Raw genomic sequence first — 144179 nt, forward strand, 5'->3', positions numbered from 1 at the left:
AGGAATGCTAATCAGCAGTTGTTTCTGCTTCTGTGTGAGAGGTGAGCATGGCTTGGAACAGAGGTATTGTGAGGGTCACAGAACTGGATTAAAAAGACATTAAGGAGGTAGAACCAGTAATGTTAAATGATTAAATATTTTCAAACAGGAAGATATAGCAATAATGTATGACTTTTTAGCATTTTGGTTGGGAAAGTAGGTTGGATTTTGTTTCCATGTAATGTGATGGTCCTGGAGGGATAAGTCACAGGTTTTGGAGTGGACTAGAGATACAGCATGAGTGAGAGTGATACCACAGAAGTAGGATGTCTAGAATGAGAAAAAAAGATTACCTAAGTTAGAGCTCTTAAATTGACCGAAAAAGCGATGTACAGAACAGAGAAGTTTACAAAACAAAAAGAGAATGAGGACCCAGAGAGGTGGAATAAAAATTAGGGGATTACTTGGTCATGAAAACCATGTGCACATAATGAGGGGAAAGGGGGAAGATATGATGCTTCACATAGGTAAAGCAATTTAAAATGGAAGAGAATTAAGGAAACAGAAGTGGGTTTCCAAGCATAGTTCGTTCACGGCATAGCTGAGATAAATGGGGATTCTAAATGTAATGTGGACTCAATCTATATTTGTTTCTCTAAAAACATTTTGGTAAAGTAGAAAGCCTAGTGGACTGGTGTAAGCCATGAGGTTGAAAAACAGGCATATAGCAAATAGAAGGGCTTTGAGTATTATAGGCCTGGGTTCAAATATGAGAATTGCTGTTCATTAGATTGTTTCCTTGGGCAAATTACCTGACTCTCTAAACCTCATTTTCTTATGACTACTACATCACATTCAATTCCATGAGCATTACATCCTGATTCAAAATGATGAGCACTTGGTAACTGTTTTCTGCTTTTATATTTTCTAAATATAAATATTTAAAATATAAGCCTGGGGTCCATGTTATTTAAACCTTGCATGGTCTCATATTTCAAGAATACTATTCAGCAAAATGAATTTTAAAAGAATTTTAATACTTTCATCCACCTTGTAAATTGTCCTATAAAACCCACAGTAATACATTTAAAAAGTATTTTTAATACTTTATTTTCTCATCAATATTCTTTCACCCTCAATCTGCTTTGGAACATCTCATATTTTATGCTGAAACATCCAAATTATCCCTGACAGCCCTGATTAGCAAGGCAGTTTCTCCACAGAAATGCATTACCTGCCTCACTTACTATAATAATGGTTTATTTCTTGCTTACTCTATAGCTTTGCCCCATGTGTGTTTCCATTCTAGGGCTCAGGCTAAGGTGCAGTCTTAAATTGGAGCACGTTCTTTTGGCAAAATTAAAGAACAACAGCATTGCTGGAAACGTGTAAGTGTGGTTAAACCTTCTGCTTAGAACTTATACTCACATGTTATTGGCCGAAAACAAGGCACATGGCTAAATCTGACAGTGGGGTGAGAAGAATGCTCTTCCCTTTGAAAACATTATAAATCACAAGGAAATGGGTAGACATGCATAATCATCTTACAGAGAAGTAAATAATTGAGAACCATTACATAATCAACCATAATAGGCAACAAAAGTTTAAAAATAAAGTTTGATAAGTGTTTTAGTCATCATTCTCTTCAATCTTCAAATAATGACCCAACTCAGGCAAACAGAAGTAAAATTATCTTATGGAGGAGAGATGTAAAATGGGAAGGGAAGAACTCACATGTTAATAGATCTTGATCCTGATACATTATTATTACCAATATAAGAGCAACAAGTGAGCAATCTAGGAATCTAGGGATTTTTTTAAATCAGAAAGTCTACATTTGAAATTTTAGAAGGTGTAAAATTTCTAGGTAGTACGAATGTCTGAGATAAAAACATGCAAATCGGTGGCTAAAATGGGATGTAGAAGATTACTAGGGTTGAGGAGGTGAAGAAATCCCGAGGCTAAATTTTTGAATGAATGTGTAAAATGCTGGCAGGGTACAGAGTAGAGAGGAAGACTATGACCCAGATGCCAAAGCTTTAATTGACTGAAGGGACTGATACATGGCAGTGACAAGGAGAAATGGAGGCTGGTACATAAGGATCACAGATTTAACTGATAATGGAGAAAGAAATATTTGGAAATATTATCAGCCAGCGATATATCATCCCTGAATGTTTAATGTCTTCCAAATTTGGATGAGGTGGTTAAAATTAGCAGAAAGTGTGGCTTAAGATTTTGGTGAGCAGGCTGCTATAAGTTCCTACTATACTCTGGTCTAGGTATACTCTAAAAAGATTCAGAACTAACGGTCTTTTTTAATACTGGTTGTTCCCCCAGATGGAATTAAAATGCTGATTTGTAATTCATCTCAAAGTGGCAGAATGGAGACATTACCCCAAATGGGAGTGGATTTCAAATTGGAAGATCTGAATTTGAGCATCCCTTCTCCATGTCATGTAACCTAAGAACTAAATGATTTCTTATTCTTTCCAGGTCTAAAATTCTTATGCCCTTAGCATCAAGCCCATACTTAATTTTTAGTGCTTTGCGTCTTTGATTAACTTCCTTTGCAAAGTTCTTGCACTTTCTAAGTACTTTTAGCTATGGATTTTCAATTGATTGAGACCCTGTTGTGGTTTCTTATCTACTCATGATGGATGAGTATTTTCAGTTCCATTTAAGTCACTTTCTATCTTCCAAAGTAAGGGGAAAAAAGGCCATTAAGTTTCTGCTGTTCTGAATTTGAAACACCTTATGATTAGTTTGCTGTAAGCTTTATGCAGTTATATTCAGCCTTTAGCAATCAAACTTCATTGTTTCACAAAATAATGACAGAGTTTGAATCTGAACCACATTGAATTAGAATTCATTAAGACATCTATCATTAAAACACAACAAATTTTTGAATTTTAATTTATTAACATTTAATATCTTCTAGGAATCACTGAACTTTTAAGTCGTGAAAACTTCATACCATAAATTTGTAGTAATAAAATCTTTCTTCTCAAGAGGAAAAAGTATTGCCATAGTCAGTGAAAAAAAAGAAGAAAGATCTTTTGAGAAGAAAAAGTTAAGATACAGTATTAATTAAAGTAAAAATAATTTAAAGAAGTTTGAATGACATTGAATTTGATTTCTCTATTCTGCAGTGCAATGTAGAATAATATAAGGGTTTGGAAAAAATCTGCCAGATCCAAGTAGAATGAAAAAAACTAACAGAAATGTATTTATTATTTAAAATTTATCAACATTTACATGTATATTATGCCATATTGATTTTAGGGAAAAAATTGAAGGAGTACTTGTCTCTATTGCATGATAAAGGGCATTAATACCAATGGGCAAATAAGCACACTTCCATATGGAAGGAATACAGTAGAGAAAATTTTCTCTTAGGACTTTGTGTAATAATTATATGAATGTATAACCTTGAATTCACATGTACAAATGAGGATATAGGAACACAGTTACTTTGCAAAATATAACATTAAGCAATGTGCCAAGCCTAATGGGAAACCTATTTAAGGTAATCATCAGACTTATTTGACTAAAAGGTTTTTTTCCTGACCCAATGTCAGTTCTATGTTTCATGACCTATCACCATGCTGTACGGATTAGAGCACTAATCAAAATTAAAACTGAAGATAGATTTTTTTTTAATCAAGGTTTCATATTTGTAGAGTTACCTTTAGAGTTTTTAAATTCATTGCTCATATTTGAAAAATATTTTGACAGGTTTTGTTTTTTATTTCATATCATTTAAAAACTAAGGCTCTCTTCACTGGCATTAAAAAACCATTAAAATAATTTTTGAGGTGATGATCTGGATTACTGTATCTTACATAGCTCTATATTAGCTGAAATAACTTCAACTCATACGTATTTTTAAAAAGTTGAAACATGATTTTCATGGTATTTTTTGATAAATGTTTTATACAAATCCATTTTTTTTATTCTTTATTTCCAGTTTTTCAGGCTTTCTTTTACACCAGTAAACAATGGGAAACTGTCCCACTGATTGGCAAAGAATGCACACTGATGAATACCACTATGCCATACATTATGCAAAAGCCAAGCTGCCTGAAATATCCCTGTAATATGTTATTGTTCTCTTTGACAAAGAAGTAAAACTAATGGTGAATGCTGGTTGATTTTCACAATATTTAGCAAGGTCTTGGACTTTCTTTTTTTTTTTTAACTGTTTCTGATTTTAGATTTTCTTTATTACCACATAAATTGTATTTTAAATTTCACCCTATTTTATAGAATAACCAAGTAAATAGTTTTAATTTGTCTTAAGATTATATTTTACCTACTACTGTCAGTATGGTGGCCAATAGTATGTAATCTTTGGGACTTTGTGGTCCTTTAAGATCTGTACATTTGCCCTCTGTGTCCTATGTATGATACAGTTCTTTAAAATAAATGGGCTTAATTCTAAAGTTTCATGCATGTGCTTATTTGATAATTATATAACATTGAAGCAGGTAATTCCTATTTATGCTAAAACAATTTTTTAAATGTCTGCATTTCTTAAATACCCCATGAAAAGAAATTCTATGAAATGACCCATGTCACCCCCAAATACTTTTGGAAAAATCTGGCTAAATAAAGTTAAATATTTTATTTGTTGAAGGAATTCACATTTGCTTTTATTTTTCACAGAATGCTGCTTGGGACCCTGCAGGATTGTTGTTTTATAAAACACATTCAGAGAAGTGTTCCTTTATCCTCTTCTTGTTATTGATAATGCTTGTACTTCTGGATTCCTTTTATAAATGAATATTATTACTGTAATTCAGGTTTCAATAGAGATCTCTCAGTGTCTAGTAATGGTAAAAGGAAAAAATTACACTATAAAACTAACACTAATCAAAACTTTCTTCCTTTAATTTTTATCTCTGAAGCATAATATGCTGATTTGTTAGTCCATTCCGTACAATAGCCACATATAGCTAAGCCTATGTGTTTTTCCAGATAAAAAGCTGATTTCAGTGCTTGTGATGTCAAGGAAGTCCTAAATATTATTAACAATATTTGAAAGTCATTATGTTTAAAAAGAGCATTCTTTAGTATTTTAAATGCCAGGACCTAACTATAGAATGATACAAATTTAAATTTAGGATTTAACATGAATGTCATGATCCTAAAAATGAATGGAAGCAAAAGGTCAAAATTAAGAAAAAAGGACATCAGTTAAACTTTTCACAACCTAAATCTTTATTTGTTTTAGCTGGAAGAAATGTAGTGGTAATTTGGTTAAAATAACACCAACAACAGATGTGTCAAGGCAAATTTTCTAAATACTTTTCAAGTTAAAGGAAAGGATAAATATTTATGTTGACTTCACTAAGAGAAAAAAAAATAATCTAGGTAAAGGGAGTGAATACTGTTTTAGAATCAAATTCTTTATGAACCCAGAGACAAACCACACTTCTATTTATGCTTTGTTCTCTTGGCAGGTTGTTCTTAAATAAGACAATAATAGAAAGATATTTGTCTTTGAGTAAATTGAAAATAATGCAGATGTTAAAAATTAATCTGTAGATCTTCCTCGTTTTGATACTTCACATATTTACAATTAATGTACTGATTACTTTGCCCTGGATTTGAGGTAGTTGTATTTTTCTATAAACAATCATAAACTAAAGCTAAAAGTAGCTCCTGATAAAATTTAGTAAGTGATTTTTACTTTTCTTTTACTTTTTAAAGATTTCCTACACATTAAGAGAAAAACTTAAAATTCTATAAAATAGTTGTCAGATTTGCTTCTGGAATGTGATAGTAATAGAAGTCATGTCAAGTGAAGCAAACTTACTAGTAGATTTATCCTAATTATTGCATATTAAAATTTTAATTTTCACATACAATGAAACATAGGGCTGTCATCCATTTGTTTCTAATAGGGTGCATTATTTTTTGTATCAGATATATAATTTGTTTTTGTGATCAACTTAGAGTAGGCTTGTCTCAAAATATCTGGGAACTTACTCAACATTTTTCTCTTATTTCAATGCTTTGAATAACTTACTGAACGACTCTGGCTAATTGGAACTTCATACATGGTTTGTCTTAGAAAATTCAGCAGCTCTCATAATCATTTACATTTTTTTATACAGAAGTGATAGAGAGGCATAGCTAGATGCTTAATGAAGAATATCTCAGAAACCAAACTATGCCTGATGCACTAAAGAATTGGATTCTTTAGGAAGGTCAACATGAAGGAAACTGATGTTTCTTAAGCATTGCCAAGATCATCATGTAAGAACTGTGTGCTGCATACCTTCATATATGTTGTATCATACACTAACTCATTAAGCTCAATTACTGAACCTCACGTTTTGAAGGTAAAAAAGTGATTTAGCTCAGAGAAATCAGGTAATTTTCCAAGGCTGGTTATTAATGATAAGAATTCCAATCTAGGCCTTCCCGACTCCAATCTTCTGCTCATTCTAATACGACAAATGTATTCACTTATTTCCCTGTCTCTTTGTTACTCACTGTTATTACAGAATACTTCTGTAGTCCCTGAGGCTTGTTCTGACAGTGCTATCATTTTTAAACTGCCTAGCTTGGGTGTGTTTTAAATCTCAAACTTTTTATTAGCTTCAGAAGATTTCTGGCATTTATTTTATATCAAATTCCTAGCAGAACAGGGTTCCATCTCTGCATAATGCAGAAATACTCTGACCAGACAGGCTACATGAAAACAAAGAACAAGATTATAGGTGCCTTGAAAATGGCAATATTCAGAAACTCCACACCTGAGTGAGTTTAAGACACTAAGCTAGCTGTTCTTCAGAGAACAATGGTACTAACTTTTGAGAGACCATTTACATGCCAACACCTAGAGAAAACACTAGATGCATTTCAAGTATCAATTTCAAAATTTGGAATTGTATAGTATTTTCAAAAAGAAAAAGTCAATTCCCCATAACTTAAAATAAAAGGCTAAGCCTATGCAGAAGAGGAAAAAATTGTTTTCCTCTAACCCTCCTTGGTTCTCCATCTGGGAACCTACAAATTATACTGACAAAAGACAGATTAACAATAGAAAAACAGAGTTTATTAACATATGCTTATTAATATATGCAGGGGAAACTCAATGATGAGTAACTCAGAAAGGTGCTTGGAATTTAGATTTACATGGCATCTTAACAAAGAACAATGCAACCTGTAATGAAGTGAAAAGGCAAAGAAAAAGCAGATTAACTTTTAAGGCTGGAAACAGGGAAGGTAAATACATGGGGAAAACTAATGGAAGATAAGAGTTGCTTTAGTAAGGTTTGTTATGTACATTCCTCTCAGTGCCATCTCTAAGCTGATAAGAGTCTCCTCCTTTTAGGCAAATGGGGGAAAGGCAGAGAGTGTTTTTTTTGTTGTTGTTGTTGTTTTTGTGTATGTGTGTCTGCTGTTTCTTTATAGTCTTTAGTTCAAAATAATCCTTATGTCAAAGTGGCTTATTTTGGGGAGGTGTATTCTCATGCCCTATACACTTGTGTAATTTGTTCACAAAACAAAACAAAAATTATTAATGAGTCAGTAACTTAACTCTTTGATTGAGTTTGTTAATTGCTTTTAGGAAGAAATCCTATGGCATACATGATAAAAATGACAAATGGTTCATATTTGCAAATATCTTTCTTCACAGTATAGGTTATATATATATACATTTTATTATCATTTACTTCAGTATATGGTCGGTCATGGTAAAGGAAATAAATAAAATATTAATATTTTAACAATAAAGGCATATCATCACCACGTAACAATGACAACAACATGAAAAATTAATCATCGTGGCTATTTTTATTTAACTACATAACAGCAGACTACCAGCACAAACAAGGATCAATGAATTTTGTTGTTGCTAGGAATATACTAATGCCTGTGGAGTGCATAGGGTAGCACCTGACATAGACAGTGCTCAATAAAAATGAGCTATCATTATTAGGAAAGTACAAGAGTTTAATTAATATAAAACTTTCCTCAGACCTTCCAATGTGCAATGTGTGTGTGCAAGCAACACATGCAAATGTTGTGAGCTCTATTAACAATGAGGCAGTGTCTGGCTCATTTAGGAATTCACTCCAAGCACTAACCAACTGAAACCTGTAGCTCACAGCTAATGAATTCCATATGTTTTAGTGCAAAGTTGTTCACTGCCTCTATCTTTAATCAACTCTACTATGTTGCTCTGAATGACTTGATAATGGTACTCCTTGATGTCTCTGAACCTGCTCTCCACTTTGTCCTCTGTTCTAGCCATACTGTCCATGCTCTCCATGGGAAATATTTTTCAGACATTTATTTGTAAAGTTTAAATGCTTGCTAAAAATGTATTAAAGCAAGATCTCAAAAAAGGAGGTTACTTAACATTTACAGTCTACATTGATGACTAACCTCCCCTGAGAACAGAGAATTTAACAGGAGTGATACCAATATTGTTATTTATTAAGGCTACTTAACAATACTTAATGAATCTATTATTACTTTATTATTAGTTTTATAACTGTTAGTTTATCCTCAGCAAATTCCTATGAGAAACATATGATATACATTACTCATATCTTATTTTATAAGGGACAGAAACACAGGTAAATTAAACTACTTAGAATTATGGGATTTTAGAAGTAAAAGAGAACTGATTAATCATCTAGGTTAGGTTAAAAATTCTGGATACTCTTTAGAATCAGGGAGAGTTTTTAAAATCACTGATGATGATGACTGGGCCCTGGACCAGGAGTTCTGATTTACTTTATTTTATGTATGTTCATGGCTCTGTTTGTTTTTAATTTTAAGAATCCTGAGAAATTCTAACTATATACAGGAATGAGAATCACTAATCTATCTCAAAACTTTCACTCTAAAGACAAGGGAATCAAAATACAAACTGTGCTTTTATATGGCTTCATAACTATGTCTTATTTAGAGACAGAACTAGGCCTGGAAACTAGGGCCCTGATTCCTACTCCAGGGTTCTTTCCACTAATCAACAAGTGGCCATGATCCTCACAGCAAACACTTAGCATAGTGTTTAATCTATTTCAGGCAATTTTCTAAGTGCTTTAGATATATTAACTCATTTAATTCTCACACTAACCCTTTGAAGTAGGTATATATAAATTAATTACTTCTCATTTTACAGATGAGGATGATGAGGACAAATAATTAAAGGGTAATTAGAGTAATTAAACTTCCCAAGGTTACTTGGCTAGTACTTTGTAGAGCTGTGATTTAAATCTAAACCATCTGGCTCCAGAGTATTTTAACTGTTATTCTTCATCATTTTTTATAGCATGTTCTAATCTGATTTATGTTTTATTGTCATACAAAATGTCACATAATAAGTCATTCAAAATGCCATTTAGTACATCATAAATAGATAATTTAACCAGAAATTATGACCATTATTTAGTATATTTCATGAAACACTGTTTACTAGATTCTTTTAAACAGGTGGCTTACTATTATTCAAATCCATAGCTATAATACAGGTGTTAATCCGCAAAATGCTGATTTAAAATATTTTAGTATTCACATTCACTGATTTAAAATAATATTCATACATTTACCATATATTTTAATTATATTCTATCTGATATTCTATTCTATCTATTCTATTCTATATGATTCTATTCTGTCTGATAGCTGTCTAGCCAATCGACTACACATCTTCTGGTCAGGGGAATTATGAGCTCAGACAGTCGGCTACATTAAAAATTACTCTTAAGAATGTGATTTTATACAGTAAATGATCAAAAATTCTTCCTATATATACTGAATAATCAGTAAAATTGCTTAGATCAGCAAAAACTTTGTTTAATCAATGGGGTATAATCCATTGTCAATCAAAAGTGATTAGTTTAGGAGCCCTGCCTACGGCTACCCAGCCAGACAGCAGAGAAGCCTTAACTAGCCACACTTGCTGCACAGCACCTAACAAGACACACGTTTGCAGCTGGGTGCTTTCTAGCACACTGAATGGCCTTTAAAAACATGACCAAACTACCAGAGGGTTTCTGTAGGCATGCGCTCCGTTTGCGATGTTTCTCTTTGGCTGAAGGCTTCCCTAAAATAATTTGGTCTGGAGAGATTTGAGAAGATAGCGGAAGAGTAAGACGCAGAGATCACCTTCCTCCCCAGAGATACATCAGAAATATATCTACACGTGGAACTGCTCCTATACAACACCCACTGAACACTGGCAGAAGACCTCAGACCTCCCAAAAGGACAGGCTCTTGGTGCTCCAGCCAGGCGTCAGGGCTGTGCCACTGAGGTGGGAAGGCCAAGTTCAGGACACTGGTCCACAAGAGACCTCCCAGCTCCACATAATATCAAACGGTGAAAATCTCCCAGAGATCTCCATCTCAACACCAAGACCCAGCTTCACTCAACGACCAGCAAGCTACAGTGCTGGACACCCCATGCCAAACAACTACCAAGACAGGAACACAGCCCCATCCATTAGCAGAGAGGCTGCCTAAAATCATAATAAGGCCACAGACACCCCAAAACACACCAGCAGACGTGGACCTGCCCACCAGAAAGACAAGATCCAGCCTCATCCACCAGAACACAGGCACTAGTCCCCTCCACCAGGAAACCTACACAACCCACTGAACCAACCTTAGCCACTGGGGACAGATACCAAAAACAATGGGAACTATGAACCTGCAGCCTGCTAAAAGGAGACCCTAAACACAGTAAAATAAGCAAAATGAAAAGACAGAAAAACACACAGCAGATGAAGTAGCAAGGTAAAAACCCACCAGACCTAACAAATGAAGAGGAAATTGGCATTCTACCTGAAAAAGAATTCAGAATAATGATATTACAGATGATCCAAAATCTTGGAAATAGAATAGACAAAATGCAAGAAACATTTAACAAGGACCTAGAAGAACAAAAGAGGAAACAAGCAATGATGAATAACACAATAAATGAAATTAAAAATACTCTAGAAGGGATCAATAGCAGAATAACTGAGGCAGAAGAACGGATGAGTGACCTCGTAGACAAAATAGTGGAAATAACTACTGCAGAGCAGAATAAAGAAAAAAGAATGAAAAGAACTGAGGACAGTCTCAGAGACCTCTGGGACAACATTAAACGCACCAACATTCTAATTATAGGGGTTTCGGAAGAAGAAGATAAAAAGAAAGGGACTGAGAAAATATTTGAAGAGATTATAGTTGAAAAGTTCACTAATATGGGAGAGGAAATAGTTAATCAAGTCCAGGAAGCACAGAGAGTTCCATACAGGATAAATCCAAGGAGAAACACGCCAGGACACATATTAATCAAACTATCAAAAATTAAATACAAAGCACAAATATTAAAAGCAGCAAGGGAAAAACAACAAATAACACACAAGGGAATCCCCATAAGGTTAACAGCTGATCTTTCAGCAGAAACTCTGCAAGCCAGAAGGGACTGACAGGATATATTTAAAGTGATGAAGGAGAAAAACCTACAACCAAGATTACTGTACCCAGCAAGGATCTCATTGAGATTTGATGGAGAAATTAAAACATTTACAAACAAACAAAAGCTGAGACAGTTCAGCACCACAAAACCAGCTTTAGAACAAATGCTAAAGGAACTTCTCTAGGCAAGAAACACAAGAGAAGGAAAAGACCTCCAATAACGAACCCAAAACAATTAAGAAAATGGGAATAGGAATATACATATCGATAATTACCTTAAATGTAAATGGACTAAATGCTCCCACCAAAAGACACCGATTAGCTGAATGGATACAAAAACAAGACCCATATATATGCTGTCTACAAGACACCCACTTCAGACCTAGGGACACATACAGACTGAAAGTTGGGGAATGGAAAAAGATATTCCATGCAAATGGAAATCAGAAGAAAGCTGGAGTAGCAATTCTCATATCAGACAAAATGGACTTTAAAATAAAGACTATTACAAGAGACAAAGAAGGACACTACATAATGATCAGGGGATCAATCCAAGAAGAAGATATAACAATTGTAAATATTCATGCACCCAACAGAAGAGCACCTCAATACATAAGGAAAAATCTAACAGCCATAAAAGGGGAAATCGAAGTAACACAATCATAATAGGGGACTTTAACACCCCAATTTCACCAATGGACAGATCATCCAAAATGAAAATAAATAAGGAAACAAAAACTTTAAATGATACATTAAACAAGATGGACTTAATGGATATTTACAGGACATTCTATCCAAAAACAACAGAATACACATTTTTCTCAAGTGCTCGAAGAACATTCTCCAGGATAGATCATATCTTGGGTCACAAATCAAGCCTTGGTAAATTTAAGAAAATTGATATCGTATCAAGTACCCTTTCCGACCACAACGCTATGAGACTAGATATCAATTACAGGAAAAGATCTGTAAAAAATACAAACACATGGAGGCTAAACAATACAATACTTAATAACGAAGTGATAACTGAAGAAATAATAGAGGAAATCAAAAAATACCTAGGAACAAATGACAATGGAGACACGACGGCCCAAAACCTATGGGATGCAGCAAAAGCAGTTCTAAGAGGGAAGTTTATAGCAATACAGTCCTACCTTAAGAAACAGGAAACATCTCAAATAAACAACCTAACCTTGTACCTAAAGCAATTAGAGAAAGAAGAACAAAAAAAAACCCCAAAGTTAGTAGAAGGAGAGAAATCATAAAGCTCAGAGCAGAAATAAATGAAAAAGAAATGAAGGAAACATTAGTGAAGGTCAATAAAACTAAAAGCAGGTTCTTTGAGAAGATAAACAAAATTGATAAACCATTAGCCAGACTCAAGAAAAAAGGGAGAAGACTCAAATCAATAGAATTAGAAATGAAAAAGGAGAAGTAACAACTGACACTGCAGAAATACAAAGGATCATGAGAGATTACTTCTAGCAACACTATGGCAATAAAAGGGACAACCTGGAAGAAACAGATAAATTCTTAGAAATGCACAACCTGCTGAGACTGAACAAGGAAGAAATAGAAAATATGAACAGACCAATCACAAGCACTGAAATTGAAACTGTGATTAAAAATCTTCCAACAAACAAAAGCCCAGGACCAGATGGCTTCACAGGCAAATTCTATCAAACATTTAGAGAAGAGCTAACACCTATCCTTCTCAAACTCTTGCAAAATATAGCAGAGGGAGGAATACTCCCAAACTCATTCTACAAGGCCACCGTCACCTTGATACCAAAACCAGACAATGATGTCACAATATAAGAAAACTACAGGCCAATATCACTGATGAACATAGGTACAAAAATCCTCAACAAAATACTAGCAAACAGAATCCAACAGCACATTAAAAGGACCATACACCATGATCAAGTGGGGTTTATTCCAGGAATGCAAGGATTCTTCAATATACGCAAATCAATCAACGTGATAAACCATATTAACAAATTGAAGGAGAAAAGCCATATGCTCATCTCTAGAGATGCAGAGAAAGCTTTTGACAAAATTCAACACCCATTTATGATAAAAACCCTGCAGAAAGTAGGCATAGAGGGAACTTTCCTCAACATATTAAGGCCATATATGACAGACCCACAGCCAACATCATTCTCAATCGTGAAAACTTGAAACCATTTCTACTAAGATCAGGAACAAGGCAAGGTTGCCCACTCTCACCACTCTTATTCAACATAGTTTTGGAAGTTTTAGCCACAGCAATCAGAGAAGAAAAAGAAATAGAAGGAATCCAAATCAGAAAAGAAGAAGTAAAGCTGTCACTGTTTGCATATTACATGATACTATACATAGAGAATCCTAAAGACTCTACCAGAAAACTACTAGAGCTAGTCAATGAATTTGGTAAATTCACAGGATACAAAATTAATGCACAGAGTTCTCTGGCATTCTTATACACTAATGATGAAAAATGTGAAAGTGAAATTAAGAAAACACTCCCATTTACCATTGCAACAAAAAGAATAAAATATCTAGGAATAAACCTACCTAAGGAGACAAAAGACCTGTATGCAGAAAATTATAAGACACTGATGAAAGAAATTAAAGATGATACAAATAGATGGAGAGATATACCATGTTCTTGGATTGGAAGAATCAACATTTTGAAAATGACTCTACTCCACAAAGCAATCTACAGATTCAATGCAATCCCTATCAAACTACCACTGGCATTTTTCACAGAACTAGAACAAAAAATTTCACAATTTGTATGGAAACACAGAAGACCCTGAATAGCCAAAGCAATCTTTAGAATGAAAACTGGAGCTGGAGGAATCAGGCTCCCTGACTTCAGACTATATTACAAAGCTACAGTAATCAAGACAGTATGGTATTGGCACAAAGACAGAATTATATATCAATGGAACAGGAGAGAAAGCCCAGAGATAAACCCATGCACATATGATCACCTTATCTTTGATAAAGGAGGCAAGAATATAGAGTGGAGAAAAGACAGCCTCTTATAAGTGGTGCTGGGAAAACTGGACAGGTACATTTAAAAGTATGAAATTAGAACACTCCCTAACATCATGCACAAAAATAAATTCAAAATGGATTAAGCACCTAAATGTAAGGCCAGACACTATAAAACTCTTAGAGGAAAACATAGGCAGAACACTCTATGACATAAATCACAGTAATGTCCTTTTTGACCCACCTCCTAGAGAAATGGAAATATAAACAAATGGGACCTAATGAAACTTCAAAGCTTTTGCACAGCAAAGGAAACCATAAACAAGACCAAAAGACAACCCTCAGAATGGGAGAAAATATTTTCAAATGAAGCAACTGACAAAGGATTAATCTCCAAAATTTACAAGCAGCTCATGCAGCTCAATAACAAAAAAAAAAACAACCCAATCCAAAAATGGGCAGAAGACTTAAATATACTTGTCTCCAAAGAAGGTATACAGATTGCCAACAAACACATGAAAGAATGCTCAACATCATTAATCATTAGAGAAATGCAAATCAAAACTACAATGAGATATCATCTCACACCAGTCAGAATGGCCATCCTCAAAATATCTACAAACAATAAATGCTGGAGAGGGTGTGGAGAAAAGGGAACACTCTTGCACTGTTGGTGGGAATGTAAATTGATACAGCCACTATGGAGAACAGTATGGAGGTTCCTTAAAAAACTACAAATAGAACTACCATACAACCCAGCAATCCCACTACTGGTCATATACCTTGAGAAAACTGTAATTCAAAGAGTCATGTAATAAAATGTTCATTGCAGCTCTATTTACAATAGCCAGGATATGGAAGCAACCTAAGTGTCCATCAACAGATGCATGGATAAAGAAGATTTGGCACATGTATACAATGGAATATTACTCAGCTATAAAAAGAAACAAAATTGAGTTATTTGTAGTGAGGTGGATGGACCTAGAGTCTGTCATACAGAGTGAAGTAAGTCAGAAAGAGAAAAACAAATACCGTATGCTAACACATATATATGGAATCTAAAAAAAAAAAAAAAAAGGTCATGAAGAACCTACAGGTAAGACGTGAATAAAGACATAGAGCATGGACTTGAGGATATGGGGAGGGGGCATGGTAAGCTGTGACAAAGTGAGAGAGTGGCATGGACATATATACACTACCAAACGTAAAATAGATAGCTACTGCGAAGTAGCCACATAGCACAGGGAGATCAGCTAGGTGGTTTGTGACCACCTAGAGCGGTGGGATAGGGAGGGTGGGAGGGAGGGAGACGCAAGAGGGAAGAGATTTGGGAACATATGTATATGTATAACTGATTCACTTTGTTATAAAGCAGAAACTAACACACCATTGTAAAGCAATTATACTCCAATAAAGATGTTAAAAAAAAGTGATTAGTTTAATGACAGAGCTAGTGAAGAAATGGGATATCAAGAGCAGAAAGTTACTCTAGGAAGATGATTTTATAAAATATCCTGCCTAAAGAAATTATGTAATATTGATATTTATGAAGGATTTCAAATTTTATATGTGACAAAGGAGGAAGTGAATATGAGATAGTCTCATTTACCTGATAAGAAATTTCTTAATATATGTTCCTTTGCTATGTTAAAATGGACTGATTTCAGATTATCTTTAGTAGTACATATTTGTCCTATCAGCAGGTAACAGAAAACTCTAGAAAAGTCAGAGTTTTGACATGTAATTACAAATTGAGAAAATGGATATTTTATAATGGATAATTTAAATATGCAGTTAATATTTTAATTCATAATCTGGAGGTATCATTAATTGGTACTGATATATTTTTAACTTGAAACTATTAAAGACAATGACTATTTTAAAAATTCTTTCTCATATATCCTAGAATGCCATAACCATATAGATTATAGATAGATAAATAAATAGATAATTTCCTGGAAATAGAGCATTAAACTATCTATCTTTGAATAAAAGCTATTTATTATATTTACAGAAAAGTTAATAATATAATTTTGCAGTTTTAGTTCTATTTGTTAGTGATGTTTAACTGTAAGTTTTTTTAAGATTTTAATGACTTTTTTGGGGACTTAACCTACGTTCCCTTATCCTGGGCCATGGTAATTATCCTCTGGGAAAACAAAGTGAAAAAAATGCTGACCAAATGCCAGTTCTAATTGTTGGGGTGTGCATTTACCATGTAATTTTTCTAATTTATCATGAAGATGCAAATGGACTTCAGAATTGATTTTATTTTTGATTAAACCCTTTATGCAAATTATTATGCAAATTGATGCCCCTGAGTTCAAGGCAGTTTGCCAATACAGTACCACTGAAACAGGCAAGAGAAGCATAGCATATTGAAGCCAGTCTACAGAAGCATTATGTATATGGTCATTGGCAGTTATCTGGTAGGTTTGTCTTATGCATAGAGCCAATCAGAAATTTAAAGACCAAAAACAACAGTAAAATAGAGACTAAGATTATTAGCCAGGTAATCTAAGTTGAGTAAAAACACAGTTATTTTTGGAAATGTATTTTTAGTCTTTATTTTCTAAATTTGACTTGGTTGATGATTTGATTAATTAAGCATGCTAGATAACTTGTCCATCTATATTAATTTGAAGAATATATATTACATATATGAAGAATACATATCAGAATAATTTTATAGGAATCAGTTTACTATTTTTAATTTTAGCAGCTGAAAATAATTTGAAATTGTGAACAGACAGGTTCTTAGTAGTTTCTTTAAATCATCTTAATTCTTTAAGTGAGATAATCTGGTGAGATAAGGGTACAATTGAAAATAAGGAAAATAGAAAGAGTTGTGACAATCACCTAAAATAATTTATGTTAAAGTGCTTTGTAAACTTAAAGCAAAAAACCTCTTAGTTTTGACAGAGATCATCTTATTTTCAAGCTTTACTGAGCTGCCTCATTCTGGTGTACCAATAAAAAAGAAGGCAATTTAGAAATACAAATTTTCCTTTTTAGATATTTCTTTAACTTGTATATTTGTTAATCTGAATTGATATTCTCTGTTATCTCTTCTGAATTGTTAACAGAAGATCCCATATCAAGTCAGTCATTCAATATTTTTAATAATACCCTCTGTACTAGTTACATCATGGGAGTATTCTAAAATCCTACACAACAGTTAATTTGCACTCACTAATCTTTCATAGTAACTATTCAAGAAATGTTTAGTGTCACAAATTCAGGTAAAGTAGAAAGGTTTTGCAGTTTCAAAATATTTGAGACACAATGGTCTTTATTTTGATCCTATATTTAAAATACTGTTTAAAATTTCTTTTTATATGTATACTCCAAACTTAGGCTATGAATAAGGTCTCACAAAATTGCTGTTATTAAAAATATAACAGCACAGGGACTTCCCTGGCTGTCCAGTGGTTAAGACTTTGCCCCTCAATGCAGGGGTGGGGGTTTGATCCCTGGTTGGGGAGCTAAGATTCCCACATGACTTGCGGCCAAAAAACCAAAACATAAAACAGAAGCAATATTGTAGCAAATTCAATAAAGACTTAAAAAATGGCCCACATCAAAAAAAATCTTTAAAAAAATATATAACAACACATAACCCAAGTTTAAAATCATATTTCTCCTCCTCAAGGTTTTTGTCTATTAAAAATACATTTTATTTAAAAATACTCTCAAAATATATATTTAGCAGAATTCAAACATTCCATATAGACACTTAAGATATCATTTTTTGTCTTTACGCTATCCAGCTCATTCCCAAATAGCTTTTACTCCTAGGTCATGTAATATAATCAAGTTCATATAATAAAGTCTATTGATGCTCAGTAAACTTCTAATGAATCTATAAACAGTTTGTGAACAAAATCTGATATGAATTATTTGATCTAATGTATTGATTGGATTCCCAAGTAAGAAAGGTTAAAAAAAAAAATCTATCTAAATGAAATATACACAGGCTGTTGTAACCCTACACTTCTCTCCAACTATGCTTAAAATATAGATTTAACATTAAAAAGTGATGGAAAAGCTGGTTAAAATTTAGTTTCAGGTAGTCACAGAATTCTCTCTATTGGATTTTTGAGACTCTAAGTGTTCTAACTTTGTTTTAAAAACCACACTCTGCCCGAACTTGGGCAAGAACATAGGCAATGATTTCCTGTCTTTAGTGCATAGTAATTTAAGTAAGTAAGTTAAGCAAGTTGAAAATGTATTTATTATGCTCCTTCTGTAAATATTGTGACTTTGTCACTTTTTGTCAAACCTAGAAATGTATATTTAGGTTATTTCCATCACTATGAACATGCTTATGTTATTCTTTGGGCTTGATTTCTTGGTTGCTCTGAGCATTTCTGGTTTCAGTAAAATAGTTGGATTAGAAATCAGACTGTGCTCTGCCAAAAAAAAAAACGTGCAGATTGAAAAAATGGAATCAAATTTGAGGGTTATTTTCAATCCTTAGTTTGCCATTTGAGATTTTGCAAATTCACTATGTCCATCACCAAGGTTATCATCTTTCTCCTAAAAGTCACACCTCTTTTGCCTTCTCTGTCTTATATTCACCTAAACCAAAAAACTGGAGTTCATTCTACACTGCACTCTGTTGCTGTCTTCTCACATCTGGTCAATTAAAAAAATATTTTAACTTCTTAAATACATCTGAACTTCAAAATGTGTTCTCCATTTCCACTAAAAGATACTCCAGTTTTCTGAAGTGAGACTTGGGTAGTCTCTCTCCCAAGGTTACCTTATTTTCCCACAAATCTCCCCCAACTTTAGTCATCCCGACCTACCCCAGTGTTAGTGACCCCCTCACTCCTTTCCCAGTCCACTGGTCTTACACACTAACACACACACAGTGACACACTATATACATATACTGTTCAGTTCCTCGAATGTTCCAGGTTTTCTCACGCCTCTGTGCTTAAGTGATTTTTCCTAACTCCTTTGGCAAATTCTGGAAGATTTGAAGTTTTCATCAAGTACTATGTTCCTATGGAAGCTTTTATAATCACTTTAGGCTAGATTATGAGCATCTCTCTTCTTTGGAGGCGGCAGAGAACAATGCTAATCTAGATGACACACTTAAGAGGAGGAGAAGAGGGACATTTAGAGGAATCCTGCCTGGTAAATTTTTGTTGTTTCCTTCCTTGTTTTTAACTACATGACAACATCAGTCTGAAAATGTGAAAAGGTGAGAGTGAAATACAGGCTTTAGGTGAAAGGGGCTATTTTAGAATGGGTACTATGGAAATTATATAAGAGAGTTGAGTTGGCGTTAAGTAAAATGATTTGTGAGTGACACTGAGTGCTTAATAATGGTTGGAAATGATAATGATGAGTTTGTTTTCAGAAGTCAGAGTTAAACACCTTTACCTGAAGCCACCTGTCAGTCTGGGAGTGGTAAAAGGGGAAACTGATTAAGAATTAACCAGGTGTAAGAATTAGAAGGTCAAAAATCAGTGAGAATTTGAGGATGATTAAAATAGTATCATAAAAATGAATTATAAGGAATCTAGGCTGATTTAGGTGGCAAAGACAACATGTAAAAATAGACCCCAGAAAGCTCAAGGCTTGGCAATTTCAAGAAGTAGCACAAGCAATTCAATAAAAATACCAATGGCAAAGTAACTTTCTGAATTTCTAACAAGTGTGTCACATATATATTTAGTAGTATAATAACCCTGATTAATGTTTTGGGACAAACATAATAGATGCATTCTTAAACGTATTTATACTTTTTCCCTCTGCAACCAGCAAAATACCTATCAATTTACATTGCTCTTCCAAAGTTACAGAGATTAAGATAATAAATAATTGAAAGGATTTATTAAGCCTTCACCTGGTACTATAAAAGCCTTCATCCGTTCCTATAAAGTTTGTTAAATATAGTATTTATTTTAAATACAGAATTCTATGCATTTTAAAAACATGTATTTGATGCCTAAATTAGCATTACACTGTGGCTCCATAGTCATGCAGTTAAAATGAGACTTTATATAATATTTCATTAAAAATAATAGATACTTTCAAAACAAGGTAAATAAAATTATTTAATATAGAGTAGTAAAATTCAGGTCTTTTGCTAGTATAATTTAACAAAAGAACTTGGGAGAATGCATCCTTGCATTTTTAATTAATACGATTTAAGAAAATTAAAGGAAAGATTTTGAAATTCTAGGATCATCCCTGTAGGCAAAAAATAAGCCATTTAAAAATTATCAGATGCAAAATTAATTGATTTAAATTCAATGGATTGAGATATTTCTAATCTAGCTTTTTAAAATGCAAGTGAACTTAAACTAGCAATGGACTTTCAAAAATACATTAAATACCTTGTAAATTTAAGACAAATTTTTTTCTGCTAATGGTGTGCTTTATTATCTTTGTTACTTACAAGAGTTCTTTCTGTACTACATCAACAATAAAAATTCGAAGCAGCAAACATTTATACAAATCATAATGAGCATATTTTAACTACATGAAAGTACCTCTGATTTCACTGATAAATTTATAGTGGCAGTATGAGCTAAATTTCTAAAATAAAAATGACTGAATTGTTTGTTTAGAAAACAGGATCCAGTTGCTTAAATTTTATCATTTTGTTCAACATGAGTGAAATAAATTGTTGGAAGATTAATTTATAAAATAGATGCTCTGGGTTACTTAAGAAGCCTTAACTCTTTTAGCAGATTGTTGTCTAGATAACTGCGGAAATAAATGAATATTTTCATTTATATCCTGTCTTTGTTTTAGTGATTTTAGAATTTATATATTTGAGTAACTACATTTCCTCATTTATTTTTGTTCATGACTATATTATTTTTCCAAATTAATCTTCAATATACCCTACAATAAAGATCATAAATTATATTTTGTCTAACAATGTATTTTTTTAAAGACTTTATTTTTCAGGAGCAGTTTCAGATTCATAGACAAATTGAGAGGACGTTACAAAGATTTCCCATTTACTCTCTGCCCTCACACATGCCTCACCTCCCCCATTATCAGCATCACTTACCAGAGTTTTTTGTTTTTTACCAAGGATGAGCCTACATTGACACATCATAGTCATCCAAAGTCCATAGTTTACCTTAGGGTTCACTCTTGGTTTTGTACATTCTATGGATTTGGACAAATGTATAATGACATATCGTAATTAAAATATCATACAGAGTATCTTTACTGCCTTAAAATCTTCCATGGTCTGCCTATCCACCTCTCTCTTCACCTGCACCCTTATCAGTGACTGATCTTTTCACTGTCACCATAACTGTATCTTTTCCAGAATGTCATAGATTTGGAATCATACAGTTTGTAGCCTTTCAAATTGGCTTCTTTCACTTAGTAATATGCATTTGATTTCTCCATATCTTTCCATGGATTGATAGCTCATTTCTTTTTGGTGCTGTATAATATTGTCTTGATATACCACAGTTTATCAGTTCAGGTACTAGAAGACATTTTGGTTGCTTCCAAGTTTCAGCAATTATGAATAAAGCTACTGTAAACATCCATGTGCAGGCTTTTGAGTGGACCTAAGTTTTCAGCTCCTTTGGGTGAATGCCAGGTAGCACAATTGCTGAGTCATATGGTAATACTTTGTTTAGTTTTGTAAGAAATCACCAAACTGTCTTTCAAAGTATCTGTACCATTTGAATTCCCACCAGCAATGGATGAGAAATCCTGTTGGTCCATATCCTTACTAACATTTGGAGTTGGTGGTTTCAAATAGGCAAAACCAAAGCAACATTTTATAAGAATGTATATTTAGGTGGCTGAAGGAAATGATTACCAAAAAGGCAGCAATGATTATCTCTGTCAGGTAAAGTGGGTTTTGATATCTGTCAGGGACAGTGGAAAAAATCTGGAGTTCTGATAATATTTTATACTGTAACCCAGGAAGTTGTTACATAAGTGTAACAACTTTACACTCATGTAAAGTGTAATATGTTAACCTGCATATTTGTTTTATTTCCTTTTTTGTATGCCTATTCATTGACACAATTAAAAGTGTCAAAAAACAAAAGAAATAGAGTGACTTAGAAATTGAGAAAGTACAATTCCCATAAAAGTAACATAGACATGTGGTGGAATCAAAATAACTTTCACTGATCATAACCAGTGCAGTAATTCTGTTAGGGTGTCAACTCTGGATATAAAATTATTAGGTAAAACAATATTGCATTTAGTTCTTTTACAACCTATTTTTCTTGATCAAAGACTTTTGAATGTCAAAGAATTTATGGCGGGTAATTAATTTAATTAGATTTTAATCATAAAAGTACAGTCAGCATTTAAGTGATATATCATATTAAAATTTATTAAATAAACTTCTAAAAATGGAAATTTAAAATATGCAAATTAAATAGTTCAAATTAATTTTAACCACTGTTTTTCTGTTTGCCAAAAAAAATAAAGGAAAACGGAAGTAATAAATGGTGACAGATTACCAAGAGAAAATAATTGTAAAATATTTATTAACTTTATTTTTCATTTGGTTAAAGAATAAGCCGCTAAACTTAATTTGACCTAGAAACTAAATATATAAACATATAATAGTCCCAGCAGCCCTAATTAGTTGGAGAAACTGAACTTTTACCATATAACCTTCAAATCATCTCTTTGAATTTACTCTTTGCTTCTAAATCTCACTGTTTTCCCAAGTGTTTCATGTGTCTCATTTCATATTGTTAATGAAACAACTCAATCAACAAGCCAGGTTTGTACGTGAGCAGATTTAGGCTGAGGTGGAATTAAAAGCCAAGCACTGCCCTATACATTTTTATTTTCATTTTTAAAAGTGAAACATTTCATCACCTTCTAATGATCCATTCAAAACTTGCATTTTAACTTGATCATATTTTGTCTACACTTAGTTCTCCTCTGAAAAGATAGATCTGCAGGAAAACAGTGTTAATCTGATATATTCACCTTTCTTGTTTTATAATATAACAAGTATTATAATAATGTATAGCTATAATAATAGCCTTTTGTAATTATGTGATTACCTTTTTTTTCTCTTATTGTGTTTCTACACATTTCTCTGTTTAGATTTACTCAAAATATTAAGATGCACGTATACATACATACAGGCACACACACACAAAAGTTTACAAATGCATGAAGACATGGAGGGGTACAGCATATTCAGAATTAGAAAGAAGTTAGGGTTAATCAGAAACCCTTAAGCAGCTCTAAATATTGGAAACATAAACCAGTCCTCAGCCACACAATTCAAAAATAAAATATATAATACTAAACTGAAATAATGTATAAGGAAGTCAAGTGTTATTGTTTTTCTCTAGAACACAAGAATGTTTTCTAGAGGTACCCAATATGAAAAATTTTTCAACAGAAATTCTGCTTCCCCTGCTTTGATAGAGAGAAAGAGAGAGAGAGAGAACTAAAATAATTATCTCAATAAACTCAACACTTCAATACCCAAACAATCTTGCTATTGAAACACTACCTCAATCACCTTCACAACTGCCAGTGAGGTTAACTCTGAAAGAAGTGTTTGCATTTCATAGTACATGGGAAGCCTCAAATATCATGACTTTTAATAGTATGACTGTAGTAAATCATTTGAAATTTACGCCTCAAATTATTCATATACCATTTCAGAGCAGGACCCACCAGCTGCTGTGTCACTCAACAAAGACCATCAAGAGTAGTAGTGCTAAGAGACAGATCAGGGGACTAGAATCTCATCCAAAGGTACAGAGTGCAGCAACGGTGGAACTGTTTGAAAGGAAACAATTAATGGCAGAGCAGATGGGTTTAGAGATGCAACTTAAGACCCCTCTGGGGTTTTCAACAAATACCCTTTTTATGGTGAAATATGTACAGATAAATATATATGTTTTGGAGGACAAGATTTGATCCTATGAAGAAATGGGAAAACAAAATTAGGATAGTGATATTAATGAAATCTTGTTTGCCCTAAATGCTTATAAGGTCTTTTGATGCCCAGGTTATACTAAGATGGTTAAAAAAGTGAATCAAGATAACATATATCTAATAATAAATTATTTCTTAAGTGAGTAAACACTGTTTGGGTTCTGGAAATCATAGCTATATATAATAGTTTTGAAATTTAATAGTGCAAGGAGTTGCTACCCTATTCACACATATATATACACACATAGGTACATAAAGCAAAATAGTTCTTTTTAGCCCTGTCTCTGAAGTTGTGGAATACATTTTATAACATGAGCCAATGTAGGACTGTAAATATAAGTAATACTTTTTTTTTTTTTTTTTTTTTTTGCGGTACGCGGGGCTCTCACTGTTGTGGCCTCTCCCGTTGCAAAGCACAGGCTCCGGACGCGCAGGCCCAGCGGCCATGGCTCACAGGCCCAGACACTCCGCGACATGTGGGATCTTCCCGTACCGGGGCATGAACCCGCGACCCCTGCATTGGCAGGCAGATTCTTAACCACTGCGCCACCAGGGAAGCCCCTATATGTAATACTTTTAAGTAAATTCAGAATGTATTTTATTGTTGCAATTTATATTATTGACAAGAGCTGAAACATGATCTATTAATTGCTATATATGCAAAAATTTTAAATATTTCTAACCTTAAATGAGAATCAAAGGGAAAGTGTGGTTTGTTACTTGTTAAGCAATAAGAGCCAGATGGTTGGGACTAAACATTTACTCTTGGGTGTTCAATGTGATATCAAGGAATAGGAAAGCAAAAGGCCATGTCTCACAAAGAAAAAGCAAGGTTGAGTATATCCACAGAAGAGTAAGATTGGCCTAATTAAGAGACCTCTTATTACACATTTGTACTGAGTAGTACATTAAAATATTCAGGATTAAATCAGCCCCCGAGTTGGGGAAACACACACACACACACACACACACACACACACACACACACACCAAATTTGAAAACAGAAATGGGCAGAAACAGTGCAGGTAACCAAGAATAAATTTCTCTCAAGAAGTGGTTTAGCTTAGTCCTTTGGAATCTTCTCTAACTCTCCACTAAAGACATTATTTATTTCAAAGTATGATGTTAGTAGGATACTTATGTAGACAAGATACTGCCTAAATTTGTGTTTTGATATCTTTGGACCCATCTTTATCTGGTATTTTGTGAAAGGCAATCATCTGTGACACCCTTTAGTTTACTGCTTTCATGTAGAAATGCTAAATATGTATACTGTCTGAACAAGCTTGGTACTGGGAGTCATTATCTAGTTCAATATATAATTTTCCTGTACAATTTCAATTTGCTAAAAACTAATTTAGGACTAAATAAATATTTAGGCATTCAGGAAAATAATTTTCACACAAATGAGCTTCTGTTATTCATTATTTTGGCTTTGTCACTCATACAAAAGTCATTGACTCCTACCTTCCTGAGTCTCATTGCCATCCCAGAGACCATCTTCGAATACCCAGTCTCCTTTCCCTCAATGAAATGCAAAAAAAAAGAGTACAAATTTAAGATTCATTCTTTATCTTTCTAAGTTAGTTTGTTATGTATATCCAAAGGAATAAATTGTGCTTAGTAGAGTTTTCAAATGAATGAAATTTTAGTTTGTGAAGAATTTTCTATATTTAAAGAGAAAATATAATTTATTAGTTATAATCTGCATCACACCCAAGGTTGTTATTAGACAAAAGATGTTTTATAAAGTGTTATCATCTTCATAAAAGCCATTCCCAACTTGAACGGCATGGTGAGAACTGGTGTGATGAAACACAAAAAGAGGATTTATTTTTTTCCCCCTGTGGAATTGATGGAGAGGCAGGTAAACCCAGATTTCAAAAATCTGGAAGGTGTGAAGGCTGGAGACAGGAGGCGGATTTATGTGTGTGGGGGAGGAACCCATGTAGTAGATACTGTGGTGTGCCTCAGTTAGCTGCCTTAGGCACTGTTTTCCTCAGCTTCCAAGAGGTTTGGCTGCTGAGTTTTTTGTGGGTTACTGCTTCCCACTGAAAAGAGCTCCTTAACTTAAGGCTGTGCCTTTCTTTGCGATAACCTAACCAGGAGTATAAAATCTCTTTCTCCTTGCTTCAGTTCAGGAAAGTATACAGCAACATCCCAGTTCAAGTAGGATGTTGGATCAGCTGAGCCCTTTGTTGGAAGTGAATTGCAGTTCAAATTTTCTCTTTTTGCCCAGTTTTTTTCTTTTTTAGAAAACACTCCCTAGTATATTTCCTGAAAAATAGTCTGTGTCTCAGAGTCAGTTTCCCAGGATTCTAACCTAGGATAGCCCAGAAGAACATAAGAGAACAATTCATCCCAGAGTAGCCTAGGGAAAAGTTAGGTTTGAAATGACTTATCAGTTTGGGTCTTAACATAAATTATTTTGGCTACAAACCTATCCCCACTTACCCAGCAAAACCATTAATAAAATAACACTTTTTGAGTAAATTTCTTTACATTGCAAAATGTTGATAATTGCTGATTCCAGTATTATCTGGGAAGAGAAACTTGATTTCCAAAAGATGATAGTCATATAGGGTTTCATACTTTTCACAAAACAGCCTATTGCCAATACCAGCGTTAGAATTAGCCAATGGTTTGGATGAAGCATATGGTTAAATCATCTCTAAAATATATTTGAAAAAGATATTTAATCATCCATTTATTAACATGATTCAGTGATAATTAGGAGAAAGGAAATGAAGAAGTATTGGGCTTCTGACAGTTTACAATCTAGGAAGAGAGAGAAGATTTTTGCACAAATCTAACAAGACAGAAAATTGGCAAATGTTATGAAACATACAAATACACAACAATGGAGTCAGAGAAAACAATGATCACTTCCTGCTTGGAGGATCAAAGGGGATCTTATGGTTTCATAAAAGTAGTAGTAGAGAAGGTTGGAGGGAGAGAGATGTCTAATTGTCTGAATGCTTTGATCAAGCTTTCCATATTAATTTGAAATTAACTAGCAAAAATATGATAGGAGAAAGAGCTGCTATGGAAGGAAAAATGATTGTTATTAAATTTGTCATAGGAGCTGACATTGAAAATGACATTTAGAGTTGAGACAGCAAAGAATGCACTACTATCCTGGTATGGGGAGACCCACTAGGGCAGCTGCTAGAAACCCAAACAAAATAGTATCTTAATTTCTGAAGTTGTCATCCTCTCCCCCCCACTTTTTTTTACTGTGTTATTAGAAACCTGAGTCCCAGGCACCCACTAAATAGTGCGTAGTCATTGGTGGTAAGGGAAGCAATTGCTGATGCTCCTTTCTGGTATGGCTAGGAGCTGTGGAGAAGGAGGCAGAGTATCAATTTGTCATCAAGACTTCCAAAATTTAGGCACTCCCTGTTCCTATGTTCCTATACACTAGATCCTAAAAGGGTGGAGAAGACCATGTGTCTACATCAGCATGAGTTAAGGGGTCTTAAGCATGATCTTAGAACTGATTTTTTTTTAATTGTTCAATTTTTCTCTTCTATACGTGCCTCCCCAAATATACTTTGTTTCTAAATTTATTTAAAAGTGAAATTATCATCATTTACATGAAATGTATCCTATTTATGCTTAATTACCATTGCCATGTAATAAATATAACCTGTGTCAGATTATAATTACTATACATTCTGCTTAATTTCAATATTATAATCTATTAATGAACTTTCATTTTTATGTAATTCCTTGCTTATTTATTAAAGTAATTTGTGCATACACATATATACCATATACTTGCATTCTAAATTAAGAGAAAATACAGAAATTTAATTTACAGTACATTAGTACAAAAACTCTGATAATTGATAAAACATTTCAAAAAATTGTACACATCATAATTCACACATTAAAAATTTTAGGACTGAATTAGAACTTACATATTCTATTCTCTTTAATGGCTTCTAAGACCCTGACACAGGAATCCATTCAAAATAAGAATGGAAGCAACCATTATGAAACTAAGAACAGTAGTAGTTTAATAGCTCACAATAATGTCTCTTTGGAACAAGGCAATTAACTGCTGCATCCAATGAAAACAGCCATGGGAATTTAGGTAGGTAAAGTGTAATTAACTAAATTAGAAGTAATAAAAATTCTACACTTAAACTGTAGCAAGATTGTATAGAGACTTGATATGCTATAGTGGTTTGTGGTCCATTTGAACTCCTACATACAATTAAAAGACATTTCCTCTAAAAAGATCAAGGGATTTTTTATCAGGGGAAATTGCTGCTGCTTGCCAGCTCTTTGCTAATGAACTTTAAAATGCCTATATTTTACATTTGCCAGTTGGCCCCATTTTGTCTGCAGGCAGGTGGTTAATGCCATGCTTTTGTCACTGCTATCTGGATGACAACAGTGATGCAGTAGAAAATCTCAATGTCCTTCTGATCAAGTCTCAGATCCAAACTCTTTATATCTTAGTAAATATCAAACATGTCCAATGAAATGACATTCAAGATCTAGTTAGACAGTGATAGACATGATATTAAATTAATTAAATTCATAAGATTTAGTAAAATAAACTTTTATTATCTAGCTAATAATTGAGGTTAACAATTGCAAAATAATTACCTTTAAATTATGGCCATTATATTTATTTTTAAATGAAAACTATAATAAAAATGCATCTATTTATGCAAATGTTATTTTATAAAAGGTGGACTCAAAAATTGTCCTATATTTATTGGGTTTTTATTGAGAATAATTTCACTTAATTTTTTAGTCCATCACCTTGTCAAAAATATAGGTCATGAAATCATTATAGGCAGAGGTATTTCAGCCATCCTATCATCCTCAACGTTAAGTAACCCACAACGCTATTAAAAACATGTATTAGAAACTAAATTTGAATGAAATTAATATCACCTGGATTTTGAGCTGTCTTCCCAGATTTCTTCTGTACATTGCAATCATACTAACACATCCAACCAGAGTGTATTCTTATGGAGGCTGTTTGTAGATAAACGGCACAAAAGGCCATGAGATTATAATTTAAGGAATTACATTAGTTCTGTTTCTTTCTTAACTAAAATAATTAATAGATTTTTTTTGCTCAAAACATGTGAAACATAAAAGGAAATAAAAGAAAAAAAAACTAATATATTATTGTTTTATCTATAAAATATATTTTTATTTTCATTTAAAGGATATTTTATTTATTGCCCATGCAGCAAATCTCCATTATACTTCAACTGTGTCAGAAATTATAACTTCAAAATATCACCTGTGCTTATGTACAGGTGATAAAAATCCTCTTCAAGAAAAACATTGACTGCTCCCAATTGTTTATTTATCTGAAAATATATTTTTGCTGGTGGTGTTGTTGTTAAAGTGGTCATTGTTTATCTCTTCCCAACTGGATGTTAAATTCTGAGATAAGAAGCATTGTTTTATGTTTTGTTGTATTGCCTTAGAGTTTTAACAGTGTTTGGAAAGTAACATTTGGCATTCAATAAACATTAATTAAAGAAAAAAGAGTACTCACCTTATCATTCAAAATTGTATTCTAACTTCTTAAAGATTACATGATCAATTCATATTTCACTTCATAATTACATTTTAGTGTTGTATTTCTCTTGAATATATTAATATTGTAATCATTATTCTAAAATCTTAATTTTGTTACATTAATAGAAACATTAATGGGAGCAATCGTACAATTAATTAGTCAAGTTGTATATTTTTGCTAAAAGATTACTAACAGAAAGGACAAAATATTAATCAAAATTTTAAATTTGGAATAAATTCAATTTCAAAGATAGCTTTCACAGAATTATTTTAAAGCCCTTATTTTTTAACAAAAATAATATTTAAAATCACATATCTGTTAGTAAGAATTTGTTAGATTAAGTTAGATACAAACTTTCAGAGAAAGAGAACTTATTTTTACCTAAAAGGACTGAGTAATAGATGTTAATAGACACCTCATTTTCAATATTGAAAGGTAAGAAAGAATACAGAAATATTTATAAAATCTGAGGAAAACCAAATGTGACCCTAGATTTTTGTAGCTGGTTAAATTCATGAGAGAAAACAACATTTTTCAACAAGAAAAGTTTTCACAAAATGTTGCCCATAACGTTTTCTCTAAAGGATAAATGTATTTACCCATTGAAGTACCAAACTCAAATTAAAAAAAAATTGTTTTAGTTCTAAATAAATGTTAATTTATGTGTACACCTAAAACTGTGTATATGTGTGTATTTTCTGAACGCAAAAGCGCTGTATCAATGTAATACCAAAATGAGTGAGAAGTAGAAAGTTGTCAGCCTCTTTGGGCCTACTAAATGCCGAGAAATTCATAAGCAACAGAAACCCAAGCACTACAGGATCGACATTTATTATTTCCCTCCACAACTTATTCTCTGGCACATAAATTCCAGCTGCTATCACACTGCGTAAAGTGTTGAAAAGCACATTGGTGCTTCCCAAAGTACATTTCCCTTCATTGTGCTTTTAGAACCCTGAAACTTTCACCTGGAAAATTAAAGACAAGAGAAAGATCTTTCAAATTTACTTGGGTTTATCCCCACAAACTCAAATATATTCCACACATTCTATAATTCAATAGAAAGCCCTAATTTTGATCTGGTCCGTTCTACTTTCTACCCCTTGTTATTCTGTAAATTCAAGATTTGTTCCATAAAAGATCCTGCATGTGTTGCAGTTTTATTTCTTCACTATTCTAGACCTGTTTTGCAATTTTTCTGCCTCCTTTTTATGTAGTGAAAAAAAAGCAAGAAAATAGTAAGTTTCTGTCAAAATGAGTTTATGCTGCAATTATAATTAACTACTCATGATGCTCAAAATATGAGCTACTGCCATAGTTAATGTTTTGTTTTTGAAATGGTTGAGTAAAGACTAGAATATTGAAGTCTTTTATGAGTCAAAGCTTTGAAAATTTAATATAATTAAATAGGCAAGTACCTAACAAATGTTTCTTTTTGGTTTCAAATATAATCAAGTAAACATAACTTAAATCCTAAAATAATGACAATCATTTACATTGACAATAGACAAACTGTGTAAGACATAAATATGAAATGCACATAAAACTTCTATAAAATTAAGGAAAGAGTTGCTGGTTAAAAGAAATATTTTGGAAAATATTCATCTTTGTAAAAATCACCAGAATAATTAATTCTGTTTTCAATATTTATAGAAAAATTTAGAGGTACAGAGACGGGTATAAAGGTTTCAATTTTAAGTAATTTTTGTAAGGATATTATACTCTTGTGTCAGATCTTTAAAACACATTGCCAACCTCTAATGTTTTCTAGCATATTATTCTGCACATAGTAGATTCTCAATAAGTATTTGTTAACATGTACTTTTAAAATATGAAGCTATTAATTTAAAATTTGCAAATAGATAAAGAATGCTAGGGTTTTCTATACTATCACTTTGTTGGGGTGACATATTGAGAAATTAGTATGGTCATTTTTACAAATAAAAATTATTGGCATGAAAAAAACATGTAATTCTTTATAATGTGTATAATGTAGGTACATATATTTATATCTAAAATCCCCATCACTTAAATTATTCATACCTGTGAACATTCAGAAATTGGAGCCCTGGTGCATGATTTAGAAAACGAATGACCCTTCTTTGATATTTTTAACATAACTATAAGATTAATTTTTTTACATGTGTTGAAATAAATAGTTCTCATTCAGCATACGTTATTAATATGAGTTTTAAGGTTAAAACATCGCTCTAGTTCTTTTGGAATAAAATAATCATTTATATTAGTTGGCCTTTTATTCTAAAAGCAGTAGACTTAACTGTAGAAAGTAGATTTTATAAAGTTTGTAGATTATTAAAAACCTGCTGAGTTGATCACTCTGAAAGTGATCATGAAGCAATCATCTTAAATGTAAGTCCAGCAGGGGTTATGGTAATTTCCAAGGATGACACATTAATAAAAACGATGCAACTTGCATCATAAACTAATGGAAAATGTTGCATACTTGTGTATTTACTATTTTACTGCTGTGCATATTTTAAATATCTACTGTATATTAAAAATTAAAGAAAAACTTTTTTGAGTGTTTTATTCAAGATTACACAATATCTAAAAAAAGAAAGCTGAGGAAGGAACAATGAAAATGTCAGATTTGGGATTTTATAAAAAAATAAATTAAAACTACAGAAGTGATATTTAGCTGGGCCATCCACAGAGTGGATTGGAAGATGGCTGGAGATGGGATTGATTCAACATAATACAGTATTTGAAGCATGAGCAGATATGGGAGTTGTCAGAAAGAACTGGCATGGAAAGAATACCTATTGGTATGGAATGAAGAATCAACAGGACTTTGGGTAACTTAAAAATGAGAAATAAACTTGAGATGATTTCTGAGGTTTAATATGACAGAGTCTGTGATAATGGTGATGTAAATTATGGACAGGGTCATTAACAGCAGGATTTCTGTTAAATGGTGAAATGGTGGTTTTGTTTTAGACATTAATAGGCTATTCAAGTGTGAGCTTAAATATTTTACAAAGACATAAACAATGTTTGGTTGCTTTTGTTATTGTAGTATAGGGAATAAAAAATTCATTTTGGAGCTCTAAAAACCAGATATGATAATCCTATAGAAATGTAGAATACTAAATCATAATGGCTTAGATTTTTAAGTGGCTGTAGAAAGGATTTACTTGAGGTCTTTCATTTAACAGAAAGATGAAGGATCAGAGAGTTTAAGTGATGCTTCTCAAATCTACACACAGAGACATTTAGAGATCTGGTACTGCAATCGAAATCGAGTGTACTTTAAGTTCAGAGCTGTTGCCTTACTACCATGCTGCCTTCCAATTAATGTCAGTGCAGCGCCTCTGGTTGTATTTGATTCAGTCTTATGTGAATTAGATTTTAGAAAGAATATGACAATAGTTATGGATAACATTTTATCTTACAGGTGCTTTGTGATTTATCATAAAGCATTGAATTAGACATTTGGTAGAGCTTAAAAAATAGACATTTTAAACTCAGTTATCAAGTTTGAGAGCAATGGATAAATGAATCTCTAGCTATATAAACATATCTATTTTAATAATTTGAGAATAAAAACAATTTGATTTAGTAAATATGCTTTTTGGTTACAAATTTTTCTATCTAATAGCCCACTTTTCACTATTCTACCAGTTATTTTTGTAACTTGAGGGCAAGGCTGAAACTATCAGTTTTTAGTATAATTATGAACTAGAGTAGTTATAGCATCATATTTTTCAAAAATTGGTATGGCATAAATACATACCTTGGTGGGAAAACAAAAATATAGTTCAAGTAGAACTATATTTATTTATTCTATAAATAAACTATATTATATTTATTCTTATTTATCAAGATGATCAGTGTACATCTATTAGTATCAATTCCTAATTAAGCTATCATTTCTGGAAACTGTAGGCATATGGTAAAAATAAACAGAAATGTTTTTATCCCAAGGTAGATAAGACTTAGCCAAAACATGTTCAATGCTCCATCCAGTATGGTAAAAAAAAGTAATAGTACAGTAACTGCCAATTTCCAATATGCCATGTTATCATTTGGTTATTCAGTTATAGAAGATAAACATCTTCCAGAAATCTATATGGCATAGTGCTTATAGGTAACAAAACTGCGTTGTATATTTAAAGTTTGCTAAGAAGGTAGAAGTGCTTACCACACACACATAATAATAATATTGCTTTGCGATGACCTAGAGGGGTGGGGTAGGGAGGGTGGGAGGGAGGCTCACGAGAGAGGGGATATAGGGATATATGTATACATATAACTGATTCACTTTGTTGTACAACAGAAACTAACACAGAATTGTGAAGTAATTATTCTGCAATAAAGATCTATTAAAAATAATAATAAAGAGCGTGGGAGACAACTATAGGAAATGAAGGATATGTTTATGGCCTTGATAGTGGTGATGATCTTACGGTATATATTTATCCCCAAACTCATCAAGTTGTATACATAGATAAGTACAGATTTTTACATTAATTTGAAATTCTAGCACAGGCAAATAGATACCTCTTGTGGGAGATGGAGGACTGGGAATTACTGGGAAGGGGTATGAGGGAACTTTCTGGAGTGACTGTGCTCTTCTATATATTTATAGGATTTCAACTTACACAGTTCTTACATTGGTCAAAACTCAAGTATTGATAAATTTAAGATTTGTGGATTTTATTTACTTTTATTTTCTCTCCCCCCAAAAATAAACATAACAAACTCTAGTTTCTAGATAGGCATGCCAAAGTATTTAGGGGTTGTATGTTAAGGTCTGTAACTTATCTTGAATCACAATAAAAGTTTAAGATTGGCTGATGGATGGCTATAGGGACTGATTGGTGGATAAATATGTTTTGAAGCCAATACTGTAAAATACTAATTGTAGAATCTGTATGGTGACTCTGCGGGAGTTAACTGTGTAGTTTTTCCCAATTTTCTAAATGTTTGAAACATTTTATTTTAAAAATGTTCTAATAAACCTCATACTGAGATGAGACTTATATAGTCACTGGGATGTCCAAAATTAAAAATATGGACAATCTGTGGGGCAATTTGAATTCTCACAGACTGCTTATGAGAACATAAGTTGATATTACAACTTTGGAAGACTCTTACAATTCCTAACAAAGTTGAACATATGCAATATGATGTGGATATAGGAATTTCACCTCCAGGTGAACACACACTAATTCCCAAAAGTAATTAAAAAATTGTTCATTAGCAGCATTATTCATAATAGCTCCAAACTTGAAACAACCTAAATTTCCATAGAGTGGGTACATATCTTTTAGTTTCTTCATTTAACACACTGGTTTACACCAATGGAACGGAATGGACTATAGCTATACAAAAGTCAAGATAAATCACACATGTTAACATAATGTTAACTAGAAAGAGCCAAATATATAAACTTAATCAAATGTATGATTCCATTCATATGAAGTTCCAAAACAGGCAAAACAAATCTATGGCTTTAGAAATCAGTAGTGATTACTTTTAGGGAGGAGTGAAGGTATAATTGGATAAAGCATGAAACATGCTTGTGAGGTATATTTTATTTCTTGACATTAGCAGTGGTTACCCAGGTGTGTTTATTTTATAATAATTCCTCGAGATGAATTATTTTTATATGTGTGATTTTGCATATGTTATCAATATATTTCAATTAGTGATACTAAACCATATTTAGGATTTTATGCAACAACCAAATGGAAAACTATACTTCTAAGCCCAGAATTACACAATACATTATCTATTTTACATGAATATGTCTAGCAGAACAAGAGTACACAAAGTTCTTTCCTTAATATTTAGCAGCAATCTGGACATATATGTGAATTAGGACAATTTGGTAATAAAACAGACAACAAAATAGAGGCTTTTTTTTTTTTTTTCCTCAAAAACTCTAAGATTGACTGGATGTAATGGAAAAAGAGAAAGGAACTCAACAGTGTTGCTTGGAGTAAAAAACGGTCAACAGTAATGGAAAGATAAGTGCAGATAAATAGTAAAGAACTGATTAAGAGGCAATCTGAGAAGGCTCTATAATAACAACACACTGGAATCTACAAGACTAGACAAATAATTAAGATAGAATAAAGGAATAAATTGAAGGAATGGTAATCACACCAGCAGTGGGATCGTCCCAGGGAAACAATGCAGTAAATTTTGCCACAAAGGGACATGGAAATACAATCATCTTTGCTGAAAATTCTTGAAGCTGATAGAAAATGCATCATTTGAGTATATTCTGGAAGTTTACATCAAGAGTTACGGCTATGTTATGACAATAATAATAGCTATGTGTCATTTGTTAAGGTTGTCCTCAAAGGTAGGTCCTATTACTTCCATATTATGGCCGTGGAAACTAAGGCTTAGAGAATTTAAGTAACACACCAAAAGTGAGGAAGCCACGATTTCTACATGCGTCTATCTGCCACCAGCAACTGTGCTGTGTGCTTTCACTTGTTCTTACATTCTATCAAAATTTGAAAACAAAGTATGTTTTTGTTCCATATAGAGTTTTACTGTGGTTGTTGGAATTGTAAAACTAAATTGTGAAAAATAGATCCAGGAAATCACTCTCTTCTACCAGCTTACATTGGAGAGGAAAGGATAAGGAGCAGCCTTCTTTTGTATCACCTCCTTATGAAAAAACAAATCAGCAAAAAATAAATTGGGGCAAGGAAGAATTATTGCATTTAAGCTGCCTGCCTGCGGCTTAATATATTTATGTCAAATTCATCTACTTTTCTGATTATTTTCTATATTTAGACCTGACTCCCATGGTTAGTGTTTTAAGGTATTTTCTCTATTTGGAGACTCAAGGTTTTGTTTGTTTTATGAATAATAGACATTATTAACATTAATGTTACACTACTGCCATCTTGTGAGTGCTCAGGATTTCTGCTATTTCTTGGAAAGGGCTTTTGCCAAATTGCATAAGCAGGTAGTTTTATTGTAGAGATTGACAAATTACTTTTGATGATGTATTACAAGTTGCAGTTGAATAGTACTTTACAACCAAAAGTCATGCTTAATTAGAAAGGGCTTTAAATAATTTCAGTATGAATTTCACAGGGAATCACTCTTAGCTACTTACCTTAGCTACAAAATTTTACTAATTTGTATATATAAATATATAAAATATAAATTAGCCTAAATTAATATACATTAGATAAGACTTCTATGTGGTTAGTCAAAATTTTGAAGGGTAAACCTTAAAAAAGGGAATCAAATAATAATTGTCTATTTTTTCTTAGCAGCCTTGTAAGTAGCTAGTTGGCTACAATGAAGAGCTTTTGATCAATGGTAATATAAAATTGTTTATTGATGGATACTGTGAGCGTTTTAGGTACTCTGAAGTGTGAGTCTTTGTTAATCAGTTGTGAAATTTTGTTTTATTTGCAGATAATTTTTTTTAAAGTTTGAAGTCATAGTTATTAAGGAACAATAATCGAGCAATCTACACTTGCCGCCAAAGCTATACTTTCTCTTGAAATATTTGAACTGAATTGAATTAACAACATCTATCCTTTCAGATCTCTGAATTACCCAATGATATATATCAATATTTTAATATATTCCCAATTTAAATGGATGACATATTTTCTAATCTTCTGTTATGTTTCACAAAGAACAACATGCTTTAAGAAAAGTATGTTAACATAGGTAGAATAAACTTTCCTAGAACAGATAACATTAAATGAATAAAAGGTGTGGAATTATATGCTTGCATTATTAGACAAGACAATCGAGATAATTCAGAAATCTAAATTTTTACTTTATCGATATTTGGTAAAAGTCCCAAATGATTGGTTGGAATCAATGGATGTTTGCCTGTCATTAAGCTCATGATCTCAAACTTACACTAACAAATCCTCAGTTATTTATCAATAACTCTACAAATTATTTCCCAATTTTGAAAATCAATTTTATTTACACATCAGTTTTTACCGAATAATTTTGTTTGTCTCAAATACTTGTCTCCTTTTAAGGGATCTTCGTACATAAATAAAAAAACTAAGGTCTTTAGAATAAGTTGAGTACACTTTGTGGTTAACCTATATAAAAATGTTGCTCTTTAGAGAAATAACGAAATAATCAATTTCATCTATTTAGTCAAGATGGAGAGAGATCGTTTAGGCTTGCAGGAAGGAAGAAAGAATAAAGAAAAAATAAGCAAGAAGTGAGAACAGAAGGAGGAAGGGAGGAGAGAGAAAGAAAGATAAGAAAACTTGTTTTAAAACCTTTAACACAGAGAGAAACCCATTTGCTATTTTGCAGCTTACATTTAGATTGCACTTATTTATAATTCTCTCATTAATTTTCAAAAATTGAGAAATAAACTAGATCTAAAACACATTTTTGTCTCATAAAGAAAATGATTTTTTTTTCAGAAGAACATCTACAGGAATAGAATCAGAGTGAAAAATGTGTTTCCAGGGTAAATTAGTATTGAATCAAATAACTTTAGAGTTAAAAGCAAAGCCAAATCGATGGTTGGCTATTTTAAATAAGTGATTTAGAGCAAGAGTGAACATAAGACTTAAGCTGCTACTACCACTGTAGAAATTAAGAAAATTAAATGCCATATAGTTTCTTCTATCAAAGAGTGCACCAATTTATATTGATATCAAAGAGTGATTATCAATGTTACACTTAAGTGCAAATTTACTAGAATGCATCTTTTCTCTATGTAGGTTGTTTTCTTGTGTTCAATTAGCTAAAATTTCCTTCAGTTTTCTTTCATTTTTCATTAGGTTATGAATAATAATGAGTGTAGATTTCTGACTCTCTTGTTGAACTATCTTATAATGCAGAGCTCCTAGAAAGAGGTTAATACATAAATTTAAATACAGTTTCAAATGCTTTTTTTTTTTACATCACACAGAAATGTACAAGATTGGTTAACTTGTAATTGTTAATAAAAAAATAGCATGAAAACACTGGAGTTTCACCTTGAAACACCCAATAAACAAACAACACTTGAAAAAACACCACATACATCACCACATATGACTAGTGCTTAATAAAATTTATTTGCTAATTAAGGTAGAAAAACTTCACTTTTCCATTTATAGATAGCAGATGGATGTGTTTGAATCTGTGTATCTCATCAATTATTTCCATTATATTTCAAATAAATTCCTTTTCAGTTAACATTAGCTAAAATTGAGTTTTGTCGTTTTCAACTGTAGTTTAGGTACCTGATCATTAAATATTTTTACTTATAGAGCAAATATTCTTGACTTTTACATATTTTTCTAATATATTATTAACATTAATAGATTATTTGTAAGACAGCCATATAATCAAATAGCTTTTTTGATAGAGTCAACCTAACCTAATCACTGCTCCCCAATTTCCTACTGGTTTATTTTTACTAATTTAAACAATTTCCAAGGAATCCCATTTACCTGTGGAAATAACTCCATGTAAATAGCTACTTTCTCTAGCCATTGGATCCGTTTCTCACTATATGGAAACCTCCCAAGTTGGTGATTTGACCTCTAAAATTAAACTTAGGGATCAAGAAAATATATGGAAAGGGATAACCTTATATAAGATGGAGCTTCACTTTCATTAGAGCCTTTGAAACTATCTGAAAACATTTGAATTAGGCAAAAGTCCTTCTTATAGTAAATTACAGAAACTGTTACTTTCCTATGATTGAGAAGGCCAATGAGTTTTAACTATGCTCTGCTGCTTGATAACTTCTTCAAATGAAGTTTTATCTTACTTTTGCAAAGGGCTTGAAATTACTTCCAGTGATATATGAGGCTCATCAGTTTCTGTTTAAAACTCTCTAATATTTAAGCCTGTGATAGGCATCAGTGCACTGAACATCCTACAGAGATTAACAATCTCATTTACATGCTGATTGAACCTGGACTGGCATTTCTGATAATGATCCAAAGACCTTTAAACTCTTTACAAAACTCCCTAATAAAAGACTGGCACTTGTTTGTTTGGAAGGCTGTACTTTATGTTCTTTTAATTATTGCTGTACATTATCGTTTTCTAAATCACTTGAGGGCATATATATTGGACATGTCATGGTTCTTTATCAAAAGCTGAAAGAAAAAAATGGCTATTATCATTGTTACTTAAACATTGTAGATACAGATCTGTAATATAATTTACTACCGCCATTACTGTAATATTTTTTTCACTTTTTCCTTTTAATTGACATCATTATTACCAATGTTGAAGAAGATATTAAAGTAAGTCACCTCTAATACTAGTACTCAATCACAGCTTTTCATCTTTTTGCAAGTTGCTTTCTAAGCTTTGTATTTATAGTTATGACACATTTTCTAATTCAGTATTTTTATACATAAAATCATATCATAAACATTTTCATTATTTCTACATAGCATTTTAAATTCCCTTTTAAATGGTTGCATAATGTACCATTCCCTTTTAAATGGTTGCATAATGCTTGCTATAATTTACTAAAGCTATCTTTTGGTTTTTTCTTTATTTTGATTACAAAAATTTAAGAGGGTGTGGAGAAAAGGGAACCCTCATGCATTGTTAGTGAAAATATAAATTGATACAGCCACTATGGAGACCAGTATGGAGAGTCCTTTAAAAACTAAAAATAGAACTACCATACGACTCAGTAATTCCACTACTGGGCATATACCCAGAGAAAACCATAATTCAAAAAGACTCATGCACCCCAATGTTCATTACAGCACTATTTACAATAGCCAGGACATGGAAGCAAACTAAATGTCCATCAGCAAAGGAATGAATAAAGAAGATGTGGTACATATATACAATGGAATATTACTCAGCCATAAAAAGGAATGAAATTGGTTCATTTGTAGAGACATGGATGGACCTAGAGACTGTCATACAGAGTGAAGTAAGTCAGAAAGAGGAAAACAAATATTGTATATTAATGCATATATGTGGAATCTGAAAAAACTTGGTATAGACAATCTTATTTGTAAAGCAGAAATAGAGACACAGACACAGAGAACAAACATATGGATACCAAGGGGGAAAGGGTGGGTGGGATGAACTGGTAGATTGGGATTGACATATATACACTATTGATAGTATGTATAAAATAGATAACTAATGAGAACCTACTGTATAGAACAAGGAACTCTACTCAGTGCTCTGTGGTGACCTAAATGAGAAGGAAATCCAAAAAAGGGTGTATATGTATACATATAGCTGATTCACTTTGCTGTACAATATAAACTAACACAATATTTTAAAGCAACTATACTCCAATAAAAAAAATAGAGGGCATTTAGGTGGGGGGGAGGCCTTTTTACACACTCTGTACCATTTGAATTTTTAATATTTCTTGAAAATTATATACAGACCCTGTAACTATTTAAACCTCTTCCAAAATAGGTTATAAATTCTTTGTGTCACCTTTATATTTGGTATACTGTGGGGAAATATCACAGTGGTCATGAAGCTAATTGCTTAAAATAGCAATACATAAAAATAGTTCTTTATGCCTAATGCACCCTGACTTCTGAAAGATTTTCTATAATATGATCTAAGTACTAATTACATAGATCAATAAAGATGTTAGGCTTGCTTTTTTGGGTACAATTAGTGCAGCAGTGATAAAAAGCTAGAGAAAATAGCAAAATTATGTTTCCAATATAGGCAAATTAAGTGATTAAATATAAGCCTTAATTAGAGCATCAATATAGTGTTACTGCTTAGGTCTCACCACATAAATAGAAAACCGAGACAGAATTGTCAGACCATCTGGATCATATTACTAACACTTTTTTACCTATAGCACTTCATTTGAATTTATATCTTTAGGGAGTAAGTAAGATCCTCATTAAAAGATAAAATAGAATATGCATCTAGCAGAAAGAGTACTATAATGCATAATAGAAAATTAAGACACTCTCTGTTTAACCCACAGTTAATAATTCACTGCTAAGGATTTTGGAGACATCATATGCTGCTATAAGAACACTCTACTAGGCACTTGAAGGTCAACCCCAACTAGTAAAAGCGTTGCCACAAATGCTGCAACCAGGACATGTGTTATCAAATACTTTAAATTCTGTTTCTGTCTGAACACTGAATGTTCCTAGTTAAATCCTGAAACTTTTTAAAAAAATTTTTATTTTTTTAACATCTTCATTGGAGTATAATTGCTTTACAGTGGTGTGTTAGTTTCTGCTTTATAACAAAGTGAGTCAGCTATACATATGCATATATCCCCATATCTCCTCCCTCTTGCATCTCCCTCCCACCCTCCTTATCCCACCCCTCCCTGTGCTATGCAGCTGCTTCTCACTAGCTATCTATTTTACATTTGGTAGCATGTAAGTCCATGCCACTGTCTCACTTCGTCCCAGCTTACCTCTCCCCCTCCCCATGTCCTCAAGTCCATTCTTTACATCTGCATCTTTATTCCTGCAACTCTTGAATGCACCACATTCTTGGGAATTGACACTGTTATTAGGAGCCTACGCATTATAGTTCTAATGAATTTTTGACGAACTGAAACATCCTACATTATTATATCCTCCCTTCTTCTCATCTTGATGTCTATTTTTGTTTATTGTTAACACAGCTACTCAAGGTTTCTCTTAATTAGTGTTTGCATGGAACAGTTTTTCACCCTTTTACTTTTAACGTAGCTGGGTCTTTTTTAAAAATTTATTTATTTAATTAATTTATTTTTGGCTGCATTGGGTCTTCGTTGCTTCGTGTGGGCTTTCTCTAGTTGCAACAAGGAGGAGTTGCAGTGCATGGGCTTCTCATTGTGGTGGCTTCTCTTGTTGTGGAGCATGGGCTCTAGGGGCTCGGGTTTCAGTAGTTGTGGCTCACAGGCTCTAGAGTGCAGGCTCAGTAGTTGTGGTGCTAGGGCCTAGTTGCTCTGCGACATGTGGGATCTTCCCAGACCAGGGCTCGAACCCATGTCCCCTGCACTGGCATGCAGATTCTTAACCACTGTGCCACCAGGGAAGCCCCCTATCTGGGTCTTTATATTGAAACTAATGTCACACAGGACACCAGCTTATCAAAATAGGCATTGGTCTTAGTCCTGGAGTAGGGTCCTACTGTTGAAACAAGCTCAATGCAAGACAAGTAAAATAGGGAAGCAGGAACCTTTGGAATTTTCTACTGATATTGTCAGGAAGGAGAGGGTAGGAGAGGAAAAATTCTTCTATTCCTCTTCTTAAAAAAAAAGATTTGAGTTTCTAGTATCTTAATATGGGGTTCTGTATGTGCATTATCACAGAAAAAATTATTAGTTTTTCTTTAAACTGCTTTTTTTCTACATAAAATTTTATAAATCCATCTTTTTATAAAAAATCCAATTCATCAATCTCTGATTTTAATTGGAGTTTTTTTGTTTCATTTACCCTTAGTATAATACGTGGTTGTGTTTGTCTGTCATTTTGCTATATGTTTTTTTATTTATCTAGTCTGTTTTCGTTCCTTTTTCTTTTTCCTTTTTCCTTTTGAATCAGTCAGGCATTATCTGTTATTCCATTTTTCTTCTTTTACATTAAATGCACTTAATTTTTTTAGTTATTTATATTTTTTGTACATTTTTGTTTTTTGTTCATTTTATGGATTAGAATTTGCATACTTAATTTGTCACAGTCTACTTTGACTTAATATCATACTTCTTCATCTATAACATGAGAATTTAAAACAATATTTTTCCATTTATGCTATCCTTCTCCTTTGTTCCTGATTGTCATCCACTTTACTTCTTCATATTTTATAATATGACAATTCATTGTTATCATTTTCCTTTAGTCAATTTTCTTATAAATAAATATTTAAAATAAAAGAAAATTTATATTTACTCACATATTTCCCACTTATGGTGTTTTTTTATTCCTTTGTGTAGTTCCAAGTTTATATTCTTCACTTCCCTTCAGCTTGAAAATTTTTCATTAGCATTTTTGATAGTGTAAATCTTCCACTGATGAATTTTATTAGCTTTTTTTTTAGTTAAAATGTATTTTACCATTATTTTTCAAAGAGACTTACTGGATTCAAATTGCAGATTGAAAGTTAATTTTTTCTTCAGCATTTCTGAGTTGTGAATAAGTTCAATATCCACTACTCTGTCATATCTAAATCTTTGATACAGATTTCAAGAATTATTTCCTAAGTGATCTCCCTGAATGTTCTCTGTGACATTTTCAGTACATACAAACCCCTCTAAGAAGTGGAATATTTCAAAATGCAGATCCAGGGCTTCCCTGGTGGCGCAGTGGTTGAGAGTCCGCCTGCCGATGCAGGGGACACGGGTTCGTGCCCTGGTCCGGGGAGATCCCACATGCCGCGGAGCGGCTGGGCCCGTGAGCCATGGCCGCTGAGCCTGCGCGTCTAGAGCCTGTGCTCCATAGCGCGAGAGGCCACAGCAGTGAGAGGCCCGCGTACCGCAAAAAAAAAAAAAAAAATGCAGATCCAAACATTTCATTCTCATATTTAGGCTCATTTAGTAGCGTACTATGACCTTCAACATAAAATTCAAATGCTTTAGTTTATAACTCCACCTTTTGAAGAAAGTTGGAAGTAGAGAAAGGGAGAATGATCATGTGCTACTTAGGAAAGGACTCACAATTGAGTAATCGCTATAGATTGAATGTGTTCTCTGAAAACTCACGTTAAATCCGAATACCCAATGTGTTTGGAGGTAGGGTCTTTGGGAGGTGATTAGGTCGTGAGAGTGGAGTCCTCAGGAATGGGATTAATGCCCTTATAAGAGAGACTACAGAGAGCTCCTTTGCCCCTTCCACCATGTGAGGACACATTGAGAAACAGCTGTAATGAATCAGGAAGCAGACTCTGACTAGATGCCAAATCAGCCAGTGCCTTTGATCTTGGACTTCCCAGCCTCAAGAACCATTAGAAGTAAATGTTTGTTGTATACAAGCCACCCAGTCTATTCTGTTATAGCAACCCAAATGACTAAAGCAATAATAGAACTAATGTTATAGTTGTAGTGCAGGATGACACAAAAAAAGGTGGGAAAAAGACTGAGAAAAGGGATATAATTACTGAATGAAGCTTCTGTGAAGAAAGAAGCATGGCTCAAAATATTAGTTGTAAGCAGGTCAAAGGGAATGGCTGAGAATTTGGAGGAAGACTCAAATCCCATAGCTTCTTAACTCCATACTCCTTTCACTCACTGTTCAGGCCCTTCGTTTTGTCCCCATTTGAAAACTTGGCTTCCCTGACTCAGCTCCTTTCCCCAGTCCTATTCATTGAAACATTCCCTAGGCAAAATTAGGAAGTTCACTCTGACTTGGACTTTAGGAACTGCCTGTTCCTACAATGTCAAGAAGGAAAGATCAGAGGAGGAGAAATTTCTTTTTCTTTATCAATAGAAGGACATGAGTTTCTCACATCTCAATGTGGGATTCTGTATCATAGTAGAAGTAATGTTAGATTTCTAACCTGCTCCTTCATATAGGAAACAGCAGTAAAATTTTCAAACAAAATTCAGCATAATATATAGTAGAGCTTATCATTTGTACACACTTAAAGATTATAAGATATTTTCACTGTAATAATATCTTAAGTTTTAAGGACATTTTTTGTGTGTATACTAAGTAATATATAAATATATATTTCTGATTCATTTACATATACAAAAAATATATAAAATACATATATTACTTACTATTATATATAACTATATACACACTGGCAAATGTCTTTATATACATGTATACAAATATAAATTTTTGTATACATTCACACATACACACATATATTCTGCTTATCAGATTCTGTATTAGTTTCTTATTTCCTGTTACAATAAATTACCACAAACATGGTATCCTAAAACAACACAAATTTATTACCTTACAGATGTGGAGGTCAGTATTCTAAAATGGGTCAGCAGTGCTGTACCCTTTCTAGACTCTCTGTAGAGAATCTATTTACTTCCTTTTCTAGCTTCTGAAGGCTACCTGTATTCCTTTGCTTGTAGCCTCACATCACTCTGACTTTGAGTTCCCTTGTCACATCTTATACTCTGATCCTCCTGTTTTCTTCCCTTAACTACACTTGTGAATACATTAGGCCCAGCCAGATAATTCAGAATAATCTCCGCATCTCAAGATCATCAATGTATTGGGTTGGCCAAAAAGTTCATTAAGTTTTAAGTAAAAATAAAAGCCACATGTTTCATTTTCATAAAGAACTTTATTGAAGAACGTGTTCACTAACCGAATGGCCAACCCAATAATAACATTTTCAAAGTCTCTTTTGCTACATAAGGTATCCTTAGGGTTCAAGAATTAGGATGTGGACTTTTTGAGGGAAGTGCACTTTTTGCCTACCACAGATTCAAGAAGATAGAAAGATAATATTAAAAGTTTTATACTTGCAGGTATGTTTGAAATGCTTTGTAGTTGCTTTTCTGTAATCCACTTGAGTTATTAATCATTAAGCCAAACCCTTATATAGATCGATGTTTTTAGGAATTTAAATATAAGAGCAATCTTCAAATATATATTACTCTGTTAATAAAGTCTATTTTGCTTTTTCTAGATGACTACCTAATTGAATGTTTATTTTCAAAATTCATTATGTTAACATTGATAAGACCCATCGAATATACTATTTCATTACCTGAAATGACTCACTTTCTTTTAGGTGGTTGGTAAAGCCTCATTGCACAGTAATAGGAATTTAATGGCAGAACTCCTCAATTAAACCTCCAGGATCCCAGGAATATTCTTATCTTAATTTTCAAATGTTATTATCTGCATGTGTGCTGATTGGCTCAAAATTATTTTAAAGGTGAAAAGATGCTCATTATGAAGCCACAGGTTAAGAGGATAGCCATCAACCTGTTACTAAAATAATTTGAAGTAAGTGATTTTTTCATCCATGTGAATTACCTTTAATGATGTCATATACCAAAGTAGTTTGGTCTTCAGGTCTCTATCAGAAAATTGCTTTCTTCCTGAAATGATTTTTTTTACTTTCTATGACTTTGTCCTTTATATTTTGCAAAGGTTAGGCCACTCTTTGGCTCATTAATGCTATTTCACATATTTAGCCCCAGAGCACCTTCTTCCCTGTATTTGTATTTGACTGACTCAGTCTCAGATATGAACATAATTCCCCATTAAGCTGAAAATCAAATTCTGGGCATCCTAGTTAACCACTTCAAGTCTGGAAATACGGACAAAAACACAATAAAAGACAAGGATTGAACATCTCTTAAAAAGAAGAAATAAAATGTCAGAGATGATATAATGTCTTATCAGAAACACATTTTCAGGATCAAAATTCTTCCAAATGCAATGTTTTTCTTTCACCAGAAGTGTACAAGCATAAATTTCATGTTCAAATATTATATAGGTGTTTGGAAAGAAGACAATGATATTCTAAGGTTTTATGGATCTGACTTATTATGATTCATAAAGAAAGCATGTAGTAAGCATGCCCAAATGATATGTCATTAGAATTTAGAATATTTGACTGTGACTAAACAGCCTCTATTATGCTACAGACTAATATTTGGTTATATAAATGGCATTGAATGATCCTTTTACCAGATTGTGAATTCCTTGAAGGCAGGAAGAATTTCTTTAACTTTTGTATCTCCAGTGTACAAATGCCTAGTATATATTCAATAATTTAAAATATTATATGAATAAATAAATAAAATTTATGAAATATTAGTGTTATAACAAGAAAAGAGAAATGTATATAATACAATTTAGAAAATAATACAATGAGTAATTATATTTTCTACTTCTGATTCTTAAAGAAATTTTGTCTTCTAAAGCATACATTTATTTTTCTATTTCTGGAAGAGCTAATTCAGGCCATGGTTTCTCTCCATTTTAGTTATAAACATTTCTCTGGAACATGTATTTCCAACCCTGGGTTTGCACCAGGGGATGCTCATTGCAGGGATTCAAATTCCGCAGGTATGTGACTGACCCCACACATATCAGTTATTATAATGTTTCATGGGTGATTCTGGTGAGGAGATTTAAAACAGCTGTTCTAGACTTAAGTAACAGTAGTTTCCAAAACCTCTGTCCTATTTTTACTAGATCCAAGTTATTTGCAAGAGGTGTTTACCTATATTAAGGAGCCACATCCATAAATGAGTAGGCGCTACAGCAATGCATCTTTATATGAATCGTTGGCTGAACTCTATTTCTTGCTCAGATCTTTTTCAATCAAATTACCTTTGAAATTCAAATTATTGAAAAGCTGCTGTTTTCTATTGACCATGATACCAATAGAAGATTGTGCTGGAGAAAAGAATAATGCACGAGGTCTGCCAGAATCCATAATTTCTCATCACTTGTACAGACATTATTAATTTGAATATTTAATTTGAACCAAGTGTTATATTCCTCCCTAGTATCACACCAAAGAAAATTATTCATTCACAGAATTTCATACACAAAATCTGTAGTGACAATGTTTCTTTATTCTACATCCTCTTAGACTATATTAAATGTTAGTGAATTCCTATAAAGCACACTAGTGAACAGATTTATGAGAATGCTGGGAGCTATAGGAAGGTTCATGTCTATATAAGAGATCAAGGAGAACAAGGAGTGAGAAAGAAGTTGTCGTTGATTCAAAACAACACATGGAAAAGTTGGTTTTCAGTGAGTGTTAACATATTAGGAGGGATTACTCTCGGAAGTAATTAAAAGCAGAACATTCTCTCACTTCCTTCTCATCCTAGTCAGTGTTTATCACTCTCTTAACATAATTGATCTGGAAATCCCCCTATTTTAGCATGAATTTCCTTGTTTGATTAGAAGCATTATGTCTGCTTCCCCTTTCTTCTTCCCACAACTGTTCAATCTTGTGTACCACCAGGTAGCAACCAGAAAATAGTAAAATCCTCAGGAAGCACAAACCTAGATGCTACTTAATAACTAAACATTTATGATGGCTCTTTTTCTTTTTATTTGTACTTTTGATTTTTTCAAGAACTGGATTTACTTTCATTAAATCTTTACTCTGGTCAAGGTGGCAGAGTAGGAGGATTCTGGGCTCACCTCCCCTCATGAATACACTCAAAACTACAACTACATATAAAATGACTCTTGCTGAAATACACCTGGGGACTAGGAGAACACCTCTACTACAAAGGAGACTGTGAAAAAAGAGCCACATGAAGTCAGGTAACAGGGAGGAGAAAAAATCTAGTCAGGACCTGCACCATTGACAAGGGACATAGAAGAAGAGGGGGATATCACAGCCCTGGGGATCCTCCCTGGGGAACAAGGGGTTCCAGCCACATATTAGGCACCTAAGCCCTGAGGTCCCAACAGTGGGAAAATAAGCCCCCTTAGCTGGTTGAAAAACCAGGGGTGCTTACCAGAGAACTCTAAGAAACTAAGACTCTGCTCTTAAAGAACATTCACAGATTTGCTTACTTCCAGTCATAGCACTGAGGCAGTAGATTGAAAATTACCTAGGGCTCTGGCCAGCTTGCCAGGGCCATAGCAGCACACTCCAAGTCCACACTGGTCACCTGTGCCAGCAGTGGTCTTAAATGACAAAATAGACCAGTTGGACTTAATAGATATCTATAGGATATTTCATCCAAAACTAGGAGAACACACATTGTTTTCAAGTGCACAAGGAATGTTCTCTGGGATAGATCACATGCTAGGCCACAAAACAAGTCTGAACAGGGCTTCCCTGGTGGCGCAGTGGCTGAGAGTCCGCCTGCCGATGCAGGGGACACGGGGTCATGCCCTGGTCCAGGAAGATCCCACATGCCGCAGAGCAGCTAGGCCCACGAACCATGGCCGCTGAGCCTGTGCATCCAGAGTCTGTGCTCTGCAATGGGAGAGGCCACAACAGTGAGAGGCCCACGTACCACAAAAAAAAAAAAAAAGTCTGAACAAATTTAAGAAGATAGAAATTATATCAAACATTTTTTCTGATCACAGCAGCATGAAACTAGAAATCAATTACAGGAAGAAAAATGGAAAAACACTAAAATGTGGAGACTAAGCAGCATGCTACTAAAAAGCCAATGAATCAATAAGGAAATCAAAGAGGAAGTCAGAAAATACCTCAAGACAAATGAAAATAAAATTTAAAACTTTCCAAAATTTGTGGGACACAGCAAAAGTAGCTCTAAGAGGGAAGTTTAGAGCGATAAAGACCTATATCAAAAGAAACAAGAAAAATCTCAAATAAACCACCTAACCTACCATCTAAAGGAATTAGAAAAAGAAGAACAAAGCTCAAAGTGAATAGAAGGAATAAAACAATAAAGACCAGAGAGGAAATAAAATAGAGACCCAAACAACAGTAGAAAAGATCAATAAAACCAAGAGCTGGTTCTTTGAAGAGATAAACAAAATCGATAAGCCTTTAGCCACTCCTTAAGGAAAAAGAGAGAACACAAATAAAATAAGAAATGAAAGAAGAGAAATTGCAACTGATATCACAGAATTACAAATAACCATAAGAGAATACTATGAACAGTTATATGTCAAAAAATTAGACAGCTTAAAAGAAATGGATAAATTCCTAGAAACATACAATCTTCCAAGACTGAATCAGAAAGAAATAGACAATCTGAAAAGACTGATTCAGTACTATTTACTGAAATTCAATCAGTAATCAAAAACTCCCGACAGAGAAGAGTCCAGGACCAGATGGTTTCTTAGGGGAATTCTAACAAACTCTTCTTTATATAGAAGAGTTAATACCTATCCTTCTCAAACTATTCCAAAAAAATGAAAAGAAGGAAACACTCCTAAATGCACTCTATGACATCACATTACTATGACATCATATTACCCTGATAACAAAACCAAATGTACTAAACAAACAAACAAACAAACCATAAAATTACAGGCCAGTATCAATGATGAATATAGATGTAAAATCATCCCAAAATATTATCAAGCCAAATTCAACAACATATAAAAAGGATTGTACAGCATGATCAAGTGGGATTCATTCCAGGGATGCAAGGATGGCTCAGTGTCAGCAAATTAATCAATGTGATATACCACATTGACCAAACTAAGGATAAAAATCACATGATTATCTCAAGAGACGCAGAAAAAGCATTTGATAAAATTGAACACAATTGTAATTCCACCACAGCCTTTGTTTGTGAAAGCCCTCTCTGGAACACTCTCATGTTACATATGAATGAAAGTCATGATCATTTCTTAAATCCCTAAAATGACACAGGGTTTTAAAAAGCTGACACTTTATATTTCTTGTCTCTACCTATCATTTCAGTACTAAACCAAACCATTTTTCTTCTTTGACATGATTCTTTTCTTTACTTTTTTTTTCATTGCTTACAGCCACCCTATAGTTCAACATTTATTGCTTTACAATTGTATTATTCTAACAAATTTCTAAATAACTTCTCTGTTCCTGGGTTAGTCCTCTCTACATCATACTCTATACTTGTATTTGTCTCTTAGTTCTTCTTTAAACATTGTGCATATCTACTCCTATTCTTCATTGATTAAAAGTTGAACATTTATATATTGTGTGCCTAGGACTATGCTGGATCCTAATAATTGTGCAGATAACTTGACATGCCCAGTGCCTTCATTCAAGGAGCCTATATTTTCAAATAGAAGCCAGATAATTAAACAAATAATCACAATAAAACATAATGCCTATTTTGAAAGAGAAAGAGTCTTCAAAATATTCTCACCATATACCATCTAAATGACTACTCCACTGAAATTCAGAAGCATTTCTTATATGGTTATATCATAAATATATGGATCCAGCATTCAGTTAGTTTGATTCTCTCATGGTACTGCAAATAATGTGTTTGATCCTGTCTTTTTGCCTTCTCATTTGTTACTGCACTCACTTGGAATGTACTCTTGACTGTGTTCCACTTTTCTGAAGATAAATCCTTCCCATTCTTTACCATTCCTTTCATTATTATTCTATTTCTCCAAATTCTTATTGCACTTATAGCCAGTACTATGCAACTTAAAACTCAAAATAATAGTGCTTTATATATTTTAAAAATTATTATTAGATAAATTAATTTCTATGATGCCATTGTCTTCATTCACATCAACAAATATATGCATATTGCATATTTTCTATATTTTAAAATATAAATAAAAACATTCTACAATATTTGGTTTCTCAGTTGCTTCTTGGTCTTCTAACTCTGTAACATAGTACCGATTTATTATAATATATAAATATTTCATGAAATCTCTCTCTTAACACCTGCTCTTTAATGAGTTTACTCGACCACATGTCAACCTAGGGTGTCCTGACATATCTATTTCTTAATAACTTTTCAGTACATGTCCCAAAGACTGTTTACTAACTAAATATATATATATATATATATATATATATATATATATATATATATACACACACACACACACACACACACACACACTAACAGTAATTATTCCTACTAAAAGTAATTATTTCTGGGATGTTTATGCTGTTTTGTATTTCTAATAACATTATTGATTTCTGTAAAAAACTAAAAACAAAATGTTAAGTCAAATTTCCTAAGGTTAAAATGGAAACTTCAAGTTATCACAGGAAGCATTCAGCTGAAAGAACTATTACCACTTGTTGAAGCTGATGTGCATTAAGCATTGACTCACTATTGAACCAGATAAACTATAAATCAAACTATAAATTATAAATCAAATCCCTCACAATAACAGAAATTTCCTAGGTATTTGATCCAGTCCATATCAGCAAGCCTAATAATTGTGCCTAGATATTGCACAAAAGTCTTTTCTCAGATGACTCCCCACATTTTCCAGACTATATGGCCACTGTAGTTATGTCTTAACATTTATTAGCTGTCACTTCATGAATAGTGGTACCTAAAAAGAACATATTTTCCATTTGGGAAAGATCTTCATTCTGTAAAACTTACCTAACATAAAAATATGCCATTTGGACATTCATTAAAAATTAAATTCATAATCTGCACACATCCTGAAATATCCTTTTTAAAATAAAGAGTGTAATTTAAAGTTATTTATCTATTAAGCTACCACTTTTCTCTATTGGTTACTGATCTTCTCATATTTGTCTAAGAATAATTTTCCAAAATTTTGCTTTTTGATATTTTGTCCAGTCATATTTAGCTGTGTCTTAGACTTTGAGTGGTAACTACCTTGTAATGAATTATTTCTTTACACGCTCATCCAAAAATACCCTTAGTACTATAATAATGTAAAATTACAATTGATGCTTTCTACCATTTTCTTTAGCACTCTGCTTCCATAGCTTGCCTTACCTCTCTATTTTAATTTTTTTTCTTTTTCTTCTCAGAATTACTTTGAACTCAGTCATACCTAATAGAGTTGCCTGAGCACCCATCTATTTGTAATAGGTTTAATATACTTTCTCACTTCAGAGTAGTATCTTTCTCTATTTAACATTTCAATTCATATGGAAGAAAATAATTTTCTAAAAATATATAATACCTCATGTTGTTTAAAAAATTAATTCACTAAAATTCATCAGCTATCTTTATAAGCAGTGAGTAGTAAAGTGCGTTCTGTAGTTAAAAATATTTCCAGTCACTCTGTCAGCATGACAGTTGTCTACTGCTGAGCTTGCCACCTGCTATGCTATAGCACACAGTGGCTAATGAGTTACGAGGATGTCTTGTCTCAGCAAGAGGGCAGACTGCAGTGTGCTGATTATTGCCTTCCAAAATTCAGGTCTACTTTGAACGTCAGAATGTTATTTTATTTGAAATAAGGCCTTTGTATTATATTATATTCATTAATATAAGGATCAAGATAATATTCTGGTTTAGTATGGGTCCTAAATGCAATGAAAATGTCATTATAGGAGACAGAAAAGGACTGACAGAGACACACAGAAACACTGCGAAAAAGGCAGCATGAAATTGGAGGCAGAGATTGTAGTGATGCATCTTCAAGCTGAAGAACCCCAAGGATTGCCAGAAGCTAGAAGAAAAGCATGGGCCAGTTTCTCTCTTAGATCTGTCAGAAGGTGCCAACCCTGAGGACACTTTGATTTCAGACTTCTGGCCTCCTGAATTGTGATAGAATTAATTTTTCATGTTTTAAGACATTCTGTTTGTGGTAATTCATTATAGAAGCTCTAAGAAACTAACGCAGATGCCTAGTGAAGTTTATGGACACAACTTCAACATAAAAGAAAACAGTATCATTGTGGATTCTCTTTAATAACATCAAGTAGTGTTAAGTATGGAGAAAAAGCAATGGACGTAATATCAATAATAGTAACAAATATTTATTAGTAGCCTAGTGAAGGAATTTATTTTTCCTCTAAATCCTCACATGTTCAGAGCCTAGAGGTAGGTAGATATTTCTCCCCATTGCTTTTCCAAAGTGTTTTTCCCTCCATCTTTGTATCATCACACTTTATCATCTGCAATGTCTCATTATTACTGTCTTCTACACATATTTTAGTCTTATACCATATTTCCAGATAATTCTAGCAATTTTTCCCTTTTTTCTTTCTACATTCATATCCTTCAACACTTTTGGTGGCTTTAGCATCTACATTGGGTAGTCAAGCACTCCTTTCTAATTATATTTTCTTAACCTTATCACAGTCATCCTCTTCTATGGTCATATTCTTGATGGTCATGTCATTGCCAATACAATAACACTATAAAATTCTCACTTTCAGATACCTTAATCTCCTGTGTAGCTCATATATAATAGTACTATTATTCTAGTATTTCTTTGATTCTATTAAGACCTTGACCACACTGATTCATCACTTTATTCTTTCATGAAGCATGCACTCCTATGCCTTTACATTACTACTTCATTGGACTTAGCTACAAGTAATTTTTTTAACATATTTATTGGAGTATAATTGCTTTACATTGTTGTGTTAGTTTCTGCTGTATAACAAAGTGAATCACCTATACGTATACATATATCGCCATATACCCTCCCTCTACGTCTCCCTCCCACCCTCCCTTTCCCACCCCTCTAGGTGGTCAGAAAGCACTGAGCTGATCTCCCTGTGCTATGTGGCTGCTTCCCACTAGCTATCTATTTTATATCTGGAAGTGTATATATGTCAATGTCACTCACCGTATGCTACAGCTAATTTAATGGCAAATCATTATTTTCACTCTCTTTATTCTTTATGTGCACAGCTTTGTTGTACATGATTTCTTCTCTTAGGTATGCACTTTTTAACTTATCCAACTAACCTCCAATATATCATACAATAACTTGAGGAATAGGCTTAAGTTATTATCTCATGATAATCCCTACATCATGTCCACAGGTTGACTTTTCATGTTCCAAACAGCTATTAATTAGAAAGACATGCTATCCCTTTTCTATATACCAATTATATGATGGTAGAAGAGGATAAAGGTAACAACAATAAATATTGTCATTCATAAGATAAAAATAGGTGGAAAAGAGCAGTCAGTAATCCACAGCATATATGAAATTCTGCTATTCCTTGGCTCTGCTACATGGAGACTAAGGGCGGGGTGGGTGTCCTTTCTTTTTACTTGGTGACTTCTAAATGGGGAATGGAAAATAAAGCCCTTCCCTATTTTTTTGCAGCCTAGTAGCTTTTTTTTTTTTTTTTTTTTTTGCAGTATGCGGGCCTCCCACTGCCGCGGCCTCTCCCGCTGCGGAGCACAGGCTCCGGACGCGCAGGCTCAGCGGCCCCGGCTCACGGGCCCTGCCAATCCGCGGCACACAGGATCCCCCCGGACCGGGGCACGAACCCGTGTCCCCTGCCTCGGCAGTCGGACTCTCAACCACTGCGCCACCAGGGAAGCCCCCTAGTAGCTTTTTATATAGTTTCCTGTCCATAGAAATTTGGAGATCAAAATATTTTTATATTTCCATCTTAGTTTCTTATATTCCAAGTTAAAGCTGACTTGCCAATACCAGTGTCTCAAACAAATTGTGGACATTCTGTTTATTTGTAGTCGATTATATGAATAAACAGTTTCATCCACAATTCATAAGAAACAGGGCTCCTTCTCTGTACCTAACTATAGTACCTTGAGTGAACCTGGCCTCTATGGGATCAAGACCTTAACTTTCTAGGAGCCCTTAATTTCCAGTTAAAGTATTTTATAGACATCATTTTGATCTTTTAAGAATTCTTCTAAAAGGGTTAGCTCAGTCTTTACTGTAAAGCCTTTTGCTGCAGAACCTTGCATTTGGCCTTTTTTCTAAGTCTGTGTTGTAATGACCACACCTTTGATTGGGTGAAGAACATCTTCTTTTCAACAATGCGATTTCTGAACTCTATATTATCTCTAAATTCTGCTGACACAGTGGCATCATATCTTCTAGTATTTTATCAAATATAGTCAGCAACCAAGTCAACTTTCAAATGATCTGTGATATATTTCTCCCTCCAGCACTAAAAGTTTTTAGATATATTTTTTCTTCCAAGTTAAGGTAGGTTACAGTCTTACCAAATCTTTTGCCACCACTTAACACAGGACCACATTTTCCAAATTTCTATAACCTGCTACTGGTTCTTAATGTCAATATCACATAGTTTTTTAAAAATAAATTTATTTATTTTATTTATTTATTTTTGGCTGTGTTGGGTCTTCCTTGCTGCACTTGGGCTTTCTCTAGTTGCAGCGAGGGGGGCTACTCTTCGTTGTGGTGCGTGGGCTTCTCATTGCAGGGGCTTCTCATGTGCGGAGCATGGGCTCTAGGTGGGCAGGCTTCAGTAGTTGTGGCACGTGGGCTCAGGGGTTTTCGCACAGGGCTTAGGAGTTGTGGCTGGCAGGCTTTAGAGTACAGGCTTAGTAGTTGTGGCACATGGGCTTAGTTGCTCCGTGGCATGTGGGATTTTGCCAGACCAGGGATGGAACCCATGTCCCCTGAATTGGCAGGTGGATTCTTAACCACTGCACTACTAGGGAAGTCCCCATATCACATAGTTTTTGTTTGTTTGTTTTTGTTTTGTTTTTTTGCAGTACACGGGCCTCTCACTGTTGTGGCCTCTCCTGTTGTGTAGCACAGGCCCCAGACGCTCAGGCTCAGCGGCCATGGCTCACGGGCCCAGCCGCTCCGCGGCATGTGGGATCCTCCCGGACTGGGGCATGAACCCGCGTCCTCTGCATCGGCAGGCGGACTCTCAACCACTGCGCCACCAGGGAAGCCCCACATAGTTTTGGTACTTAGTACATTTATAACAACTTCTGCATAACCAGATATATTGGCAATATTGCTGGGTAATGAACCACTCAGAAACCTAGACGTATTCAATGACAAGCACACATTTCTTTTTAATGTCTTTCTCATTTAGCTGCTTAAAACAGCAATGATTTGTTATTTCTCATGATTCTGTGGATTTCCTGAGGTGTTTCTCATCTACTTTTGTTAGAACTCAAATATGTTATTGTATAGAGTAGATGCTGGGCTCCGTAGGAACAGCTAGGATACTGGGCCTCTCATTTATCCTGGAGCTCTTCACAATGTGACAAATTTAAGGTAGCATTCCATGAGGGCAAAAGAGGAAGCTTCAAGATTCCTTAGAGCTTAGTTTTATCACTTCTACCTTGGTTTATTGCTCAAAGAAAGTAAAAATGACAGCCCAAATTTAAGAGAAAGAAAAACCTGCATATTAAGCAAGAAAGGGGCAAAGCAACATATCAAAGGAAGATGGAAGGACCTGATCTCCCTATTTTTCAAAACGATTTAGTAAAATTATTCTTGTCCCGTTGCATTTCCATTATCTTAGCAATTTCAAAACACACACATATACCATATGTGTGTGTGTATACATATATATATATATATATATATATGCATGCATGGTGGTGCTGATAGGTTTGTTGGCATTACATTGAAACTATCAATTGGTGGATAATTAACTCATTTAAATATCAGTTGTTTAATTCATGGACATTATATATCTTCTCATATATTTAGGTCATTTTATTTTATTTATTTATTTATTTTTAACATCTTCATTGGAGTATAATTGCTTTACAATGGTATGTTAGTTTCTGCTTTATAACAAAGTGAATTAGCTATACATATACATATATCCCATGTCTCCTCCCTCTAGTGTCTCCCTCCCACGCTCGCTATCCCACCCCTCTAGGTGGTCACAAAGCACCGAGCTGTTCTCCCTGTGCTATGCGGCTGCTTCCCACTAGCTATCTATTTTACACTTGGTAATATATATAAGTCCATGCCACTCTCTCACTTCATCCCAGCTTACACCTTCCCCTCCCCGTGTCCTCATGAATATTCTCTATGTCTGCGACTTTATTCCTGTCCTGCCTCTAGGTTCATCAGAAACATTTTTTTTTTTTTTTTAGATTCCATATATATGTGTTAGCGTATGGTATCTGTTTTTCTCTTTCTGACTTACTTCACTCTGTATGACAGACTCTAAGTCCATCCACCTCACTACAAATAACTCAATTTTGTTTCTTTTTATAGCTTGCATATATGTGCCATTGTATATATGTGCCACATCTTCTTTACCCATTCATCTGTCGATGGACACTTAGGTTGCTTCCATGTCCTGGCTATTGTAAGTAGAGCTGCAATGAACATTGTGGTACACGACTCTTTTTGAATTATGGTTTTCTCTGGGTGTATGCCTAGTAGTTGGATTGCTGCATCATATGGTAGTTCTATTTTTAGTTTTTTAAGGAACCTCCATACTGTTCTCCATAGTGGCTGTATCAATATTTATTCCCACCAACAGTGCAAGGGAGTTCCCTTTTCTCCACATCCTCTCCAGCATTTATTGTCTGTAGATTTTTTCTGATGATGGTCATTCTGACTGGTGTGAGGTGATAACTCGTTGTGGTTTCTATTTGCATTTCTCTAATGATTAGTGATGTTGAGCATTCTTTCATGTGTTTGTTGGCAATTTGTATATCTTCTTTGGAGAAATGTCTATTTAGGTCTTCTGCCCATTTTTGGATTGGATGGTTTGTTGTTTTGATATTGAGAAGCATGAGCTGCTTGTATATTTTGGAGATTAATCCTTTGTCAGTTGCTTCATTTGCAAATATTTTCTCCCATTCTGAGGGTTGTCTTTTCGTCTTGTTTATGGTTTCCTTTGCTGTGCAAAAGCTTTTAAGTTTCATTAGGTCCCATTGGTTTATTTTTTGGTTTTATTTCCATTTCTCTAGGAGGTGGGTCAAAAAGGATCTTGCTGTGCTTTATGTTATAGAGTGTTCTGCCTATGTTTTCCTCTAAGAATTTTATAGTGTCTGGCCTTACGTTTAGGTCTTTAATCCAATTTGAGTTTATTTTTGTGTATGGTGTTAGGGAGTGTTCTAATTTCATTCTTTTACATGTAGCTGTCCAGTTTTCCCAGCACCACTTATTGAAGAGGTGTCTTTTCTCCATTGTATATTCTTGCCACCTTTATCAAAGATAAGGTTACCCATCTGCTGCACGGATTTATCTTGGGGCACTCTATCCTGTTCCATTGGTCTTTATTTCTGTTTTTGTGTCAGTACCATACTGTCTTTTTTTTTTTTTTAAACATCTTTATTGGGGTATAATTGCTTTACCATGGTGTGTTAGTTTCTGCTTTATAACAAAGTGAATCAGTTATACATATACATATGTTCCCATATGTCTTCCCTCTTGCATCTCCCTCCCTCCCACTCTCCCTATCCCACCCCTCCAGGCTGTCACAAAGCACCGAGCTAATATCCTGTGCCTTGCGGCTGCTTCCCCCTAGCTATCTACCTTACTACGTTTGTTAGTGTGTATATGTCCATGACTCTCTCTCGCCCTGTCAAAGCTCACCCTTCCCCCTCCCCATATCCTCAAGTCCGTTCTCCAGTAGGTCTGTGTCTTTATTCCTGTCTTACCCCTAGGTTCTTCATGACATTGTTTTCTCCTTAAATTCCATATATATGTGTTAGCATACGGTATTTGTCTTTTTCTTTCTGACTTACTTCACTTTGTATGACAGACTCTAGGTCTATCCATCTCATTACAAATAGCTCAATTTCATTTCTTTTTAAGGCTGAGTAATATTCCATTGTATATATGTGCCACATCTTCTTTATCCATTCATCCGATGATGGGCGCTTAGGTTGTTTCCATCTCCGGGCTATTGTAAATAGAGCTGCAATGAACATTTTGGTACATGACTCTTTTTGAATTTTGGTTTTCTCAGGGTATATGCCCAGTAGTGGGATTGCTGGGTCATATGGTAATTCTATTTGTAGTTTTTTAAGGAACCTCCATACTGTTCTCCATAGTGGCTGAACCAATTCACATTCCCACCAGCAGTGCAAGAGTGTTCCCTTTTCTCCACACCCTCTCCAGCATTTATTGTTTCTAGATTTTTTGATGATGGCCATTCTGACTGGTGTGAGAGGATATCTCATTGTAGTTTTGATTTGCATTTCTCTAATGATTAATGATGTTGAGCATTCTTTCATGTGTTTGTTGGCATTCTGTATATCTTCTTTGGAGAAATGTCTATTTAGGTCTTCTGCCCATTTTTGGATTGGTTTGTTTGTTTTTTTGTTATTGAGCTGCATGAGCTGCTTGTAAATTTTGGGGATTAATCCTTTGTCAGTTGCTTCATCTGCAAATATTTTCTCCCATTCTGAGGGTTGTCTTTTGGTCTTGATTATGGTTTCCTTTGCTGTGCAAAAGCTTTTAAGTTTCATTAGGTCCCATTTATTTTTGTTTTTATTTCCATTACTCTAGGAGGTGGGTCAGAAAGGATCTTGCTGTGATTTATGTCATAGAGTGTTCTTCCTATGTTTTCCTCTAAGAGTTTGATAGTTTCTGGCCTTACATTTAGGTCTTTAATCCATTTTGAGCTTATTTTTGTGTATGGTGTTAGGGAGTGATCTAATCTCATACTTATACATGTACCTGTCCAGTTTTCCCAGCACCATTTATTGAAGAGGCTGTCCTTTCTCCACTGTACATTCCTGCCACCTTTATCAAAGATAAGGTGTCCATATGTGCGTGGGTTTATCTCTGGGCTTTCTATCCTGTTCCATTGATCTATCTTTCTGTTTTTGTGCCAGTACCATACTGTCTTGATTACTGTAGCTTTGTAGTATAGTCTGAAGTCCAGGAGCCTGATTCCTCCAGGTCCGTTTTTCTTTCTCAATATTGCTTTGGCTATTCGGGGTCTAGTTTCCATACAAATTGTGAAACTTTTTGTTCTAGTTCTGTGAAAAATGGCATTGGTAGTTTGATAGGGATTGCACTGAATCTGTAGATTGCTTTGTGGAGTAGAGTCATTTTCACAATGTTGATTCTTCCCATCCAAGAACATGGTATATCTCTCCATACGTTTGTATCATCTTTGATATCTTTCATCAGTGTCCTATAGTTTTCTGCATACAGGTCTTTTGTCTGCTTAGGTAGGTTTATTTCTAGGTATTTTATTCCTTTTGTTGTAATGGTAAATGGGACTGTTTCCTTAATTTCTCTTTCAGATTTTTCATCATTAGTGTATAGCAATGCAAGAGACGTCTGTGCATTAATTTTGTATCCTGCTACTTTACCAAATTCATTGATTAGCTCGAGTAGTTTTCTGGTAGAATCTTTAGGATTCTCTATGTATAGTATCATGTCATCTGAAAACAACGACAGCTTTACTTCTTCTTTTCTGGTTTGGATTACTTTTATTTCTTTTTCTTCTCTGATTGCTGTGGCTAAAACTTCTAAAACTATGTTTAATAAAGTGGTGAGAGTGGGCAACCTTGCCTTGTTCCTGATCTTAGTGGAAATGGTTTCAGTTTTTCACCATTGAGAACGATGTTGGCTGTGGGTTTATCATATATGACCTTTATTATGTTGAGGTCAGTTCCCTCTATGCCTATTTTCTGGAGGGTTTTTATCATAAATCAGTGTTGAATTTTGTTGAAACCTTTTTCTGCATCTATTGAGATGATCATATGGTTTTTCCCCTTCAGTTTGTTAATGTGGTTTATCACATTGATTGATTTGCATATATTGAAGAATCCTTGCATTCCTGGGATAAATCCCACCTGATCATGGTGTATGATCCTTTTAATGTGCTGTTGGATTCTGTTTGCCAGTATTTTGTTGAGGGTATTTCCATGTATGTTCATCAGTAATATTAGCCTGTAGCTTTCTTTCTTTGTGACATCTTTGTCTGGTTTTGGTATCAGGGTGATGGTGGTCTCGTAGAATGAGTTTGACAGTGTTCCTCCCTGTGGCTATATTTTGGAAAAGTTTGATGGCCTCTGAAGCCATCTGGTCCTGGGCTTTTCTTCTAGATTTTTAATCACAGTTTCAATTTCAGTGCTTGTGATTGTTCTGTTTATATTTTCTATTTCTTCCTGATTCAGTCTCGGAATGGTGTGCTTTTCTAAGAATTTGTCCATTTCTTCCAGGTTGTCCATTTTATTGGCATATAGTTGCTTGTAGTAATCTCTCCTGATCCTTTGTATTTCTGTAGTGTCAGTCGTTACTTCTCCTTTTCATTTCTAATTCTATTGATTTGAGTCTTCTCCCTTTTTTTCTTGGTGAGTCTGGCTAATAGTTTATCAATTTGTTTATTAGGTCATTTTAAAATAGCGGCCAGACATATATACAATGGAATATTACTCAGCCATAAAAAGAAACGAAATTGAGCTATTTGTAATGAGGTGGATAGACCTAGAGTCTGTCATACAGAGTGAAGTAAGTCAGAAAGAAAAAGACAAATACCGTATGCTAACACATATATATGGAATTTAAGAAAAAAAATGTCATGAAGAACCTAGGGGTAAGACAGGAATAAAGACGCAGACCTACTGGAGAACGGACTTGAGGATATGGGGAGGGGGAAGGGTGACCTGTGACAGGGCGAGAGAGAGTCATGGACATATACACACTAACAAATGTAGTAAGGTAGATAGCTAGTGGGAAGCAGCCGCATGGCACAGGGATATTGGCTTGATGCTTTGTGACAGCCTGGAGGGGTGGGATAGAGAGGGTGGGAGGGAGGGAGACGCAAGAGGAAAGACATATGGGAACATATGTATATGTATAACTGATTCACTTTGTTATAAATAAGAAACTAACACACCATGGTAAAGCAATTATACCCCAATAAAGATGTTAAAAAAAATAAAAAAATAAAATAAAATAGCAGCCAGGAAGCAGCAAATTTAAGTTTTGTTTTTTGAAACTTTCTTTTTTCAGAATATTTTCTGTCCACAGTTGGTTGCATCTGTGGTTTCAGAACCTGAGGGTATGGAGGGCTGGCTCTACTTTTAAAACAGCAACCGATATGTGGCACTATCTATCTCATAGCAGAAATCTGAGAGTCAAGGGGTGAAAGGAAGAGTAGATCTTCTCATCATTATACCTAATAACTACCCACAGAATTTTTGCTTTCTGCCCTCAAAGCTTTGAGTTTTTCCTCATTGTTGCAGCTTGGATCCCAAGGGAAGAATGCTTCCATCAGGGACCACAAATAAATTTCCACTGAACTGGTAGGCGAACCTGCCAGAATGTCATTTTGTACTTCTGTTACAGCGAATCAACAAGCAAAGAACGAGGTTACTATATTCACTGGAATATTTGATTCTAATTAGCAAGGGGCAGTCTGTTTGCTACTATTAATAGGGTCAGGAAGGACGATGTTTTAATTTCAAGGGATTTTTCTGGGTTCCCATTCATTAATCCATTTCTAATAGTGTAAGTTAAGAGAAAGTTATAGCAGGCAAGAATAGACAGGGCTATGGAGAACTCAGAGACTTCGATAACAAAATTTTGGGTCTCCCCCCTGACGGGGAAAGGGTACAAATTTAGTTCTTGCCTGAAAACAAAGGAAACAGAATGGGCTATGAAAGAAGGGAGTTATAAATGACAATTACAGTCTTATTAATTTACAACACTAAATTCTATAACGGTAATCTGTACTTTTGTAGCAGACTGCTTTTTGGAATACACAGTTATATCAGTAGCCTCCAATGACCCACACAAACTAGTATTCACACCTTTTGATTAGTTTCCTTCACATTGACTCTGGGTTTGGCTCTGTGATATCTTTTGGTCAAATGAGACTTATCCAGCGGGTGCAAGCAAAGCCTCAATTAATGCTCTGAATTGGGCAGCATTCCTTCTCTTGAAAAGCTTTCTTTTTTTCTTGGTATCTGCAAATTCCCTGAAAAATCTTATTTAATTTTGTGTTTTCATTTTTATCTATATGCAGAGTACATTTACATCCAAGATCCAACATCTAACCAAGATCTCTTTCTTGAGTGCTAGATATATATTTAGCTTCCTGTTAGAAACAGTTTTGACTCATTAAAACTAAACTCTATTATTTTTTTGATCATAGTCATCCTAACAGGTGTGAGGTGATATATCACTGTGGTTTTGATTTGAATTTTCCTAACTTTTTGTAATGTTGAGCACCTTTTCATATAATCTGTTGGCTATTTGTATGTTTTCTTTGGAAAAACGTCTATTCATGTCCTTTACCCAGTTTTTAATTGGGTTGTTTACTTTTTTGCTATTGAGTTGTATGAATTTCTTAAATATTTTGGATAAAGCTTCTCATCAGATATTTTGTTTACAAATATTTTCTCCCAATCTACATGTAGGTTGGTTTTTCATTTAGTTGCTTGATTCCTTTGTTGTGCAGAATCTTTTTTGTATGATGTAGTTTTTCTTGTTTGTTTTTGATTTTGTTGCCTAAACTTTTGGTATTGTATTCAAAAAATCGTTGCCAAGGTCATTATGCTAAGTGAAATAAACCAGACACAAAAAGGGAAAAACAGCCTGTATGATCTCACTTATATGTGAAATCTAAAAAGCTGAATACCTAGAAGCAGAGAATAGAATCCATAACCAGCGTTGGGGAGGTAGGGAAAATGGGGAGATGTTTGTCAGAGGGTACAAAGTTGCAGTTTTATGGGATGAATAAGTCTAGAGATCTAATTACAGCATGGTGAGTATAGTTAATAATATTGTACAGAATACTGCAAATTTTTTAAGTGAGTAGATTTCAGGTGCTCTCATCACATACAAAAGAAATGGTAACCATATGAGGAGATGGTATGTTAATTAGCTTGACTATGTGTATGTCAAATAACCATTTCACTATTATATGTATTAATATACATATCTTAATCATCTTAACATACAATATATAATATTTATTAAAAATTTAAATTAAAAAAACCCTTTTTATCTACTTCTAAAACCTATTCTTCTATGTTTCTATCTTAAAATATCCATCTGATCAAGACAGAAATATAGTAATTTTTCTTACTTTTACCATTTATCTCAACAAATTACCTTCAAATATTTTCAATTTTTTTCTTCTGGGAAAAGAGTGATCACAACAGAATTATTTCAACAGTCTCATAGCTGATATTTTCACTTGATTTTTAATTTTGGTCCCTATCCGACATATTCTCTAATATAGTCAAATCAAATCTCCTATTGTGCAAATCTGTTATCCTAGAAAAAAAACAGGAAACAAATAGCACTGTCAGAATTTTCGAGGAAAGTGTGGACAGGGAAAAAAACGACTAAAGAAAAGACCAGGAAATAGTTGAGATTTCTAGTAACACTAAGCAAGATATAATCTGAAGTATCTATTTTTCTTGTTTTGTTTTCTTGTGCATATAAGCTAAGCAGTTCATGAAAATATCAGTTTCTCATATAGAGGATATTTTAAACAATTGTTACACTCTAAATTTAGATAACATTGCTTTAAGATTATTTACTTTTTCTCAAATCAATGCCTCTCTAATTTTTAATAAAAGTGGCTATAATAGTTATTTTTCCACAGGTTGTTTTTAATTTTTTTTTTTAACAAATGAAACTATGTCTATATAGCCTATATATAAAGGTCAATTTTTTAAGTGTTATTTATAGTGTTTGAATGATGTGTATAGAATATCCTCTCATGTAATAAACTAAATTGTGTAATTTCTTAAGGTATTAGTTTTGACTTGAAAGATTTTTAAATAGAACTTAGCTGTACTCTACCAGCCAAAGATGTAGGAATGGAATTATTTAATTAAGCAAAATATTATGGAGTCCACAAATCTCAGTAAGGGTTAGATTTTCAGTAAAGAGGCATTTTTTTCCCAAGTAGAATGTGGTTGCATGTTTTACAACATTCACAAATGGATCTAAAATAGAATGAACAATATCACAGTAATTAAACCAGATGTAATTCCTTATCTTATTAAAAATCATAATATTAAGAAAAATATGTATGAATAAACTTGTTAGTGAAATCTGATTATGCATAAAACAGTAAGAAATATATATCATTGAAATATGTTTTGTACATTTGAAATAAGTTTATTTCAGTGTTGTTGATGATCTTAACAAAATGGGATATTCTTATTGTTTAAAGAAATAATTTGTGTTGTTGAATCATATACATTGTAGGCGTGTTTTGTTATTATTTGTTTCCTAACTTAATTGTTCTGATGAAAATCGTCTATATTGTAAAATATCTCATGCATTTATTCTGTTTCATTTAAAAACTTAATGCAAGAGTAATGATGATAGAGAGTTGATAAACTAGCTTTACAAGTGGGCCATAATTCAAGTCTGATGTAGATGCTCTGTAGTTAGACCTTTTTGGCTCTATCACTTAATATCATTTAATATCTATTTGGCTTATTACTTAAACCTTCTGCACTGTAGTTTCCTCATCTGAAAAATAAGATTGATGCTGTCTATTTCAAAGATCTGTAATGAGGATGAATACACTCATATACAATGCACTTCTTAGAACACTGCCTTGAGCAGTATTTATTAAGTGTCAATTCTCATTATTGGGTTTGGTCAATATATGATGTGGGCTGATTGTTGATTTACAGATATTTCCACAGGAAAAGATAAATCCTGTGCAGTTTTTTCATTTTAAACTGAGCTTGGAAATAGGTTTAATCTTTTTAGATACAGCCCTAAGAAATATATCTTATTCCAGCTCCGGTTATCCTGACATATTGCAAATTGTTACGGACTAATGAATGCTAGTTCAAAAGCTTTGAGTTATTTGTAGTTAAACTGTTTTTTAAACAGGTGTTATTATTATTTTAGAGAAAAATTTCCCCTGAAAAGTTTTCAGCATTTGAAAAGCTATTTTATTATATTATTATACTATTATATTAATTGTCCTTATATTTCTATGGGGAAAATAGGGGAAAGTCACTATTTTGATTTAGAAAATAATGTTTTTAAAAAGGTCTGGAATTTTAGTTACTTTGTCCACAGTCATTCTATTTAGGACAATTATTAAAATAATTTCTCAGATATTATTAAATATAATAACAAAATAAACAATAAGAATTCTAGTCTATACAACTTTAAATATACTAAGAAATTCAACACACACTATTAATAGATACCTAAATATATATAGGACATTTTTTTTTTCAAATTCTTGTATTTTAGTTGTGGTCTGAATATTTGTGTCCCCGCAAAGTGTGTATGTTGAAATCCTAACCTTTAAAAATTATGATATAAGGAGGTGGGGTTTGGGGGAGGTACTTAAGTCATAGAGGTAGAGCCCTCATGAATGGAATTAGTGCCTTACAAAAGAGACTATACAAAGATCCCTAGCAGCTCACACTACCTGAGGACACAGCAGAAATAAACCCATCTATGAATCAGGAAGTCATCCCCTGAATCTGCTGGTGCCATAATCTTGGATTTCCTAGTCTCCAGAACTCTGAGAAAGAAATGTCCACTGTTTACAAGGTACTGTGTCTGCTGTGGTATTTTGTTATAGCAGCCCAAATGGACTAAGACATTTCTGAACATCATGACACATTTGAATCTGCAAGAGTAGGCTCTTTAAAAGTGACCCTTTAAGAAAAGAGTAGACTCTTCTAGGAGTGACTCTCATTTTTCAGGCTTATGAGTTATAACTCAAGGTTTTTGTGTGGCCAAACAAAGGAACCAAATATCCTTTATTTAGGGAGTAATCTCAACTTTGTACAAGGAGAAGAAGGGAATTTTACCAGACCCTGAACTAGATGGTTTGCATGTATTATGTAATTTAATCTTCATAACAACTCTTCAAGATTAATATTATCAACATTATGATAAATTAAAAAAAACAGAAGTTCAGTAGTCAAGTAACTTTTCTCAGGACATTCAGTTAGAAAGTACAAAAATATGTCCACTGCTCCGTGAATTTCTATATGTTTCATAATTTATTTCCTTTAAATACAGTTCACTTCACACACATGTATTTAATTTACATATTTGTCATAGTGTACTCTATTTAAATTTTCAGTGAGGCTTGTTTTTTTTAACTCACTTGAGGAATAATTATTAAAATGAAAATGTCTCCCTTGTGAAGCAGCACACATTAAATCCACTAAATATGGTTTAATTATTACCCTCATATCAAATAGTAGCGCTCTGAAAATATGAGATGCAGGTAAATCAACACTGCTTCATGGGGAGAGTTACTATAAAGTTGTCTATTGACAGTATGTTTCTAATAAGCAGAAATGATTCATAGCATGAGGTTTTGGGCAGTTAGAATATCAAATACGTGGAATAAGAGTAGTACTGAGGGCGCAGGTACAACAGAAATGTATGGAAATAAGTTATCTCAGATGGTAATTTATTACATTTACATAAATTAACTTATTCAGTGAATTAAATATTTATATATATGTACCATTTTAGATATAAATTTAAATAAAAGGTAGAAATATTTTGTATTGAATACAGTTCAAATAGATTCAACTGCAAAAAACAGACCTTAACTAACTTCAGTAAAGAATTACTTTTCCGACTGGGTAGAAAGAAAGAAAACTCTACCTTTGTCCACCAGAGGGTGATATTGTAACACTATAACATTTCAAATGAGCCTGGCATCAGAAAAAATCCTCAACAGATTAAATGTCTCAAATAATTTTATTTTCTTTCTGAAAATTAGAGAAGGGAATAATTTTAACTCCATGTAATTTAGACACTTTCCCTAAATCATAACTTTTGTAAATGTCCCCCCATAATATTATTGATTAAATTAAAAAAAATTAGAAACCAGCAAACATGTACAGATGTACACACACACACACAAAAAGATTTACTGTATTGTGGGGACTGTTTCTAGATGTACTAAATCACCCTCTCAGGAAAAATAGTTGAAATGCCAGATAGAATATAAAAATCTTAAATATATTGCAGTGTTAATGTCATAGCAAGTATTTTACTTTGCCCAAAAATTAAAAGGAAGAAATTGAAAGATAAGACAATACAAAATTTCCTTTAACTCTGATATTCAAGCTCTGGAGGTCCTAATTTTCACATTACTAATTTGTTGAGAGTTTTTATCATAAATAGGTGATAAATTTTGTCAAAATTTTCCTATGTGTCAGTGTGTCTATTGAATGATTAAATAGTTTTTTTCTATTAACATGGTGTTTTGTATTAATTCATTTTCAAATACCAAATCAATACTGCATTACTAGAAACAAATCCTTCTTGGTCATGGTGTATGATACTTTTTTATATACTTCTCAATTCAGTTTGCTATTATTTTGTGAATATCTTTTTGTCTATGTCCATGAGGTTATATTTTGTAGTTTCCTTTCTATATATCTACCCACATATTATGGTAGTACAAAAGACCACTGAGTCAGTGACAAAGAATATATTACCATGGCATAACAGACATCATGTGGTTTATGTGTGCATCAGTCCTCATTGCCCCTTAAGGCTTTTTTTAAAATTAATTTTATTGGGGGTATAGTTGATTTACAATGTGGTATTAGTTTCTACTGTATAGCAAAGTGAATCAGCTATATGTATATCTGTATCCCCTCTTTTTTGGATTTCCTTCCCATTTAGGTCACCATGGAGCATTGAGCAGAGTTCCCTGCGCTATAGAGTAGGTTCTCATTAGTTATCTATTTATTTTATACATAGTATCAATAGTGTATATCTGCCAATCCCAATCTCCCAGTTCATCCCACCCCACCTCCCATATGAACAAATGTGTCCATACGTTTGTTCTCTATGTTTGTGTCTCTATTTCTGCTTTGCAAATAAGATCATCTATACCATTTTTCCAGATTCCACATATATGCATTAATATACCATATTTGTTTTTATCTTTCTGACTTCACTCTTTATAACAGTCTCTATGTCCATCCAAGTCTCTACAAGTGACTCAATTTCATTACTTTTTATGGCTGAGTAATATTCCATCAAATATACGTACCACATCTTCTTTATCCATACCTCTGTTGATGAACATTTATGTTGCTTCCATGTCCTGACTATTGTAAACAGTGCTGCAGTGAACACTGAGGTGCATGTGACTTTTTGAATTATGGTTTCCTCTGGGTATATGCCCAGTAGTGGAATTGCTGGGTCATATGGTAGATCTATTTTTAGTTTTTTTAAGGAACCTCCATACTGTTCTCCATAGTGGCTGTATCAATTTACATCCCTACCAACAGTGCAAGAGCACTCTCTTTTCTCCATACTCTCTCCAGCATTTATTGTTTGTAGATTTTTTTGATGATGGCCATTCTGACTAGTGTGAGGTGATGTCATTGTAGTTTCCATTTGCATTTCTCTAATAATTAGTGATGCTGAGCATCATCTCATGTGCTTGTTGGCCAACTGTATGTCTTCTTTGGAGAAATGTCTGTTTAAGTCTTCCACTGATTTTTTGATTGGGTTGTTTCTTTTTTTTATATTGAACTGCATGAGCTGTTTGTATATTTTGGAGATTAATCCTTTGTCTGTTGTTTCATTTACAAATATTTTCTCTCATTCTGAGGGCTGTCTTTTCATCCTGGTTATGGATTCCTTTGCTGTGCAAAAGCTTTTAAGTTTCATTAGGTCCCATTTGTTTATTTTTGGTTTTATTTTCATTACTTTAAGAGGTGGGTCAAAAAGATCTTGCTGTTATTTATGTCAAAGAATGTTCTGCCTATGTTTTCCTCTAAGAGTTTTATACTGTCTGGCCTTACATTCAGGTCTTTAATCCATTTTGAGCCACAGCAGTCCAAGAATAAAAGAAATAAAAGAAATCCAAATTGGAAAAGAAGAAGTAAAACTGTCACTGTTTGCACATGACATGATACTATACATAGAAAATCCTAAAGACTCTACCAGAAAACTACTACAGCTAATCAATGAATTTGCAGGATACAAAATTAATACACAGAAATATCTTGCATTCCTATACACTAACAACAAAAGACCAGAAAGAGAAATCAAGGAAATAATCCCATTTACCATTGCAACAAAAAGAATAAAATACCTAGGAATAAACCTACCTAAGGAGGCAAAAGCCCTGTATGCAAAAAACTATAAGATACTGATGAAAGAAATCAAAGATTATACAAACAGATGGAGAGATATACCATGTTCTTGGATTGGAAGAATCAATATTGTCAAAATGACTATATTACCCAAAGCAATCTACAGATTCAATGCAATCCCTATCAAATTACCAATGGCATTTTTCACAGAACTAGAACAAAAAATTTCACAATTTCTATGGAAACACAAAAGACCCCGAATAGCCAAAGCAATCTTGAGAAAGAAAAACGGAGCTGGAGGAATCGAGCTCTGGGACTTCAGACGATACTACAAAGCTACAGTAATCAAGACAGTATGGTACTGACACAAAAACAGAAATATAGATCAATGGAACAGGATAGAGTGCCCCGAGACCCACACACCTATGATCATGTAATATATGACAAAGGAGGCAAGAATATACAATGGAGAAAAGTCAGCTTCTCCAATCATTGGTGCTGGGAAAACTGCACAGCTACATGTAAAAGAATGAAATTAGAACACTCCCTAACACCATACACAAAAATAAGCCCCTTAAGTCTTGTGGAGACAAGGAAGAGCCTGATTCAGATGGATGGATGCCATGTGCATGATGGGCTTATGTTACACCTGAGGTACCCCAAGCTTAGGAAATATCCCATCTTATAAGAGGTTTCTAGCAAAGCTGCCCAATCTCTTCTCAGAGGCAGATATTGTCTGTATTATCCAGAACAGCACAAAATTTGCCCTCTGTGCCAGAGGCTGAAAGTATCTCTATCTCCCAAGGATATTTGCCATGTAAACTTTCTTAGAACGATTGTGTAGGACAAAAGCTCATATAAGATATGCAGAAAATCCATAAAGAATTGTCTCCACTTAGCAAAAATAAATGAGTGGGACTACATAAAACTAAAAATCTTCTGTACTAAGGTTGTCTCATTCCCCATGTCTCCTTATTAAACTTCTGGCTTATTTTCTGGTCTATGGCTTGCCCCAGGCTTTATCAAGGCATCAGACAAGCAGTTATGTTGGCCTTCTCTCATTATTTCCCACTGAATTTTCTATTGTTTTTTGCAATGACTCTGCCCATAGAACTTTCAGCATAATCGAAATTAAGATAGCTCCCTTCCACCATGTTTAAACTTAGGTATTTAGACTATTCACATTTAATTGTACTTTTGATAGTGTTAGTGTGCTAGGAAGAATTCTAAGATGGCCCCAAAATTCCTTTACCTGTTGTACAGGACATGTAGTTGTTAATGTGGGAGTATTTGTTAATATAATGGCATTTCACTATTAATATTAGATTATGTTTTATGGTACCTTTTACTTTAGAAGAGGGATATTTTCCTGTATGATCCTGATCTAATCACTTTTGCCCAAGAAATGAACTGGGTTATTTCTGAAGAGACGAAATGAACATGAGGGAGATTCTCCATTGCTGGCTTTGAGGGTGGAGGGAACCACATGGCAAAGATCTCTAGGAGCTGACACTGACACCAAGTCAACAACTGTCAAGAAACTGAATTCTACCAACTATAAGCTATCATAGGAATCCAAATATAATGATAACACAGCCTTGGTCAATGACATGATTTCAGCAATGTGAGACCCTGAGTAGATAACACAATCAAACCTTGACTAGAATTTTGACCTAAAGAGACAATAAGAAATTAAGTCATTATTGGCTTAAACTGCTAAATTTATGGTAATTTATTATCCTGGATTAGAAAACATGCACATTTAATTTAAATCTATCATCTTGTTCTTTATTTTCTATTTTCTCATATACTGTTTCCTTTTTTCCCATTTTTCTGTCTTCTTTTGAATTAGTTTATAAGTATATTTCATCTCACATTTTGGCCTTTTCTATAAATGTTTATTTTGTTATTAGTTTAGGGAATATAGCACATATCTATGACATCATATTTTTCCTTCAAGTTATACCACTTCCTTATTAAATGACACCTAGAGTAATATGCTTCCTTTTATCACCTCTTTGTACTATTTGTCATATATTTAATTTTTACTACCTTAGTTGAAGCTTCCATCATTTATCAGATAAACTATCATAAGAGTGCCTTAGCTTTTTTTTTTTTTACTTTAAGCCTCAAGCCATTGTTGTTTATTCTCTGCCAAGTCATCATAGTCAGCTTTCTAAGATCATTCATCCTTGCTATGTCTCTAATATTTTTAAATGCTTCAGTTGAATAGCATGCAAGCTACTTATCAAGTTAGACAAAAGTCTTTATGGTCTAAACAACACCTTTTCTCCAGTTTCATCTTCTATCACTAACAAGGTTTATTTTGTATGTAGTTCCTTTTTCCATGCTATTCTCTCATTCTAGAACTACTCTCCCTCAATGCATATCTTCCTGGCCTGCAATTCTTTAAGCTTGGATTTTTGATTGCAGAGAGCAAACAACATATGATTCTCACCAAACCAAAGGGGAAAACCACATAATAATAACCTTAGAAAATCCATTCTTCCTTTGAAGTTAATCTTTCAGTACATTAGCTATAGCCTTAATATAATTGATCAAAATTAGACATTCTATTACATCATCAACAAGAAAATCTAACTAAAGAGCAGAATAGGAGTAACATAAAAAGCCAACTCTCAAGACCTACAACTTACTGCATCTGAAAAAAACACCATAAGTCAGGAGAATTCAAGTGAGAATAAGATTGGATAAGAATGAAAAACAAGAGTATGAAATGAATAGGAAATGCTTGGGAAAAACATATTTGAAAATAAGTGAAATGGGGTGAAATAGCATTCCTAAAAGGAAACCAAAGACCTAGAGGTTAAAAGTCAGGTACAGGGCTTCCCTGGTGGCACAGTGGTTGAGAGTCCGCCTGCCGATGCAGGGGACGCGGGTTCGTGCCCCCGTCCGGGAAGATCCCACATGCCGCGGAGCGGCTGGGCCCGTGAGCCATGGCCGCTGAGCCTGCGCGTCCGGAGCCTGTGCTCCGCAACGGGAGAGGCCACAGTGGTGCGAGGCCTGCGTACCGAAAAAATAAAAAAAAAAAAAACAAAAAAAACAAAAAAAAGTCAGGTACATTTTGAAATTATACATTGTTGTAAAGAAAAGATAATAGCTCTAAAATTAGAGTCCTTAATTTGGTTGTTTCCATAGAATGCAGAATAATTTTTCTGAACTCTTCTAGTGCATCTCTTAGTTTCACTAACGAGCCTCACTTCTTTGACATGAAACTGCTGTTTACAAAAGTCTAGAAGTTATTGACTTAATTTATAACAATCCAGAACTATTATTGTAGTTAGGTTTGTTTTTCTACATTTAAGATCTGTGTATTAAGAGTTGAGGGATAAATAAAAGAAGTTCTTTATTTTCAGGGACCTTATAACCTGTCCTAGATCAACGATTTTCTTCCCCTTAACAGAAAGCTTGTGAAATGTGTGCAGGCTATACTCCACATATATCTTATGGGATGTTATGTTATCAAAACAGAATTTGTTTCTGTCTTCCAGTTTCCCTTACTTACCAAAGGATTCTTTACATATGTCACTGTTGTTTTTGCTTATATTTAAGTAGTAGCTGTAAGGTCACTTGAATTAAAACCACAATGTCAGATCTGTAATCACCGGGCTCAGTTCTATGGAATAGTCAATACCCTAAACATTATTTATTTAGAGTAAAATCTTCTTCCTTTCCCAGCTCCATTGGGGCTATTTGACACTTGGCTTAGCCTACCTCATCTTGCAATGAATGGCCCCTCAAGCCACCAAAGGAAAGATAAAAGGAACATGGGTACATAAATTTATTTGATATGCTTTAATCTAAGGTAGTTTCATATTCTCTGTCTGGCTTGCTAGTTGTTTTATAAAGAGCTATCATGGGGAGGGGGAAGGGTAAGCTGTGACAAAGTAAGAGAGCGGCATGGACATATATACACTACCAAATGTAAAATAGATAGCTAGTGGGAAGCAGCCGTATAGCACAGGGAGATCAGCTAGGTTTTGTGACCACCTAGAGGGCTGGGGTAAGGAGGGTGGGAGCGAGGGAGACACAAGAGGGAAGAGATATGGGAACATATGTATATGTATAACTGATGCACTTTGTTATAAAGCAGAAACTAACACACCATTGTAAAGCAATTATACTCCAATAAAGATGTTAAAAAAAAAAAAGAAAGTTGTACAATGAGCAGAAAAAAAAGCTATCATTGGTCTCTTGTGGATGAGTGTATTCTGTTCTTCCTTGCTGGGCCTACCTGATGATGAATCTTGTCACAAGGAAAGTACCTCTCCTTCAGCTGGCTACCCCAATTTCCAACTAGTCATTTGATTTTCCAACAGTTCACCCCACACAGTCTTTGTATTGGGGTTTCTACCCACTTCGGCAAGAGTCTTCTTGGGTGGAAGCTTTTAAGATGGATTCAGGTTGACTTTTCTAACCCAGGCTCTACCTCTGACCTTAAAATTTTCACTACTCTTATCTGTTGCCATGAGTCAATATTAAAGCCTCTCATCAATAGATTGCTCAGGCTTACATACACCCCTCAGTACAGCAAATGTGTGTAAATGCTCTCCAAGCAACTCACAATAAGTTTCCTTCATGAAAAATTACAACTCTCTTAAATGATTCCTCAACACCACTCTCAAAGTAAGTACCACTTGTTTACTTATTTACTTTTCATTTTATACTTTCTTCCATAATAACCTTACAAACATGATAAATATGTTAAGGTTACAAGAGGAAATGGAAGGTAATAAGATATGTACATACCTAGAGTCATCTTTACCTTTAGACTTGTTTTAAGATATTCTTAAAATGAATCGAAGCCTTATTTATCTTTGGGTTCCCAATGGTGCCTAACAATGTGACTTTCATGTTTCTTTCAACAAAATTATTGAGGAATAAATGAAATTCTTTAGCTATATCTTAAACAATTTATTTTGTGAGACAATCATGTCTATGTCATCGCTTAATTTCTACGACATAGTAAAGAAATTATCTTATTTATTTCCTACTTAAAATATCCCACTATTAACTGATGGGGGTTTCAAAATTGACAAAGCAAAATTAAAAGTTTCAAATATTTCTGATATCCAAACAGATATGTAATAATTATTATGGACAATATATTTATGCCAAATATTTATAAATATTTATAAATGCAGCTATTTACTCACTTTGGACTTGTCAAGTTACTTAAATTTCTAAGCAATTCTCAGCATTAATTCTCCACTGTAATGTGTAAATAATGTTAATGCCTCCATCATAGTATTTTTTGCCATAATTTAGTGAAATGAACACATAAAATAGTTATTACAATATTTGTTGCATTGTAAGTGCTCAGAACATATTAGCTAGTATTATTAATACTAATCCATTTATTCACAAGATGTTTGCAAATGTGAAGATGATTGGTACAACAATCTTACTCTATTTCCTTATTATCAGTATAATATTGATTGGGTTACTTTCTGTTTCTGGAATGAAAACTGCAACTCAAATTTGTTTACGTCAAGAAAAAAGAATCTATTGTCTCACACAACAGCATAGGGATCTGTTTAGCTTCAAATGCATTCTAGATCTCAAATCATATCACCAGGACTAAAATGATCTATTGTCATTTCTTTGCTCCACTTCTTCAGTGTTTGGTCAATTCTTGATCCAAATATTGGCATTGGTAACTTTGAGTCAAATCCCCACATTCTCTTTCACTAAGGTCTAGAGGGAAGAGAGCAAGGACATTTTTTCCAGCTTTTACAGGAAAAAAAAAAAATGCATTGCAAAATGTCTTGCATGGCTCCCACTGGGTCAAGGGACTATTATTTTTACCAATTTATAAGGTCAGGGGAGATTTCATAAACCAATTGACTCACAGCAGGGCCATGATTTTTTTCCCCCTAAAGTCGAAGTTCAGGGTCTTACTTAAACTTTCAGTTACAAGAACATGTTAAATAAATGTCAAAATAAATTTTAACAGAAATATTCAGAATGCATTCTGAGTACTTTCATCACCTAATGCTTACACACTAAGTATTTAAATATTTCAAATTGCTGAGCGTATCTAATATGTAAAATGAAGAAAACGTATGGTTCTAATACAATTACTATTTTACTTTTTAAAAATTATAACGTTAACAAAAAATCAAGCTATGCTTAAATTGTATTATTTTATGCCTGTTTTTATTATCTCACTTTTTCTTTCTAAATTGAAACATAAAACCCAAATGACAATTTTTGGATTCTTTTGGATTCAGTCAGAATAAAATCATTGACTTGGAAGAAAAGTGTAAGTGGAAGCAATATTATTGATATAATATAATATTATTGACAAAAAATACCTAAATTTCAGTACAAATAAATACTCCTTGGTACTAGGGATTTGGTAGAAACAAAGCAGACAAGTTTTCTACTCCAAATTATCTGAACTGCAAGAGATTAGGAGTGTGAGATAAAATGATAATGTACAAAAAAAAGAAGGTAATTTTTTTCAAAAATTAATGTAATAACTAATGATAAGAGGTTAATTATACAAGAAAGTTCATGAACAATTTTAGGACTTGAATGACCCAATAGAGATACAGATAAAAATCTGGAGATTGGTGTTGGGTAGTTTTGTTGTCTCAAACAGAGGGAACTGTGCATACAAAGACTTTATGATACCATGTTTGAGAGAAAGAAAGCAAGATATGTATTATCTAAAGATTCCATGTATGGTGAAGAGTGGAACATGGTTATTCAATGAGGTGGTGAAAAACCTAATTATGAAAGCACACATTATAATCAAAGTAAAAAATTTGGATTTTATTCTGGCAATGGGAAACATTCAAACAGAAATTTATCTTGAGACTGCTTTGATGTATACATGACATATATTTTTTCTTATTCGACTGAGAGAAGCAAGTCATGGGGATGGATATTCTGCAGACTGTTCTAATTCTTGGGCATATAAACTCACATTAGATATAATCAAGCTTGAAACTGCCAATGCTCATTGATTAAAATATATGGAAAGAATATTTTTAAGCATTTGCAAATTACTGAAAAAAATAAGTTAAAATATTTGCTTAGGTAGTCAAGATCAATGAATGAAGATAGCTTTATTGACATTCTTAGAAGAAAACTCAAAAAATTAATTGGGGTCCATAAAGAAACTTTGATTACAGAAAAATTAGAGTAACTGAAATGGATACTACTTTGTGAATGATATAACAGCTTTTTAAGTGTAGTTTTTACCCTAATGAATTTTCACTCTTTGTGCTGACTTAAGAACCTAATATCCTGTAAAAATGCAACTCCAAGGTAATAATTTTATAACACAATATTAGAATTGAACTCTTTATATATTAATTACGGCTGATTCCACTATGGACCGCATAAAACAATACATTTAAGCACCATCATATTCAAAAGTATGAATTACTAAATAGAATCTGTCAACAGTGTCTGAAGTTCATCTTTAAGCATCAAAATAATGTAGTTTAAAGAAGTGAAGAAAGAAGATTTCTTTGGAGATGATTTATAAGATTTTGTGGCTTCCTTAACACCTCTCATATCCATGATGGGGATATATCTCCTTCAAACTGAACCAAGTGAAAGAATATTAATCTAAGGTACCTCTTGGAAAGGTTTATATCTACCCCCAAATTTTATGGTGGCTTACAGACTACCATTAAGAAAGGGCCTAAAATGATTAAAAGTGAGAATGTGTCTTAGCTGCCTAGCCTGACACTTGGAGAACTACATTTCCATTGAAAATTGTGTTCATTTCTCTTAAGTTCATTTTCTTTTTAGAAAAGCAACCTGTCCAGAAGGACTTCCCATCAGGAGGTAACTGGCAATCAACTATCAGATGCAAAAGCTAAGGGGGATGTTTAAATAAGTCAGCTCAAGGGCAGAATTACCTATGTCAAAAAAGCTACCTCTAGAAGAGCCAGAGGGGGTGACTCAGAAAAGCCCATGAAATTACTCTAAAGGGAAAAGAATTAATGTTGAGAGTCTATCTCACCCAGAAAGCAACCATGCCATGCTACATACAAAATGCTAGACTGTATAGCAATTAAGTTCTTTCCTACCTTTTACCTTCTCTTTTCCCCACCCCAGAGGAGCCAGAAATAGACTGAAGTTACAGTAAAGGAGAAGAATGTACCTGCTAGGAAAATGAAGAAGCTGTTTCACATTGACATCTACCACTGCTGGTTTTCTAGCCTAAAGAATGTCATACCAGGGAGACAAATAAAGTTGTATACTAGATTGGTATGTGGTACTAAGTATGTTACAAAAATGATGCACCGAACATTTTAATTATTGAAATGAGACAGTTCTTAGCAATCAAAATGATCATAGGACTTTTATTATCTGAGAGGCCCAAAAAATTGTAGGTCCTCTAAGTGGTAGGGGGAAAAAAATGGCCTTCAGAGTGGATTTGAAGTGGTAATAAATCAAGATTTTAGTTGATTTTTCTAATTTCCCATTTGTGTCTCATTTATTACAAGAAATATACATGTACATTTATATATAATATATATAGATATTTGTTTTCTTATTCACTAGTTTGTTATATTTTCATAGCCCATGCCAAAACTTGCCTCTGTGCTGTGCTTAATGAAGTAAATTTAAGTAAATTGTCATGAATTAGACAACTGCACAGAGATATTGAATGCTTGAGGTAGGCAGAATGATTGAGACTTGATCTTGCCAGTACTAAGTTGTCATTATCGGTGATGCCAAGGTTAAAGTGGTCTTCTAGGGCAATATGCAGGATGAATTAACTGCTGAGAACAAGGTGAAAGAATACTGTTTAAGAGGTTCTTATAGCTATCTATGTATTATGTAATACATATGTAATAGATACTTTTTGTATTTATATTTATATATATTTACACACATTATGTAATACATACCTTCAAATTAGAATGTAGAGAAATATTTTTGAAATAATAACATTTAATGAGATGGAATGTAGAATGTACAAGAAATAGAAGTTGAAAGATGGCTCAAATCTTTAAGCCTAAGAAATTTGAGAAAATTTTGGTTCTAATAACAGAAGAACTGATAAAAGGAGTTGAGATGATGAGATAAATATTAAATAAAAATTACAGTTTAAAATTAAAATCCTTCTTGTGTATTCCTTTTAAGCATTTCCTATTTTTCATTCTGCCCAATGACTATATTAAGTATACAGACAAATATGTGTCTTGAAAGTGATAGAGAAAGAACAGTAGGCTCTTTGTTAATTTTTAATGTAATTTTCCTGCCTTTGTTGTACTCTGCTGAGTATTTGCTTTGATGCATGTAGCCAATGAATATTCTGCATATAATATCTGAATTCAAGTTGCATTGTCAAATTTTTAACTTATCAATGGGCATCAGAGCAGATATTTTAAAATACATTTTATTTAGTGAAAATTTTTTATAATAAACTTTATGCATTTGAAAATTTAGAATCTGATGAGTTTTCACCTAATACGTCAAAAAATCACAAAATCACAACTACGTTTCCATCACTTCCCACAGTGCCCTCATGTCTCTTTATAGTCCTGTACCCCCCTTCCCTGTTGGCTCCAGACAATTACTTATCTGATGTTTACTATTATACATTAGTTTGCATTTTCTTAAACCCTATAAAAATGGAATCATGTGTTTTATAGATTTTGTTTCTGGCATCTTTTACTCTGTATGATATTTAATCCTTGTTGTTGCATGGATCAACAGTTGTGTTATTGCTTTGTTCTTTTTAAATTACTATATAGTGTTTCGTTGTACGGATATATTGCATGCTTTTAATCTTTTCATCAGTCATGGATAATTAAATTGTCTTCAGAACTCGCTCTCCTAAAAAAAAGATATGTTGTGTATTCATGTTCAAACTTTCTGTGTGGATGTATGTTTTCACTTATTTTGGCTAAATACACCGGAATGGAATAATCGTATTTTAGGTAAATTTTTACTTTTATAAGAATGTGCCAAAACTTTTTCCAAAATAGCTGTATTGTTTTACATACTCAGCAGCAGTGTATGGGAGTTTGTCTTCCTACATTTTTGCTATCTTAATAGTTGTTTTCTGGTATTTAATTGTCACTTTAATTTTCATTTGTTTGATAGGTAATGATGTTGAGCATTTTTTGATGTGGTTATTTGCCTATTATTTATTTTCTTGTAAAAGTATCTGTTCAAAGTTATGTCAATTATTAAATTTTATTTGTATTATTATTAAGTTTTAAGAGTCCCTTTTGTACTGTATACAATTCCTTATCAGATATATGATTTGCAAATAACTTTTCCCATTCTGTGGCGTATATTTATTTTCTCAACAATATTTTCTTTATTGTCTTTTGAAGAGAAAATGTTTCTAAACTTTATGAATGCAACTTTTCATGCTTTTCTTTCATTTTCAAAATAATGTTTGCTTCCTATAAAACAAAGTTTTTCTTATGGTGATGTGATATCAAGAGGCTGTATAATATGCTATCTTCTATGAGTTTTACAGTTTTAGCTTTTACATGTATATCTATGATTCATTTGGTTTAATTTTGTAATTGTTGTAAACTACTGGTAAACTTTTTTATTTTTAATATGGGCATCAGCTTTCCAGCATCATTTATTGAAAAACATTTGCTGAAAAGCTCAGAGTTTGAGATACACCCAGACTTTTGGGGATCTTATTCTCAATTCTTCCTTCACTGCAAAGTAAATAACATACAAGTCAGCCCACTGAGCTGACTTTTCTTACCTTCTTCGATAAGAGTTTTTCGACCAGTTGGTCATAGTGTGGTGGCCTTCCAAACAGCATGCTGTCTGTCCTCCTTGGAACTTCTGTAAGCCAAGAAAAATTTTTTGGTCAATAGAGAGCAGTTCATAGGGTATTGCCTACTTGGCAATAGAATCCATGATCTCCTCAGGTGGTTCCAAAGTCAGTCCTAGAGGAAAACAGTTGCCTGCACTTGAATGCAGTTAGAACCTCCTTGCATTCCTCGGGCAGCTGGTTTCTGCATGAACCATTTCCGTTTCATTATAGAGCTCTTCTCACTGCCTTCTTTATTAGAGTGTTTTTTCATCATTACTCATGATGTTATAGCTATTTCAGGTTTAAAGATTATTTTATGTTCTTTCTCATAGGGAGAGTTTCAAATAATACCCAATAGTAAGCCCCAACAATTGTTTCTCAAACTGTGTGTACTAGAATGGCACATCTGGAATTTTCCGGTCAGATATTCCAGAGGTCACATTAGGCTTTTGTTGTAAGCTCCAGTCTGCATAAGTGTGAGTTGTATATACTTCCAAAATTATATTTGAGAGAGGATCATACAGACCGAAATATATTGATTTAGTCACTGTCTTTTCCAGCTTAGATGTAGTCTGCTGTAGTTCAGCTGCATTCAAATATATCTTTTTGGGGGAGGTTGTCGTATGAATAGGAGGTAGCAGTATGCTCAGATGTGGAATGTAAATCCTCTAAAATGCTAACAACATGACCAGGCTCTGTTCTTCTTGCTTAGTTCCAGGGGTTGGCAATGATAGCACTTTGAGTTGCCTATGAAAATCATGATTAGCTTCTGCCTAGGTTAGTTTAAAGAATTCCACCATTTGGACAAAATCCTGGACTTTAGCTGGATTTATTAACTAGCCTCTGTTAGTCACATGTGTCACTACTGTGTTTAAGTCAGTCCTAGCTTGCTTTTCAGTTTCTGATATTATTATGATAACATTATTGTAGGGTGTTATTACAATCAAGACTTGCTTCAAGATCAAGTCCAAATCCCTCCTAACTAAATTGTAACCATAAGCTGGTGAAATCAAATAAACCTCTGGCAATACAATAAATGTGAATTGGATTTTTCCCACGTGAAAGCAAACCAGTTAACTCTTTTCCTAGATCGGTTTTGAGATAAAAGCATTTACAAGATCCCTGATTACCAGTCTTTTTTAGCATGTTGTAATTTTTGCACGATTGAAACTGTATCAAGCATTGCTGGTATTGTAGGTGGAAAGCAGAAACAATAAATCTGATATGACTTTTCATGGCTTAATTTTCCAGTAGTAAGTTTACATGGTGTTATGGGTTAGATTGTGTCTCCCCCAAAACTCATATGTTTAAGTCCTAAATGCTTGTACCTTAGAATGTGATCTCACTTGGTGATAGGGTCTTTACAGAGATAATCAAGCTAAAATGGGGTTATTAGCATGAGTATTAATCCAATATGACTGATAACCTTATAAAGAGGGAAAATTTGTATACAGAGATATAGGTAGAGGGGATACAATGTGAAGACCGATAGGTAGAAGACAGCCATCTATAAGCCAAGGAGAAAGGCTTGGAACAGACCCTTCCCTTACAGCACTCAGAAGGAACCAACCCTACCAATACCTTGATATTGGACTCCTAGCCTCCAGAACTGTGAGATTAAAATTTTATATTGTTTAAGCCATGCAGTCTGTGGTACTTTGTAATGACATCCCTCCCAAACTAATGCACATGCAAAGAGGTTCCTCTTAATCAGAGAATTTACAACATAATTGTAAGTGAACATCTTGATCATCATAAAGTCAATCCAGCATGGCTTGCATATACAACATATCAGCTACCTCATCTGGGATTTCCACTTGGTTTTTAAAGGAGAGAAAAGCAAATTTAACTTATAAAGGTAAAACATTTCATAAAAGCTTTTATCCAGTCTACCAGGCTATTCTTCCCTGGGGAGCAATCTGCTATGTGTTTGGATCATATATAGACATTGTGACTGTTCAGTAGTAATCTGTGCTTTTTGCATCAACCCAAACATGCATCTCCATTCTGTAGCATCAAACCCAAGGAGACTGCTTCTAAGTTAGTCACTCTCAAAATCCATTTCAGTGAAGCTCTTTAGGAAGCTGATAACATTGATTCACAAAAAAGACAACTCCTGGGCTTCCCTGGTGGCGCAGTGGTTGAGAGTCCGCCTGCCGATGCAGGGGACACGGGTTCGTGCCCCGGTCCGGGAAGATCCCACATGACGCGGAGCGGCTGGGCCCGTGAGCCACAGCTTATGAGCCTGCGCGTCCGGAGCCTGTGCTCCGCAATGGGAGAAGCCACAACAGTGAGAGGCCCGCGTACCGCAAAAAAAAAAAAAGACAACTCCTTTACACTATATCTCCTGGTTTCAGGGGTTTCTTGGATTCTCCTAGCCCCACCACTTGGACTACTGTCTTGATAACTAGAGGTCATAGAGATACTTTGTGTTGTTCCAGTTTAATTCTCCCTCTGGTGCAAGCCCTGAGGCTAATAGCCATTGCTTGGACTCATAGAAATTTGAGCTCAGCACAAGGCCAAGATTTGCCCAACACAGCCTTTAATTCCATTTTTAAATTATTAGAGATAACAATAACCAACTGATTGTATGTTTAGCTTGTGCCTTGTCATTTTACATTTCCTTAGGTATCAATTGAACCAATTCTTCAGAAGTTGGATGTCATTCCCAAATTCCATTGGTTACCTTAATCTCCAGTAACTGAAATCAGTGCAGTTGTTGTCTCATGCCTGGCAGTGGTGACTTGGTAGCCATCCAGTTATCAAAATTTCATCATTTCTTCCTCTCTTATCCTTCTTTTTACTAAAAAATGCTTTTATCTTGTTTCAGTGAGTCAGTGACGTTCTTTACTTTTTCTTCAGTCTTTTTTCTTTGTTTTGTGTTTAATAATTTATAATACTATGTCTTCATCATCACTAATCTTTTTCTAAAAGGTGTAATCTGCAATTAATCTCATTCAGTGTATTTTTCTTCTCAAACATTAGAGATTTTTATCTCTAGAATTTCAATTTAGGTCTTTTTATAACTTCTCTTTACTAAACACATTCAAAGTTTCATTCAACTTGAACTTTTTGAACAGAGTTTTACTAAGTGATTTAGAGTTCTTTTCTAATAATTCTAACATGTCAGTCATTTTGGGGGTCCGCTTCATTTTGTTGATTTTTCTACATATTTTTTTTTGTAAATTTATTTATTTTATTTTATTTATTCATTTTTTGGCTGCGTTGGGTCTTTGTTGCTGCTAGTGGGCTTTCTCTAGTTGCAGTGAGCAGGGCTACTCTTTGTTGTGGCGTGTGGGCTTCTCATTGTGGTGGCTTCTCTTTTCGGAGCATGGGCTCTAGGGCGCATAGGCTTCAGTAGTTGTGGCACATGTTGCTCTGTGGCATGTGGGATCTTCCCGGACCAGGGCCTGAACCCCTGTTCCCTGCATTGGTGGGCGGATTCTTAACCACTGTGCCACCAGGGAAGTCCTGAGTTTTCTACATATTATGGGTCACATTTCTCAGCTTTATTTTGCTTAATAATTTGTTACTGGATGCAAGCCATTGTGATTTTTTTCTTTGTTGATTGCTAAATATTTTTGTATTCATATAAATATTCTTGAATTCTGTACTGGTGTGTATTTAAGTTACTTGGACTTGTCAAGAGAGAATAATGGCTCTCCTACCAAATGTCTATGTCCTAATCTCCATAACTCGTTAATATGTTACCTTATATGGATGGCAGAAGGGACTTTGCAGATGTGATTAAGTTAAGGACCTTGAGATAGTGCAATTATCCTGGTTTATCTTGGTTGCCCAATATAATCATCAGTCTTTAAAAGAGGAAGATCAAAGTAAAAGGAGCCATAACTAAGGATGCAGAACCACATGTACCTTGGCAAAATTTTAAAACACTTTACATAAAGAGACAAATTTTAAAATTGCCCTAAACCTAAGCCCTGCTATGCCTCAATGATAGCAAAACTCCAATGTTCCAGCAATTAAAGTCAGGATGTAGCCTCCCTAGGCAGCTCTCACTGGAAAGGTGGTTGCCACTGAGATTCAAGGCTCCTCTGCTTTGTAAAGTCCATGAAACCTGGCAAAATCCTTTTTTTCTCCCTTGTCAGTTCAGCTGAGCAAACTCTGCTCATACCTTTCAGTCTTTCCCAGCTCTGTACCTTCCTGCCAGTCTAGCAGGGTACAGATTTCCCAACTGCTGATGTAGCACCGCACCTGGTGACTCTAACCATCCTCCTTCAACTCATGAAACTAAATTCCCATCTCACTCCTAACACTGACCATCTGCCCTGTATGCATTAGCTGCCAGAAATTTGATTGGGGTTTTCTAATGTTTCTGCAACTCAATTACTGTGAATAACTACATTTGACTAATTTCTTCTGCTTCTTTCTTTCCCATAATCTGATTCTTTATTTTCAGATATTTTGCCACCTATACTAGAGCTTGATTCAAAATAACAGCTGATTCTGTATTTGAGATGTGAAACCAACAGAATCATAATGTTATTTTGAGTAGACTTTCTTTCTAGTGTCACTTTTACCTATTTGTTTTATCTTCTTGTGGCAGCCATGAACTTGCACTGCTCAGATTGCTTGCTGTGGAGCATAGATGACTGGCAGCTCTAGCTGCTGCCTTTATCAATCCAAAATGGCATTCACCCTAAGCCTGCCTATTCCCTGGGATATTGCCGAACAGTAATTTAACACAGCCACTTTAGTAGTGTCAACTCATTCTGATGGGCCATGAGATTTGAATAATGGGTAACTTTGGTTCTGGTCTTTCATTAGCCTAGCTGAAATTTTCAGACTTGTGCTGAAGTCTGAGAGTCTTTCTATCCAAGTCTCATTCTTTCGTCCTCTCCTATTAGAAGTGTCAGACCTGCATTAGAGTCTGAAGGCTACTCCTCACTACTCTTTATTCTTCACAGGAATTTCCTGCAATAAATATCTTGCAATCCAATTCCTTGTCAGCATCTGTTTCTTAGAGGACCCAAATCAAACCTCTGCCATTGAAGGAAAGTGTGTGTGTAATGAGAGAGCGAGAGAGAGAGTTAGAGGTAGTGCTATTAAAATTCATACTGTATGTGAAAAAATACTCTTCCTTTGACAGGCTGTGTAAAATGGCTGCTAAATAAAAATGAAGCTTAAGCTAATACATTTCAATAATTTACAACATTCCAAATCTTTTTAAAAGTAAAAACAAGGAAACAGAGAACTTAATGGGAGAGATAAAAATAAATTCCACAAGAAAACGAAGACAAGACAAGAATTTAACCTTTTATTTCTTTCCAACGTTTTACCATGTCCTAAACAACTAATGAAAATGTTATAAAATTACCATTAATTGGATGACTCTTGAAATTGTTATCTGCATGCTTTTGAAAACCATAATGATGGTCAACAATAAGATCAAAATATCTCTTACATATATTGATTATCTGGGTAATTCGTGCAGCTACAAATAACACCATATATTCTAGAGACACATGCCCTTTCTACATGAACTTAAGAAGGCCAATATCACTTCTTCTTCCTTTCTGAGATCAATTACTTCCTAAGACTTTGAAAGGTTCCTCTTTGTTAACCATTTTGTCTCCTATTCTACAGTAAATCCTTGTCAGAATCAGATAACTTATAGTTCTTCACTAAATAGAGTTGTTTTATTATCTCTAATTTTTCCTTTGAGGTTTCCATAAAAATGACACTTCCCCTGAATAAAATTATATTGTAAAATAAAATAAATTTCTTTAAGTATAATTTACTGCTTAAGGAGATAAAAATTCATGTTATGATACTTGCTCATTTTCTTTTATGCTTACATTTGTTATATAAAGCATTATTAGAAAAAGTACTGTGATTATGTACAAAGAATAATTGAAATCATTGGAAATACTTGTTGATAAATCCAGTTTCCAAACTTTTCTATGCCATGTCTTTGTCTGATCTGTTTGTTTGAAATTCCTTACCTATCTTCTCATCTGAAAAAAAAAAGCTAATCCTCTGTGGCAGGTTGTACTCCCCAGGATTACCACAAACGAATTCTCTCATTACACAGGCTATGCTTTCAATGAGATGTTATGTTCCTTATATAGGGAGGTGGGACTATTGCTTCCACTGGCATTTGGGCAGGCCTGTACCTACAGTTGAAGTATATTTTGTAACTTCCAAGGCCAGGTTATAAAGGGCAACACTATACCACTTGGCTGTCTTGGGATGCTCACTCTTATATTCCCACCACCACACTGCAGGTAGGCAAGAATGCTTGCAAATCATGGGAGGAAAGCATCTTGAAGGTGACTCTTCCAGTTCCTGGTCAAGCCACTTCAACTCAGGTCACATGCAGCAGAGATGAGCCTTTCCTACTGAGTACTTCCCAAATTGCAAGTTCAAGATCTCAACGGTTGATTATTTTTTGTTGTTGTTGATAATTGTTCATTGTTGTTTTAAGGCAATAAGTTTTGAAGAGCCTTGTTATGTAACAATATTACATGAACATCACTGTTTTAGTCTGTTCAGGCTGTTATAACAGAATACTACAAACTGGATGACTTATAAACAATAGAAATTTATTTCTCACAGTTCTGGGGGCTGGAAGTCTGAGATCAGGGTGGCACTATGGTTATGTTCTGGTGAAGACCCTCTTTCAGGTTGTAGACTGATGGCTTCTTGCTGTGTCCTCACAGGGTAGAAGGGCCAGGGATCTCTCTGGGACCTCTCTTATAAGGGCATTAATTCCATTCATAAGAGCTCTGTCCTCATGACTCAATCACAACCCAAGGGCCCAACTCCTAATATTATCACACCATGCATTGGGTTGTAAACATATGAATTTGGGGGGCACAAATAGAATACAGAAATAATCCTTCAATATCCAACTCAAATTCCTCCTCCTCTGTGAACATTTTTGTCAAATCCTCCAGGTTCCAGTAAGTCATTGCTACTTTTTGTAGTGAAACATTATTTTCACATCTCTATTCTAATACTCACTTATATGCCTAGCTCAATTACTAGACTAACATGTCTTCCAAAGCATGTATGAATGACTCATATAGTTTCACCATTCTGGTCCATAACTCAGTGCATGGCACATGGGGATTGGTAAGAATGCATGTTAAGTGAAAAATCTAAGAGTATATTAATGAAAGCATAAGTGATAGAAACAATAAATGACTGAATAAATAGTTGTCTGACTCTGAATATCTTAACATATCTGAATGTTAAAATAATAAAAACATTTTCATTTGTTTTGCTGACATATTGTTATATTTGCCTCTGCTTTACTGTGTGACCTTGACCAATTTTATGCCTTCAATTCCTGACTAACATTAGAGTCTTAGAATTTAGAAATAAATTCTAAATGGCCTTAATCTTTATCAAATTTTTTTCTAGTTGAGAAAAAACATACAGAGGTAATAAGAATTTACCCAAGACTATACAGCTAATAAGCATAAAAACTGGATCCTTACTCTAGGCCAATGTACTCTATTTTGACCAACAAACTTTAAACTTCGGATTGTCAGTTTACTGCTGTATCCTTTTCACAACAAGAGAAAATTAATATTAATATATTATGGTCTATGCTAATGTTTAAAAAGCTCAAGCAAAACTGAACATTTGCCCAGCTATCTCAATATAAGTAAGCATGGCTGGGAAAAATAAGTAAAAAGATAAGACATTGCTCAGTTGTCTTGCTAACAAAAATATATAGATGCCAAACGGCATTTTGAAAATAAACATCAAGGGGCAGCATTTTTAGCTCAGGTGTTACGAAGGTGTTCTTCTTCCGCTAGTCTGCCCTTTTCTTTATTAACACGCTGAATGGTAAGTATAGATATTTGAGTTGCCAAGGTCCACCACAGATAGAATTTTGTTGTCTCTAATGTCCTCAGCAGTGAGTCTATGTATTTTTCATCTCATTAGATGTGGGAATCAACCATTTCTATAGTTCCAGTAAACAGATTTGCCAAGTCTATTGTTCTGAAAGTATTTTTGAAATTCTTGATTGGTTTCTTCTTTTTATATCAAAGAGCTAGGATAATTGTTTCCAGACTAATGTTAATCCAGATCATTCGCTGCAGAAATCAAATTGGTGTTTGTGATTTTGAACTGCTTTGAAAATCATACAATCACATGAACTCTAATGATAATGTGGTTTTCTGAGAATTACCAAGACAATGAACAGAGTGATACAATCTTGTGAAGTTTCATTCAGTTGACCAGTGAAATAGTATAGATTGAATTATCCATCCTTGACTTGCTGTTTTAATTGCAGTTACTTTTTGAGAGTTGACTAAATTTTAATACATATAATGTAGGACAGTTATCATTCCTTTTATTGCTGATAAGAATATTGGTGATTACATGTATAACTTATATCCATTAGAAGTAGAAACTGATAAAACAATGTGGTGAAAAATAAAACAAAATTTCCATGACCTGTTTTTGCCAGCCAGTGTTAAAGGGAGAATATCTGTTTTGCCATAGAGCAAGGCTAGAGGATTTAGTTGCTGCTTCAGGCCATTAGTAGTAACAATGACTGATACTGGGCCATAGTCTTGGCAAATGCCTTTTCTCTACTTACTTCTGCCTTCTTTTTCTTTTTTCTTTTCATTCTAATGATGACTTTAGTCCTGTAGGTGACATCTCTAGATATGGTGGCACTCAGAACTACAGAAAGTTCTGATCCTATCAAGATCAGGGGACTAGCTGATTAACTATTTCTAGGACTCAAAACTTTGTTCCAGCCTGGAAATTATCAGAATAGCATGTTGTTTCAAGGAAGCAGTTATCCAGTCATATTCTATAGCAGTCCCCTATACAGGAATATTTCCTTCCAAATTCTCCCTCCATATTGTCACAGCCACCACCCTGGCCCTACTTCCATCATTCAATGTGCAATATCACAGTAATTGCCTTCTGGAAGGTCTGTATGACCCCAGGTCCTCTCCTTTTTCTCAAACTTTATAGTTGTTTGACTCAACTTCCTATTGCACTGACTTCCATATGAATCTCACTTACTTACACTACTTTACCCTGGAGTTCTTATTTTGTGAAATGAGTGCACCATGCCTACTGGCCCTATGGTAATAAAGACTCAAGTTTAAAAGGTAAAAATGTGCCTATTATCTTGATTTATTCAGAGTAAAAGACAGGAAATTAAAAATGAAACTTTTTGTCAGCACGTAGTATGTGTTAGGTAATGTGCCAAAAGTTTCCTTTCTTCAAAATTATAGTGGCTAGGGAAAATATCTGCTTTTGTGGGTAACTTATTGGATAGTGCCTTCAAGTGATAAATTAAAATACAGAGTTCATTTGGAGATAAGGCTATTGGAGATGATTTTATATCATCCAATTTTATGTATGCTACCTTGTTTAAGTGGTTGGCCCTAGTATAATTTGTGGTGAGATGTTAAAGAAGGAATAATCTGGGTCTCCTTGCATTCATATGGCTGTATGTCCTGTGGTATCCATAGGATATGTCATGAGTAATCTGGGAGCTGAAAAGCAATGATTACCTATCCTTGTAGTAGGTATAAAGGAGATAAGAATTTTAGCTGTATTGATTGTAATGTTGACACTCATTGAGCAATAATTATTTATTCTACTTCTCCACTTAAACTCTTGAAGAAATATTCAAAATAAATATGATTTAAGAACTAGAGGGATGGACCTTCAAGATGGTGGAGGAGTAAGACATGGGATCACCTTCCTCCCCACAAATACATCAAAAATACATCTACAAGTGGAACAACTCCTCCAGAACACATACTGAATGCTGGCAGAAGACCTCAGACCTCCCAAAAGGCAAGAAACTCCCCACGTACCTGGGTAGAGCAAAAGAAAAAACAGAGACAAAAGAATAGGGATGGGATCTGCACGTCTGAGAGTGGGCTGAGAAGGAGAAAAGGTTTCCACACACTAGGAAGCCCCTTCACTGACAAAGATGGGGTTTGGGTGGGGGGGGAAGCTTCAGAGCCACGGAGGAGAGCGCAGCAACAGGGGTGCAGAGAGCAAAGCAGAAAGATCCCCACACAGATTTGTGCCAACCAGCACTCACCAGCCTGAGACTATTGTCTGCTCACCTGCTGGGGCAGGTTGGGGCTGGGAGCTGAGGCTCAGGCTTCAGAGGTCAGATACCAGGGAGAGGACTGGGGTTGGCTGTGTGAACACAGCCTGAAGGGGGCTGGTGTGCCATTGCTAGCTGGGAGGGAGTTCGGGAAAAGGTCAGGACCTGCTGAAGAGGCAAGAGACCACTGTTTTGGGGTGCGTGAAGAGAGGGGATTCCTTCCCTCTCTCCACAGAAGGCAGAGCACTGCCTAAATGAGCTCCAGAGTTGGATGCAAGCCACGGCTATCAGCTGCGACCCCAGAGACAGGCATGAAACGCTAAGGCTGCTGGGGCTGCCACCAAGAATCCTGTGTGCAAGCACAGGTAACTATCCCCGCCCACACCCCCAGGAGCCTGTGAAACCCACCACTGCCAGGGTCCCATTATCCAGGGACAAGTTCCCCAGGAGAACACACAGTGTGTCTCAGGATGCTGCAATGTCACACCAGCCTCAGCCACCACAGGCTTGCCCCACATTCAAATTATGACTACTGTACCCCTCTCTCCCCCCAGGCCTGAGTGAGTCAGAGCCCCTTAAACAGCTGCTGCTTTAACCCCCTCCTTCCTGGGCAGGGAACAGATGCCTCAGGGTGACCTAGATGCAGAGGTGGGGCCAAAACTAAAGCTGAACCCAGGTGCTGTGCGAACAAAGAAGAGAAAGGGAAATTTTTGTGCAGCCTCAAGAGCAGCGGATTAAATGCCCACAATCAACTTGATGTACCCTGCATCTGTGGAAACCTGAATAGACAAGAAATCATCCCAAAATTGAGGCAGTGGACTTTGGAGGAACTGGAGACTTGGGGTTTGCTGTCTAAGACTGATTTGTTTATGATATTTATGTTTACCTTAGTTTAGTTTATAGCACTTGTTATCATTGGTGGATTTGTTTATTGGTTTGGTTGTTCTTTTCCTTTTTTTTCTGTTTTTGAATTATTATTATTTTTATGTTAATAATTATTTTTCTTTCTTTTTTTCTCCCTTTTCTTCTGAGCCATGTGGCTGACAGTGTCTTAGTGCTCCAGCCTGGTGTCAGGCCTGAGCCTCTGAGGTGAGACAGCCGAGTTCTAGACATTGGACCACCAGAGACTTCCTGGCCCCACATAACATCAATAAGCGAGAGCTATCCCAGAGATCTCTGTCTCAGTGCTAAGACCCAGCTTGCCCAACAGCAAGCAAGCTCCAGTGCTGGACGCCCCATGCCAAAAAACTAGTAAGATAGGAACACACCCTTGCCCATTAGAAGAGAGGCTGCCTAAGAGCAAACCAAATTCACAGACACCCCAAAACACACCACCAGACACAGCCCTGCCCACCAGAAAGACAAGATCCAGTCCCACCAACTAGAACACAGGCACCAGTCTCCTCCACTAGGAAACCTACACAACCCACTGAACCAACCTCACTCACTGGGGGCAGACACTGAAAACAACGGGAACTAAAAACATGCAGCCTGTGAAAAGGAAGCACCAAACACAGTAAGTTAAACAAAATGTGAAGACAGAGAAATATGCAGTAGATGAAGGAGCAACGTAAAAACCCACCAGACCAAGCAAATGAAGAGGAAATAGGCACTCTACCTGAAAAAGAATTCAGAGTAATGATAGTAAAGATGATCCAAAATCTTGGAAATGGAATGGAGAAAATACAAGAAACGTTTAAGAAGGACTTAGAAGAACTAAACAGCAAACAAACAATGATGACCAACACAATGAATGAAACTTAAAATTCTCTAGAAGGGATCAATAGCAGAATAACTGAGACAGAACAACAGATAAATGACCTGGAAGATAAAATAGTGTAAATAATTACCGCAGAGCAGAATAAAGAAAAAAGAATGAAAAGAATTGAGAACAGTCTCAGAGACATCTAGGACAATAAAAAATGCACCAACATTAGAATTACAGAGGTCCTAGAAGAAGAAGAGAAAAAGACAGGATCTGAGAAAATACTGCAAGAGATTATAGCTGAAAACTCTCCTAACATGGGAAAGGAACTAGTCAATCAAGTCCAGGAAGCACAGAGAGTCCCATAAAGGATAAATCCAAGGAGAAACAGGCCAAGACACATATTAATCGAACTATTAAAATTCAAATACAAGAAAATAATATTAAAAGCAGCAAGGGAAAAGCAACAAATAACATACAAGGGAATCCCCATAAGGTTAACAGCAGAAATTTTGCAAGCCAGAAGGGAGTGGCAGGACATATTTAAAGTGATGAAAGGGAAAAACTTACCACCAAGATTACTCTACCCAGCAAGGATCTCATTCAGATTCGGCGGAGAAATTAAAAACTTACAGACAAGCAAAACTTAAGAGAATTCAGCACCACCAAACTAGCTTTACAACAAATGCTAAAGGAACTTTTCTAGGCAGGAAACAGAAGAGAAGGAAAAGACCTGCAAAAACAAACCCAAAATAATTGAGAAAATAGTAATAGGAACATATACATATCAATAATTACCTTCTAAGTAAATGGATTAAATGCCCCAACCCAAAGACAACCCAAAGACACAGACTGGCTGAATGGATACAAAAACAAGACCCGTATATATGGTGTCTACTAGAGACCAACTTCAGACCGAAGGACACATACAGACTGAAAGTGAGGGGATGGAAAAAGATATTCCATGCAAATGGAAATCAAAAGAAAGCTGGAGTAGCAATACTTATATCAGACAAAGTAGACTTTAAAATAAAGAGTATTACAAGAGACAAAGAAGGACACTACATAATGATCAAGGGATCAATCAAGGAAGAAGATATAACAATTGTTAATATTTATGAACCAAACATAGGAGCCCCTAAATACATAAGGCAAATGCTAACAGCCATAAAAGGGGAAATCAACAGTAACAAAATAATAGTAGGGGATTTTAACACCCCACTTTCACCAATGGACAGATGAACCAAAATGAAAATAAATAAGGAAACACAAGCTTTAAATGACACATTAGACAAGATGGACTTAATTGATATTTATAGGACATTCCACTCAAAATCAACAGAATACACTTTCTTCTCAAGTGCTATAGAACATTCTCCAGGATAGATCATACCTTGGGTCACAAATCAAGCCTTGGTAAATTTAAGAAAATGGAAATTATGTCAAGTATCTTTTCCAACCAAAATGCTATGAGAAATGCTATGAGAAATGCTATATCAATTACAGTAAAAAAAAAAAAAAACTGTAAAAATACAAACACATGGAGGCTAAACAATACACTACTAAATAACCAAGACATCACTGAAGAAGTCAAAGAAGAGATCAACAAATATCTAGAAAAAAATGACAATGAAAACACGACGGTCCTAAACCGATGGGATGCAGCAAAAGGAGTTCTAGGAGAGAAGTTTATGACAATAAAATCTTACCTCAAGAAACAAGAAAAATTTCAAATAAACAACCTAACCTTACACCTAAAACAATTAGAGAAAGAACAAAAAAACCCCAAAGTTAGGAGAAGAAAAGCAATCATAAAGATCAGATCAGAAATAAATGAAAAAGAAATGAAGGAAATGATAGCAAAGATCAATAAAACTAAAAGCTGGTTCTTTGAGAAGATAAACAAAATTGATAAACCATTAGCCAGACTCATTAAGAAAAAAAGGGAGAAGACTCAAATCAACAGAATTATTAATGAAAAAGAAGTAACAACTGACCCTGCAGAAATACAAAGGATCATGAGAGATTACTACAGCAACTCTATGCCAATAAAATGGACAACCTAGAAAAAATGGACAAATTCTTCGAAAAGCACTACCTTCTGAGTCTCAACCAGGAAGAAATAGAAAATATAAACAGAGCAATCACAAGCACTGAAAATGAAATTGTGAATAAAAATCTTCCAACAAACAAAAGCCCAGGACCAGATGGCTTCACAGGTGAATTCTATCAAGCATTTAGAGAAGAGCTATCACCTATCCTCTCAAATGCTTCCAAAATATAGCAGAGCAAGGAACACTCCCAAACTCATTCTACAAGGCCACCATCACCCTGATACTAAAACCAAAGATGTCACCAAAGAAAGAAAACTACAGGTCAATATCACTGATGAACATAGATGCAAAAATCCTCAACAAAATACTCGCAAACAGAATCCAACAGCCCATTAAAAGGATCATTCACTATGATCAAGTGGGGTTTACCCCAGGAATGCAAGGATTCTTCAATATATGCAATTCAATCAATGTGATATACCATATTGACCAACTGAAGGATAAAATCTGTATGATCATCTCAATAGATGCAGAAAAAGCTTTCACCAAAATACAACACACATTTATGATAAAAACTCTCCAGAGAGTAGGCATAGAGGGAACCTACTTCAACATAATAAAGGCCATATATGACAAACCCACAGTCAACATCATTCTCAATGGTGAAAAACTGAAAGCATTTCCTCTAAGTTCAGGAACAAGACAAGGTTGCCCACTCTCACTATTATTATTCAACATAGTTTTGGAAGTTTTAGCCACAGTGATCAAAGAAGAAAAAGATATAAAAGGAATACAAATTGGAAAAGAAGACATAAATATGTCACTGTTTGCAGATGACATGATACTATAAATAGAGAAGCCTAAAGATGCTACCAGAAAACCACTAGAGCTAATCAATGAATTTGGTTGTAGCAGGATACAAAATTAATGAACAGAAATCTCTTGCATTCCTATACATTAAATATGAAAAATCTGAAAGAGAAATTAAGGAAACACTTTAATTCACCATAGCAACAAAAATAATAAAATGCCTAGGAATAAACCTACCTAAGAAGACAAAAGACCTGTATGGAGAGCTATAAGACACTGATGAAAAAACTTAAATATGATACAAACGGAGAGATATACCATGTTCTTGGATTGGAAGAATCAACATTGTGAAAATGACTCTACTACCCCAAGCATTCTACAGATTCAGTGTAATCCCTGTCAAACTACCAATGGCATTTTTCACAGAACTAGAACAAAAAATTTCACAGTTTGTATGGAAACACAAAAGACCCCGAATAGCCAAAGTAATCTTGAGAAAGAAAAATGGAGCTGGAGGAAACAGACTTCAGACTATATTACCAAGATACAGTAAACAAGACAGTATGGTACTGGCACAAAAACAGAAATATAGATCAATGGAACAGGATAGAAAGCCCAGAGATAAACCTACGAACCAGAGGGGTCACCTTATCTTTGATAAAGGAGGCAAGAATATACAATGGAGAAAAGACAGCCTCTTCAATAAGTGGTGCTGGGAAAACTGGAAAGCTACGTGTAAAAGAATGAAATTAGAACACTCCCTAACACCATACACAAAAATAAACTCAAAATGGATTAAAGACCTAAATGTAAGGCCAGACACTATAAAACTCTTAGAAGAAAACATAGGCAGAACATTCTATGACATAAATCACAACAGGATCCTTTTTGACCCACCTCCTAGAGAAATGGAAATAAAAACAAAAATAAACAAATGTGACCTACAGAAACTCAAAAGCTTTTGCACAGCAAAGGAAACCATAAGCAAGACGAAAAGACAACCCTCAGAAGGGGAGAAAATATTTGCAAATGAAGCAGGTGACAAATGATTTATCTCCAAAATATACAAGCAGCTCATGCAGCTCAATATCAAAAAAAAACAACCCAATCCAAAAGTGGCAAAAGACCTAAATAGACATTTCTCCAAAGAATATATACAGATTGCCAACAAACACATGAAAGGATGCTCAACATCACTAATCATTAGAGAAAAGCAAATCAAAACTACAGTAAGGTATCCCCTCAAACCAGTCAGAATGGCCGTCATCAAAAAATCTACAAACAATAAATGCTGGAGAGGGTGTGGAGAAAAGGGAAACTTCTTGCACTGTTGGTGGGAATGTAAATTGATACAGCCACTATGGAGAAGAGTATGGAGGCTACTTAAAAAACTAAAAGTAGAACTACCATATGACCCAGCAATCCCACTACTGGGCATATACCCTGAGAAAACCATAATTCAAAAGGGTCATGTACCATAATGTTCATTGCAGCACTATTTACAATAGCATGTACATGGAAGCAACCCAGGTGTCCATCAACAGATATGGATAAAGAAGATGTGGCATGTATATACAATGGAATAATACTCAGCTATAAAAAGAAACGAAATTGAGTTATTTGTAGTGAGGTAGATGGACCTAGAGTCTGTCACACAGAGTGAAGTAAGTCAGAAAGAGAAAAACATATACCGTATGCTAACACATATATATGGAATCTAAACAAATAAAAATGGTTCTGATGAACCTAGGGGCAGGACAGGAATAAAGATGCAGACATAGAGAATGTACTTGAGGACACAAGGAGAGGGAGGGGTAAGCTGGGCCAAAGTAAGAGAGTAGTCTTGATATATATCCTCTACCAAATGTAAAATAGATAGCTAGTGGGCGGCAGCTGCATAGCACAGGGAGATCAACTCAGTACTTTGTGACCAGCTAGAGGGGTGCGATAGGGAGGGTGGGAGGGAGACACAAGGGTGAGGGGATATGGGGACATAGGTATACATATGGCTGATTCACTTTGTTGCACAGCAGAAGCTAGCACAACATTGTAAAGCAATTATACTCCAATAAAGATGTTATAGAAAAAATAGAACTAGAGGTATAACTTAAATATAGCCCAGTAAGTCATACCTGGGGCACTAACACCTTTTGTTGTTCTAGTTGCATTTAAGGTCAAGATAGCAAATGTGAATAATGAAACAATAATGAGAACAAATTTTTTTCTGTGTTGTTTTCTGTTTATTGATTCAAACTATGTATTCATTTTAGAGGTAAATATTCATTGACTAGTTTTAAATATAAAGTATTTATTGGGAAATTTTTACTAAATTATACCCTGCTATGGATTGAATGTCTGTTGTCCATTTAACATTCATATACTGAAGCTCTAATCCCAATATAATGGTCTTGGAAGCAGGGACTTCGGGAAGTAATTAGATCATAAGAGTGAAGTCTTCATGAATGGGATAACAAGAAGAGTCACTTATAAGAAAAGACACTAGAGAGACAATCTCTTTCTTGCTCATATGAGAATAGAGCAAGAAGGCCACCATCTGCAAACTAGGCAAAGGGCTCTCATCAGACACCAAATGTGCTGACAGTCTGATCGTGGACCCCCCAGCCTCCAGAACTGTGAGAAATTAATGCTTGTTGTTTAAGTCATGAGTTTATGATATCTTTTTATAGCAGCCCTAGCACACTATAACACATCCCTTTGCATTGTGGAAGATGTAATTTTCAGATACCATCATTAATATTTGAATATATGGTTTAATAATACTTCTAAATACAGCCAAACTAGTATGAATTCATCTAGAAAAAGATAAGTTTAGTCCACATTGGAAATCACATGAATTATAAAATAATTTTTGCCAATGGGTATTGCTTAAAAGTCCATCATTCCTATCTCTGTTTTGAGACCTTGCTGATTACGACAGAGAGAACAACCATTCTATAGGAATGGAAAGATAAGAAATAGCTAAAGTCCTTTGGGCCTAAATATTAGATATACCATCCTTGGCTTGCTTGTTTTAAGTAAAGATCCCTTTACTACTTTATTTGAAATTGATAATTTCTTCGATGCTTAAAAGAGCTAATAATTAAAGTTGTACTTCAGCACAGGGTTCATTAGCTTAAACAAGAAGAGATAAAGGCAAATATGCTTCCTGTAGTTGGTTCATTTTTATCCCTAAAATACTTCAATCTGATTCCTGATTTTTGGAGTTGATGTTTAGTGCTGTACATTATTTCTGATAAAAGTCCATTGACTTTTATGATGAAATCACAGCAATTAAACAGATAGAGGATGAGGATCTGTAACGACTGGATAAGAGGATGGCAAATTGAGAAAAAGACACAGAGAGAAAAGGAACAATTTGATAAAGGACCAAACAAATTTAAAACACTATAGAAAATTACAAAATGGGAACAAAGAAAAGTAAATGTGAACAAGAAAAAAGGGGAAATTGAATAGAAACAAAGACAAAAGAGACAAGGAAATTAGCTTGTGGATTTTTTTCCTCTCAACTTTCAAGATTCAGGTTTCTAAAAAGCAAGCTCTAATTACTTGTCTTTTTTAATGTCTCAGAGCCTCCACTATTCATTTTACTTAGAACTAAACACACACAGAGCAGAGTGCTATATGGTTTAGAGGTTTTTGTTATGATTTCTTTCTCATGGAATGGGGAGAAACACAAAAGATACATCAGTTAAGCATTAAAAAATAATTTTTAGACAAAATAGTGAAAGACATCTGATTATATTCACTTACAACCTTGAATACTCCATTAATGTGAGATTTATACATCAGACAAAGATTTCAAATTCCTTCCCTTGCTTCCAGTTTTACCTAGAGAATTTCTTCTTAAGTATTAAATAATTGTATGGGAAATTATAATTATTTACCCTTATCATCAACCTTTAAATATATAAAATTTCTATACCTAAACCAAGAATTGCTTTCACTGTAAGAAAAGGGTGAAGAGTAGCATGAATAAGTAAAACTGTAAAACCTGCACAATGCAGTGATTACTTAGCATAAATATGCATTCATTTTTGAAAGCAGCATATTTGACATTTCCAAAGGCGTAGAGAGAACAATATCTACCGCTCAACAGGCCAAGAATAGTTCCTTTCGCCATAAGTTAGAGTGAAAAACCTCACAATTTATAATTCATGAGACATTAGGTAGAGTTCCCAGAAGTAATTTTCCTCTGTACTGGGGGAATTTTAGTCCCAGATTAAGCACTGCTCTGTACTCTATTAAAAAACTTACAGAAAGATTCAAAAGGATCTTAAATGGGTCTAAAATTAAAGCTTAATAATATTTTGGGGACTAAAAAATATCTAGTGCTCATCAAAGTATAATTTAAAGATATCTGGCATCCCATTAAAAATTACCAGTTATACAAAAAAGCAGGAAAATTTGATCCACTATCAACCAATTGTAACCAATCAGAGATAATAGGAATTATAGAAGTAGTAGACAAAGACATTAAAACAATAATTATGACTGTATTCCACATGCTTAAGAAGCTAAGTATCAATAAATGTTAAATAGAGGTAAGGAAGATATAAAAAAGGCACAAATAGAACTATTACAGATGAAAACTACAATATCTGAGAATATACTGGACAGAGGTCACAGCAGATTAGAAATTGCTAAAGAGTAGATTAGTAAATTTTTGATTTCATGAATTTGAACACATACATAGCAAAAGAAACTGTACAAAATAAAAGAGAAAAAGTCTGTCCCCTGACAAAACTGAATTGAATTAGAAATTAATACAAGATACTTTGAAAATGTCCAAATATTTGGAAACTACTAGACACAATACAAAATATCCAATGGGTTAGAAACATAATTAAAAAGGAAATTAGAAAATGAAAACAAGACCAATATTAGTGAGATGCAGTTTGAAAAATAAAGATATAACACAAAATACCCATTTCAGAAGGAGAAAAGCCCCAAATCAAAGACCTCTGATTCCATCTAATAAACTGGAAAAGAAAGAGCAAGTTAAGCCCATAGTAAGCAGGAGAAAGGAAAGAATAAAGATCAGAATGGAAATCAACAAAATAGAAAACAAAAAAACAGAAAAAACAAAGAAACCAAAGTAGTTTCTTTAAGTTCAATAATATTGATAAACTTCTAGACAAATTGATCAGGAAGAAATAGAAAAGAAACAAATTACAAAATCAGAAATGAGACAGATGTCATCAAAAGAGATATTCAAAGTATAGTAAGAGAACATTATAATCAAATCTATGCTAATAAATTCAAAAACAAATTAAATAGACCAATTCCAAGAAAGATGCACACGACTAAACCCCATTTAAGAAGAAAGAGATAATGTATCTTTACTTCTACTTAAAATAAAATGAGTTTGTAGTAAAAAATAAAATTCCCATGAAGGAGATTTCAAGTCCAAGTGGCTTTATTGGAAAATTTTACCAGGTATTTAAAGAAAAATTAAGACAAACTTGGCATCAAAAACAAAATCAAAGACTTTTGCAAGACAAGAAAAGTACTGGCCAATATCCCTTATGAACATAGATAAAATTCTTTTAAAAGAATAAATAAATCCAGCAACTTTTAAAAAGGATAATATATCATTACTAAGTGAAATGTACCTGAGGTCTGCTAGGTCCATTTAATATTTGTAAATCAATGTAATGTACCATACTGATATACTAAAGTGAACACACACAAATGTGATCACTTCAATAGAGCATGCTCATTAGGTGAATTAACATACAAATTGTGTTATACCAACACTAAAATACTACACAGCAATAAAAGAGAATGAACTAGATACATGTAACAACATGAGTGGGTGAATGCTAAAATAATTATGCTGAATTAAAGTCAGACAAAATATGCATATACATTATAGTTCCATTCACATGACATTCTAGAAAGTGCAAAGAAATCTTTAGTGACAGAAAGCAGATCAGGTGTTTCCTGGGGATGTATGTGTGTGGAGGAGAGGTATAAAGCAGGAGGGAGAGGAAGTAGTTATTACAAAGGAATATGAGGAATCTTTGGGGATTATAATAGGTTCAGTATCTTGATTGTGGTCATGGTTCATGAGTATATTCATATGTCAAAACTTACCAAATTTTTTACTTTGAATATTTTACTGTATTATTATTATTATTTTTTTTGGTATGCGGGCCTCTCACTGTTGTGGCCTCTCCTGTTGCAGAGCACAGGCTCCGGACGCACAGGCTCAGCGGCCATGGCTCACGGGCCCAGCCGCTCCGCGGCATGCGGGATCTTCCCGGACCGGGGCACGAACCCGTGTCCCCTGCATCGGCAGGCGGACTCCCAACCACTGCGCCACCAGGGAAGCCCTATTTTACTGTATTATATATCAATTACATAACAATAGTCTGTTTAAGAAAGGACATGTTATCTTGTGAACAGTCCTTGGTGAAAAAAGCCACTGAGAAAGCACAGATGAAGTGGCTCTTAATTTAGGGTTGTGATACTTGAAAGAACGAGTTTTTCATATAACTCCCAAGTAATTATTCTTTTTCAGCTAACAGTAACAATTTTAAGTTCAAGTATTAAAATATTTATAAAAATATAAGTGAATTAGATATGCAAGCTATTTTAATTCCTTTTATTCACTCCATCAATTATTACTACTTGCCAATTACGTGTCTTTTGCTCCTGTGAATATAGCTGTGAAGAACAACAAAAAATGTTCTGTTGTCATAAGGATTGTATTACAATAAATGAGACAGAGAATAGAAAGAAAATAGATGATGATGATGATAGATAGATACATAGAGAGCAATAGATGTATATGTGTGTGTGTGTGTCTGAGAGAGAGAGAGTGTGGACAGGGAGAATGGGTGATGATGATGATAGATAGATACATAGAGAGCAATAGATGTATATGTGTGTGTGTGTCTGAGAGAGAGAGAGAGAGAGAGAGAGAGAGAGAGAGAGAGAGAGAGAGAGTGTGGACAGGGAGAATGGGTGATGATTCAGACATAGTGGTCAAGTGAAGATCTCCTCAAGAAAGTGAATGATCAGAAAGTCACAGAGCAGTTCTCCTGGAAATTCCCTCCTCTTATTTAGAATATCCATACTATAGGATGGATCCTTACCTAAATTTTGTGACTAGCTGTCTTAAATTAAAATGTTTTTTTTTTTGATTTTGGAAATAGCAGACTCAGTGCTGTTCTAAGTAATACTCTAATCAAATATATATATAGTTAAACAGTAAAAAATATAACTATCTGACTCTAAGTGAGATAAGTAAAATCTGTAGATAGCTTTATGTCAGCTCAGGTCAGATTTTGATACCATGTGAATTTAGGTTAGGTCAAGTTTTTCACCAAATAAGTTATGGAAAATCTTGTATCTGTACAGTCTTACTTGAGCACAGCTTGGAAACATTAGACTAACTTTCTGTCTTTCTCAATTAGCTGTTTCTGAGGGTATAACACAGAATAGACACAAAAGGACCATAAAGGAAAGGATATGTGTAAGGGATATAGGGAAATAAAATGTACAGGCAATTAATTCTATCTAGCACATTAAATAAGTGTGATAGGTAAGAGTTAAGGTTCTAGAGCAGGAAAACCTAGGTTTTAAACTTGACCTCAATATTAGTAAGGTATAAGACCTTAAACAATTAAACTATCCAGAATTCAGTTTCACCACTTAAAATATCGCTGAATAATACTGTTAAGAAAGGCTATTAAAACTTGGAAATAAAGCTAAGAGATGAGTGGTTATACAGGAGAACAGGCCCACCTGAGGAGTACTTACCTATTTAGGAAACATGCTTTGTTCATTCCCTCTTACTGTTTATTAAAGGTCTCAGAATTGGTGAACTTACATGTTGCTTGTATACTTTTGCCTGGTACAGATGTAAGTTATTTCTGTCCAGTGAAAAATATAGCCTCAAAGTTAATGGTTTATTATCTTATAGGGTATTAACCACATTAATCACTTTTGTAGCTAGCTTATCAATCTTATTCTAATATTATTTTATTAAAATGTATGTAAATGCTCAGATCTTCAAATGTATTTTGAACCAGGTTTACCACATTATTGATCCCAGTATGAATGAGTTGACTAAAATATTTTATATATATAAAATTTATATTTGTATAAGGGTCACATTTTGAAAATTATACTTTATACTAACATTGTAAGGTTGGCTCGAGAATTAAATGAGATGATCTAGGAAGAAGGTAGGCACTCAGTAACTTGGTATATGTTAGCTTGTTTTATTATCATCATTATTATTTTGTGTTCTTTAGAAATTGCCTTGTACATCTGGTATATAGCAATATAATTTTTGCTTAGATGCATCTGTGAAGCATGTTATTAAAGTAAGATATAACTATTTGTAAATCTTCTCAGATCTCAGCAGAAATGCTAAAAGTGTTATATTGGCTCTATGACATAGGTAATATTGGCTCTATGACCTTGGGCAAACTACTTAGCCTTCAGAGAGTCTCATCTCATAAAATGGGGATAATAAAACTAGTCACTTTGTAAGTTAGGTTTTCGAAGAATAAACGAGTTAATATATGGAAATTTTATATAACAGTGCCTAAAGGAATAAGTGTTTAATCAATGTTATTCATCAAAAGAAGTCACACATTAAAAAAATTAAAATATAATGTAAGAACCCAATAACTTGGGCTACTAGAATATAGGTAATTTCGGTCCTAGTCTTGACCTGTGAGTTTGTATGAGATATGCAAGTTTTTTCAACCTCTCTTTACTGATTGATTTTAAATGCATATTAATATGTATCCTGCTTATCTCATGAGTTGGTTAAGATAGAATTAAATAATAAATATGAAATCAGTTAACGAGTTTGAAATTATTCTATCTTCCGTAATACTAAATGAGTGAAATAATATAAATAATCTTCAATGGTAACATTTAAAAATATATTTTAACATATTTTCTAATATAAAAGTTAAGTAAGATCAAACATAGGGAAATTTAACTAATAACCCTATCAAACTTTAGTTGTGTGTACACTATATTTCAGACACTGTATGATACACTTTACATGTATGCTTTCTCATTTAATCTGCAACATCAAGATACAATATTGATGTTATAACAACAATGAAGAATATTTTTCATTTAATCCATAATATCATCAATATACAGTCTGTTAGTATTTACATTTTACCAGTGAGGAAACTGAGGCCTACAGAAGTTAAGTAATTTGCCCAGAGCATGTAATTAACAACACTTGCAATTCAAATTCGGTTGCATTGAGTTTTATGCGAGAACTGAAGTTCTTACCACAATGATGTGCTATTTCTCCACTCTAGATTTACCCACCCTGTAGGGGTCTTAACTAGACAATAGAAATATTAACAAAACCAACAATAAATCAGTTGTTTTTCATACCAGTCCCTGAAATGCCAACAGCTGCTGCAAAGAGTACTTGAACATGGATCAGGATGAAAATTTTTAGCCTCCAGAGAAACAAATACGCTAAAAGTTTATTGGAATGAGAAAAACTATTGTGGTAAATATATGATCTGGATTCTCAATGGGGAGTTAAATGACAGGAAGCAGAAAGCAGATGTGAATAAACACCTGCTTGAAAGTTATGGGAACACAATCATAAAAAGAAATACTAATCCAAGACTTGGAAAGTGAAAGGTGTCTGACTTAGAAACAATAGGAAATGAGTGAATATAGTGAGACGTGAGAGGATTGCTCTGTATAAACAAGAGGGTGTCTGTTATTCAACATTAAAAATTGGAAGCTTCGTGCAGCATGAGTGTATTGGACTGGTTTCAAAATTCAAGTAGACTAATTTTGTGCTTTACCTATTTTAAGCTTTCTGAGAGGCAAAGTAAAGCCTTTAGTCCTTTTATGATTGTAATCCACTATTAACATTTTCTTATATTATTATTCTAATTCATTTTTTGTAAGATTTAATTACCAATTTTAATACTCAAAAAATGCGTTTTTAAGTAACTTTTACCATATGGAGGCACTGTGTCTGTAACAGAGTAGGGAAGAGGACGGTTAATCTTTTTAAGCACATAATCTGTACTAACCACGGGGAATATGACAGTGAATTGAACTTTCAATGCCATTCCCCAAAGAAGCTTATATTTTAAGGGTAGGGATGTAAAGATATTTTTTATATGAATAAAAATGAAACAGATTCAGGGGTTGATAATATTATGTAGAGGCAATGATTTGTCATTTCCATTTGAACAGAGAAGTGAGGGGGAAAGCTTTGTGAATATCTGTGGAAAAATGTTTCAGTCAGAAGGAATAACATATTCAAAGACCAAGTTGGGAATGAGATTGACAGACAGCTATGGAGTGAATGTTGTGTTCCCCCAAATTCATGTGTTAAATCCTGACCACCAATGTGATGATACTGGGAGGTAGGGCCTTTGGAAAGTGATTAAATCATGAGGGTAGATGCCTCAGAAACAGGACAAATGCTCTTATACAAGAGATCCCAGAGAGCTCCCTTGCCCTTTCTGCTGTGTGAGGGCACAGCAAGAAGTGGGCTCTCACCAGAGACAGAATATACCTACACCTTGATCTTGGATTTCCCAGCCTCCAGACCGTGAGAAATAAATGATTGTTGCTTAAGCCACCCAGTCTATGGTATTCTGGTATAGTAACCTGAACGGAACACATATCCAAAGGACATTAAGGACACTGCTTGGGCTGGATTGTGGTAAATGAGGGAGTCTGGAAGGATACAAGTTCAGAAAGGGAAGCAGGACAGACCATATTGAACTTGCCTCCTTGAATAAGAAATCTGTATGTCATTCTAGTGAATGGCCAAAATATTGATAAGTTTTATCATTTATGACTTAGCATATTATGAGGACTGGGTGGGTTGTTTGGACTAGAGGAAAACCTGTAGGTAAGGAAGAGTTAGGAGGTTGGTACAGGATTCTGGTCAAGTTAATGAGAACTTAGACTAAGCTTATGAAGATGAGCTTAGAGATAGAGATGATAAGACAGAAAGAATTTGGTGATGGACTAGTTGTGAAGCCTAAGAAACAGAGTGAGCAATTAACCTATTTATTAGATAAAGTTTACGTTGAGCATATTTAGAAGGGGAAATGTGAATTGTGTTTTGGAAATTTAAGTATGATATATCTATGAGATATCATAGAAATGGTGAGTAGGTTGTGGAGGATACAATTCTAGAGCTCATATCTAGCCTGGAGATAAGTTTGAGAATCAGGGGTCATGATATAATGTGATAAATATGACAATAGATGTGTTCCCAGATTAACATGTCTGGTCAATGCAAGGATATTTTACAGAAAAATTTACTTTGAAAATAAGATTTTCAAGAGACAACATTTGATATTCATTGAGCATTTATTTCCTATCAAGCCCTTAACATGTATTATTTGTGGTTCAATAACCTAAACATTATGAGGAAACTGAGATACGGTGATAATATGGTATTAAAGCCATGCAATCATAAGAACCATGGTTGGAACCCACTTTCTTTTTGAGTTGATACAAGTATCTCTTTCTTTCTACCACACAAACCCTGGATTTTGTCCCGCAGAGGAGAGAACAATGCCAAGCAGAGAGAGAAATAGGGCAAATGTAGGAGATGGAACAGTGTTTGACTGAAGAATGGAGCTCTCTGTGAGCTGAATTGTGTATGTGTCAGGTTGGACCTTGTAGGCTGCGGGTTAGGCAGAGGCTAGGTGATGAAAGCCCTAGCTTCATTTGTCTAGGATTTTGACCTTGATCCTATAGAAAAAGAAGGGGCCATTGAAGACTACAAGAGGGGGAATGGAACTATGAAGCTAGGGTTTCAGGAAGATCGGATGTGTAGGTAGCATGGAGATGGAGCCACCTATGTTTCTTTTCAGTTACCATTTAATTAAAATAACTATTTTATAATAACCATGTACATACTAACATGCATACCAATAATTTGCACTGGGATATGGATGAATAAATCATTTCTTACACCTGAGGAGTTGGTATCACAATTAAATACTTATTTTCAGACTCTGGAAAAGACACTTCATTCTTTAATAAAACTGCCTTTAGGAGGCAGATGAGGAAGTTTAATGATTCAGACAAAGAGAGGGTTCTTCAATATTCTTCTATATTGGACTTAATTGTTTTCAAGGGTCTTAAAACGATTTCACTCCCTCACAAAGATAGCAAATACCAAGACAAAAGTAAATACATTATTTTCTTACTGATTTATTACTTGACAAGTTACTTATTACCTAACAAATTAATTAGAATCTCTGTGGTCTCAATGAATAATCATGATTCTCATATCCCCACTTGTTTTGCTTACAAATACACACAAACACACATCCACCCGTCTCAAAGAAGACAGGTTATATAATATGTCATGGTACATCAGTGATAATACTTTTTAACTATTATAATTATTTTCTCATAGATTATAGCAGTTGACGATCTGTGGAAACGATTGTATAGCTATTATCCCTAACTAGATGATCTTTTATTTCACTACTGTTGCTGTTTTCCACTAGGTGTCAGCCTTACACTAGTAACTTTAGGATATTGGCAACAAAGCAAAATGCCATTCACATCTGTTCTACTTAATGTGTTTTCCAATAGAAATTTACCTTGTTAATTGATAATAATAATAAAAAGGTATGGTTCTCTAATGACAATAGAAAAACCATAAACTGGAGTGTGAAGGATATTCAAAATGAAAACTGCAAATTGATTTACAAATACGGTGTCTCCAAACAGTATTCCAACATTCAGTCTTTTCTCTTTTATTACAGTTAATGTATTGTATAGAATTTCACATACTTTCTGCATTTGATAAAACAGGGCTTGAAAAATATCATTGATTTTATAACAATGAAACTCCATGAGGTGAGAGAACAGCTAGGTGTTCTCCATTTTCATGGTCACCAAAATAATAAGGAAGGTTAAGTAGTACCATCCTAGATATCCTCCAATTATAGCCCTGCCAGTCATTGATCTGAAAGTATTCAGAATGGTTATAAGCTTCTCTCAAACAAAAGTCATTTGAAGCCGTGGAGACAGACCACAAAGGCTTAGAAACTTCAAGGATGCATTTACCTTTTGGCTTTAATTACTTTTCTGGTTTTGTGAAAGGACTGAAATGTCTCAAGTGACATTTCAATAAGACGATTTTTCTGTCAGGTTAGGGAGAAGACTGATAGGTAGCTAAAAGAAGTCTGCAGTGTTCCAGGAAATGCTGCAAGATTTTCAGGTTTGTTTTGCAATTGAAAAGGAAATACTATTCAAAGGGATAAAAGGAAGAGGCAATGGTGGGAGCAGTAGAGGAGGACAGTATGACAAGGATGTGGCATGGGCTGTAGACCAATTTTGGCCTAGAGATTAATTTGTCCACTTAGGTTTTCCCTGCTTCTAAAGTAATTTGGCTCAAGTGGTATAGATGTGAAAAACCCTGTATAGCTAAAGGGTCAAAAACATTATAGAGAAAAGCGCATTTCTTTAACAATACTAAAAGTACATAAAATGTTATCTTTTATATATTGCCTTTTATTGTTTCCTTCATTTCTATCTTGATCAATTTTACTCTTTTCCTAACTTCCGTTTCCTTTTCATTTTAGCTTTTGCCTCTTTTCTTCTCTAATTCCCCCAAGTTTTAAAAAAAAAATGTTTTCTCCACACATGAGAAATAAATTTCCTCTAATTTATTCAGATAAATATATTTACTAGATGTTTTGTCATTTTTGTGTTCGTAACTTTCAGTTTTAAAATAAAGAACCATTTGAGAAGAAACAGCATATATATATATACACGTATATACATGTGTATACGTGTATATCTATTAGATCAAAGGTGGAGCATTCATGAGCTCATTTATTTGTTTCGTGTGTGTGTGTGTGTGTGTGTGTGTATGTGTGTGTGTGCATGTGAATAAATAACTTCCTGAGCGAAAGCCATGCCCTTTGGGAAGCTACCACAGCTTTCAGCCTATTTGGCCAAATTCAGTGGCAGTGATTCAGTTCAAAATACACAAAACTATCATTGCTTATAGATAAAACTTAAATGTTTGCTTCAAGTACAAATCATTAACGTGTTACGCTGACAAAAGAAATAATTCTTATCTAGCAACACCTACATTTCTGTTCTAATGTTATTCTTTTATTATTTTCTGCTTGGTAAGGATTCCTGCAGCACAGATATTTATATAATGATGCAAAATCTAAATTCATGCTTTACAATACAGATTGAAATGCCATAAAGCTCAGGATACATAGACAAGTGCATCTTAATTTCTTTATTATATTATTGTTATGAGCATGGCTAGTGATGTGTTCTGTAGCAGTGATGTGCTATATTTTATTTCCTTCAGGTGTCAACTGTTTGCAATCCATTGGCTTCATATAATTTTATTGTAGTTCTTATTGGATTATTGAAAAGGCATTTCATTTCTCTAGGCTTGGAGATTTCTGAGGTGTCCAAATTTTCCCGTAGCTACAAGATTTGGACCTGTTACAGATGTCAGATTTAGATGTTTTCAAATAGCTTAAATAGCATTTGTTGTGAAGCACTCCTAACAAGGCAGAATAACAAGGAATAGTACACAGGCTTATTAATTCAACTTGAGCTCTGATATATTTCTTTCTCTCTCTAGGCATATGGATACAGAAGATAAATATTCTTGTTATGAATTTGAGAGTATTAAAGGAGGTACAGTGGAGTAGTCAGTTATAGGACAATAACAGCATGTGATAGGCTTCAACAACAACAACAAAATCTTACCCTAGAGTTCCAGAAAAACACACAGGTTTGTGAATGTTAGTGGTCAGAAGATAGGTGAATCATTCTGAAGAAGAAAGTATATGCAGACAAGAAATCCAGGAGGAAAACCACTAACAAAATTAGACTGATCAATATCAAGTATAGTCATGGAAACAGGATAATATTCGTAACAGCATGATATGAGAAAGCCAAAGGTCCTGATCCTATGAAATTCTACTTAATTACTTGTATGAACGATAGACCATAAGTAATGATGTCAAGGGATGAATGGATACATAGACCTTGAAGAAAGTGCCATATGCATGCTGTAGACACACAGTAGGTACGGAAACTCACCTATTCACAAACTCAGAAACTTCAACATCTAACAGAGACCCCAGTCTTATACAACAACTCTATAGCCTAAACAAACGCTCTGGCAGACATTGAGTGTAATCTTGTCCATTCTTCTTAATGAACTCTGCTTTTCTTCTTCTATAAAACAAATACTTCATCCTAACTAGGAAATGAATGGCAATTTTACCAATACCTGATTCTGTATTCACAAACATCAAGTTTGAATGATATTCATTCATTCATTTATCTATTCATTCCATAGATATTAAGAACACTAACTATGTTGAGAAGAGTTCCAGACACTTGGGACATAGCCTGAAACAGAGAGACCTGGTTCTTGTTCTCTGCATTAAAAAAATATTTTTTTATTATATGTCACAGGTGTACAATATAGTGATTCACAAATTTTAAAGGTTATGCTCCGTTTATAGTTATTATAAAATATTGGTTATATTCCCATATTGTATAATACATCTTTGTAGCTTATTTTATACTTAACAGTTTGAACCTCTTAATTCCCTACTCCTATTTTGCCCCTCCCCCCTTTTCCTCTCCCCACTGGTAACCACTAATTTGTTCTGTATATCTGTGAATTTGCTTCTTCTTTGTTATATTAACTAGTTTTTTTTATTTTTTAGATTCCACATATAAGTGATTTCATACAGTATTTGTCATTCTCTGTCTGACTTATTTCACTTAGCGTAATGCCCTTGTCTTTGCATTTTAGTGAGAGGAGGCAGATAATATGTAAGTTAATAAATTGGTTAACAAGGCAAACATCAAATATGTAAGACAGAAACTTTGATAAATTTTCTGTAGAAAGTAAATCATGAGTAACTTTGTTATACTGTAAATCCCATATAAGCAGAAACTTTGCCTTCCTCATCCCCGGACTTTAACTAAGTGGTTTTATTTTTGGAAGGGTGTGAATATATAAAAAGCTAAAGAGAGAGTTGAAGAGTAGATGCAAGTAGTTTGTTGTACATGTGAGTTAATGCATGGAAATAAATATTAAATGGAAAATATCATATTTCTATGTAAATTTTCAAAATAAAAAATCAAATATCATATTTGGCTAGATTAGAAGATTTGGTGTGGTAACTTCCAGAAGGAAATGAAAAACAAACAAAATATATTTTTTCCTCTCCTTGTTTAATGACACCCTCCCTTTTACCAAGCATGACTATGTAATATTTTGGTCTCAGAAAGGCTATCATTTCCTCAGGGGTGTCTTCTGTAACCCCTCAATGAGCTTTACATTCTTACTCTGTAGGTGAAATCTACATTCCTAAAGTACATAAAGACTTATTTTGCCATAATGCTCCTATTATCTTACTTTAAGTTGTTCCTTGATTATTTTTCTTGCCCACAGTTTACTAGCTCTTCAAGAGCAGAGCCTTTAACTTCTTGTTTCTGACAGTATGCCCACTGTTTAGAATTACCAGCATATGATAGGTATTTAATGAGTATTTCTTGAATGAATCACAGAATGACAGTTGCAAATAGACAATCCTGATCAAATTCAATTCTGTAACTACTCCACAGTGACTTCCATGAAGCCTAAGTTAGTTGAAGAAAAACAGAAACCTGAAGATTTTTCTCATCTTAAATTCATTAAAGCCGACACACTATATTTCTTTGGTCCTTTCACACTTCCACAGTTCTAGAAGAACAGTTTTTTTATTGTCCTCTCTCTTCAAATCTCCAACAACCCCCCTTCAGTCTCCACTCCTTATTATTTGTCTTGCTTCCTATTTCACAGAGAAAATTGACTAAATCAGAAGAGAATTTCTAGAAACTATCACTAGTCTGCATCTTTGCCCACTTTCTCGGCCATTTTTCCTATTACTACTGTTCATGCCCCCATGAAGGTGGCTCCTCTCCTTGACAGCCCTATTCCAACTCCCCTGTTCTACTCAAGGATGAAGTTTCAACAGTTCTCACCTCCTTCTACCAAATCAGAGGGTTCTGTTCTGAGTTTGACCTTCCTCAAATTTGATCTTTCTTATCTATGCTGCTAATATTCTGTTTAGAAAAAAAGAGAAAGAAGTCTTGCTTGGAGGATTCATCTTCCAGATATCACTCAATTTCCTTTTACAGCAGGAATTCTCAATACAGCATTCATGCAAGAGGAGTGTGGACAGAATTTAGGAGGTCAATCTTCGAGGAAAAAAAAAGAAGAAATAAAAACCTTGATCTTTAAGTGACTGAAGCATAATGTTCCTCAGTTATGCATCTTGACAATCCACCCCAAACAATAGTAGCTCTAACTAAACACTTTTAATCATGTTGTACTACTGTAATATCACAAAATATCTTTCATACTCACTGTCACTTTGAAATTGGGATATTAGACTTTTCTATACATTACTATTTAAAGGTAAAGAACTCTTGCTTTAGAATAAGATTCTTTGAAATGTTTCTTGATGTTCACTGTGTTAAATTGCTTTTTTCCTCAACACTGCAGACATTTCTCAGCCAGGCTTTTGTCCATACTGCTCTACGAAGTAGCTTTCTTATAATCACTGATAACATGCATTTGCTAAATCTAATAATCAAGGCTCTCCTCACTTGAGAAAGCATTTGTCACACTTTACTATCTTATCTTGGAAACACTGCCTTCACTTCCAAGGCCACACTCTCCTGTTTTCCTCCTACCTTCTTGGTTCCTTATTCTGAGTTTCCTTTGCAGGTCCATCTTTATAAACAAGACTTTTTTATGTTGGAGTACTATAGTTCTTAGTACTTAGACCTGTTTTTTACTTAATTTAATTGATCCTCTCTTGTGTGATCTCTTGCAGTTCCATGACTTTAAGTAGACTAAATGATGGTGATTCCAAATGTATAACTCTCTAGACCTCTCACCTGAACAACAGATTGGTATTTCAAACTGCCTCCACAACATCTATCTTGAAAGTCTAACAGATATCTCAAAACCAACCTGTTCAAAAGTGAATCTGGGTCTCTCTCCCTACCTCAACACTATACCTCCTCCTGCAGTCATATTCATTTCAGTTATAACAACTCTAACTTTTCTGTCCCTTGGCCCAAAATCTCAGAGTCATCCTTCACTCCTCACGACTAATTGTCAGCAAATCTTGGCAGGTCTACACTGAAAATATATTCTACATCTAACCACTTCTCATTTCCTAAACAGTTACCATGCTGGTCCAAGCCACAACTTTTTGCAGCTTACATTATTGTAAGAGTCCACTAACCATCTCTCTGTTTTCATCCATGCTTCCCTCCAATATATTCCAAAGGCAGAAGTCTAAATAATCTTGTCAAATAGAAAGTCAAACCACGTCACTTCTCCGCTCTGAACTCTCCAATGGTTTTGTATTGCACTTGGGAGAAAGGCAGAGACCAGTACATATTTTGGTTACTCATTTACATCTTTTACATCTTCTATCACATTCCTCCTGGCTCACTCTGCACAAGCCACAGTACCCTTCTTGTTCTCCTCTGAACATACAGCTGTATCCCTTTCTCAGGGTATTTATACTTTCTTCCCCTTATTTCTAGAAAACTATGACTCTAACTGTGTGATTGGCTTGCTCACCATCAGGCTTTATTAAATGTCCACTTCTCAGTAAGTCCTTTCCTTGCCAATTTAATTATACTTTGACAATTGTCACCGTCCCCACTTCTATTTTCCTTTATCTATTTATTTATCTCTGTGAAAATTATTACCACCTAACACATATTTTACTTATTGTGTTTGTTGTCTGTTCCCACCCCTGCCTCTAGAATATAAGTTCTATGACTGAAACAACTTTGTATATATCCCCTGAGGCCTAGAATATTATCTTATTATCTGATTGAAATAGTCACTTGATTTTTTTAATGAATTAATAAATAAGTGAATAAATGAACAAATAAATTTTTGCCAAAAATTTGCCAAATAAATTCTTCCTTTATCTGTTTTAATCATCTGCTTTCAGAGGATATAGTGGCAAATTGTAATAGCCCAATAAATAAATGATGAGTGAATGAAGCACTGCTACATATTATTTGTCTCAAAAATTATTATTGTTTTACTTCTTAAAAGACTACCATGTACATTTTGAATGTTTCAGTCCCTACTCAGTGTAGGTATGGTTATGTCATACCAGTCTTTATTTAAAATTTCAAAACAAAACCATAACTTTTAATCACAAAGAGCATAAAAGTAAAACAAAATATTGATATTTTCTAAATATCATATCAGTTACACCATCATTTCACATATTAAATCTTATTTTGAAGCCATCTTCTCATAGCTCTCTGAGTTATCCCTCATTCATATTATTTTATTAGTTGAGGGAACAACTTAAAATATTCATTACTTTAATTTTTATTTTATTAAAGATAGATATATTATTTAATTCTACTTGGATAAATTTCTTAGAGTTTATAGAAACTCTATCTACTTCTAAACAAAGATACCTGTACAACTAACTGCAAAATGCTATTGAAATTGCAGACGGTAATGAGTGAATTAGTCTAAGTAATATTATACACTATTGGTCTATTGAAAAATTTCATACATAAACTAGTAACTTTGTCCAAACTGGCATTTATCAAAGTAGGTTTGAAAAATATAATTTCACTTTAGATTATTTTAAACTACTTTCAGGGCCTTTCCAAATATTTTTTGTAATTTATTGACTAACTATTTTTCTTCCTAAATAACCTCTTTTTGAAAACAAATAGTATTTCCTGTATCTCATTTCAACACTAATGAAAAGGACATATTAACCACAGACTGATATTGACCTTTTATATCATTTTATAACACAATTCTTTAGAAAAAATATTGAGTGACATCTAGCAGATTGTTCCATCTATTTAATTGGACAGATAGAAAATGTCATCACTTGTTTTCAGCATACAACAAGAAAACAATAATTCTACTTCAGATTTCTCTCATTACAAAATTTGAGCAGAGTTAGATATCTTAATTATGTTAAACACTTAAATATTGGAAAAAATATTAAAAGCTTTACTTTTAAAAAGTTTATTATAGGGCTTCCCTGGTGGTGGAGTGGTTGAGAGTCCACCTGCCAATGCAGGAGACACAGGTTCGTGCCCCGGTCTGGGAAGATCCCACATGCCACGGAGTGGCTAGGCCCGTGAGCCATGGCCACTGGGCCTGTGCGTCCGGAGCCTGTGCTCCACAATGGGAGAGGCCACAACAGTGAGAGGCCCGCGTACCGCAAAAAAAAAAAAAAAAGTTTATTATAAAACATGGCCCTATCTAGTTGCGCTGATTAGGAAACATCTCAAGGATGTAATCCCATATAGCCCAAAACAGCTTCACATATAGGCAAATTAGATCTGTATAGAGAAATATGGATTGCGGCATAAAACTTCAGTTTTAAAATTCTCTAACTTCATTAAATCGGGTCTTTAATAATGCCTGTTCTCACATTAAGCTTTCCTTTAAATACAAATGTTCCTGAAATACTAATACATTTGGTTACAGACAGTTTATTATATAACATGTGTTAATGATTTCTTTATATCAGAGAAAGGTCAAGAAATGCACTAATTACATTAGCGTAAGCAGGAGATGGAAAGGGAGATGATAAAGAGACTATAAAAGGCAGTCACTGACCTACAGAATGTTGCTCACATTTGCCTCTGTCTAGGAGAAACTTGAAAGTAAACCTCGTTCCCAGATATTAGTGGTGACAAGGGAAAAATATTTTTTCCAAAAAACTCCCAAACTCATTCTACAAGTCCAGCATCATCCTGATAGTAAAGGCCGAGAAGCACTGTACAAGAAAACTCAAGGCCAGTATCCCTGATGAATATACCTCAAAGAATCTCAACAACATACTAGCAAATTGGATTTAGCGACACATTAAAAGGATCAAACATCATGATCCAGTGAGATTTATCTCTGGGATGCAAAGATGGTTCAACATAGGAAAATTAATAAATTGTGATACACCACATTAATAGAATGAAGGATACAAATCCTATGATTGTCTCGATAGATACAGAAAAAGCATTTGCCAAAATTCAATGTCATTTTATGATAAAATCTTCCATAATTCTTTAACTAAGAACATTGTAACCATCTGGTAGAGTGTTAGAATTCTATATTTTTTTCTTATGGAAATAGAATATCAGAGAATGTTTCTTTGAGGAAACCTCTGGATGAGATATTCCAATTGTGGTGGAACCCACCATAGTCTCACTAATGTAGTCAGTGCAACCAGCTCTATCCTTAGCTATATGAGCTTAACCATGATTAAAAACCTGCGTCTCCATCCTCCAAGGCTTAAAGCCTCGTATGGGAGGATTACATTTATATAAATAAGACAAAAAAATTAATTAAAATTCAATAAAGTACCCTTTTGATTGATTTATTGATAAAAGACAGGCATAAAAAGATGGCAAATATGTAAAATATGTGCTTAGAACACAAAGAGATGAAGAAACCAACTTAAGGATCACATGTTCTCAATAGACTTTGTTAATGAGATAGCATGTGAAGTTGGCCTTGAATGTATACCATGGAGTTAGAAGCAGCAATAGGTGGGTTACAGTTAACCAATACGGAGATGGTAAGGGGATCTGTTTACTTGTAGACATTAGTATACAGAAGACCCAAAGAAAAGCTTTGAGTGTGAAAGACTATATTGAAGGCAGATTATGGAGAACCTTTAAATCCAGGGGCCAATGTTTAAATTTGATTTGTAAAATAATAGAAACCCAAAATACTTTCTTTAGCTAAGTTATGGACTACAATTTTTTCAAAGTATTAACTAAGTAAAAGTAATTTTAAAAATTACTATGGATCAGATACTACAATAATGCCTTTCATTTATTATTTCACCTAATCTGTGCAACAAATGTATGAACTAGGTATAATTAATACCATCATCTCTCTGGAAATGAGAAATATAGGTAAAAAATTTAATATTTTTAAATATAACACCATAGCTGGTAAGCAATGAGGCTGAGATCTAAACCCAGAGGCCATTTTTTTCTCTAGAACCCATACTAAGATTCACTTTTTAAAGTTAAACATTTATGAAAACAAGAGCTAGTACATTGCAACAAGACTTCTAGAACATTATTAGTATTACTACCCTACTCTGTACATATACCTAAACTTTTTTAGGAATTCTCCATATGCCTAAACTTTCCATGTGCCAGAAACTCTTGTAATCTCTTTCTTGGACACTGTTATTATCCTCATAATAAAGAAGATATGCAGATAAATTGAAGAGCATTAAATGGAAGCAATTTCATCAAGGAGGGGATGATTATAGAATTCAAATTCATGCTATTGAAGTCTAAGCCGAAACAATTCTGTGCTAGAACTTCTTCTTGTGACAAAATATATCTTCTGGAGTCCATTTGTCTTCCTTTGAGATTGAGATGAAAAACAAGATGCTTATGAGTCTATATTTTTTAATAAAAAAGGGATATTGGATATTATTCAACATCTATATTATAACAGATTATGTGTGTAACTATGCAATATTTTAGGAGATTTATTGAGATGGTACTGTATATTTTATTCTGGATATGAGCAAATCTAATTAAAAGCAGTCGTGATAACTAAAATTAGGAGGGATGAATGCTTACCATGTGTAAATGCATTATGGCAGCTATTTACGTATATTTTCTTACTCAATTTTCATAAAAATTATATATTATTTGTCATGACATATGAGAAAACTTTGGCTCAGAAGTGCTCACTAATTTGCTCAAGATGACGTAGCTAGAAATTGGCAGATTATAAATTTGAACACAGGGCTTCCCTGGTGGTGCAGTGGTTGAGAGTCCGCCTGCCGATGCAGGGGACACGGGTTCGTGCCCTGGTCCGGGAAGATCCCACATGACGCGGAGCGGCTAGGCCTGTGAGCCATGGTTGCTAAGCCTGCGCGTCCGGAGCGTGTGCTCCGCAACAGAAGAGGCCACAACAGTGAGAGGTCCGCGTACCGCAAAAAAAAAAAAAAAAAAAAAAAAAAAATATGAACACAGGTGTTTTTGTTTTAATTTCAAAATCAATACGTTTGCAACTCAATGACAAAAAACAGTGCTTATGTTAAAATCAAATTATATTTTAACTCTCTAATTATGCTTTCATATATAATTGATACCATTGTACATATAGTCAAAGATGCTAAAATGTAAAGTCATGTTTAGGATTTATAACCAGCATGTGTTTATGGGCATTTTCATAAATATACATTTTACCGATTATTGGTAACATCTTAGTTGAAATGATCAGAAAATGAGGAATAATAATGGAGTGCACATTGAACTTCTTTTCTCTCTTTTTAAATAAAAATAATTTATTTAAACTTCTGGAGTTAAGAATCAATCCCAAATCAATGATTTGAAAGTCTTATTTATATTTCCAATGCAACTGTCTATAACTATTTTCTCTAGAGTTTTCCATTCCTGTGGCTGCATTCTACTATATACCACAGTTTCAAGGTGGAGCTGTAAACTCAGTCCTATCACTGCCACATTGACACATACAGTTCTTGCCCTTGTACAACGTTGATCTGATTTACAAGTCTGCTCTTGCAGTTGTAATTTTATAGAGTTCATTTGAAGTTACTTTTATGTGAATACCTTTAATGCACTTTTTCTGTGCCTAGAATTTTTCCTTTCAAGGAGGTTTTCTTTTTTAAGAAGGAAGTTTTACTTTATGGGTGATATCAATTTCAGGACATTCATACATTTTCTAAGTGCAGATTTTCTTTCATTTATTGCCTGAACTTTGTTTCTCTTAATGACATAAATTTACTCCATGTACAACAGAGAAGTTTCTAATATTTGATTCAGACTTTTGTAAAACATCTCGAATATGGGCTTTTAAAAATAAATTCAGAAGGCAGTTGGTCTCAGATCCAATCTGATTCCAGGTAATTAAATGGCAAGAAATAGAGGGCATGGATCACTAGCTTTTCTCCTTAACGAGTGGCGGTTTGCTGGATGGTTAAAGAAACAGACGAGTGTCCATCCTCACCAGCAAAGCTTGCTTCTACACATGAAAGACTCTTTTTTTTTTTTTTACAAAGTCACTTTAGCTCTCTGCTTCTGAGTCATCCATCTGTAAAAGAGAAATACGGTTATCTCCCACTTTCCAAAAAAGCTGTGGAGAGTGTAATTAATTAGTATATTCAAACAGATTTAAAAACTTCAAATTAAATGTAGGTATGAAAAAACATTGTGGCTTTCCCATAATTTCTTTGGGTATCTCAAACACAGCAAAAGCAATTTTTCCAGGCAAATTAAATTGTGTCATATTTTAAGAAGTATATGAAATGTTGGTGGTATTTACTATTTAATAACACAAATGATTAATGCTTGTGAGAAAGAGTTCCAGTTTAGGGCATTTTTTTCCCATCCTTCCTCTCTCCCTTCCTCCCTCCCATCCTTCCTTCCGTTCAGCCTTCAGTCTTTCAAGGTTTGCCCTATATATTCTTGAAGTGCTTAACTTCTATGAGTCCATCGGCATATTTTCTTCATTGTTTGCAGGCAGCTGTTTGTGTGCTGGACATTTATTATTCTAATTCCCAGCTACTTGTGCTCCAATAACAGCACACCAGCTCCAGTAACAACAACTCATATTCTGGAAACTCCAGTTTCTCTTCTTTGCAGAAACTATCTTTCTCTTGTTCTTTTATTATGTTTGTCAGAGGGGAGCTGATATCTTCCCACATGATTTCATTTCCTCTTCATCCTGTGATGGGATGTAATTTATAAAAGCCTGCCCCAAACAAAGCCAGTCTTGATATTTTTCATTCATTTCACCTCCAGAATGCCAAGTGCTGCAAACAAGTGGGGTGAATTAAAGTCCTACCTCAGAATTATTTTTAAGTGGAGCTTTCCAAAATAATCATTTCATTTTTTTTAATTTTACATTTTTATTGAGATATAATTGACATACAATATTATATTAATTTCAGGTGTACAACATAATGATTTGATATTTGTATATATTGTGAAATGATCACCACAATGTCTAATAACATCCATCACCATGCATAGTTACATAATTTTTTTCTTGTGATGAGAGCTTTTAAATTTCACTCTCTTAGCATCTTTCAAGTATACACTATAGTATTGTCAACTATAGTCACCATGCTGTGCATTACATCCCCATGATTTATTTTAAAGCTGGAAGTTTGTGCATTTTAACTCCCTTCACCCAATTTGCCCACCTTCCACCCCTCCCCCACTATTTCAGTTTTAATAGTTAAATAGTAGGATTGTAATAGTTCAGTTTCCACTAGGCATGTATTTCCTCTCGCCACTAATACATCTGCATTGTGTTATTTCCCTATCAATATAGATAAAACTACAACAGAAGCAAGTGGAACCAATATATAGAAAGAAACAAGATCGAGAGATAGAATCCCGATGGTATTCAAGTCTCTGAATCTAGGCACCGCTGCCTTTCCTGCAGCTTAGTTATCTGAGTTACTAAGTCCCAACCACACACAGACAGGTATGTATGTATATATGTATAGGGCTTCTGTGACCTACAAGAAAAAAGTACAGTACTGGCAAATACACTATGCCTCTGAGCAACAAATCATAAAATAGAGTGAACATAAAGATATTTATGACAGAAAAGCCAACTATCCTACTTTCCCTTTTTTTTTAAATACTTTAATATCTATATCTGAACATATGGACTGAAATGTGCTAAGCTTAACTCAAGTCAACTCATAAATAAGGCCTGGGGCTTCCCTGGTGGCGCAGTGGTTGGGAGTCCGCCTGCCGATGCAGGGGACATGGGTTCGTGTCCCGGTCCGGGAAGATCCCACATGCCGCGGCAGCGGCTGGGCCCGTGAGCCATGGCCGCTGAGCCTGCGCGTCCGGAGCCTGTGCTCCACAACGGGAGAGGCCACAGCAGTGAGAGGCCCGCGTATCGCAAAAAAAAAAAAAAATAAATAAATAAATAAATAAATAAATAAATAAGGCCTGGATTGTCTGTAGTATTCATAATGGATGAAAGTAACTGAGGAAAAATAAAGAATTACCATGGAAATAGGCAAATCGTACACTGGCAATTTAGGTAAATTCAGTCATGTAATCAATCCACGTGCCTAAGGTAAGATTAAAACACAATGACAGAATACTTTGAACTAGTTTTTATACACTTTTTCCCCTTTTATTCTGAATACTCTGTAATCTATTAATGATTCAGCTATTATAGGATTAGATCTAAATCTCATATTTGATTAACTTTCTCCCTTTCAGACTATGCAGGTTTGTTCTACTACTCATGGGTTTGATAGAAAAGAAACTTAACATTCCTGAGGAGGCTAATTAATTTTAATAGAAGGATACTTTTTGAAATGAGCACACTTTCCACACATCAGCAAATGCATACTTCAGTTTATGGCAGTTTTAGCAGATTCTCAGTACAAATGTTGTACAATACACTTCCTGTCGTTAAATGATGTTTTAAGCATTTGTCACCAGGAATGTATCCAAGAAAAATTGTTCAGTGGCTGGTGTGATGGTAAAAGAAGCAAGGTTCCAGAGCTCTTATTCTGGTGATGCCAACAATTATTGTTGAATATTTCTGACAGTTTAGTATGATAAAATTTCTCTTCTAATCACTAGCAAGTAAAGACAAAGATGACAATAAAGTAAATATAGCTATTCCTGATGTTAGCTACTCTCTGATACCTGGGAGAATCTGAACTTCTTTGCTGATATTTGTTATATTAGCTGGTGTCACAGGTGGGCATTTAAGACAAGAGCTTAAGATTACCAAAAAAATTAAAGGTTAGGAAATCAATACAGCCTTGCCCTTAATCTTTCACCATGCTATTTCTCCAATAGCACTTTGGATATAAAACCAGTCCGAGATGCTTTTACATCTAGTAATTACAGAAATAGAGTTTACATATATCAACCTGGCTGCTGCCTTACTCAAGTATTATTTATGTAAACATTTACACAGGTCTTGCTGAATATCACATACTCTAAGGTAAAAGCATCTTTACTTTCTTGGGTGAGTTATGGTTAAATGGATGAAAAAAAGAATAATAAAATCAAAATCTGTGGAAAAAGATTCCAGCCTAGAATATGTTTGCCCAGGGCAAGTATCAGTAGGCTTCCATTTGAGATTCCTATTGGGCTTTTGACTGGAAGATTGTTTCAGAGAAGAAAATCACCTTCCTTACTAGTTATCAACATTAATTATCTCCTTTTCTCTGATTAAGTAAATGACACCAGTAGTCATTCATCCAGGTAAAAGATATGATATTATTTCAAAAGGTAAACGTTATAGATCATATAAATTGGAATCAATTAGAGTTCTCCAATTTTCTTCACCCACACATGCCATCCCCTCATCAGCCAGCAACCACATTAGCTCTATTTCAAAAATAGCTTCCAAATGTATCCACACTGTTACATCATTACCATCACCGCCAGAGTTCAAGGTAACAACTTTTTCTTTGACTATTGTATAACCTCCCACATGACCCCTATGCACCTACTTTTGTCTCCTCCTAACCGTTTATCAAATAGGTGATCTTTCCCCAAGGGAAATTAGATCTTGCATGCCCCCATTTAAACTCCCTTGTTAGTTCCTCACGCCATTTAGAAGAACCATAGTACACAAGGTACTATGTGATCAACAGCTGCCTATTTTAATTTCTCTATTCCCCACTAAATTCCAGTCACAAGGGCCTTCTTATTTTTCTTCCTAAATTCACCAGTAGTTTTGTTGCCATGGTGCCTTTTTTTTGCTGCTGCCACTGCCTAAAATTGTCTCCATTGGCTCTTTAAAAAAGCTGATATCTTAAGGTCTCAGGCCTGTGCCATCTTGTCCGCAAGGTTTTTCCTTCTCACTCAGATGCCCCCCTCTCAGGACATATTTTTTGTTTGTTTGTTTCTAGGTGCTTATCAGTAACAGAATGGATACTGTTAATTTATTTTCTTATTTGTCCAAAATGTAAGGCCTGTACAGCAAATTGCCACAGCTCACTGCCTGTATCAATGTCTTGAAAATAGAAGATATTCCATAAATATTCCTTGAACATTTGCCAGAATATGTACAGTTAGTTTTTCCTTATACGCGATTTCTTATTTCAAGTTCTACTGTTACTACCAAATTTGCCCCTCCTAACATCAAGTAAAATTGTGATTGAAAAGGATACTACACATCAACAATGAAAAAACAGTTAACCCAATTTAAAAATGGGCAAGTTGTTAGACAGAAATTTTCTCTGAGGAAGAGATACAAATGAATAATAAGCACATGAAAACATATTCAACATTACTCATTAGAGGAATGCAAATCAAAACCACAGTGAGATACTATTTCACACACACTAGGATGGCTATAATCAAAAAGATATATAATAACAAATGTTGGCAAGGATGTTGAGAAATTGGAACACTCCTATATTGGTATTGGCAAAGTAACATGCCATAGCCACAATGGAAGACAATTTTTCCTCACAATGTTAAACAGAATTACCATATGATTCAGCAATTCCACTCTTATATATACACTAAAAACAAATGAAAACATATTTCTACACAAAATGTTGTATATTTGTATTCAAATCAGCAATATACATAATAGCCAAAAACTGGAAACAAAACATGAAATGATGAATGGATAAACAAAAATAATATATATATACAATAGAATATTGTTTAGCATTACAAAGGAATGAGGTCCTGATACATAATAATATGAAATTTGAAACCATTATTTAATGAAAGAAGCCAGTTATTACATGAGTCTGCTTATTTAAAATGTGCAGAATAGACAAATTAAAAAAAAAAAGGAAAATAAATTAGTGGTTTCCAGGGGCTAGGGGGAAGGGGAAATGGGTAGTGACTGCTAATGGGTATGAAATTTCTTTTTGTGGTGATAAAAATCTTCAAATATCAATAGAAGTGATGTTTGTACAATGTTGTGAATATACTAAAAACTACTGAATTGTGCTTTAAAAGGATGAATTGTGTAGTATGTCAATTATATATCAATAATGCTATAAGTAATAAACTTGTTTTTAAAAAGTAAAAATACAAATGAAAAATGTAATGTCCATTTTGTTTCTTTTCAGTGTAGCTAAATCAATCTGATAATTTAAATAAAACCCAAAATTAAACCAATACACAAAATAAGCTAAGATCCTTACTAAATTATATAGTGAACAAAAGATTCAAAGGAAAATTTAAAAAACTTTGCAAACGTCCCATTTACAAAAGATTTCAGAGCTATCATAGCTAACCAGATTCCAAGGTTTCTATGCTATTCCCTTTATTATCTCATAAATTAGCTAACTATATGGCAACTCCAAAAACCTGCAACTCTATTTGAATTCCTTCGTTTATTGGATCCGGATGAACTTTTTCTCAATCTTCAGAAACAGTTAAGTTCTTGACATACTGGCCCTTCTAGGTCAGTCAAAAAAACAAACAAACAAACAAAAATAAAAAAAACTGTTCTACTTCTACCAAGGATCCTCCTCCAAATCACTCCTTCCTGTCTAAGACAATTAAGGGAATTTTCATGATTTATAAAAGACTAGTACTGTCTGAGCAAATGAAGACCTCACCATTGGGGCAATATCCTCTGTAATCATAATGATAAGTGATTAAAAATTATATAATAGTATTTGCTGCATGCTTATTTTGAGTTTTGGAATATTCTACATAGTCTACTTGCATTTTTTTTCACTTAATTTTTGAAAGAACTCAATGAGTTAGGCACTGTTATAATTTCTATTTTAAAAATTTAGTAAGAGGCACAAATTTTAAAAATTCCCCAAGGTCACACAATTAGTAAATGACAGAACAAGTGTGTGAACTCACAGCATCTAACTCATAGCATGATGTTGTTATATTTCCCATGTGTGTATAACCGATAATTTTTTTTGTGATAAATATAATATCCATTCAATGAGGATTGTATACATTGGTTAGACATGAGATAAGGCCTTCATTTTACGCACTAGGTCTGGATGCGTCCATTTTGTTGACCAAAATGTGTCTTTTGCTTTACTGACTCCAATGTCTCAACAAAACAAGAGATGCAGGGCTTCCCTGGTGGCGCAGTGGTTGAGAGTCCACCTGCCGATGCAGGGGACAAGGGTTCGTGCTCCGGTCCGGGAAGATCCCACATGCCGCGTAGCGGCTGTGCCCGTGAGCCATGGCCGCTGAGCCTGCGCGTCCAGAGCCTGTGCTCCGCAACGGCAGAGGCCACAGCAGTGAGAGGCCCGTGTACCGCAGGAAAAAAAAAAAAACAAAAACAAAAACAAGAGATGCTAAGGTCAGGTATTAGATTTGGAAAAATTATTTAAAACGAGCATGATTCTTAGCAAGTCATTTTCCATATAGAATCACCTAGACTCTTGCTACAAGTTAACAAAAATTAGGACGGCATGAATAAAAAGGGACATGGAGTAGTCCATGTTTAAAGATAAAGACAAAAGTGTTTCCCCATGTACAATCCATTGTATGACTACTATAAATGATATTGGTAATACATTTAAAAACCTGGGTGTATCCCTTATAGATACTTGAGAAACTGTTTGTAATTAGGGAAGTGGATTACTTTTGCTTAAAATTTTTTGAATATATTTTTCAGCTCCCATTTCTTAAAGGACACTAAATTTTATACTTATTTGGATCCCATTTGTTTGTTTAAAGTATTATTGTCTTATGGACTCTGATAACTGTACCATCTCCATTCTGACAGACTTCCCTTTATGGTGTGTGGTAGAATAAAAGATACCTCTTTTGCCCTTTGTATAAAAATGCACCTTTCCAGTTCAAAAATATTTAAAAATTAAATTATGCGTATAAGTATTCCAGTTTATAAAATTTGATGTAAGGAATACAACAGCCTTTGTAAAGACCATAGGATTAAGTGTTGGTCTGTTTCTTAGAATAGATCAATGTCTGGAATTAAGAATGTAAGTAAATTAAACTATAAATCATACTCTGGAATTGGAAAGAACTTAGAAATCATAGTGTCAGTATAATTTCATAACCTAAAGCACGCATTTAATTTCTAATAAACTCTTTTTGAGTGTTTTATAACAAGTTGTATTGATCACATTAAATCACAAAAAAATATAGTTCCTCATAGATCAGGTAAAGTGCTAAACTTATTACTTATGATAAAATTAAAATGAGCTAAAGTTTACTGCAATAAGAAGAAAAATTTTCTAGGAAGTTGGTGACGTGTATGTAAGATTTACCTACGAATATGCAGAATACAAACAAAGTTAGTAGTTTTTTAAAAGTGAATATCTTAAGTCTGAGATATTTAATTTTAATGGTTAAGTTTTCTAATTATATTTAATATAAAACTAAATTTGTTTTATAATGGATTGGAATAGAAAAAATTCAACCTTATGCTTTTAAGCAGTAAATTAGACATCATTATAGATTTCTCATTTTATGTTTACCTGAAAGATAATTATAATTTAGGGTGGTTTATTATAGAAACCAGATTCAAAGTAAAAAAATTAATTGATATAATGTAGAGATATTGGGGCATTTAACAGAATTCTATTTGGTATATTAAATCATTTTAAAATAATATTTTTGTCCTTTATCAGAGGAATCTATTCCATAAACAAATTAAGATTCACTGCACTTCACGTTCCTACTATCATAGAAAATGTCTAATTGTTTCAAGCATGTAATAACTTCTCAATAATAAAAAGAAATCATTTTTATGGAACACTAACACATTGATCTAAGAGTACTTTCACTTCTTTAGAGTTTCTTGTGTACTCCTCTTTTACTAACTCTGTGACAGGTTCCTATCTGCTAAATCAACTCCCGGATGGGCAGAGAAAACATAAGGAATCTGTTGAGAGACACCTTGTCTCAATGTCAGTGTGGTGCACACCATTAATTTGATAGGGAAGGTGTCTTGCCCTTTTTACTCTGATAAGTTTCAGAGTGTCAGTGACATACATCATAGTTTTCCATTAGAGAGACCAAAAGAAAGAAAGGCTATGGATTAGAAATTTAGATTTTATCCCATAGATTGTCGACAGTGCTTGAGTGTCCTTAAGATATATAAATTATTTGGCTTGCCTTTAAACTAGACATTCTTAAGTATTCATTAATGAAATTAATAGTCAGGGTATTAAAAAAAAACAATAATATTTTTGGAAAAATCTCTTTACCCTTACTTCCTATTGCAGGAAATAGAAAACAAAAAAAAAAAAAAAAGAAAGCAGAAACAATAAAGAACTACCCAAAAGCATTTAATAAACAATCAGATAACTCCAGTAGGACTCTACTGAATAGTTACATTTTGTTATACATTTCATTGTTATTAATTTAGAAGACACTTCCAAAAAGAAGAAAAAAATCAAACCTAAGTATAATTTCATTCCTCAGTGAGAACGACTGTAAATCATATTCTGGTTTGTAATCTTTTAATGTTAATACAATAATAATGTTTTTTAATGTGGTATTTATCATGCTGTATTCTAATTTTTAAGCAATTTTTATTGTAACAATAGAGATGAGATTCTCCATGTTGGGGATCCCTTTTCATGCATTTTTAAATCTCCTATATCTATTACTGTATCTGGAACACTATGCTAAGTATATATTTGATAAAAAATAGAAAAAAATAAAAAGTAGATTTTGTCCATTTATCAGGCTTTAACTAATATTTATATGCATATGACTCACAAATTTAAGTTTTCAGATTTGTTTTATCACCATAACTTCAAGATCGTATTCTCACTGTCAGTTCATTATGAATATAATTAGTAACAAATTCAAATTCAACAGGTCAAAATCCAAGTCTACCTATTTAAAAAATAAGATATTTTATATATTGTCATGGCCAACTATTTACCTTGTCTAAGTGAAAAATCTGAAAATGTATCTCTGATTCCATCATTTTCCATTCAGTCTTCTAAGACAATAAATATTCTTCAGTGATAACTGCAGTCTGTATTACTCTCCATGACCAATATTATGTCAGTAGTTTCAACTCTACTTCTCTTTTGTCTAGATCGTTATAATGACACAGATACATTTCCTCATTTCTGTTCTCTCCCATCTTAAGTCCCTCCTCTGCAATTCTCATTCCTTTCATAATATAGGCATATTATGGGCATAGCTAAATACTATATTTCCCCTCACCTCACACTTGCTGCATGACTTGTTCTATGTGAGCAGTTGTGCTCATAGAATATGGAAGGAAACGGTGTACTTCAATCTTTGAACTAGACTCTTAAAAGGTCACACATGATCTTCTATTTCTTCTTTCTCTGTCTTATTCACAATACTGTAAAGGACAAAATGCAAGAATTTAGAGAGATCATATTGGTCCCCAGATCCTTGTGTCATCAATTTCAGAGGGATGTCTAGGGTGGGGGTGGAGAGCATCTGATTCCCGTTTGGACAGTGCCATAAGTGAGTAATAACTTTTATTGAATAAAGCCATTGAGAACTGTAACTTCACCTGTTATGGCAACATAATTTAGAGTATCCTGACAGAAACTGGTATTAGAATAAGGGTGCTATTTTGACCAAAAACTGAAATGCTTAGCATTAGCTTAGCATTTAGGAAGTGGGTCCCTAGGAAATGAACACCAGAGGCTAGAAATTTTGTGATCCATGTTATACAGTGGCAAAACATTCATTACAATTGTCATCTACAATAATTTTAGAAGCAGAAAAATGTGCTTGCTTGCCTGACAGCTCTAAGAGAAGAGTTAGAAAATAGAACTTCTAAGTAGTGTGTGCTGGCTATTAATGATTGTTTTGGCAAGATGTTGCTAAAGACGGATAGGCTCAAAATGGTTTGACTGGTTAGAAAGAGTTCACAAGTTTAATACTTGGCAGGACTAGAAAAGTTTCTCTTCTCTACAGTGGGAAATAGAATTGAAGAGAGGTTTTTTTAGTAACAAAGATCCAGTAAAAGTTAACAGTTGAATAAGTGACCTGGAGTAAGATTTTAATTCAATTTGACTTTCCAGTGTACACTATCACCCAAAACTACAGACACAGTGAAATATTTGCTCTTCTGAAATCTAGTTTATGATTTCATGCCTTCATGTATTTTTTTTTCCTGTAAAACCTCTTTTGTCCTCTTTTTCCAAGTGGATAAAATTTGAGTCATCCTCCATAAACAAACTTGTGTCATGTCAAATACAATGCCTTCTATTCTTTGTTTGAGTATCAAACACCTGATGTAGGAACCATATGTTTCCTTTCTCTATTGTGTCCAACTTTCCCTCCTGATGGAGAATTAGACACTTCACAGCTATTTTCCAGAGTGATTTTCTCCTTGAGGATTACATACCACAGCAGTCAGCTCTTTGTGACTAAGCGTCTACTACAAATTGGGCTTACTGTAACATCTCCTCAACAAAGGTGGAAACCTTACTAACAGAAATTAAATTTTGGCCTAATTTTCTTTGTATCATTTTCCTCCTTTCTTTTCTTCATTCTACTCTTTCTACCTTTTTTACTCTTTCCCGTGTTTTTTCATTAAATGTGAATGAGTATATACAATATTTCAGGTACTAAGCTAGGTAATGTCGACTTGAGTTTGAATATAATGAGATACTCCTAGATAAGAAGAGTCTATGGACAGAGACTGAAGTTTCTGAAATTCTTTTAGTGGGATTTGGACAGGCCTATTTAAATATATTTTTATTTTTATTATTATCTCTAAATAGGAACTTTGACACATCTACCTGTAAAATTAGATCCATCTTCCATTGTGGCATTACTAGTTAATGCATTTGCAAATTAATTATTTTCTAGTAAGGTAACATGTATAGCTCTCTAAATCTCATTGTGCTAGGAAAATGACTGATTCCTATTCTGGCTTTTTTTAAAAAAATATATTGGATGTTTTATATTTCTAAAGGTTAAGTGATTTTTTTGTGTGTGTTGGTAAACATATTGTAATGTTATATTACAAAAAATTTTTAAAGTGTATAAAGTTGATGATTTTCAAATAGATTTTAAATTAGACTTCTTGAAATAATATTAGTTTCTAAATACCACTGTCCAATAAACAGAATCAGGCTCTTAAAGAAATTGATAATTCCAGGGAGAGGGCAGAAAAAGTTCACAGATAAGTTTGGAGTATCTTTTTGTGGAAAAAATAAAAACTAAATAGAGAAATCCTCAGAAAATGATGGAGATGTATCAAAAATTCAAAGGAGCTACAGTGAATGGGCTTACATTGACTAAACTGGGATAATATGGGAATGAACATAAATAGTTATAGCAATGGATTTTAATCCAATAAGATTCTTTGTCTATCATATAATTTTTTTTAATAGGGCAGAAGGAAATATTTCCTTTACAGCAGAATATTAACTAATAACCATAAAAGGACAATCATTATCTTGCAACAATTATGGTAATGACAGATTATGGAAAAATGGATATTAAAACTAACAACCAAAATTTCGGTGGTTTACAGGGTATCTACATTGTCTCAAATTATAACCCCATTCCTATTACTTAGTTATTCCTCAACTAAGCAGTTTCTATAGAGAGAGAAATCTGGAGGATGCTATTTAAACAAGTGATCAAAATTTACTTCACCAATATGGGACAGACCCATATTATATGCCTCTCGCCATGTTGCACTAAAGAAAGAGCACTTCTATAGTATTACTGTCCAAAATGTATATCCTGAATGAAATGATAAGGAACAAACAGACATACCAAAATTGAGGGATGTTATACATATAAATGGTCCACAGTCTTAAAAATATGAAAGTTTTGAAAGACAAAACATAACTGATAAATCAATTAAGATTAAAGCAGATAAAAGAAAAGTGAGGGCTTCCTTGGTGGCGCAGTGGTTGAGAGTCCGCCTGCCGATGCAGGGGACATGGGTTCGTGCCCCGGTCCGGGAAGATCCCACATGCCACGGAGCGGCTGGGCCCGTGAGCCACGGCTGAGAGCCTGCGCATCCATAGCCTGTGCTCCACAACCGGAGAAGCCACAACAGTGAGAGGCCCGCGTTCCAGAAAAAAAAAGAAAAGTAAATTCGGTGTGTGATCTTGGATGAGAAACATTCTAAGAGGGAAATTTTGGGCAAAATTGGCAAAATGTAAGTAAAGTTATATTTTGGATTATAGTATTACATCAATATAAAATTTTCTGCTCTGATAATTTTATTATAATTATATAAATAATGTTTTTATCTTAAATATATACTGAGGTATTTAGGAGAAAGGTGTCATGATGCTCTCAAGTTATTCTCAAGTAGTTCTAAAAATGGTAAAATGGTAAAAAAATATATATATGTGGTTCTTTGTTTACATACCTATGTATACATGCACACATATGTATAAAAGAGAGAGAAAGATTGAGAATAACTCACATGTAGCAAAATATTAGAATAGGCGAATCTCAATGAAGATTATCAGGAGTTTTTTTTTTTTTTTTTTTTTTAACATCTTTATTGGAGTATAATTGCTTTACAATGGTGTGTTAGTTTCTGCTTTATAACAAAGCGAATCAGTTATACATATACATATGTTCCCATATCTCTTCCCCCTTGTGTCTCCCTCCCTCCCAGCCTCCCTATCCCACCCCTCTAGGTGGTCACAAAGCACTGAGCTGATCTCCCTGTGCTATGCGGCTGCTTCCCACTAGCTATCTATTTTATGTTTGGTAGTGTATATATGTCCATACCACTCTCTCACTTTGTCACAGCTTACCCTTCCCGCTCCCCATATCCTCAAGTCCATTCACTAGTATCAGGAGTTTTTTGTACTATGCTTGCAACTTTTCTCTAGGTTTAAACTTGTTTCAAAATTTTTAAAACTTTAATTATTTCTCTGTTTAGTTTCAAGGTGTTATTGTTTTGAGACTCAACTAATGCACTTTGAGGATGACAGAAGAAAAGCAAGGGGTTTATGAATTCAATAACAACAACAAAAACATCAACAACTACAAAGAGGAATAACACTTTAAACAATTGGTAGTATTTAAGATAAATACTCTCGGTTGTCTGGTCACTTTTATTACTTAAATACCCTACTCATTTTTGATGCACATAGAGATCATTTAAGTTAGTGAAAAGGGATTAATAATAGTAGTAATAATAAAAATAAGGTTTTGTGTAGCAGCAGGAGTGGAATTCAGTGAGATAGAAGGATGTGTCTCTCAGGATTTCCAGAACACCTTTCCAACGTACAACTTGCCTAGAGGAAATAATATCATACTAAAATTTGCTAGAATGTCATTAATGAGAGCCGTACACATTTCAGTCCAAACTAACTTTAATATTTCATCTACACACCCCAAAACTGGCTCTCTGGCATTATTATCAGAGAGGAGCTCGTCTTCATGCACATGAAAATGAGACAAGCTAATTACAAATGTTGAGACTGTAGGAAAAGAAGAACTAGAAAGACTTTTACAACTAAATAACAATTTCCAACGTTATTTCAAACTATCCCAGATTCATAGTGCAAAAATAGATTTGATTAATTTCTTTAACAGACTCTCAAAGTAACTCTAAATCAAACATTAATACCCATGTTTCTAATATGCACTAGTAATTGCTAAGAACTGGAAATTAATGTTATCTTTTTTTACTAATTACAACATTAATTTCTCTATCATAGTTATATATATTTTTAATTAACCATCTAATCAACAAATGTGAGTGGATACTCTCTTCATAATTATAAACAACAATATTTATATATTAAGTAAAATATAGATGTATTGATTACAATTACTTCTATATGATGACTAAGATATAGAATTAATGTCAGATAGTTGCATTAAATATTGATTAAAATATGAATAATGTTCAGCTACAAAATGAATGTTTTATTCTTCACTGAAGTACTATATGTTTTTTCCATGTATGATTAAAATTATATCTCCATACCTGTCATAAAATAGATTTTATTTGTTCCAAATTTTGACAGTGTACGACAATATATGACAGCTTGCTTAACTGTCTATTCATTTGAAAACTCAAGTTAGAAAAAAACCCATTGTTTCTTCCTTTGTTTATTGTTGAAAACTATAAAAAGGGTAACCTAAAGAAGAAAATAACTGATAATAAACCATGTTTATTGTTTTAAATATGCTTTATAAACAATATTTGTATCCTTTATATAAACAATGGCTTTATTCTAGTCCAGGTAAAAGTATCAAACAGCCCTTAAAATATTTTTTAGCTAAAATATTCTCTACATTCTGGCCTATGTTTGAAAAAAACAAAAATAAGTAAATTTAAAAAATCAATGAATATATATACTAAAATTCTCAAGCAAAATGTAAAGGATAAAAATGATTGTCAATTTCAGTAAAACAATTTTATTACATGCCAATTTCTCTCTCTTTTAATGTATGAGTTTTCATCTTCATGATTCAGAAATTAGTGTTCACTAATTTCTGAATTTTATTACACGCCAATCTCTCTCTCTTTTAATGTATGTGTTTTCATCTTCATGATTCAGAAATTAGTGTTCACTAAACTATAATTGCCCACATAAAGTAATAAACTGAGGTGGAAAATTGACAATAATCAGGCTAATTAAATTAATTAAATTGGATACCTCAATATTCTCTCCTCATTCATATTAAGTAGTATCTGAATTATTCAATTGATTGTCAGCATTAGTCAAGTCATTGAGGGAAACTTGATTCTGACAACCTAACGCAAAATATCCCATTATGTGATGTGGACATACTCAATTTCACTCCATGAAAACACCCTGTTCTATTTTCTGATACAATGTTAGGTACACAACCTGATCAGCAAGTGCTTGAGCATTGCAAAGTTAAGCTCACAATACTATTTTTTCATATGAATGATGGGTAATGCCTAACACCAGCTGTCTTTTCAGCTGTGACCTGCCATCTAGTCTGTCAAATGGCTCAATCAAAAAATCAGCATGATGTGCTGTTTCCTTCACTGAGAGAAAAATGCCTCAAGTCACGAAATTTTGTAATCTCCTCTGGTGGTTCACATAAAGCTGTTTTCATACAGTATTTTCTTCTTCTCTTATTCATTTTAACTAATGGCAGATTTATATAAGACTCATTTTGATAGTCATCAGACACTTTTTGCAGTTTTCTTTACGTATTTATTAGCAGACTCATTATATTATTTTCCAGATGGCACTGAATTATCAAAGGGTCCTGTTTCTTACTGAGCCTAAATTGTTTGGTTGGTCTATTTAGTTCTAGTATTCAGGTCTAGGATATATGTAAAACAAAACACTTTGGTTTCTTGTTAATTTCAACTCCTGAGATAACTGTAAAAATAAATGTAAAATCTCAAAATTGGGAGAATGAGATCCCCAACTTACTGGGGTAGCTAAGATGACCATGCCACAGATACTATGCTGTGTAAATAACTTATTTTTTAAGGAACCTCATAAACAGATATGTATTTCCTCTGCCACTTACTTTCTTACTAAAACATTTTAGACAGTTCATCAGCAGAATGAAAAGTGAATGAATGTTATATTTTTCTGCTGTTACATGCTAATGTTATAAACCAGGAAAACTTCTGTATTGATAGGGACATCAAAAGTTAGGAGACCATTACATTTTTGTGACAAACTGAAACAGAACTGAATATTTAGAATTGAACGACTGAATTATATGAGTAAAGGGATCCAATTCAAGTCAAATTTCTCTAACACCTTTACAGTAGAAGCTGATTCAGATCAGTGGTAATCAAATTTCCTGTGCTTATGGAACTGTTAAATTTTTTTTCAAGAAAGAATTTTTGGCCCCCTTACCCAGAGATGTGGATTCTATAGGTGTGGTTTCACCAATGTTTCTCTATTCCAGAGACAGGAGATTTATGCTTTTTACCCCCTTAAAGTTATGTGATATGATGAATGGTTCTAACCAACCAGATGTGACAATGTTGGCACTCAGGGCTAAAATATTTACTTAAAAGTGATTAGTTCTCCTCTCACATTAAGCTGGGGCAGAGTTCCCCCTTCATATGATGAACATATGAAACATGTTAGATGAGTAAAATAATCTTTCTTTTTTCAAGCAACTGTGATTTGGGCATTGTGTGTTAATACAGAATAACTTTGTCTCTCCTAACAGCAGACTAGAAGTAGAATTGGACTACAAGTCAGAATTTTTAAAAGTCTCCCCAGTTACACATTATGCGTGTAATTTATGGATCTCATTTTAAGAAATATTATTGGTTTAGACCACCCCTTTGCAACTTTAACATTTTTTTCCACTATGATATATGAGCATAGTGGAAATCTGATAACTTGAAATGTAATTGCCACTGTTCTTAATTAGGTTTTGCTGTAAACATCTTAGAGAAATCTCACTTGAAATATCAGGCCAGATCTCTTTATTCATTTAATTCAAGAAATTTATTCAAGATGTTCAGTTGTGTTTTAGTTTTTCACATGAATAAAATGGTCTCAACTTTTTAAAAAGACCTTATTTTATTTTATTCTTTTAAAGACTATTTTTCAGAGAAATTTTAGATTTCCTACAAAATTGAGAAGGAGGTTCAGAGATTTATCATTTACTACAAAATTGAGAGGGGAGTACAGATATGTATCATAAACTACCTGCTCCAACACATGCGTGGCCTCCCCCATAATTAACATTACTTGCCAGAATGGTAAATTTTTACCAAGGATGAATCTACATCAACGCATCCTAATAACCCAGAGTCCATAGTGCACTTTAGGGTTCATTCTTGCATTGTATATTCTGTAGCTTTGAACAAATGTATAATGACACATATCTACCCTTAGAATATACAAAGTATTTTCACTGCCCTAAAACTCCTCTCTCCTCTGCCTATTAATCTCTATCCCCCACTCCATCACCAGCAAATACTAATCTTTTTATTATCTCCATGGTTTTGCCTTTTCCAGAATGTCTTATCATTGGAATCACACAGTATGTAGCCTTATCAGATTGACTTCTTTCACTTAGTATTATGGATTTAAGCTTCCTCTATGTCTTTTCATGGCTTGGTAGCTCATTTCTTTTCAGTGCTGAATAATATTCTATTGTCTGGACGACCCACCATTTATTTATCTATTCACTTACTGAAGGACATCTTGGTTGCTCTCAAGTTTTGGTAATTATGAATAATACTTCTATGTGCATAGTTTTATGTAGACATAACTTTTCAACTCTTGTAGGTAAATACTAAGCAGTGTGATTGCTGGATCTTATGTTAAGAGTATATTTAGTTTTGTAAGAAACTGCCAAACTGCGGCATTATATTATTATTTTGCATTTCCACCAGCAATGAATAAGAGTTCCTGTTTCTCCATTTCCTGGCCAGCATTTAATATTGTCAGTGATCTGGCCATTCTAATAGATGTGAAGTGTTATCTCATTGTTGTTGTAATTTATATTTCCGCGATGATATATGATGTGGAGAATCTTTTCATATGTTTAACATTTTCTCCCAGTAAGTGGCTTTTCTTCTCATTCTCTTGATAATGTTATTCTCAAAGCAGAAGTCTTTAATTTTATTGAAGTCCAAATTATCAATTACATCTTTCATTGATTGTATTTGTTGTTGTATCTAAAAAGGCATTGCCAGTCTCTTAGCCTTTCAATGTTCTTGGCAATCTAGAACAGAAGTTAAAATATATTCCTTTCCCAGTAGACACACTCATTAATTTATACATAGACTTTGCTCATTTCACATGCATTGGCAGGCAGACTCTTAACCCCTGCACCACCAGGGAAGCCCACATGCTTTTTGAAGCACTAAATATGTGATAAACCCTGATATAATCTATGTGGAAATAATAGTAAACAGAGAAATTCACATGTCAAAGATTTGCTTGTTTTAGGGTTCAGATTCAGAGGTAAATTAAATCCCTTTCTCAGATTTGTTCTAAAGTACATTACCAGTTAAAACTTAATGGTCCTGGACAATTAGATACGTTTTCATTTTATTGATATATGGGACTAATGATTTAGTGGCATGGCCCAGAACAAAGTGTCTCTTCTGTTTTTAGTTGTTCTCATTTCGTTCTCATTGAATGACACATTACTGGCCTGAAGGAGAAATTTAATTCCCAAGAATCTTCTGTATTTTTAGTAGCAAATTGACCCTTTTACAGTTGGGAGAATATTAAGACTAGATTTGTTATTGCTATTCTAGAAAAAAAAAAACACACTTTTTAAAAGCCTTAAAGAAAAGTAGCAAAGGTAGCCTGGAATTTAATAGTTGCCTTGGTTAATCTGTAGATTATTTTTATACAGACTGGGATAAACCAGATATGATTGCTCTTTGAACATATGTAGAGGAAATTACATACTTTCTAGTATTTTCAGCCTCAAATCGTTTGCTTTTCAACTCCTGATAAATGTCCACCAAGGAACAAGAATACTTTTGGTAAGCAGTTTTTCTGTTTTTTCTGGCCATCTGGTTATCTTAAGTTCTCTTAGTTTCTATCTTTCTATTAAATCAACATAAAGCCATATTACCTGAACCATATTATATAATTTCCAAAGTATGGGATCTAACCAAACTCCTTTATAATATATAGCCATAATTTTAATAAGTAATAAGTACATGAAATTCCTCAATTCCTTTTTTCTGTACATCACTAGCACAAGGATATAAATAACCCTATGAGATGCTTTTCTGCTCTCCCAGAGTAACTGACTACTTTATTAATTACCATGGAAGCAGCTATGAGCTGATGCCACCCTGCATTTATCTTAGGGGTCTACTAATACTTCATTCTATCTCCCGAGGGACGTACAATTTCATAAGAAAAAATGAAAGTTGATTTTATACTAAAACTTCTGCAGGGAGGTAAGGAGATACATTCATTCACTCATTCGTTCAGTAAATATTTACTAAATCTCCTTCACGTGCTAGGATACAAGAATAAACAGAATAGGCTAGATGCTTTCATGAAGAAGATGTTTTTATGAGAGAAGATAGACAATAACAATAAAAATCAATCAATCAACATTATATCACAGCGTGATAATGTGAAAAAATAAAGTGAAATGAGAAAAGTCACAATGGGTGGTGAAATTTGATATAGGACTGTCAAGGAAGTCTGCCTTGATATTGAGCAGAGAGCTGAAGGTAGTGATAAGCAAGCCTTGTAGATATCTGGGATAGAGGAACATATGCTACAATGGGCTTCAATTGTTAGTGTACTTGGAACATTTAGAAAATTGTAATGGCTGTAGTGTGACTAGAACAGAATAAACTATTGTGGAGAATGGTAAGATGTGAGATCAGAAAGGTAGTCAGAGGTAAAATTATTTATTAACTTTTCAGGCATATTAAGTATCTTGAATTTTACTCATTTTAAGAGGCAAAGCCATTTGAACTTTTAGTTTGAAGAGTGAATACCGATGCAATTTAGAACAACAGTAAAATTCCCTATAACAATGACTTTTTCATTAGGTTTTGTTTGTTTTGGGGTGTGTTTTTGTTTTAATTCCCAATGTGCTCCATTTCTCCTCCGGATTTTATTCCACAGAGGTTCTACAATTCCTTTCTACTGACCCCCAAAATTCCATGCTGTTTTAGCTCATATTTCCCACCAGTACAATAACAGCCTAGAATTATGGTCATAAAAAATATTTTATTCTTCAAGATTAACTTTTGGTTGTTTCACTGAACCTCCTCCCTCCTTCTAAGCATTTTATCACATTATTTACTTTCCAAAAACAAAATGCAAACCAAAACAAATGGATCAGTTAAAAATGGTGTTTTTCTATTGGAGGGAGTTGTGGTTTAGAGAATAAGATTCCTTCTATATTTTTATGCTCCTCTCTGCCCCATTTTCTTAGGAAAATTTCCTTAACTTTCCGATAGCTTAATGCTCCTAAGGGGCTTATGTATTTTTATCCTTAGCCTTTTAATAACTTTGGGGAAGTGAGATGAAATGAAATGATTACTGAACAGCTAGCACTTAATACAAAAATATTAAATGGTCAAAGTTTTAATTAAGCTGTATTAATTCTACTGATCTTAATCTACATCAGACAGGTAGAATTGACCTGTGAATACATTCCATCACTTCTACACTTTATTTTCTAGTATTAAATTACATAGTGGAAGTGGTTGGCTGTATATTTCTGTTTATCTTCTAGAATATCATCACCTGTCAAAATACTTGTTCAATAATAAAATGCTAGAATAACATTCTCTGAAATTTTGAGAGATAGGGTTTCATGAATAAATAGCAGCTAGCATATTTACCTTGTCTGTAAGAGAAGTAACAGAAGGGCTTTGTGTCAATCAATATGAAAATGTAATTTAATCCAATGAGATAAAAATCAATTTTCCTTTTTTGAAGTCTCAAAGTAGTTAAATATCACCTGTTCTGCTTAATTAGTTTTTGATATCTGTACAAACTCACCTTTAAACTTCAAAACAATACAGCTTTTGTTTGAGCTTCAGATTTCTTTTCTCTGTTCTAATTACATTCTGTGTTAGCTGGCTACAGAGAGGAAAGGAAAGCTTTTTCTGCAGAGAAACCCTGTAGTTTTAATGGTGATACATAGGATTTTTAGGCTCCAATGATCAGAACAGTCTTCTGCTACATTCTCAACTGTGGTAGTCAATAAATGAAGCTTTGTCTGCAAACCACAAATTTACCACAAACCCGCCACGCATTTGGAAAAAGGTTAAGAGTGTAGTTGAAAGTTATATTGTTGTTGGTGTTTATGAAAGCAGAAAGAGGAACTTTTGCAATTGGCTACTGGCATGTTTGAGTAATTTAAGAATTCAACACCTGATACATAAATGAATTAGGTAAATTTTAGAAAGGATATAGGTGGAATGGACACATACAAATGTGCAGACACATCATATAATCTGGTACTTTTAGGACAAAAGTACTCAAGTTTAAGAAGAAAGAAATCCTCTTCATTATTGCCAGTATTAGTTTGCTTATCTTATTAGAGCAATATATCTGTGATGGAAATAGGGAGGTACAACCCAGGTTTCCCTTCAAGGAATAATATACTGCCCTGGCTTCTAGAATACTGTCTGCTGACAACCTTAAGCTATCAGAACTTTTAGGATGGTCTCTGCTGCAGAGAGTGCCCTGCTCAAGGTCATGTCCTTCCTGGGGTGACATATAACTAATGATTGATGGGGGGATATAAAGAGGAGGGCATAAGGGGTTCATCATTCTTGCTCAACACCAGACAGCTTAGATGGACCATTTCAACTCCAGAGCTTCTAAGGGGTGGGCTGAGGCTCTTGGGCCCATCCTATTTTTCCTTGCTCCCTTTCCATTGTCCCTTTGGTATTGATAGCAATGGTTTAGTCCTAATAAACATCCTGACACTAAACTCTTACTCACACTTGGTTTCCCTCAGAATATGACCTAGGACAGCACTACTGTTCAGTCTCCAGAAAGTCACTAGTTCTTGAAACGTATGTGCATCTATTATAGTGATGTTTTGTGTGTTGTCAGCCAAATATTTTGTATTTGGCAACAGATTATAGTAAAAAAAAAAAGTGACAATAATTATTCCATGAAGTTTTACTAGCAAGTACTGTCATCTCTCTGGGACTGTAAGTTTTTTTCACCTTTAAATGAATAAAACCTATCTTACATAATTGTGGTTAAGATTAGCAAATTAAGTAAAACTCTCTGGATACTAATTAGATAAATAGATACTTTTAAGAGAGAAAAAGAATGTATAATTGTTAAGAAAGTGACCTTTTGTGTTAGTCTGATATTGTTCAGGATATAGCTTTGCCCCTGATGATAATGAGCACTTGGCCAACTGTTAGCCGAAGTTTCCTCTTCCATAAAATGGGGATAAAGGAAAACCAGAAATACCATTTGTATATGATTAAATTAAATAATGTATATAAAGTTTCATATAATATGTGGCTCATAGTAAGCCCTCCATACATATTAGTTATTTTTTAATTAAAAAGGAGGAAAGTGAAATACAAACCTCATTAGTATAAATTCTACATGCTTAAAAAGTGTGGAGTTCATAACATAAAAACCATGACGATCAATTATTAGATAGTAATGTTAGCTCCTTCCAAAGAAAGACAAAAAAATGACATTGATAAATCTTCCATTCAACTTAGGTTTAAGGAATTATGAATAAGGACTTTTTTTTCATGACTAAAAATGTGTGTTGGCGGGGCAGAGAATTCTTCTCATTCTACAAGCTCATTTAAGATACTGTTTGTTACTACTATCCCTTCTAAGTTACCATCAAAGTGACTAAATACAAAATTTTGGGGAGAAATCTATAGATTCACCAGAAATCAGCAAAGTACTCTGCTGGTTATTCTCCATTTGCCCCATACTCCCATCCTCTGACTTTCTTTCCCTTAATCTACACCCAAAAGTTTATATCCCAGGGATAACATGACAAGAATTTCCGACCAGCTGGCTTCTAGAAGTTCAAGCAGTGGGATATACCTGCAAGTTATGGGAGGTACAGAGAAGAGAGAGATTTTTTTTTTAAATTGCGTTTGTATATGGGTTTTTGGTTTTTGCTCCCTTCCTATTTGCGCACAGCATCTCAAGCAATTACTGCTTCCCTCCTAGACTGCAGCTCCTCCTCTGCAGTTCCGGATGTCACTCATCTCCAGTAACCCTAGTCTTTCCTTGTGTCCATTCAGCCCTGGGATAGTTTTGGATTTTGCTATTGCTAATTATTTATTACCTCACAATCCCTTACTTATTTCTTTGTCTGCCTATGCCTGTGAAAGGGATGCCTGTATTAGAATCTTTTTGTTTGAATCACTTGAAGTGAATTCTGGTTTCTCCTGGGATTCAGAACAGTAACATATCACCCCTTGTTTATGTATATGAATATTTGTTGATTTTTATGGTTATACTGTAAGCACTTTTTTTTTTTTTCTTTGCGGTACGCGGGCCTCTCACTGTTGTGGCCTCTCCCGTTGCAGAGCACAGGCTCCGGACGCGCAGGCTCAGTGGCCATGGCTCACGGGCCTAGCCGCTCCACGGCATGTGGGATCCTCCCAGACCGGGGCACGAACCCATGTCCCCTGCATCGGCAGGCAGACCCTCAACCACTGCGCCACCCGGGAAGCCCTGTAAGCACTTTTTTTCCTTCCATTCTTTGAACTTACAATGACGCATACATTACACTCAATAAATAACTCTTTGTTAACAGATATACTTTCTCTTATTACATTTTAGTGTAATATTTTTTATATTGGAATAATATAAAAGGAGATACATTTTGGGTATTTATTTCTCTGCTACATATATACAATGACGACATACATTTTTGTCTATGGTTCTTTTGGTTCTCTCAAACTGATGCTCATCTTGAAGAAACTACTTTTTAAGCTTCAGTTAAGTTAAAAAAAAGTTTATACATAACAAATCTATTTCTAAAAATAATACCCAAACATGCCACTAATTCAAAAGCCAAAAAATAACAGAATTTACACCTACTTTCAAAGTGTTCTTTTACTTGCCTGAGAAATCTTGAGTCAAAGTAGTTTTAATTTCCTAGATAGGAACAGAGTTGGCTAGTGATTATAATCCATATTTTTTTCTTAAAGAATTCTAATTGGCTTTATATGTTCAAATCTAGACAAATTCTAAAATTGACTGTCTACAATTGTAAGATGGTAATAGAGTGAGTTATTACGCATTT

This window comes from Phocoena phocoena, chromosome 5 (genome assembly GCF_963924675.1).
Source record: "Phocoena phocoena chromosome 5, mPhoPho1.1, whole genome shotgun sequence".
Classification (NCBI taxonomy): domain Eukaryota; kingdom Metazoa; phylum Chordata; class Mammalia; order Artiodactyla; family Phocoenidae; genus Phocoena; species Phocoena phocoena.